The sequence below is a fragment of the Oryctolagus cuniculus genome, chromosome 7 (genome assembly GCF_051225735.1).
Source record: "Oryctolagus cuniculus isolate XC-2025 breed Fujian yellow rabbit chromosome 7, ASM5122573v1, whole genome shotgun sequence".
Lineage (NCBI taxonomy): Eukaryota > Metazoa > Chordata > Mammalia > Lagomorpha > Leporidae > Oryctolagus > Oryctolagus cuniculus.
In genome coordinates, this window is record NC_142873.1 from 16,765,068 (window position 1) to 16,909,246 (window position 144,179).

General features: G+C 42.7%; 1 long non-coding RNA gene and 2 pseudogenes across 2 annotated transcripts; 2 read left to right on the top strand and 1 right to left on the bottom strand.

Moving 5' to 3' along the window:
• The first annotated feature begins 24,142 nt into the window (after positions 1-24,142).
• On the top strand, positions 24,143-97,233 carry LOC149125320 (uncharacterized). 2 transcript variants are annotated; one of them, XR_016236990.1, is made up of 4 exons: positions 24,143-24,524; positions 80,104-80,232; positions 96,190-96,294; positions 96,999-97,233. It is a non-coding gene; the product is annotated as an uncharacterized LOC149125320 (long non-coding RNA). The 2 variants fall into 2 exon arrangements; XR_016236991.1 differs by lacking the exon at positions 80,104-80,232.
• On the top strand, positions 58,612-62,093 carry LOC138850291 (septin-11-like; annotated as a pseudogene).
• A 45,849-nt stretch (positions 97,234-143,082) lies between the features above and the next one.
• LOC103345833 (nucleoporin SEH1 pseudogene) overlaps positions 143,083-144,179 on the bottom strand; it is a 2,743-nt pseudogene continuing 1,646 nt past the window's right edge.

The following is a 144,179-nucleotide window of genomic DNA, read 5'->3' on the forward strand; positions in this document are numbered from 1 at the left end:
CTTCTCCCCATCTCTCTTTACATGCAAAATCTCTCTGTGTGTATACATGTCCCCAAACTCTTTCCCTTTTCATAAAGGCACTGGTCATGGGATTAAAGTCCATTGAATTGTGTCATTTTAACTTGGGAATCTCTATAAGAACCATCTTTTACAAATAAGGTCATATTATGAATTACTGAGATTTATTGCTTCAAAGAATGTACTTAAACATGGATACATTTAATTCAATAACAGTAGTAAACAAATTATTATTCAATGAATAACAGTAGTAAACAAATTAAATTATTATTGAATGCTTTAAAAGAATTGTTGTCTTATTTCATAAAAATAGGCATAGTTATTTTCTTTCTTTAAAAATTTTGTTTTAACTGGTTAACAGTCTTTCTATAGGGCTATAGGCTAAGCAAAATTATATTAAATTGCACTTGTCTATATCTTTAGATCTAGATGATTCTCCCATTTTACTTTTAGGCCATCAATTTCAAGGGTGAAATTATAAATGTAGATGTTAATACACACACACACACATACCCTGTATATATTACATGATTACACTTTTCACTTTACCACAAGAAAATATTTTTGACATATTTTGTTATTGGTTAATAACAAAAGTTAAAAAAATTACCAATTTTGGAAAAATACTAGGAAGCATTTAAAAACAGTAATATATGTGAATCAGGGTAAATTAAGAAATATATTATCTTTTAAGGAAATCATTCTTAGTATTTTAGAAGCATAAAACATTTAAATATTGCTATAGCTATTATTCGTGTCAATGCTACAAACTTGCAGATAAAAATGATTTATTGATGAATTTCAAGTATTTCTTTTAAAGATGAGAGTTAGAATGAATATCAACTAAAACTACAATGACAAATATTGGAGGTATAATATCAAAAATATAGATAATTCTGTACTAGACTGCAACTTACCCGGTTTTCATTTTCATACAAGCCATACTTGAAAACTTTTATATTCTCTTAAAATTACAGTTGTTTGTTGTCACTGAATTTACAAAGATCTAATTTATTTGCTACTTAAAAAATAATATAGTTGAACACAGTTAAAGCAATTTCTATAATTATTCTATCTACACTTTAAGGTATCACAAATGGCTTACTTTTCTTTATTTTTTACCTATTATTCCCAATGTGTCTTCCCAGATTTAGGCACCTAAATTTTCTAGAGCAGAAAGCTTTAGTGCACACTGTAAGATTAAGTCAGCTCCATAAGATTCTGGACCCCCAGATTTTCTCTATTTATCAGCTCACTTGGTTCTTGCTAGTCCATATTAGTAAACAGAAAACTGATCAGCCAGTAGCAGGTCTTCCAGATGAATAGACACATGACAACATCTCTATGTGAACTGCAGTACTCAGCACCATTCTTCATCTTGGACAATTCCACATGGTGAGATCTTTAAACAAATTATCTTCCAAGACCTAAGACTCAAGAGAAGGATTTTAGTAAATGCCATTAGTAGAGTAAAATTCAGGTTTAGAAATACATTTTTTAAAACAGACAATTACATTGCTTTTTAATTTGAATAATTTACTTTGGCTTTGCTGGTTGGGTTGTGATATTCTAAAACTGAGCAGATAGTGATAAAATGCCTTTAAAACTTAGTATTTTATAACTTGTGTCTTTTATATGTCTTATAATCAAGATAATATTGGCAAATTTTTTACTTAGACCAGGAAAGTTCACTTTCAGAATAAACATGATTTTTCAAGCTAAGACAGTGAGAACAAAGAACTGAGAAGCCTGTGCAGGAAAGTAGAAACTCGAATTGTTCAGAAAACTTCTCTCAGACTCTATAAACATTTGAGAACCACTTTCCATAAATCAGAGATAGTGACCACTATTTAATACATCAATAAAACTTCTACTGGGAAAGTAGTCCTTTCCTCTCATTTTCTGAAAGTCTTTGAATTTGGCTTTACAATATATTGCTATTGTATATTTAACATTTTCTTTTATATTTCTGTCTTCCTCAAAGCATCTGTAGTTTTACACTGTGAAAATATCCTTAGTACCTCTGCTTCAGAGTTTGATGTACATAAAATATTTTCAAAATGAGGAGGCCGTGGTGCGTTGTGTTTAGGTGCCACTTGGAATACTGGTATCCTGTGTCCTAGCGGCAGCTTGAGTCCCAGCTGCTCCTCTTCTGATACTGTGTTTGAGAAGGAAGGCCGTGGTAGCCCAAGTGCTTGGGCATCTGCCACCCAGGTGTGAGACTAGGATGGAGTTCCTAGCTACTGGTTTTGGCCTGACCCAGACACCTGGCTGTTATAGCCATTTGGGAATGCACCAGTGAATGGAAGGCCTCTCTCTTTGTCTTGCCCTCTCTCTCTGTATTCTGCCTTTCAATTAAATTAGTAAATAAAGTCCTAATAAAAAATGGAAGCCAGATCTGGCATTGTGGTACAGTGATGTCAGCATCCCTTATGGGTGCCGGTTCCTGTCCTGGTGGTTCCACTTCTGATCCAGCTTCTTGCTAATGCATCTGGGAATGTATTGGAAGATTGCCCAAGTGTTTTTTGGGAGATCAAATGAAGCCCTTGGAGCCTGGCTTCAGCTTGGCCCAAAGCTAGCTGTTACAGGTATCTGAGGGCTTAAGCAGTGGATGGAAGATCTCTCTCTCTCTCTCTCTTTCTCTCTCTAACTCTGACTTACAAATAAATAAATAAGTCTTAAAAAACAGAAATGAATGGAGGAATCCTTTTACTTCATGTATTATATGCCTGGAATGTCCCTAATTTTGGTAACGATATCATGAGAAATAATCCATACATTGTGAGGAAAAGCCAATATTCTTTTTTTTATTAACACTTGATTCTTTGTGAATTCTATATGAATTACTTGGAGAAATTCACATGATGCAGAAAAAAAGTAACTGCCTACCAACGAAAGGTGTACCTTGTATTAAAAACAAATTTAGACTTCTCTTTTAAAATCTTGATATCAGGAGAAATAAGTAAAAGTCAAAGTTTTAGAAGCACCAAGCATCAGTTAAGAGGCAACTATTAATATATAAACAAATGTAATGTTTGCTATCCAAAGAGAACTGAGTTAACAACTTAATTCTTATTCAGACATACATATTTTGACCCTTAATAATACCACAGATTATTGACCAGGTGCTCAAGCAGAAAGAATTGGTAGAAAATGCAATTTATGCTGGAATCAAATTGGCCATTATCAATTAATAAAAAGAATCAAATTTTTACTATTGTTTGTCTAAAGGCATCCCAACTCTACCCACACATATGAAGACACATAAAATGGGTGATATAGGCTTAGATATAGGACAACTGTTTTTAAAAAAAGCAGATTTCTCACAAATGTGCTATTTAAATAAAGTGTTGATCAACTTCAAAATGTGAACATTAAAATCCATTAATAAATCCAAAGCAATATGCAATGTCAAGTGTGTGCCAAGCACTGTTTTTTTTTAAACTTTTATTTAATGAATATAAATTTCCAAAGTACAGTTTATGGATTACAATGACTTCCCCCCCCCATAAAGTCCCTCCCACCCGCAACCCTCCCCTTTCCCACTCTCTCTCCCCTTCCATTCACATCAAGATTCATTTTCATTTCTCTTTATATACAGAAGATCAGTTTAGCATACATTAAGTAAATATTTCAACAGTTTGCTCCCACACAGAAACATAAAGTGAAAAATACTGTTGGAGTACTAGTTATAGCATTAAATCTCAATGTACTGCACACTAAGGACAAAGATCCTACATGAGGAGTAAGTGCACAGTGACTCCTGTTGTTGACTTAACAAATTGACACTCTTGTTTATGGCATCAGTAATCAACCTAGGATCTTGTCATGAGCTGCCAAGGCTATGGAAGCCCCCTGAGTTCACTGACTCTGATCATTTTTAGACAAGGCCATGGTCAAAGTTGAAGTTCTCTCCTCCCGTCAGAGAAAGGTACCTCCTTCTTTGATGACCCATTCTTTCCACTGGAATCTCACTCGTGGAGATCTTTCATTTAGGTTTTTGTTTTCCCCCAGAGTGTCTTGGCTTTCCATGCCTGAAATACTCTCATGGGCTTTTCAGCTGGATCCAAATGCCTTATGGGCTGATTCTGAGGCCAGAGTGCTGTTTAGGACATCTGCCATTCTATGGGTCTGCTGTGTATCTCACTTCCCATGTTGGATCATTCTCTCCCTTTTTGATTCTATCAGCTAGTATTTGCAGACACTATTCTTGTTTATGTGATCCCTTTGGTTCTTAGTCCTATTATTATGATCAATTGTGAACAGAAATTGATCACTGGGACTAGTGAGATGGCATTGGTACATGCCACCTTGATGGGATTGAATTGGAATCCCCTGGTATGTTTCTAACTCTACCATTCGAGGTAAGTCAGCTTGAGCATGTCCCGAATTGCACATCTCTTCCCTCTCTTATTCCCACTCTTATATTTAACAGTGATCATTTTTCAGTTAAGTTTCAGCACTTAAGAAGAATTGTGTATTGATTACAGTATTCAACCAAAAGTATTAAGTAGAACAAACAAAAAAAATACTAAGAGGGATAACATATCAAGTTGCCTATCAATAGTCAGGGTGAGGGCTGATCAAGTCACCGTTTCTCATAGTGTTCATTTCACTTTAACAGGTTTCCTTTTTGGTGCTCAGTTAGTTGTCACCTATCAAGGAGAACAAGTGGTATTTGTCCCTTTGGGATTGGTGTATTTCACTCAGCATAATGTTTTCCAAATTCCTAACAGGGATCACTTTTCAGTTAAAATTTAAACACCTAAGAATAATTGTGTGTTAATTACAGAGTTCAACCAATGGTACTAGAACAAAAAAAATACTAAAATGGATAAAGTATTACATTGTACATCAACCGTCAGAACAAGAGCTGATCAAGTCACTGTTTCTCATAGTGTCCATTTCATTTCAACAAGTTTCCCCTTTGGTGCTCATTTAGTTGTTGCCGATCAGGGAGAACATATGATATTTGTCCCTTTGGGACTGGCTTAATTCACTCAGCATGATGTGTTCCAGATTCCTCCATTTTATATTTATATATTTGTTTCCATCTACTTGAAAGGCAGAATTACAAAGAGAAAGACTGTTGCCTCCCACTTACTGGTTCACTCCCTCAAATGCATGCAAAGATGTGGCTGGACAAAGCTGAAACCAGTCTAGAATTCCATCCAAGTCTACCATGTCAGTGGCAGGAGTTCAAGCCCTTGAGCCACCATCTGCTCCCGCCCATGCTGCATTAGCAGGAAGTTTTACTGGAAGCAGAGCATTCACAATTTAAATCAGCACTTTGATATATGACGTGGAAATTCCAAGTTGTACTTTAACTTATTGAGCCAAAATGCCTGCCCTTTATACATTGATTGGTTTCTGAATGTCAAAACATCTTTGCATCATAGGAAGAAATCCCACTTTATCATAATACATAATCTTTGTGATGTAATGCTATATTTGGCTGCTAATATCTTGTTGAGAACTTTTGCATCTATGATCATCAAGGATATTGGTCTTTAGTTTCCTGTTTTATTTTTAATTGTTTAAATATTTACTTGTTTATTTATTTGACAGGTAGAGTTACAGACAGTGAGACAGAGAGACAGAGAGAAAGGTCTTCCCTCCATTGGTTCACTCCCCAAGTGGCCTCAACAGCCGGAGCTACGCTGATCCGAAACCAGGAGCCAGGTGCCTCTTCCCAGTCTCCTACGCAGGTGCAGGGGCCCAAGCACTTGGGCCATCCTCCACTGCCCTCTCGGGCCACAGCAGAGAGCTGGACTGGAAGAGGTGCAGCCAGGACCAGAACACGATGTCCATTTTAGTTTCCTTTTTATGCTGTGCTTTTATTTATATAATTTTATTTGTGGGGTATCAGAGTAATGCTGGCCTCAAAAAATAATTTGGTGAAATTTAAGCCTTTTCATTATTTTAAAGTTGGAGCAGTATTGGAGGCAGCACCTCTTTAAGTGTTTCATAATTTTTTGAATTACAGGGGACAGCATTGTGGTGTAGTGTGTAAAGCCTCTGCCTATAATTCCAGCACCCCATATGGGCATGAATTTGAGGCCTGGATGATCCAGTTCCAATCCAGCTCCCTGCTAATGTGCCTGGTAATGCAGCAGAAAATGACCCAAGTCCCTGGGCTCCTGCCACCCATGTGGGAGATCCAAAAGAAACTCCTAGTTTCTGGCTTTGGATCAGCCCAGCTCTGAACTTTGCAGCCATTTGGGGAGGGAACCAATTAATGGAAGATCTCTCAATCTCTCTCTCTATCTCTCTCTCTCCTTCTCTCTGTGTGTGTGTCTCCCTCTCCATCTCTCCCTTCAAATAAAAAAATAAAGCTTTTAAAAATTGAGTTGCAAAGTCACCTGGTTCTGAGATAAGATTAACCTTATACTAAGTAAAGAGTTCAAAACAAATAGTATGTAGAAAAAAAAAAAAACAACTGTTTCTCAACAGTTGAGACAAGCGCTCAAAGTCTCTATTTCACTCCTATACCTTTTAGGTACTTTATTAGTTACCACAGATTATGAAGAACATTTGGTATTTGTCTTTTGGGGACTGACTTATTTCACTACCTATAATGGTTTCTTTAGTAATCCATCAGTCATTCAGGAACATATTGCTCAATTTTCACATATTTGGAAGTTTTATATTGTTCCTCTTGTGTTATTTATAGTTTTATGCTTTTGTGATCTGAGAAGACACATGGTATGAGTTCATTATTTTTAAATTTGTTAAAAATATTTGATCACTAAATGGCATCTCATTTCTTCATTCATTTTAAAAATTGTTTTTCTCTGACTTGGTTATTTCAAAAACCTTGTCCTCAATAGCAGAAATTCTTCACTTCTGCTTGGTCTATTCTGTTTCTGAAACTCTCAGTTGTATTATTTATTTCATTGATTGAAAGTTTTAGCTCCAAACTGTATTAGTTCTTTTGAATGATCTCTCTTAGATGAATTTCTCATCAATGGTATGCATTGTTTTCTTCATTTATTTGAATTGTTTATCTGTATTCTCCCTCACTACGCTAAGTTTCCTCAGGATCATTATTTGAATTCCTCTTAAGGCACTTCACCATTTTTTCTCAACTCAAGGTTCTATTTCTGAAAAACTCCTGAATTCTTTGCAAGTTGCCATGTTCCCTTGCTTTTTCACATTCCCAGTGTCCCTGTGTTGTCATCTTTGCATCAGGTTTAACAGTTCTTTCATCTTCATGGAGCAGCTTTCTTTTTTTTTGACAGGCAGAGTGGACAGTGAGAGAGAGAGATAGAGAGAAAGGTCTTCTTTTTCCATTGGTCACTGCCCAATGGCCACTGTGGCCAGTGCACCACACTGATCTGAAGCCAGGAGCCAGGTGCTTCTCCTGGTCTCCCATGCAGGTGCAGAGCCCAAGCACTTGGGCCATCCTCCACTGCACTCCCAGGCCACAGCAGAGAGCTGGACAGGAAGAGGAGCCACTGGGACAGAATCCGGTGCCCTGACCAGGACTAGAACCCGGTGTGCTGGCGCCTCAGGCATTGGATTAGCTTACTGAGCCACAGCGCTGGCCATGGAGCAGCTTTCATGAGAAAAACTGTCTTGTTTAGATGAAAGGCAGTTTCAGTTAGGTTGTTGCTTTTGCTTTGGTTTCATATGAGCTCAGAAGCATAAACATTTAGTGATTTCTTTAGCTGTAATCAGTGTAAGCATTATCTATGGGAGCCATAGTTGTCTAGTTTCTAGTCTGTAGCAGCTCGTGGAGGTAGTAGTCTGACTTTACAATGGACATGGACTTCCAAAGGTGTGTACTTTCAAGCCACAAAGAGTTGTCAATCATGTTGGAGTTTGTGATGGCAGTAGCTATATTCCTGGCACCCCATCAGACAAGCCTGAGTAACATTGGGGCTTCTGGCACCAATAGCTATGGCCCTGGAACTGTGTAATATGGATAGGACCCTCCCTAGATTCTTTCCGGCAGGTCTTGTTGATTGCAGGGCTTATAGCATCAACATTCCCAGTTCTAGCCCTGGGTGATATGAGAAAATCCTTATGTATGGGGATGTACGTGGGTACTTGTGAGCCTGGAATAGTTGAATCCATGTAGGGTCTTCCCAAGGTCCTGTGATATGGGTCCTGGTAACTCTGAGGAATGTAGTGCCAACAGTCACAGCCTGGAGCTGCAGGACAAGAAGGATACCTTGCTGAGTTACCATGGGAAAATCATAGGCTATGCTGGGGATTATACACTGGTAGCCATGGACCTGTAGCATCGAAATGGAGAAAGAGGCTTCTGCAGGTCCACAAGGTCAAGGATAGTTGTTTCCAGGATTCAGAGAGTCAAGAATCACAGTCCTAGGGCTGCAGAATGCAGTGGATATCTTAACCAGGTCTCACATTTGACATTCAGTGTATGCCTGGGGTTACACACTGACAGGCATGCATCTGGGGCACTAGAATTCAGATAGAGTTCTCCCAGTTCCCATGGATCGATCTGCAGTGACTATGTGGAATATAGCCCCAACAGTCTCAGTCCCTGAGTTGAAGACATTGAGGGATAACTTACTACACTCTACAGGTTGACACAGGTTGTGCTGGGGGTTGTGCAATAGCAGCTGCAACCCTAGATCAATGGGTTTCAGTGAGGGCCTTTCCCAGGTCCCAGGACTCATGTAATAGTCAATTCCCAGATCTGCAGAATGCACTGGGGTCCTTAGGTACTTCAGAGGGAACTCAGGTTACTGTAGAATAAAACAACAGTCACAGTACCAGAGCGGTACTCAGAAGGTACCTTACTAAGGTATTACATGGTTATATCAGGTTATACTGGGATTGCTCATTAGCAGATTCAGGTGCAAGCCTGGAGAGAGAGAAATATAGATAGGGCCTTCCTCTGGGCCCACAGGAGAGCACAGGTGTTCCTGAAACTTATTAAATCAAGAATCATGGTTCCAGAGCTTCAGAATGCAGCAGAATCCTTCCCCAGGTCCCACAGGTGAGAACAGGTTTTACTGGAGATTTCGGTTCTGTAGCTGCCAACTTGAAGCAGAGGAACATCTACAGAATCCTCCTTATCCCACATTTGGGTTTAAGTTACTCCATAGATTGTAGCACCAACAGTCACTGTTCCAGAGCTTCAGTACAGAGAAAAGATATCCCCCAATTCCCACAGAGCTTGCAATGCTGATGCTGGGGTTTGTGCCCTGGCCACCCAGCACCCTGTTCTAGGAGATGCAGGGAGGGGGGTTCCTCGGGTCTGGTCTTCGTGGCTTGTGTATAGGTTGCTGCTGGTACCAAGCCCCAAGAAGCAGTAGAATCTTCCCTAGATCATGGTGGGTAAGTAAGCATTGCTCCTGTAGCTTCAGGATGCAAAAGGTCCTGTTCTCTGCCCTGTGAGGAACCCTGGTTGCAGCTCCTGGGAGCTTCTGGTAGCACTGGGGTTTCTTGCAGTTCGTTAAGGCAAAATGGAGTTTGAAAGCAACTGTACCACAGCTGCTCAGGTCTGGAGCTGTAGGGGTGGGGGTAGCCAATGTGGGTATCTTTTTTGGAGAAAAGCAGTTGCTTGGACCCCAGTCAAGCTATTAGGCCAGTGAGGACTGTGAAATTCTGTGTGAGGACTGTCAGTATGTGAAAATGATGGGGGGAGGGATCATAAAGCTTTTCCCTTATCTTTACCCAGCAAAATGTCCTCCCCCTGACCTCCCAGCCAGGATAGAAAGTGTGATGTACTTTATTCCCCGCCCCCCCCAACTCTGGCTCATGGAGTCTGCCGTTCAGGGTTCCTATCACACCTTTACTGAAATTCTCTCTCAATCTCCTGGAAATGTAGTCCTTCCTTTGATGTTCTGGTTCTCTTTTGTGGTGGAGGCAAGTGCAGGGCCTCTCTGTGCAGCTATCCTGGAACCAATCTGGCACATTATAATTTTTGTTTGTATTTCACTGTTGCCACCATGACAGCTCCTGAGGGAAGAGACTATTTTATCTACCACATTTATCTGCAGTACCTCACACATTACAAGCCAGAAATGATATTCAATAAAGTTCACTAAATGGTGGATGAATTAATAACTGGTTAGTTAGAGTAACAGGAAGAAAAGAGCATACATAACATTTGAAGCAATATAAGCTTTGATGTATTGTTTTAATCTCTGAGTCTCTGATTCTTCCTCCATAAAAGGAGGATAGTTTCTATCTCTGAAGATGAAGTACAATGTAAAATGTCATTAGTAGGGTGCCAACAACAAAGCAGGCATTCATTGGATGATATCTACACACGATTTATACCTGATATACCCTGTGTGTGTGTGCAAACCCGGCTTCCTGCCCAAGAGTCATCTGTCTATGACTGCTAATGGCATGACTACTTTTATAATCTCTTATCTTCTATCTTTCATTCCAAGTATCAAATTAGGTAAAGCTGTCCTTGCTGTTGGCTTTCTGTATTTCACTCACAGACAGAGGGAGGTAATAAGGAAAGCTTCAATCCAACAAGAATGTAGGCTCCGTGTGGATAATGTAGAGTTTTTGGTCCTCTTTTTATGACCTTCTATATACTTAGGTCCTAAAGCAATGCTCAGTACATATACATTGGAAGTTGAATGAATTTGCTTTTGGACCCAAGAAATGAGGAACTCATACTGGAGAAAACATATAAATTCACATTTGGCCCAGCTTTTTCACAAAGTGTGCATGAGTGCCCAGCACTGATCTGACCTGATTTTTACTTGCTTAATGCCTGATGACATAGTTCCCTTGCAAATTTTCAAGGGGAAGGTGTAACCAGCAGAAACCCTTTGGACAACCTCTAATCTTCCGGTTTTATACCATCACATATAGCTTCACTATGAGATTTTTCAAAAAAATATGAAACCTAGCTGACACACTTAAAGAAGGACTGAATGCATGTAAATAGGAGAAGTCTTCAAAAAGTTCATGAAACATATATTATGAAAAACTGTACATTAATTTCAATTTTTGCATCAAACTAAATTTATCTTTTGATTCCATTTTCCATGTTCCTGGATGAGGATTTTCAATATTATAAAGGTGTCACTTCCCCTCCAAATAAATCTATGAATTCAATGACATTCAATTAGAATCTCAATAGAATGTTGTTGAAGAAGATATAAAAGTAAGCTGTAATAAATTTTACAACCTAGATAAAATTTACTTGAATAAGTAAATATAAAAAAATTATTTAAATTTCAAAGTTAAAAAAATAAAATAAATCTGAGGCAGATTTTATGACTAAAATATAAATCCCTGAAGAACTGTTTACGATGGAAATTCTGAAAAACTGTAACAATAGCAGTGCTAGCAGGCGCCGCTGCAATACCAAACATCATCAGCCAATTCACCTCTCATTCATGTCTGTTGCTAAGTCTTTAGTTACTGTAAATGCTTTAGATTTTGCATAATTTATGTAAATTATTAAACACCTGTAACAGTCTCCTTAGTTTAATTGATTCCTAGCTTGAGTTCTGTCATTGTTTCCCCAGCAACTACAAAGGAGTTGTAGCTCCCTAATGGTCAGATATTGTTGAAAGAGACAGATGTTAGGAATTGGTCTCTGAGATACATATATCTATGCAGCTTCACATGTGGATGAACAAGCATGTAAATGAATAAACTTAAATATCATTGTTCCTTCTGAATGCATTTAGGACAAAATGTGCACACTTTCAATAACACTTATTTGGTAAGTAATTTTGCTGCTTTTTCCATACTGTTTTTTTTTTCATATTTTCAGCATTAGCCTTAAATTGAAAAAAAAATAAAGGGGTCATATTTTCCTTAAAGAAACCATCCATATTCTCTTCTAAATACCTAGATCAAATTGCATGCTTCAAAAATTTCCAAACAGCTAATTCAAGAGAATGATGCTTATGGTGAATTGAAAACCAAAGGTGCTGGCTTGAAGTCTGTTAGATAAACACCACATCATGTGAAAAACCAGTAATTGCTATTATTACTCTCTTCTGTAAATGGCCCAAAAGTTTCCAGACCAAAATAATATTGGAACCATCTACCACCCTAGACAGGGATTTTAATTGGCTCTTTATTACACAAAATCATATATAAAATACAATTTGTAGTTACACTGAACCAGTTGAAATAAAATGTATTATTTCTATAAATAAAATCTTTCTATGAAATTAAAAAAAATTCAAAGTTCAATACAGAAGGGAGAACTTGTGATGTCAGGTATCAAAATATATGAAAGTATGAAAACTAAAACGGTGTTATACAATAATATAACAAGAACACAAATTGATTAGATCAATTGAAAAGCTTAGAAACATGTAAAAGCTAAAAAAGAAATAGCATAGAAATATAGGTAAAAATTGAGAAAATATGTATTTAGTATGTATTAATGTAACATTAATTTCTTTTAATATAAATTAGGGGACAGTTTTCCATAAGTGCATTTGAAGAAAAATAATAGGGTTGAACACTTTATGCTGTATGCAGAGTGAATAGTCTAAGTAAAAATTTAAAATATTACAGAGAAATTAATAGCATATGTTAATTAGCTCAGTGTCAGGAATATTTCATAAGCTTGCATAGTACCAAAATTCCCAAAGGAGAAGTGTATATATCAGATAACAAAATGTTAAAAACTTCAGAAAATGCATCATTATAAATAAATCTGATAAGAAAAAAGCCATAAATAACCAGAAAGATAAATGCTAGTTTTGATGAGAATATTTAAAGACAAAATATACAAAACATTATTAGCAGATAAAGAGATTTTACAAAGCAAGAAAAGGACAAACAACCTCAGTAAACTAGAAAAGGATAGGATTAAGCAATTCACAATCAATTAACACTAGCCAATTTAAGTAAAATGTATCACAGTAAGCAAGTGGATGTGAATTAAAACCATTTAAATAGAATTTAAGATGTAATATAATCACACATTTTAAAATATTTTGTGGCAGTCAATGTTTATAAGAAGATATGGTAATAGGTGTCCTTTTACTCTGATTATGGTATATTTCAGCAAGGCAACTTTGCAAAATCTAGCAAATATGTGTACCCTTGGACTCTGCAATTCCACTTCTATCTTTTAAGAAATAGGAAATACATAAGGTTATGTGTACATGTGTATTTCCCAAAATTTCTGATGAACATGAAACCATAGGTACAGGAAGCTCACAGAACATCAAATGGAAAGAATACCAAGAAGTCTACACCTATGAATACTATAGTCAAACTACAGAGAATAAAACAAATGCATGATGAAAGAAAACACATTACCTACAGAGGAATAAGAATATCAGTTACACCAGACAATTATTCAGAAAACATGCAACCAATAAGAGAGTAGAGTAAAACATTTGAAGAATAGGAGCAACCACAACAACAAAAATCCACCAATGTATAATTTGGTTATTCAGTGAAAGAATACTTCAAACACAAAGAACAAAGACCATCTCAACAAATAAAAAGTAAGGGAATCAGCAAGACATAGTGTAAGGAATATAAAAAGAAAGTCTACAGAGAGAACAAACTTAAGGACATTTTGAAAAAGCAGGAGCTGGCATTGTGGTGTGGTGGGCTAATTTGCCTCTGGCATCACTGGCATGCTATATGGGCCCAGGTTCCAGTCCTGGCTGATCCACTTTCCCATCCAGCACCCCGCTAATGCACCTGGGAAAGAATCAGAAGACAGCTCACATGCTTGGGTCCCTGCCACCCATATGGCAGAACTGGGTGAAAACTGGATGACGTTCCTGGCTCCTGGCTTCTGTCTTCAGCTTGGCCCAGTCCCAGTCATTTGGGGAATGAACCAATGGATTCTCTCTCTCTCTCTCTCTCTCTCTATCTCTATCTCTTTCCTCTCTCTATAACTCTGCCTTTCAAATAAATAAATATTTAAAATGAAAAAGGCAAAACTGGAGATACAGTGAAAAAATCAGCAATTTCCAGGCCTAGTCAGGCGTAGGAAAGGATAGGTGGAGTACAGAGGATACCATAAAGGCAGATACTTGCAGGGATGTGGTTGTCAAAAGACACAGAACTTTGCAACATCACGAGTGTACCCTAATGTAAACTATGGACTTTATTCAGTAGTAGCGTACTAACATAGGTTTATCAATTGAAACAAGTTACCACACAACTATTAATAACACACATAGTGGGAACAACAAGAACAAGAGAGAACATATGGCAACCCTTAACATATGCTCCTCAATTCTTCTTCAAATCTAAAATTCCTCTTAAAAATAAAAACTATTACCTAACTAAATTTAGAAATGTTTAAAACAAATACGTAGCAAAAGGAAATTATATTCTTAAGACATGGTTGGGGTAGGAGTGGAACATTAATTATCTGAGTTATATTTTTTATTTTTAACTAAAATCAAAATATGCATATCTATATGATACTCTGTGACATTTAGGTACATTTATACATTGTGTGATGTCCAATTAGGGTAAGCATATATATTTTCTGAAATAGTGATAATTCTCTGTGATGAAAACATTTAAAATCTTTCCTTCCAGTTTATTTTTAGAAAAATATATAGTGCATTTTCATTCTGGACCATTCTTAAATACACCATTTCAGCTTTAGAAATCAAGAAATCATTAAAAAGAATATTTTTTAAAACTCTTGCTATTTATTTTTCCTACTACATTTAACTTCATCACCTGGGTGAAGTCAGGATATGTTGGAAACACATCCTGTGGCCCACTATGTTCCCACAGAAAGGATGCAATAGAAAAATAGCACACAGGCAAAATAAATGATTAGACTTTGTTATTACAAAGAAAATTTTTGGTATACCACTTAATACATTGTAAATTGTACCCTGTACCACAGGATCTCACATCTGTCTTTCTGCCATCTAATTTCTCTGTCAGAATGTTAGAGCCACCATAGAATACCTTAAAGACTTTTTCCACACAGCACTCATACTTGAATCCCGCATTTTTAGTCTCTTGCTGTGGTGATGTCATTCAGATGGCCAATGCATAGAAGATGACTGGACTGAAGTGCCTGCATCCAATAAAACCCTGAAATGGGTTAGTTGGCGTTTACTGCTCCATTTCCTCACCTTTCTTCATCCTCCCTTTTCCCTCATGGTATGTGTGTGACCATTACATTCAGAGAAATGGGGAGATGGTAAAGTGTTTGAATTAGAGTGAATGGTAGGACAACATATTCACATTTCAATAAATAATATTTGTGGAAAAACAGCAGAATGTAGCAAACATGGACATGGGTTGACCTACTAAGAGGCAGATATGGTCTTGTAGATTTGAGATGATTTTTTCTTCCAAAGGACATCAGCTTTTAGCAGTTGATAATCCCTTCTCTAAAAGGAAGGAGGAGAATTTCAAACACTTTTAACAATTGTTTAAGGAATGCATTTTGAATAGTCCCAAAGCCCCTTAAATTCTCTTTCAATATTAATATACTTTTTAAAATTCAGGTAAAAATAATCCAATCAATCTCATTATTTTTAATTTGATTACTCACTCAATGACTTTTGGGTCACAGAATCCACATCTCATACTCTGATTGCTGGGATAAATTTAGACCCAATTTTTCATCTGATGGATCCATTTTAGTTGAGTAGAGTTATGTGATTTTCCAAATTTCAAATAATCTTTAAATTTCATTGGCAAAAATGATTAATTTGATTTGATCAGTATGGCTTGTATACATATAAATTAAATGTTAATCTATAGGCCATAAATATGTACAAGTTAGTTAAAAATAAATATTTTCCATGTTAAAAAATCTTAGGTGATATAATCAACATTTAAAGGAAAATATAGAGGAAGTAAAACATACATAGTATGTTTTCATACCTACATACAGGTATGTATGAAACAGCATACTAACACTGCATAACCTCTGTTTGTATACCTATTCCATAGTGACTTACAAATACATAATATCTGCTTTTACAAAAAATTCTATAAAATGCCAGAAATAGAATTCAAAGTAATGATCCTAAGAAAATTCAACATGATAGTAGGAAATACAGATAGTTTAAAAAATGGGGAGGGGTGTTGGGTGACATGAATAAAAAATTTACTATGAAGTTAGAAATCATTAAAAAGTCTGAATAGAAATTTTGAAGCTGAAAACTTCAATTAATGAAATAAAAATATAATGATTTTGACAGCAGAATACATAAAACAAAAGAAGGACAAAAACTTTTCAAATAACACAGTCACATATAAATAAAATGAAAAAAAAACCTACTTGAAATATGGGGTACCATTAAATCACAAAATATGTGCTTTATAGGAATTTCTGAGGGAAAAGAGAAGGAAAAAGGCATTTAGAAACTGCTACATAAAAAAGTTGAAATTTCCCTATGTATGAAAGGCATGTGGTTATCCAGATACAGGAAACACAAAGGATCCCATGCAGAGTCAACCAAAAATTACTTTCTCCAAGGCATTTTGTAGTCTAATTGTCAAAAGTTAAGGACAAGGAGAGATTCTTAAGTGCAAAAAATATAAAAGCATTGAGTTACATATAAAGGAATACTAGTTAGGCTAACACAGACTGCATTTAAGTGGTGTTGCTTGTAATGTCTCTTTTTCAACTCTAATTTATTTTTTTCTCTTTAATTTTTTGTTGATCTGATATATTGTTTTATCTACTCCAAAACCAGCTATTTTTCTTGATCCTTCCAATTTTATTTATTTTCTGATCTTATTATTTCTCATGTCCTGCTAATTTTAAATTAGATTTATTCTTGTTTTACTGTCTTCAAGACACATTGTTGGATAATTTATTCGAGACATTTCTCTTTTTTAATATGAGCTCTTAATGCTCTAAATGTCCCTCTTAATTTCTGCTTTTGCAGTGTCACACAGGTTTTGATATGTTTTGTGTTTTCATTTTCATTTATTTCAGAAAATTTCCCGTTTTAAACATTTAAAATTAAACATTTAAATTAAAATTTAAACAATTAAAATTTCCCGTTTAATTTCTGTTATGATCTATGGATCACTTAGTAGCATGTAACTAATTTCATTATATTCCTAAATGTTCTATTGTTCCTTTTTGTTGACTTCTAATTTCATTCTTTGTGATATGAGAAGATACAAGATATGATTTCAATTTTTTTAGTTTACTGACACTTGAGCTGTGGCTTAATATATTAGTCTGTCATAGAAAATTTTCCATGTGCTAATGAGAGAAATGTTATTCTGTACCTGTTGGGAGAAATGTCCTGCAAATTTCTGTCAGGTCCATTTGCTCAATAATATGGTTCCAGTCTGATGTATCTTTGTTCATCTTCTGTCTGGAACACCTATTCTTTACTAGCAGATGGGTGTTGAAGTAACCACTGTTTTTGTATTGGTGTCAATCTCTCTCTTTAAGTCTAATAGTATTTGCTGTATGTATCTGAGTGTTCTTGTGTTGGTATTGTTTATGTTTATTACTGTTACATCTTCTTGGAGAATTGAGCTTTTATCAATCGAACTTCCTTTTCTATCTTTTTACTTTTGGATTTAAAGTCCATTTTATGTGATATGAGTATAGCTATTCCTACTCAATTTTGGTTTCCATTTGCCTGTATTTTTTCCCAGCCCTTCACTTCAAATCTATCTATATCTCTATTAGTGAAGTGAGTTTCTTGTAAGCAGTATATATTCAGGTCTGATTTTTTTTTTAATCCATTTGGCCAACCTAAAGTTTTTGGTAGGAGAATTTAATCCATTGACATTCAAGGTTAGTATTGATAGATAAGGACTAACATTTGTCATTTTGTTGACTGGTCACTGATTTATTCTGGTCTGTTCATGAACTTGGTAGTGTCATATGTTTCCTTGTCCACTTCTACTGCAGGACTCATTTCAGAATTTCCTGTAAGGCTGGTCTGGAGATGGTGAAATACAATTTCTTGTCAAGTGGTCTGGAAGAAAATACCTAATTTCTCCTTCTCTTCCAAAGGATAACTTCTCTGGAGATAATATTCCTGGTTGGAAATATTTTTTGATTTATTTATTTATTTGAAAGTCAGAGTTAGATAAAAAGAAGGATAGACAGAGAGAGCTCCCATTCACTGCTTCACTCCCCAGAAGGCTGCAATGGCCAGGGATGAGCCAAGCTGAAGCCAGGAGCCAAGAGCCTCCTCCAAATCTCCAAGGTTAGCAGCAGGGGCCCAAATACTTGGATCATTTTCTGCCGCTTTTCCCAGGCTATTAGCAAAGAGCTGTATCAGAAGTGGAGCTTCTGGGAAACAAACCGGCACCCACATGGGATGCTGGTATTGAAGGCAGTGGCTTTACCTGCTATTCCACAACACCAGCCCCAGAGAATTTTTTCTTTTAAGAAAATTTATATATCATCCCACTCTCTTGTGACTGTTGTATTTCTGCAGAGACATCTGCTGTTAGTCTAATTGGTTTTCCTTTATATTCAATTTGATATTTTTTTTCTATCTTTAAGGTTCTCCTCTTGTCCTTAATTTTGACAATTTGAACATCTTGGAGATTTTTTTAGTTGAATCTGCTTGAGGTCCTTTGAGCTACCTGTATCATGATGTCCATGTCTTTTCAAGACCTATGTGATTTTCAAATACTGTTTCATTTAGCAAATCCTCAATGTTTTTTCCTTCTCTTCTCCTTCAGGAATCCCTATAACAGAAATAAATGATCATGTAATGGTATCCCATATTTCAGGTAGGATTTTTTCATTCCTTTCTCTTTATGTGTATGTGGTTGTGTCACTTCAAAAGACTTGTCCTCCAGACAAGAAATTCATTCCTTCACTTGGTCTATTGTCCCATGAATCCCTCAATCATATTTTTTGTTTCAATGATTAAAGTTATCACCTCCAAAATTTCTAATTTGTTCTTCTTAATCATTTATATATCCCTTAGTGCAAAAATTCTTGACAAAATTCTGGCAAACTGAATCTAACAGCATAGCAAAATTTATATACCACTATCAATCGGGATTTATTTCTGCAATGAAAGGTTGTTTCAACATACACAAATCAATCATGTGATACACCAGAACAACAGATTGAAAGATAAAATCTACTTGATATTCTCAACAGATGCAGAAAAATATTTAACAAAGTTTAGAATCCATTCATAATAAAACCTCTCAATAAACTAAGCATAGAAGTATCTTAAGTCAGTACAATAGAGGCCATCTATGACAAATATACAACAAACATAAAAATCAATAGGGAAAATTGGAAATATTTTCTAAAAGATTTGGTAAAATAAAAGGGCACCTATTCTCCTCGCTTCTATGCAATATATTACTGGAAGACCTCCAGAGCAGTTAGACCATAAAAAGAATTAAAGCCATCAAATCATGAAGCAAGAAATAAAATAGTCCCAGTTTGCAGATATAAAGTCTTACATATAGAAACCTAAAGACCCAAAAACTATTAGAACTTATAAGCAAATTAAGTAAAGTTGAAGAACACAAAAATCAACATGTAAATAAAAGTAACCATTTGTACACTAATAACAAACCATCTTTAAAATGAAATTAAAACCACATCATTTCTAATAGCATCAAAATAATGAAATACTCAGGAATAAATTTAACAGAGGAAGTGAAAGATGTCTACATTAAAAACTACAAAATGCCAATCAAAGCACAAATAAACAGAAAGTCATCACATATTTATGGATTTGGATAATTAAAGAGTTCATAAATACGCAAACTATAGATTAATGCAATCTCTCTCAAAATTCCAATGGCATTTTCCATAGAAATTGAAAAAGTATTTCTTAAAATTCATATAGAACTACAAAAGACCCCAGCAGAGTCAAACTAAGGTTGGGAAGAACATAGTAAGAAGTATCACATTTCTTGACAAAGTTGTATTGCAAAGCTATAGTGTATAGTTTATTTATTTGAAGGGACAGAAATACAGGGATATATAGGTAGATCTTCTATTTATTGCTTCACTCCTTAAATTTCTACAATAGCCAGATCTGGGACAAGATGAACCAGGAGCCAGGAACACCCTCCCAACATCCCATATGGGGAGCAGTGGTCCACGTACTTGGCCATCTTTTGCTGTCATCCCAGATACATTAGCAAGATGCTGAATTGGAAGAAGAGTAGCAGGACATGAACCAGCAGTCCGACATGGGATGCCAACAGTATCCCTTTTCTATTTCTGTTGCCTTCTCTTCAATATAATATCTCATTGCTCACACCAAGACTTTTCCAATAGCCTACATAGGTTATCACTATTCCACATTACCCTTAGTTATTCTCCTCCAAACATTGTTGTTAATTATCACCTCCCAGCTTAAAATCATGCATACTGATCCTCATTAGCACAACCATTGGCTCACCCATCAAGAGCCACTATGAAATTCTTACTTCCCCATCCATCAGTGCCTATCTAAGGCAGAGAATTTCACAACCCACCTGCTCCCCAGGCTAGTGGATCTTTAATAATTAGTTCCTTATTCTGGCCCAAGGTCCTATCATATCCCTGGTGTCTACACTGAACCTGTGTTCCCAATGATGATGCCTTGGCAGTGTGGCACCCGTGTCTTAGAAAACAATGTGACTAAGTGAGAGGAGGCAGAGTGTAGCTGGGTTATGGCCAATCACAGAGTACTGCTGCACACTCTCAATGCTCCTTGGCTGCCCAGAGCAGCTCATAGCAGAGAGAACTATGCTCACAGAAAGGACTGTGAAGATCATGTGTAGTGCATAAGGTGGTACAGATGAGTGTTACAAAGGTGACCACTCCTCTCTATCCAGTTAACCAGAAGAGAGCTACCACACCCAACCTGGGTGTTACCCTGGATACTCACCCCATCCTGGAGTACTGACCAGAGCCCCTTGGCCACACTCACCACACACCTCTTGGTATTCACTTAATGTGTAGACAATCTGCTAAGCCACAGAGGCTTAGCTCAAAGATAAAAGCCATCAGAGGGGACAAAAATTCTACAAATGCCTAAAACTAAATGCAGAACTTCAAGAAACAAGAAAAAGGGAGACACTATGACCCCCCAAAGGTACACAACATTCCAATATTGTAATGTGAAGATGAATATTGAGGAAATATCAGAAATGGAATTCAAAAAATTAATCATAGTTTTACTCAAAAGAATTGGAAGAAAATCCATGAAGTAAAGTAAACCATATATGATATGAATGAAAATTTTCCAGGAAATTAAGATTTTTAAAAAGAAATGAAAATGATATACTAGAATGATTAATTCAACTGATCAAATAAAAATGCAGTGGAAACCTATAACAACAGAATTGATGAGACAGAAGAAAGAGTATCTGAGTTAGAAGACAAATCTTGGAAGAATGTCCAGCATATGGGTCTTAGGAGTTTCTAAAGGTGTGGAAAAGAGAAAGGACTAGAAGACCTACTCAGTAAAATAATTACAGAAAAATTCCATAACTTGGAGAAACAAATGTCCAAGTACAGGAAGCACACAGAACTCCTAACAGATAATGAGAAGAGATCTTTACCTCACCATGACACATTGTACTTAGACTTTTCACAGTTAAGCATAAAGAAAAGATTCTAAAGTGTGCATGATAAAAATGCCAGATTACTATCAGAGGATCTCCAATTAGACTCACAACTCACTTCTCATCAGAAACCCCACAGGCTAGAAGATGATGTCAAAATATAGTCCAAATAGGAAGAGAAAGAAACTGTCAACCTAGAATACTGTACCCTGAAAGCTCTCATCTATGAATGAAGGTGAAATAAAGACCTTCTATAACAAACAGAAATTGAAATAATTTGTCACCATGCATTCAACCTTACAAAAGGTTCATAAGGCTGTGCTACGCACAGAAACACATCAAGAAAGTCATCATCAAGAAAGAATACAAACACAGTGAAAACCAGTAAAATTACAAAAGAAATGCAAAGTAAACAATAGGAATATTCACAGAAAAATGACAGGATCAAGTAGTTACTTATGAATAGTTACCTGAATGTAAATGGCCTCAACTCTCCAGTTAAGAGATACAGACTGGCTGAATGGGTTAAAAAACAAGACCATCTATTTGCTTATTACAAGAAACACACCTAACCAACAAAGATACATGTACACTGAAAATGAAAGGGTGGAAAAAGATATTCCATGATATTGGGAAAAAAGGGCTGTGTAGCCATCCTAATATCAGACAAAATAGGCTTTAACACAAAACTGTTAAAAGAGACAAAGAAAGACACTATGTAATGATTAAAGGATCAATACAACAGGAAGATGTGACTATAATAAATGTATATGCAACCCATTAGAGAGAGTAGCTATTTAAAAGAACTGTTAACAGATCTAAAGGGAGACATAGACTTTGATGCATAGTAATGGGGGACTTCAACATCCCACTTTCATCATTGGATAGATCTAACAGATAGAAAATCATCAAGGAAACAACAGAGCTAATTGACACTACAGACCAAATGGACCTAACTGATATCAATAGAACTTTTCACCCCACGGTTGCAGAATACACAGTCTTCTCAGTGGTGCAGGGACTCTTTCTAGGATAGACCATACACTAGGCCATAAAGCAAGTCTCAGCAAATTCAAAAAAATCAAAACCATACCATCCACCTTCTCAGATCACAATGGATTTAAGCTCAAAACCAACAACTCAAGAATCTCAAGAATGTATGCAAACACCTGGAGACTGAACAACATGCTTCTAAATGAACAGTGTGTTGTAAGAGAAATCAAAAAATTCTGGAAATGAATGAAGATGACCTTACTTCATATCAAAACTTACAGATTTGCATTTAAGTGTTAAAGTGTCGTAAACTTCATACAACATGGCCTGACCAAGCAAATCTTTAATTCAAGCTAAGCTCCTCTCAGCAGTAGCACAATTGTTATGAAATCTTGGGGGAACAGGAGTTTGGATGACAGAAATCGCAGGTGTCATGAAGCCTGGATTGACTGAGGCACGGAGTCAGAGGCGTCACACACGAGAAAAAGGTGTGATAAGTTAGTTTAATTGCTGGTCTACCACAGCATGTTGCTTTCTTCTGACTGTCAAGACACCGGTTCACCTGAAACTTGTCAGCGCGTCCCGCGTGCCTGGCTGAGCGCCCCCCAGCCCGGCCTACCTCGCACCTGCGTCGGTGCTGTCCTGCGCTCGCTGACAGGTCCCTGCTCCTGAAGCGTCACCTCCCAGCCCCAGTGAATCTCCGCAGTCCACTCGCACTGCGGCCTGTTCGCCACCTCGTCCTCCCATTGCAGCAGCAGCAGTGGCCGCGCCGACAGCGAGGGAAAGGGCAGAGCCAGCGGGAGCGACCGGCGGGCCGGGCTTCCGAAGCAGCAAGGGGCAGGGAGGTGCGACGGGAGCCCGCACCACAGGGAAACGGGGCGGCGAGGCGCAGGGCAGCGCCCAGGCACCCAGCGACTTCCAGGCACGCAGCCCCGCCTCCAGGGCGCTCTCCCACCCGCGCTCCCACGCCGCTCGCTCGCAGCCCCAGCAGCAGCCGCCGCAGCATCACTTCACACAAAGGACCGTAACCCGCCGAGCAGCTCCGCCACCTCCGCGTCGTCCTCCGGCGACAGCAGCCCCGACAGCGCGGCTCGGGCGCGGCGGCGCGGAACCTATCGCTCCCTGCAGCCGAGGCGGCGGCAGCGGCTTTTTTTCTTAATTTTGCTTTTTTTTTTCTTCCCCTCACACCTCTTCGCCTTTCTGTGGTTCCACCCACTTCTTCCCCACCTCCTCCCATAAACAACTTTCCTACCCCCCCCCCAATAAATAAATAAAAGGAGGAGGGTGGGGGAGGAGTAGAAGGAAAAGGAGGCAGCTCCAGAGAGCGAGGCAGAGTCCGACCCGACAGCCGGCAGCCCGCACGCACCTCACACCATGAGATGGCGACGTGCCCCGCGCTGCTCCGGGAGTCCGGGCCCCGCCGCCCATTCGCCGACGCCGCTGCTGCTGGTGCTGCTGCTGGGGACCGCGGCCCTGGCGGCGGGGACGGTGGCCGGCGACGACTCGGCTCCCGCGGGGGCTCGGTGTGCTACTCGTCCCCGCCCAGCGCGGGCTCGGTGCAGGAGCAGGCTCAGCGCGCCGCCGCGGTGATCCAGGGAAAGGTGCGCCCGCCGCGGCGGCAGCAGGGGGCGCTCGACAGGAACGCGGCGGCGGCGGCCGGCGAGGCAGGGGCGTGGGGCGCCGAGCGCCAGCAGCCAGCCGCCGGCCCGGGGGCGCTGGGGCTGCCCGCCGAGGACCCGCTGTCCGCCGCCCACGGGACCCTGCCCTCCCGGCCCACGACCCTGGCGCCCAGCCCCGGCGAGCCTGCGGAGGAGGAGGCGCCCTGTCTGGTGAAGGTGCACCAGGTGTGGGCAGTGACAGCCGAGGCTTGAAGAAGGACTCTGCTCACGGTGCGCCTGCGGACCTGGGGCCATCCGGCTTCCCCGTCCTGCGGGAGGCTCAAGGAGGACAGCAGCTACATCTTCTTCATGGAGCCGGAGACCGACAGCAGCAGCAGCAGCAGCAGCCGCGCACCGGCCGCCTTCGGAGCCTCTTCCTGAACCTCAAGAAAGAGGTCAGCCGAGTGCTGTGCAAGCGGTGCGGTAAGTTGCTGGCGCGCGGGCGAGGGGCGCGCGGGGCTTCCACGGCGGCGGGACGGAGGCGGCCCCCTTGCAAGGGAGGCTTCGCGGCTCCCAGGCTTCCCGGCCGCGACTTGGGCTCTGCTGCTGGTGGAAAGCCCAAGTTTGCACCTTGGTTGGGGCGTTCTGAAGCTTTTTTAAATTTAGCTTTTTGGGGGTTGCTTCACTGCGTGGCCCCGAAACGTGTCAGTGGCTTTCTCCGCGTGTGGCTGCTTGAAGTTGAATGTGGCGAGGAGGCGCTGGTGCTGGGCCGCCCCGTGGGGGCTTTTTCCTGGGAAGGAGGACGGGTCGGATAGGACTGGGCCTGGGCGCCCGGAGTGTGGAGATGGTCGCGGCTTGGTGCGTGTGGAGAGCGGGCAGGCGGAGGACGGTCGCCCACAGAGCTGGCGGGAGTTTGTGGGGGACTCCATGTCCCGCAGATGGGTGCAATGTGCACCTTGTGAGTCTCTCTGGGTGTGAGAACGCTAAAGTTTCGTTGAACAGAATTACGGAGTGGCATGTGGAAGGCCCTGGAGAAGGCCTTGGGAAGATAAGCGTCGCAGCCAGTTTCCCACACCTTTTCCCCTTAGGCCATTGAAGTGTGCTTGCCCCAGGGGTGCCTGGTAGGATCAGGTTGGCGAAATCGGCTGAAAAATTTCACTACCCTTCTAAGGTAGCATTTCATTTATGCCATTCGTAAAATAATGTCTGTGATATAAACATCTGTGTAACTTACTGATAACCTGCTGTGTGTTGATGATTACATGGTATTCTTCGCAAACCACAAATTCACATGATTACACATCACCAATTCTAATACACGTAATAGCATTCTCCCTCTGTCTTTATGCATCTACTAGATGGTTGGGTTAATTGAATTTTCACAAAACTCAGCACCAGGCCATGCTTTGTCTGCCTATAATACAGAGTGTGTCAGATCTTCTCAATTTGTATCCGGTGATGGCCAACTATTTAAGTTGCGGTCGACATTTGGGGGGCTTTTGTCCTACTGTTAATTAATACCTAATGATTTGGCTTTCATTAGAGGAAAGAGCATTGTTCACTCATGGTTCCCTTATTTTAGCAATGGACTTGGTGTGCCAGAGACCTGTTAAGACTGCACCACTCTGTGGCAGAAGCTGTTCAGAGAGCGGTGCTGAAGCAGCTGAGTGACGCTGGGACTCCCTGAGACTGGCTGACAGGTGTCACTGGGGAACATGGCAAGCACTCTGCTGGGAGCTCTCTTAACAGGGAACACAGAAGCTCAGCAGTGTTGTACTGCAGCATATGTTATTCTGTTACAGAAGCCAAAACAAAACCTTTTAAGCCACATCCTGTCCAGTTTTCACATGTTTGATATGTAATTGGGGAAGGATGTTTGCCTTTACCCCAAACTGAATGGGTTTTGGTGGGAAGCTAACATCAAGAGGATTAGGATTAGGTTTGCAGGGATGCCTGGAATTGGGGTGCATTGCTAGGGTAGCAATGGGGTGGTTATACCTTTTAACTAGAAATACATGTCAGACTTCAAGGGTAAAGTTCCTAACAGCATCAAGAGGATGTTTGGACGTGTAAAATGCATGGTCTGGAAGAATAATGTATGTTTATGTTTCTTTGGGGGTGAGGGGGAAGCTTTACTGTAGGTAGTATGGTTTGGCCCTTTTGTTTTCTAGTCAAAAGAAATACATAGCTGTAACTTGTGGTATGTCAAAGAGGATTGGTCTATAATGAATTGGAAATCTCCCTACATGACATTGGGTAGATGTAGAAATCAGAGTTCCTGCTCTGGGTTTGTGTGACTAAGTGTGAGCTTGGTGATTTTAGTGTTACGTAACAAAGTAGGATATTGCATGGAATCAATAGATAGAGCTAAGGAGTGAGAGAAGTCGTCCTGAAAGTTTCTCTTGAATTTCCATCAACAGAGTCTTTACCATGGTGTCCGAGGATGAAAGTAAATGGTACAAGCTATTTTACATAAAATTAGTAAATCTGTAGTTGGAATACTGGATGCAAAGGTGTGAGTGTGTGTATTGGGAAACTTGACAATTCGTCCAGTTGTATGATCTCAGTTAATAGTGCTAAAGGAGCACAGACACCTGGTGTGTGTGTGGTGGGGGGGATGCAGAGAATAGGGGCTGAATCACCCTGGTTGAGCTGCTTCTGTGTGTGTGTTCGTCTGGTCAGAAGGTTTCAGGAAGAATGATGGAGCAGAGGGTCCTTATCTAAGGACAAGAAGCTGCCCTGGGGGCCCGATGGCTGTGTACAAGCTTGAGCCATGGTGTGTGGCAGGAGAAGGAATACAGCAGAGTCATTTGTGAGATCCTAACCAGGGGAACAGTTTCCAGCTCTCTAGTTCTCAGCTGCAGAGCTTCCTACAAGTTGCTTCCTAGTGTAGAAACTGCACATGCAGCAGATTAGCCTTAGGCTTGAGCTAATAGAAATCTGCCTGCATTTTGTGTTCTTTGCCCCCTCCATCTATATAAACTCCTGGGTAGTGTCTAGATAAAAAGAAGCTCTTTGAAAAATGGACCTTTTGAAACAGAAACTGTCCGTGTGTTTTTACATGACAACATGGAATTTCATAGCTTGTTTGCTTCCTAGTTGAAGTTAAATAAGTTACACTTCCATCACAGCTATTTGAATTCTTTCCAGTCCTTGGTTTTTCTCTTACTGAATAACCTAAGAAATGTTCCTGTGTTATGTTCATCAGAATGAAAAATGATTTGCTGTTCAATTAAATTTTTATTCAAATAAGTTACTGTTTGATGTGCTACACTTTGAGTTTCTTAACCTTGTGGTTACACCAGCCAGAAACTAATTTCGAAAATGGAGTAAAAATAGTGATGCTGAGTAATATCTGCAAATGGGCCATGACAGATTTATGTGTCAATTATGTTATAATCCAATGTAAATATTTGTCATATGATAGTGGAGTGAAGGCATGTGCATATATTGATAATGTGAACATGTTTATCAAATATTTAAGATAAATGACAGTCACTTTTTCCAATAGCTTTAATTACTATTTAATGATGTACATTGACCTTACAGTGAAAAAAATGCTGCAGAGATTTTTCCAGTCAGCACTGAAGAAAATTATTCTTATCAAAATCTATATTAAGGAAGTAGCAATAGTAAGAGATACAGCTTGACTGCTTGTACTTCATAGATACACATGTAAATATAATTTCCCAAGTGTTGGTGACTGCTCTCTTTAAGCCAAAAAGGGTTGCTGTCAAAAATCTATACTGGGTTTAAAACACTTCCTTCTGTTGAGAAGAGACTAATGTATGAATGTATTTATATTAATGCTTAAAAATGAAGCTGAGATGGATCATTTGGGAAAACAATTCCTTAGAATAAACATATTTAAAAATAGATTTAAACATCTCAGGACATTTTACCAGCACGAGGGGACAGTTCTCATTGGCTGTGGGGGATCTATAAATCCTCAGAATTTAGGGAAAGTTTTACCATATGTCTTAATGTGTTATGCAACACTGGGAAGCTTAAACAAACCTAAGGATCAAAACAGGGAGCTGTCTTTCCCTGGCCTGTATATTTTTAGCAAATGAAAGTGAAAGACGTCATTGGGAGGGTTATTGACCTTGTTAAATATAATCTGTTTTTTGTTCATGAAATCTCCTTGGCTTCAATACCCGTTTTCTTCCTGTGTTTTTTTTTTATTATAAACACATCATATTTTAAAGCCTATTTTTGCATCTGAGTTAAAATTTATGAATTGGCCAGCTGTTCAAAGACCTTCAAGCACTTGTCTTCCTTTAGTACTTCACAACACCTGGATTTTTACTGTTTGTTTTTAATCTCAAATTATATGAAAAAAAAATCTCTAAATGGCTCTTTTTGAATGGATTTTTTCACTAGCTTTATGTAAGTAAATAATAGTGAAAATTGGTAAACAATAGCTTTTAAACTGACTCAAACAACAATTTGTTACAAAGAAAAGTAAAATGACAAAAGTTTTTGTGAGGAATTGAAAACATTGTTAGAATTTTTATTTTTAAATAGCAAAAATGGACATTACAGACAGTTTTCAATGCACATATGAGTTCTCTAAATTTGTGCATGCCTTTGTTACTGTGTGTTCTTAGATGATCAGAAAATTTGAGTTAGTGATGTTATGTAAGAATGGATGGATGACCTGTATTCCCCCAAATATCTATTTCTTTATAATATTTGAACAACTGCTAAGTGGCATGCTCTGTTTGAATCTAAAGTTGAATAATTTGAGAATTTTACAGAGGGATTGTGCTATCTGCAAGGTTGTGTTTTCAAATTTCCCAAGTATAGTGCTACAGTGTACTGGAAGCAAACCTGTTTCTGAAGACTTGCCTCCTGAATTTCCTGCCCAAATGAACTGCATGGGTTAGAGTAGACAAAAGCAACTTTGGTGAAGTGGAAATCTAAACGTGGGTTGGCATGGATCCAATTATTAAGAAACAATTCCCCCCAATGTAGCCATCTTGGAGAGAGATGCTTAAGAGGTAATTTTCATTAGTTTTTGATCTTGTTCAAGAAAAACAGGATTTTTGTCCCAGTGGAACATAGTTTCCTAGGAAACTTTTTCAACGAAAACACTTTTATTTAAATTATGCAAACTTCATGCATTTCATAAATACAACTCTAGGAATATAGTGATTCTTCAAACCCTACCCACCATCTCACCTGAACTCCCACTCTTCTTCCTCCTCCCTCTCCTATCCCCATTCCTTTTTAAAAAAAATATATATTTTAAACTGTTTTTGTTGTTGTTTATTTGAAAATCAGAGTTACAAGGAGAGAGGAGAGGCAGAGAGAGAGAGAGAGGTCATCCACCTGATGGTTCACTCCCCAATTGGCCACAATGGCCGGAGCTGAGCCTCCGGGTCTCCCATGCGGGTGCAGGGACCCAAGGACTTGGGTCATCTCCTACTGCTTTCCCAGGCCATAGCAGAGAGCTGGATCAGAAATGGAGCAGCCAGGACTCGAACCAGCACCCATATGCGGTGCTGGTGCTTCAGGCCATGGTGTTAACCTGCTGTGCCACAGTGCCACCCCCATTCCATTCCTTTTTGTTGTTGTTGTTTTTACTAAGATTTATGTTCTTTAAATATCATTCAGAAACTAACCTTTAAGTAATAAACAGAGATCGTAGCCCCAACACTGTTTTTACAATGTTTATTGGATCAACAAAAAATATTCTCTTGAGAATAGGAATCATATGTTTTAACACACCAAAGAGAGTATATTCTAGGTATTAACCATTGGAACTGTAACTACCACTTGTTGATCACCTATGAAGTTTTAAGTCAATGGGTTTATTCATCTGTTTCCTCAGTCCATCACATGTTAAACAAGCAAGACCCCTACCTTTCACCTTACACAAAAATCCACTAAACATGGATTAAAGACCTAAATCTATGACCTGACACTATCAAATTATTAGAGAACATTGGAGAAACCCTGAAAGATATAGGTACCAGCAAAGACTTCTTGGAAAAGATCCAGGAAGCACAGGTAGTCAAAGCCAAAATTTACATTTGGGATTGCATCCAATTAAGAAGTTTCTGTACTGCAAAAGAAACAGGAAAGTGAAGAGGCAACCTACAGAATGGGAAAAAAATATTTGCAAACTATGCAACAGATAAAGGGTTAATAACCAGAATCTACAAAGAGATCAAGAAACTCCACAACAACAAAACAAACCACCCACTCAAGAGATGGGCCAAGGACCTAAATAGACATTTTTCAAAAGAAGAAATCAAAATGGCCAACAGACACATGAAAAAATGTCCAGGATCACTAGCAATCAGGGAAATGCAAATCCAAACCACAATGAGGTTTCACCTCACCCCAGTTATAATGGCTCACATGGAGAAATCTACCAACAACAGATGCTGGAGAGGATGTGGGGAAAAAGGGACACTAACCCACTGTTGGTGGGAATGCAGACTGGTAAAGCCAGTATGGAAGTCAGTCTGGAGATTCCTCAGAAACCTGAATATAACCCTACCATACAACCCACCCATCCCACTTCTTGGAATTTACCCAAAGGAAATTAAGTTGGCAAATAAAAGAGCTGTCTGTACTGCAATGTTTATTGTAGCTCAATTCCCAATAGCTAAGACTTGGAATCAACCCAAATGCCCATCCACAGTAGACTGGATAAAGAAATTATGCGACATGTACTCTATAGAATAACTATACAGCAGCAAAAAATAATGAATTCCTGTCGTTTGCAGTAAAATGGAGGAATCTGGAACACATCATGCTGAGTGAAATAAGCCAGTCCCAAAGGGACAAATATCTTATGTTCTCCCTGATCGGTGAGAACTAACTGAGCACCAAAAAGGAAACCTGTTGAAGTGAAGTGGACACTATGAGAAACAGTGACTTGACCAGCCCTTGTCCTGACTGTTGATGTACAACTTTATACTTTATCTCTTTTAGTATTTTTTGTGTTCTACTTAATACAATTGGTTGAACTCTGTAATTAACACACAATTGTTCTTAGGTGTTTAAACTGAACTGAAAAGTGATCTGGGTTAAATATAAGAGTGAATAAGAGATGGAGAAGATGTACAGTTTGGGAGATGCTCAAGCTGACTTGCCCCTAAATGGTAGAGTTAGAAATGTGCAGGGGATTCCAATTCAATCCCATCAGGGTGGCATGTACCAATACCATCTCACTAGTCCAAGTGATCAATTTCGGTTCATAATTGATCACACTGATAGGTCTAAGAGTCAAAGGGATCACATAAACTAGACTAGTGTCTGAAAATACTAACTGATAGAATTAAAAAGGGAGAGAACAATCCAAGATGGGAAGCAGGTAAACTTGCCAATTTAGAACATCACATATGGAGAAATTTCTTTCAAAAGTGATAAAGTAACTACTGCCCACACAAACAAAAGCTAGGGTAGGAATCAGCCCTTAAGCACTCTGGACTGGCTGATAAGCCCATGAGAGCATTTCAGGCATGGAAAGCCAAGTGGAAAAAGAAAAGAGAGAGAGAGTCTATATGAAGAATCTCTGTGAGACACCAGTGCAAATAAGGGGCCATCAAAGAAGGATGTAATATTCTCTGTAAGCAGGAGAGAACTTCCACTTTGCTTATGGCCCTGATTAAATACAGATGGAGTTTGTGGACTCAGAAGGCTTCCATAGCCTTGTCAACTCATGGCAAAAGCCTTTGGTAATCACTGATGTCATAAATAAGAGTGTTAATTGTTAACAACAGGAATCACTGTGTACTGACTCCCCATGTAGGACCTCTGTTCTTAATGAGCTGTACTATGAGAATTAACTGCAAAATTTGTTCTCAAACAGTATTTTGTGTGTGGGTGTGTGTGCAAATTGTTGAAATCTTTACTTAGTATGCCTTTTGTATATAAAGTTAATTAAAAATTAATCTTAATGAAGAATGGGATGGGAGAGGGAGAAGGAGGTGGGAGAAGTGTGGGGGTGGGAGGGCAAGTATAGGGGGAGGAATCTCCACATTCCTAAAGTCATACCTATGAAATTTGCATTCATTAAAGTTTTCTTTAAAAGCTGAGGGAGAACATTATAAGAAGATGATGAGTAGAAAGCACTAGGAATCTCTCAACCTATAAAATAATTATATTGTCAGTTGTAAATACTTCAAATACTTAAAATTCTATACTCTGTTAAGTGTTTGCAAATATGGTGACATGGTTGGATGGTACATTGTGCTTAATTTCAGCAAATTTCAGCTTTTAGTGCAGGAACAGCCACAAATTCCCATCCCCCACTGTCAGCTCCTTGGCAGCAGCTGTGCTCATGCTCTTGGAGCAGCTTGCAGGAAGCATTCAGGAAATGCCTGGACAAAACCATGCCTTGTCCTTCAAATATCAGGATCTGTGCTGTGATCACTGAGTGCTACATCTGGCCAGAGAAGTATCTTCAAAAATTGGAAGGCATTTTTCTTGCACCTACCCCCATTGTGCTAAGTCCCCCCCCTACAGCTGAAATATCCAGTAAAGTCAAAAGGACAACATATTTTTTCTCCTTTTCATTGTTCTCATTTTCCTTTTTGTGAGCCATGCTTTAAAGGAGATTAGAATATTGAAAAACAACTGCTTACTTGGGGAAAATGTGAAAGTGACTGCATGCTCACAGAAGAGCTCAGAAAAGACCCAAGCAGGTCTTAAGTTGACATCTCAAGCTGCTAACAGCACAGTGAAAGCTTATTATAAATAATCAAGAAAAATGAACAAAAATAGCAAATCTTGGGGAATAGGGAAAATCTGCTTTCCAGAGTTACCATATTATTAGAATCAAATCTCCACTTGTCAATAAAAATTCAAAGGTATATAAAGAAATAGAAATGTGTGGTCCATCAAAAAGAAAAAAATCAACTGACACTGTACCTGAATAGGGCTTGATGGCAGATATAGTAGATGAAGACTTTAATAGTGAATAAAATGTGCAAAGAATTAAAAAAGTGGAGAAAGTAAGGAAAACTATGAACAATATAAGAATATCATTAAAGAGAAAGGAAACAGAAGAAGGAAAAAATTCTAAGAGCTGAAAACAACAAAAACAGGAATGAAAAGTTCTCTAGAGGGATCCAGAAGCAGATCTGAACAGATGAAAGAAAGAATCAGCAAAATCGAAGATAGAACGAAGAAAATAAGCAAACCTAAGAAACAGCAAAGATTCAAGAGAACAGAGCCTAAAAATCATGTGTGACACCGTCAGGTGGGATCGTTGTGCAAGTCAACAAAAGGAGAGGGGAAAGAGGAAGGATCAAAAAAGACATGGAAGGTAATGGCTAAAAATCTCCCAATTTGATGAAATGCATGACTGTAACAAACATCAAGCTCACCAAAAACTTCAATTAGGTGAATTCAAAGAGATCCTCACTGAGACATATTACAATCAATATTTTTTTGACAGACAGAGTTAGACAGTGAGACAGTGAGAGAGAGACAGAAAGGTCTTCCTTTTTCCGTTGTTTCACCCCCCAAGTGGCCACTATGGCCGGTGTGTTGTGGCCGGCATGCTGCACCGATCCAAAGCCAGGAGCCCGGTGCTTCCTCCTTGTCTCCCATGCAGGTGCAGGGCCCAAGGACCTGGCCATCCTCCACTGCACTCCTGGGCCACAGCAGAGAGCTGGACTGGAAGAAGAGCAACTGGGACAGAATCCGGCACCCTGACCGGGACTAGAACCTGGGGTTCTGGCGCCACAGGCAGAGGATTACCCTCGTGAGCCATGGTGCTGGCCACAATCAATTTTTTTAAGGGCAATGACCGAAGAATCTTGAAGCAGGGAGGCTGCAGCACTTCACACAAATAATTCTCTGGGAGATTATAAGCAAATTTAACATCCACAGCACTGGAGGGCAGAAGGCAGTGTACCAATTTATTCAAAGTGCCAACATAAAATGATTGTCCAAAGAAAGTCCCAGGACTCTCATGACTTCCCTCTACTCAAGGAAATATAAGCACAAATTCTTCTGAAACTATTTCAGAAAATTGAAGTGGAAGGAATTCTCTCAAAAAAAAAAAAAAAAAAACCAGAATCACCATACCAAAACCAGCCTGGCTAGTCCAGCTGCTACAGGCATTTAAGGATAAACCACTGAATGGGAGATATACATCTCTGTTTCTTTCTCTTGTTCTTGCACTTGCTCTCACTCTCAAATCTGTGTGTGTGTGTGTGTGTGTTTCTGTGTGTTTGTGTGTCACAGTGCTTTTTCTTTTTTTTTTAGAAACCTCTTATTTAATAAATATTAATTTCATAGGTACACCTTTGGGATTATAGCAGTTCTTCCCCCATAAACGCCCCCCTACCCCCAGACCATCCCACCTCCTAATCCCTCTCCCATCCCAATCTGCATTAAGATTCATTTTTAATTATCTTAGTATAGAGTTGATCTGTATATTAAGTAAAGATTTCAACAATTTGCACCCACACAGACACACAAAGTATAAAATACTGTTTGAAGACAAGTTTTATTGTTAATTCTCATGGTACAACACATTAAGAACAGGGGTCCCACATGGGGAGTATGTGCACAGTGACTCATGTTGTTGATTTAACAATTGACACTCTTATTTATGATGTCAGTGATCACTTGAGACTCTTGTCATGAGATGCCAAGGCTATGGAAGCCTCTTGAGTTCACAAAGTCCGACCATATTTAGACAAGACCATAGTCAAAGTTAAAATTCTCTCCTCCCTTCAGAGAAAGGTACCTCCTCCTTTGATGGCCCCTTGTTTCCACCAGGATCTCACTCACAGAGATCTTTCATTTAGGTCAATTTTTGGCACAGTGTCTTGGCTTCCATGCCTGAAATGCTCTCATGGGCTTTTTAGCCAGATCTGAATGCCTTAATGGCTGATTCTGAGGCCAGAGTGGTGTTTAGGACATTTGTCATGCTATGAATCTGCTGTGTGTCCTGCTTCCCATATTGGGTCATTCTCCCCCTTTTAATTCTACCAATTGTTATTTATGTAATCCTTTGATACTTAATCCTATCTTTATGATCAGTTATGAACTTAAACTGATCACTTTAAATAGTAAGATAGCATTGGCACCTGCCAACTTAATGCGATTTTGTGTCCCATAGCAAGGTTTTAGCTTTACCCTTAGGGGTAAGTCTGAGGTAATGTGTCACATTGCTTTTCAAATAAATAAACTTTTTTATAAAATGGGAGAAAATATTCAGCATAGGAAAGGTTTTTTAACTTCTTACAACACACAAAAAAAGTATTTAAAGTGATTAATATGCTAATTACATTTATACTGATTTAAAATATGTGCATTTATACATGCACATATAATGCAAGCTATATCTAATACAATATAAATATATACAATTTTATTTCTCGATTATACTTGATTAAAGCCTGAAAAAATACCTAATAAATAAATTCAGTAAACTTAGAGGACTTCCAATCAACATTCAAACATCACTATTTAAAAAGGCACTTAAGAAAGTAATTTCCTTTACAATAGCATAAAAACTAATAAAATATTTAAGGATTGAATTTAACTGAGGGGATGAAAAGCTTCTACACTAGAAACTTCAAAATGTAGCTAGAAGAAATTAAAGCTGAAAGTTGGAAAGATATCCCATGTTCATAGATTAAAAGTTTTGTTTTTTTAATTTTGGAGATAACATATTTTTAATTTACTCTATAGTCAAAGACTTAATGCTCTTCTAAATAGAGTTCAACCCAGAAGTCTTTCTACTTTTCACTCGTTGAACACTATGGTTAGTGGTGCGTTAAACCTGTGATTATAAAGGAAATTGAGGAGTTTCAAGATGGTGGAATAGCAACAGAAAGGTCTGATTTATGTGGAATGAAGTTAATATTTAAAAAGAGGGAGAAGGTACACGTTAGGATAAAGCTGTGGGAGAACCACAGAAGAAGACCCTGTGAAAGAAATAGGAATGTTCCAGACCTGCATCAAAAGAGCAAATACACAATAGAAGATAACAAAAGCGTGGATCCAGGGAGGAAGATGTGGACCCTGATGAGCCAGGTGAGAGAGGAATCCATGGGCCCACGGCACTGCTGATGCAGTAGGAGGGAGAGCTTGGTGAACTGCTTTTAGAGTGCCACAGGGACACTCTAAGACAGCAGGCAACCAAGCACCCAGAGGCAGGAAAAAAAAAAAAGGCAGTGTATCTCTCTCCCTCCCCCCTTCCCTGCTAGAGCAGAAACCTGCAGTCAAGTGGGGGAAGGACTCAGGCCATTTTTGGACATAGGCAGGTAGCTGCTGTCCTATCTCCCACAGACCTAACCAGAGAGAAAAACCCACCTTCCCCATCAACATTGAATTTGGCTGGGAGGAACACACAGACAGCAGCCCTGGGAACACCATAGCTTCCTTACAGACAGGGCTGGCTAGTGGGATGGAGTGATATTGTGATGCCTCTGACTTGAGTTTTCTTATTTAAGATTGCTTTGGCTATTTAGAGTTTTAGGCACATTATAGATATATTCAACTCCATGTTAGAAATACTAACAACCTGAAATGCTAAGAACCCATTAAGATGACCAAGAACATAAATCAAGTAGTTCTATGGGAAATAGCAAAGCAAACCTGAACAAAAATTAGGGTATACTGTTTATTTTTATTTTGTTACTGCTTATTTTTAATACCTTTTTATTGAGATACAGTTAGATACAAATAAATGCACATATTTAAAAAACATAAGATTTGATATATGATGACATCTATGAAAAAAATCATGCACATGACCCTAAAAGTTTCCTTGTGTCCCTTTTTTTTCTATTGTGGTAAAAGCCATGATATAAAATTTACCAAATTAATGATTTAAATGTGTAATACAGAAGCAGCTACATGCACCTTGTGCAATAAATCTCTAGGACTTTCTCATCTTGCAAAATTACAATTCTATATCTGTTTGACAACAGTTCTGCTAATTGAAGCTTTGTAACCCCTGACCATCGTCTTCCTGTTCCATGAATCTGCACCCAGAATTCCATAATTCTCTACTATTCTGCTGTTTGCTTGTTTGAGTTCGATTTTTTAGATTCTGCATGTTACTAAGACATGCAGTATTTGTCTCCCTGTGCCTGGCATACTTCACTTAATATTATAATCTCCAATTTCAGTCATTTTCTGCAAATGATGGCATTTTGTCATGGGGTGTGTGTGTGTGTGAGAGAGAGAGAGAGAGAGAGAGAGAGAGAGAGAGAGAGAGAGATTGGATAGTATTCTTTTTTTAGAAGCCACATTTTCTTTAGCCACTCATATGTTACACAACTACTTAGGTTGATTCCATAACTTGGCTGTAGCAAATAATACTGTGATGAACATGGGAACACAGATACTCTTTGACATAATGGTTTTGTATCTTTTGGGTTAATAACTGGAAGTTAGATTTCTGGATCACAGTGTAACTCTAATTTTAGTATTTTGAGAAAGCTTCATCCAGTTTTCCATAATAGCTGTGCTAATTCACATTTTCACCAACAGTGTACAAGGGCTTTTGTCTCAGTCCTCATCAATACTTGATATCTTTCATTCTATTTTTTATTGACTTTCTCTCCAGTTGATCTATTCATTTTTGAAAATAAAGGACTAAACTATACTATTACTTCGTTACTTTATTTCTCCCTTCAGTTCTGCAAATGTTTGCCTTTTATTTCTTTTATTTGTGTCCTTTGCTCTTCTCTCTGAATATGTATTTATAATCCCTAATGAAAGACCCTTTTCTGCTTACATTGTTTATTTCTTTGTCTCTTGTGACCATTTTTAAATTAAATTGTATTTTTTTTTTCAAATATAAATATGGTCACCTCTGTTCCCTTTTGGTTCCCATTTGCATGAGATATCTTTTTTCTAATCCTTTCACTTTCAGCCTATGTATGTCCTCATATAATTTGAATCTCTGTAGCCAGCAGTCTCATACTCATTTTTAATCCTTACTTCCCAATGCCTCCTGCTTCTGCCATCCCTTATTCTCCAGAAAATGACTGATTTGTGTTCTTTTACTTTGGATGCATTTGCACTTTCTAGTATTTTATAAAAAAAAAACAAAGTCTATAGTATATGGCTTTTTTGTCTAGTGTAATTAGCATAATTATTTTGAATATCAGGCAGAAAAAATAATAAAACCATCCAGATTACAAGTGCAGAATTAAAACTCTCCTTATTTTCAAGCTCCATAACTGTCTGTGAGAAAATCAGATGAGTTTATAAAAAGCTACCAGAACTACTAAGCAAACTTAGCCAGGTCACAGAACAATATATTCAGTGCCACTTAATTTCCAAGTAGTATCCACTTCACAAATATGACAATTTGCTTATCCATTCTTCTTTTGATGGATATTTTGTGTTTTGTTTCTAGTTTTGTACATGATATAATCCTTATGTAAATGCATGTAAAATTTTTGTATGGACATCTTTTCATTTCTCGAGTTCTAGGAGGTCATAGCTGGGTTCTATAATAGGTAAATATTTAACTTTTTTGAAGCTGCCAAGCAGGTTTCTGTAGTAGTTTTACCATTTTATTTTCCCACTAACTATGTATGAGAATGTTAGTTGAGTTGCTGTACATACTCACTGTTACTGGAGTGGTCAGGCTTTTAATTTTAGATGAATAATAGTGTCTTACAGTGTTTCAGTTTCCATTTACCTAATGATAAATGATATTGAGAATCTTCACAGGCTTATTTGTCATCTGCATGTTTTTTGGTGAATTGTTTGTTCAAATAATTTGCTCATCTTTTTAACTGACTTGTATTCCTGTGAAGTCAGTTCTTTTTATATTCTGGATATAAGGACTTCATCAGTTAGATGTTTTTCAAATATTTTTCCCAGTCTATGGCTTGTTTTTTGTTTACTTATTTCTAATTTTCTTGTCACTATCTTTTAAATAATAATTATTTAAAATAACTAATTTTAATAAAATCCAGTTTGTCATTTATAATCATTATTTTAATTTTAATAAAATTCAGTTTTTCAACTTTCTAATTTATGTATCATGCTTTTGGTTGTGTCTAAGAAATCTTTACCTAACTCCAAGTCACTAGTTGACCTTTATAGATGTGGGATATTGATTTTAAAAATCTTGTTATTATTGATCATGAATATTAAATTGTTCAAGCATTTCCAATTGAGTTACTTTTACATCTTTGTTGAAAATCATTTGTCTGTGTATGAGGTCTGTTTCTAGATTCCCTATTTGTTTCACTGATCTAGTTGTCTGTCATTTTGCTGTGGTCTTATAAAACTTTTGAATTCAGATACTGTTAGTCTTCTATCTTGGTCTTTCAAAGTTGTTTTATCTGTTTCAGGTCCTCTGCATTTGCACATAAATTTTAGAATCCATCCCATTAACTTTCATTTTTATAAAGCTTTCTGGAATTTTTTTTAGGAATGCTTTGATTCTATAGATCAATGTAGGGGGAATTGACATTTCAGTAACATTGAAAATTCCCACCCATGAATTCAGTATATCTCTCCACTGATTTAAGTTTTTATTATTTTTCCTCAGAAATGTTTATAGTTATCAGAGTACAATTTTGGTACTTCTTTAATAAGATTTATACCTAAATGATTTTTTCTAATGTTACTACAAGTGGTTGTGCTTATTTTTAGTTCAATTTCTGATTTTTTAAATTGTTTTAGTGTAGTGAACTTGTGTCCAGCAAACCTTCTAAATTTGCTTATTTGTTCCAGTTGCTTTATAAAGATTGCATCCTATTTTCAAGACAATTAAAGGGTCTGCTAGTAAAAACTATTTTATTTCTCCATTTCAAATATAGATAAGCTTTCACTTATTTTCCCTAACTGCAAAGAACAGAACCTCTTGAACAAGGTTAAAAATAAATGCTATGGTAGACATTTTTGCCTTATTTTTTTATCTTAGGGGGAAAGTCTTGAATCTTTTTAAAAAATTTTTTTAAGTTTTTTAAGGTGGACAAATTTCATGTATTTCACATATACAGATTTAGGAGCATAGTGATACTACCCACCTTACATTCCCTCCCACTCATGCTCCCGCCCTCTCTCCTCCTTCCTTTCTCATTCTTTCTTTTTAATTTTTACAATGACACACTTTCCATTTATTTTATAATCATAAAGTTAACTAAGCATAGCCCTTGTCTCTGCTGTTGAGTCACAGTGTTTGTTTTTTTTTTTTTTCGCTCACACTATTTGCTTAATTTTACTTACTGTAGGGTTACTCTTATGAGTATAAAGTAAGCTGAAAATAGACCTTTGTAAAAATCGTGAGTGGGAATAGGAGATGGAGGAGGAAGAAGGGCTGGACTATGGGTGGGCGGGAGGATAAGGGGGGAGAATCGCTGTTTCTAAATTTGTGTACATGAAGTGCATAAAGTCTGTTTACCAAGTAAAATATATAAAAATAAAAAAAAGAAGAAAAAATCATAAGAAAAAAACCACAGTGATTCTTGGATCTGTGTGTTTGTAATTTTAATCAAATTTAAATATTTAAGCAGCAGTTTCAATCTGTTCCAAACCCTTCATCAGAAACTCAATTAGATACATTAGGATGCAGGAGATCACCTTGTAAGTCACACTGTGTTTATTGCCATTTTATGTTTCATTTAGGACTCTTTCTGCTGCTAACTCTTCAAGTTTTTAATCTTACCTTCTGTGATATCTATTCTGTTATTATTCTTTTAATTCAACCCAGTGTATTTTTCATTACAGGCAGTGCAGTTTTACCTCTAAGAATTCAATGTGGGAGACAGCGAGGGAGACAGACGAATGCTGTCTCTGATACATTCTACATCTCTATTTAACATACTCAACGTTTCGCCAAAGTAGAGAACATGTGGAATAGAGTTATAATAACTGCTTTAATATCCTCTCGGTTAGTTATAACATCTGTGGCAGTGCTGACTGATTTTTTCCTCATTAAATCTCATAGTTTTCTTTTTGCATGCTTGGAATTTTTTTTTTTATTGAATTCCATAGGTGGTGAATTTACCTTGTTGGATGCTGATTATTTTTTTAATTCCTATGAAACCTAAAACAGGAACTTTGTTCCGGGGCACAGTTAAGTTATGTAAAAAAAAGTTTAACACTTTTAGAGCTCGTATGTTGAGCCTTTCAGACAGGAAGACGATGTGATTTTTGTCTGGGTGTAACTACACAATATCACTGAGGCAAGACCTTTCTGGGACTGGCCCTGTGATCTGTGGACTTAAAGCTCTTTCCCTCTTGCTAATAGAAGCTGACACTAGTAGTGGCCCATTGTAAGTGAGGTACTCTTCAATCTAATTCTATATTCAAAGATTTTCCATGGTCATGGGTACTGATCAGTACTATTAGTACCTAAGTGCTCTGCCAATCTCTGGAGTTTTTCCTCTGTGTGGCTCTCGATTCTCCAATGCTCTGCCCTGTAGACATGAGTTGCTTCCAGAAAAGTCTCCCTCCTGTCACCTTAGTTTTGCTCTGTCATCTGGAAGCCTGAGAACTGTCACAAAGTCACAATTGTGGGTGTAATCTTAAGCCACTTTATTTACTGTCTCTCGGGGACAATTTTCCTTTACTGCTTGATGTCCAATGTCTTGAAAACATTCTTTCACACTTTTTTCATCTTTAAAATTTTCTTAGGTATAAATTTATATGTAGTCTCTATTGCTCCATCTTTTTCAGAAGTAAAATTGATCCTACAATGTTTGTAACAGATAAGACATTAATAATCACATATCAAATCTCCCAAAATCAATTCATAAGTCAATGAGATTTCAATAAAGAACACAATTCAATGACAAAAAAATCCAATTTTAAAATAAGCAATAGATCTAAATAGCCATTTTCAAGCAAAACATACAAACAGCCAATGTACATAAGAAAATTCTCAGCATCACTAATCTTCAGAAAAATGCTAATAAAGACCACAATGAGATATCACTTCACTCCAGTTCTGATGGCTGTCTCCAAAATGACAAGAGATAACAAATGCTGGGGACGATGTAGAGAAAAAAGAACACTTGTATGGCTATAAATTAGTGTGGTCTCTGTGTAAAATAGTATGGAGGTGACAGAACAAATTAAAAATAGAACTACCATCTGATCTAGCAATCACAGTACCTGGTATATATCTGAAAGGAATGGAAATTAGTGTGGTGAAGAGACATCTGCACCCCATGTTTATTGCAGCTTTCTTCATAATTGCTAAGGAATTAAAACAGCCTAAGTATCTACCATCACATGTGCTACATTCATGCAATCAAATATGACTCAGCCATAAAATGATGAAATTTAGTCATTTGGCTGATATGAATGGAATTGGAGATCACTATGTTTAGCGAAATAAGTATCACAAATATTAAACTCATAAAACTTGAGAGCACTGGGGCTGGTGCTGTGGCGTGGTGTGCTAAGCCTCCATCTACCCTGCAAGCATCCTGTATGGGTCTTGGTACATGTCCTGGCTGCTCCTCTTCCAATCTAAATCCCTGCTATAGCCTGGGAAAGCAGTGGAGGATGGCCCATGTTCTTAGGCTCTTGCATCATTGTGGGAAACCCAGATGAAGCTCCTGGATCCTGGCTTTGGATTGGCCCAGCTCTGGCTGTTGTGGCCATTTGGGGAGTGAACCAGCAGATGGAAGACCTCTCTCTCTGTCTCTCCCTCTCCCTGTCTGTAACTTTGTCTCTAATAGAAATTAAAAAAAAAAAATTGAGAATAGAATGGTACTCGCCATAGGCTGAGGATAACGGGTGTTAAGAAGGGATGAGAAGAGGTTAATAACAGATACTAAGTTTTGATTAGCTAGAAGTAAAAATCTCTGGTGTTTTATTGCACAACAAAGTGACTATAAATAATTATAATGTACTGTATATCTTTTGAAAAACAAGAAACGAATTCTAGTGAGTTCAGCCTAAAGAAGTGATAAATGCTTTTGTTTTGGGTTTAGGATTCTTGGGTTTTTAAAAGATTGATTCCTGTATTTGAAAGTCAGAGTTATGGAGAGAGAAGGAGAGACTGAGAGATGGAGATCTTCAATCCATTGGTTCACTTTCCAGTTGGCTGCAACAGCCAGGGCTGTGCCGGGCTGACCCCAAGAGCCAGGAACTCCATTCAGGACTCCATGTGGGTGGCATGGGTGACCCAAACACCAGGGCTATCTTCTGCTGCTTTTCCCAGGCCATCAACAGAGAGCTGGATTAGAAGCAAAGCAGCTGAACGGGAACTGGCATACAAATGGGTTGTAAGCCTTGCAGGTGGCAGATTGACCCACTATGCCACAATTCCAGTCCAAACAAATGGGAAATGTTTGAAGAAATAGGTTTATCCTGATTTTAACATTATACATTGAATACATGAAGCAAAGCATCATATGGAACTCCATAAATATGTACAATTTTTATGTATCCTCTTTTTAAATTATAACAGAATTTTTATGCAACTGGAAACATTAAATGCTATATGGAGGATTGAATGTCTATTAATGAAAGCTTCTTAATTTTTCATGTTATATTTCTTTGCACTGCACATTTGCCTTCATAGTTCTTATCATCCCTTGCCAAATTGTCCTTCTTGAATTTTGTTTTTGGTCTTTAATCTCAACTAGAATGTAAAACACATAGAAGTAGGAATTTTACTTTGTCCATTTCTATATCACCTGTGTCTCACACATGCATACTAAATAACTATTTATTGAACAAAAAAGTATATGGTCAAGACAAAAATCTTCTGAAAAAGAAGATTGGAAAATTTGATTAGCAAATTTCAAGATACCAGAAACCAGTCACAGGACAATTTCAGTATTATTGCACAAAGAGATCAATGGAACAAAATAGGAAACCAAGATGTACCCCTTATCATTCATATGAAACTTGGTTAACATACATCAGAAATACCATTGTAAGTAGGTTATAAAGGGATGGAATCTAGTTAACAACATTCAGATAATTGCCTCTTTTTAATTTTTTATTTATATAAGGTGAACAAATTCCATGTATTCATATATACAAATGTAGGAGCATAGTGGCACTTCCCACCATACCCTCCCTCCCACCCACACTCCCACTTTCCCTCCTTCTCCCTTTCTTATTCTTGAATTTTTTACAATTACATACTTTCAGTTTATTTTATAATCATAAAATTAACTCTCTACTAAGTAAAGAATTCAACAAATAGTAAGAAGAAAAAACAAAAATCAAAAATCACTGCCCCTCCATAGTACAGACAAGGTTGACAGACAATAATAAAATCTCAAAATATCAATTTTGTTCATATACAGTATTTTTTTTACTCTATTAGCAACCATATGGAGAAAACATGATATTTGTCTTCAGGGAACTGGCTTTTTTCACTAAGTAAAATGGTTTCCAGTTGCATCCATTTTATTAAACCAGGATTTTATTCATTTTTATGGCTTAGTAGTAACCCTCAGTGTATGTAGACCATATTTTCTTTATCAAGTAATCACTTGATGGACATCTGGGTTCATTAGCTTGGCTATTGTGACTTGAACTGCAATAAACATGAGGATACAGGTAATTTTTTCATATGCTGATTTCATTTCATTTGGGTAAATTCCCAGGAGTGGGAAGGCTTGGTCATATTTTCAGATCTATTTTCAGCTTTCTGAGGAATCTCTATACTGTCATCCACAATGGGTGTATTAGCTTTCAATCCCACCAACAGTGGATTAGAGTACCTTTTCCCATACATCCTCACCAGCACTTACTGTTTCTTGATTTCTGTATGAAAGCCATTCTAACTGCAGCAAGGTGAAATCTCATTGTGGTTTTGATTTTCATTTCCCAGGTGGCTAGTGATTCTGAGCCCTTTTCCATGTGTATGTAAGCCATTTGAATTTCATTCTTAGAAAAACAGTACATTATAATTATTTATAGTCACTTTGTTGTGCAATAAAACACCAGAGATTTTTACTTCTAGCTAATCAAAACTTAGTATCTGTTATTAACCTCTTCTCATCCCTTCTTAACACCCGTTATCCTCAGCCTATGGCGAGTACCATTCTATTCTCAATTTTTTTTTTTTAATTTCTATTAGAGACAAAGTTACAGACAGGGAGAGGGAGAGACAGAGAGAGAGGTCTTCCATCTGCTGGTTCACTCCCCAAATGGCCACAACAGCCAGAGCTGGGCCAATCCAAAGCCAGGATCCAGGAGCTTCATCTGGGTTTCCCACAATGATGCAAGAGCCTAAGAACATGGGCCATCCTCCACTGCTTTCCCAGGCTATAGCAGGGATTTAGATTGGAAGAGGAGCAGCCAGGACATGTACCAAGACCCATACAGGATGCTTGCAGGGTAGATGGAGGCTTAGCACACCACGCCACAGCACCAGCCCCAGTGCTCTCAAGTTTTATGAGTTTAATATTTGTGATACTTATTTCGCTAAACATAGTGATCTCCAATTCCATTCATATCAGCCAAATGACTAAATTTCATCATTTTATGGCTGAGTCATATTTGATTGCATGAATGTAGCACATGTGATGGTAGATACTTAGGCTGTTTTAATTCCTTAGCAATTATGAAGAAAGCTGCAATAAACATGGGGTGCAGATGTCTCTTCACCACACTAATTTCCATTCCTTTCAGATATATACCAGGTACTGTGATTGCTAGATCAGATGGTAGTTCTATTTTTAATTTGTTCTGTCACCTCCATACTATTTTACACAGAGACCACACTAATTTATAGCCTTACAAGTGTTCTTTTTTCTCTACATCGTCCCCAGCATTTGTTATCTCTTGTCATTTTGGAGACAGCCATCAGAACTGGAGTGAAGTGATATCTCATTGTGGTCTTTATTAGCATTTTTCTGAAGATTAGTGATGCTGAGAATTTTCTTATGTACATTGGCTGTTTGTATGTTTTGCTTGAAAATGGCTATTTAGATCTATTGCTTATTTTAAAATTGGATTTTTTTGTCATTGAATTGTGTTCTTTATTGAAATCTCATTGACTTATGAATTGATTTTGGGAGATTTGATATGTGATTATTAATGTCTTATCTGTTACAAACATTGTAGGATCAATTTTACTTCTGAAAAAGATGGAGCAATAGAGACTACATATAAATTTATACCTAAGAAAATTTTAAAGATGAAAAAAGTGTGAAAGAATGTTTTCAAGACATTGGACATCAAGCAGCAAAGGAAAAGGGTCCCTTAAAGTAGCTTAAGAATACACCCACAATTGTGACTTTGTGACAGTTCTCAGGCTTCCAAATGACAGAGCAAAACTAAGGTGACAGGAGGGAGACTTTTCCAGAAGACAGTGGCAACTCATGTCTACAGGGCAGAGCACTGGAAAATAGAGAGCCGCACAGAGGAAAAACTCCAGAGATTGGCAGAAGTACTTGGGTACTAATAGTACTGATCAGTACCCATGACCATGGAAAATCTTTGAATATAGAATTAGATTGAAGAGTACCTCACTTACAATGGGCCACTACTAGTGTCAGCTTCTACTAGCAAGAAGGAAAGAGCTTTAAGTCCACAGATCACAGGGCCAGTCCCAGAAAGGTCTTGCCTCAGTGATATTGTGTAGTTACACCCAGACAAAAATCACATCATCTTCCTGTCTGAAAGGCTCAACATACGAGCTCTAAAAGTGTTAACCTTTTTTTACATAACTGTGCCCCGGAACAAAGTTCCTGTTTTAGGTTTCATAGGAATTAAAAAAATAATCAGCATCCAACAAGGTAAAATTCACCACCTATGGAATTCAATAAAATATTTCTAAGCATGCAAAGAATAAAACTATGAGACTTAATGAGGAAAAAATCAGTCAGCACTGCCACAGATGTTATAATTAACCGAGAGGACATTAAAGCAATTATAACTCTATTCCATATGTTCTCTACTTGGAAGAAACATTGAATATGTTAAATAGAGATGTGGAAGATATTGGAGACAGACAAATTCTTAGAGATAAAACTGCACTGCCTGTTATGAAAAATACACTGGGTTGAATTAAAAGAATAATAACAGAATAGATATCACAGAAAGTAAGATTAAAAACTTGAGGAATTAGCAGCAGAAAGAGTCCTAAATGAAACAGAAAATGGCAACAAACACAGTATCCGTGACTTACAAGGTGATCTCATGCATCCTAATGTATCTAATTGAGTTTCTGATGAAAGGTGGGGAGCAGATTGAAGCCACTGTTAAATATTTAAAATCGATTAAAATTACAGACACACAGATCCAAGAATCACTGTGGTTCTTTTCTTCTTATGATTTTTTCTTCTTTTTTATTTTTATATATTTTATTTGGTAAACAGACTTTATGCATTTCATATACACAAATTTAGAAACAGTGATTCTTCCCCCTTATCCTCCCTCCTGCCCATAGTCCAACCCTTCTTCCTCTTCCATCTCCTATTCCCACTCACGATTTTTACAAAGGTCAATTTTCAGCTTACTTTATACTCATAAGAGTAACCCTATTGTAAGTAAAAATTAGGCAAATAGTGTGAGCAGAAAAAAAAAAAAACAAAACTGTGACTCAACAGCAGAGACAAGGGCTATTCTTAGTTAATTTTATGATTATAAAATAAATGGAAAGTGTGAAGAGACAACCAACAGAATGGGAAAATATATTTGCAAACTATGCAACTGATAAAGGGTTGATAACCAGAATCTACAAAGAAATCAAGAAACTCCAGAAAAACAAAACAAACAACCCACTTAAGAGATGGGCCAAGGACCTCAATAGATATTTTTCAAAAGAGGAAATCCAAATGGCCAACAGACACATGAAAAAATGTTCAAGATCACTAGCAATCAGGGAAATGCAAATCAAAACCACAATGAGGTTTCACCTCACCCTTTAGAATGGCTCACATTCAGAAATCTACCAACAATAGATGCTGGAGAGGATGTGGGGAAAAAGGGACACTAACCCACTGTTGGTGGGAATACAAACTGGTTAAGCCACTATGGAAGTCAGTCTGGAGATTCCTCAGAAACCTGAATATAGCCCTACCGTTTGACCCAGCCATCCCACTCCTTGGAATTTACCCAAAGGAAATGAAATTGGCAAACAAAAAAGCTGTCTGCACATTAATGTTTATTGTAGCTCAATTCACAATAGCTAAGAACTGGAACCAACCCAAATGCCCATCAACAGTAGACTGGATAAAGAAATTATGGGACATGTACTATATCGAATACTATACAGCAGTCAAAAACAACGAAACCTGGTCAATTGCAACAAGATGGAGGAATTTGGAAAACATCATGCTGAGTGAATTAAGCCAGTCCCAAAGGGACAAATATCATATGTTCTCCTTGATTGGCGACTACTAACTGATCACCAAAGGAGAAACTTGTTGAAGTGAAATGGACACTATGAGAAACAGTGACTTGATCAGCTCTTGTCCTGACGGTTGATGTACAATGTAATACTTTATCCATTTTAGTATTTTTTTGTTCTACTTAATACTATTGGTTGAACTCTGTAATTAACACACAATTATTCTTAGGTTTTTAAATTTTAACTGAAAAGTGATCCCTGTTAGGAATTTGGAAAACATTATGCTGAGTGAAATAAGCCAATCCCAAAGGGACAAATACCACTTGTTCTCCTTGATAGGTGACAACTAACTGAGAACCAAAAAGGAAACCTGTTAAAGTGAAATGAACACTATGAGAAATGGTGACTTGATCAGCCCTCACCCTGACTGTTGATGAGCAGCTTAATATGTTATCCCTCTTAGTATTTTTTTTGTTTGTTCTACTTAATACTTTTGGTTGAATACTGTAATCAATACACAATTCTTAAGTGCTGAAACTTAACTGAAAAGTGATCGCTGTTAAGAGTGGGAATAAGAGAGGGAAGAGATGTGCAATTCGGGACATGCTCAAGCTGACTTACCTCAAACGGTAGAGTTAGAAATATACCAGGGGATTCCAATTCAATCCCATCAAGGTGGCATGTACCAATGACATCACACTAGTCCCAGTGATCAATTTCTGTTCACAATTGATCATAATAATAGGACTAAGAACCAAAGGGATCACATAAGCAAGAATAGTGTCTGCAAATACTAACTGATAGAATCAAAAAGGGAGAGAATGATCCAACATGGGAAGTGAGATACACAGCAGACCCATAGAATGGCAGATGTCCTAAACAGCACTCTGGCCTCAGAATCAGCACTTAAGGCATGCAGATCTGGCTGAAATGCCCATGAGAGTATTTCAGGCATGGAAAGCCAAGACACTCTGGAAAAAAAAAAAAAAAAACCCTACATGAAGATCTCCACGAGTGAGATTCCAGTGGAAAGAATGGGTCATCAAAGAAGGAGGTACCTTTCTCTGACGGGAGGAGAGAACTTCAACTTTGACCATGGCCTTGTCTAAAAATGATCAGAGTCAGTGAACTCAGGGGGCTTCCATAGCCTTGGCAGCTCATGACAAGAGCCTAGGGTGATTACTGATGCCATAAACCAGAGTGTCAATTTGTGAAGTCAACAACAGGAGTCACTGTGCACTTACTCCTCATGTAGGATCTTTGTCCTTAGTGTGCTGTACATTGAGATTTAATGCTATAACTAGTACTCAAACAGTATTTTTCACTTTATGTTTCTGTGTGGGAGCAAACTGTTGAAATCTTTATTTAATGGATGCTAAACTGATCTTCTGTATATAAAGAGAATCGAAAATGAATCTTGATGTGAATGGAAGGGGAGAGGGAGTGGGAAAGGGGAGGGTTGCGGGTGGGAGGGACGATCTGTTGGGGGGGAAGTCATTGTAATCCATAAGCTGTACTTTGGAAATTTATATTCATTAAATAAAAGCTAAAAAAATTAAAAAGAAAGAATGAGAAAGGAAGGAGGAGAGAGAGCGGGAGCATGACTGGGAGGGAATGTAAGGTGGGTAGTATCACTATGCTCCTAAATCTGTATATGTGAAATACATGAAATTTGTCCACCTTAAAAAACTTAAAATTTTTTAAAAAGATTCAAGACTTTCCCCCTAAGATAAAAAAAAGGCAAAAATACCTACCTTAGCATATATTTTTAATCTTGTTCAAGAGGTTCTGTTCTTTGTAGTTAGGGAAAATAAGTGAAAGCTTATCTATATTTGAAATGGAGAAATAAAATAGTCTTTACTAGCAGACCCTTTAATTGTCTTGAAAATAGGATGCAATCTTTATAAAGCAACTGGAACAAATAAGCAAATTTAGAAAGTTTGCAGGACACGAGAACACTATACAAAAACAATTTAAAAAATCAGAAATTGAACTAAAAATAAGCACAACCATTTGCCCATTTGCAGTAACATTAGAAAAAATCATTTAGGTATAAATCTTATTAAAGAAGTACCAAAATTGTACTCTGATAACTATAAAACATTTCTGAGAAAAAATAATAAAAACTTAAATCAGTGGAGAGATATACTAAATTCATGGGTGGGAATTTTCAATGTTATTGAAATGTCAATTCCCCCTACATTGATCTATAGATTCAAAGCATTCCTAAAAAAATTCCAGAAAGCTTTATAAGAACGAAAGTAAATGGTATGGATTCTAAAATTTATATGCAAATGCAGAGGACCTGAAACAGATAAAACTTTGAAAGAACCAAGTTAAAAGACTAACAGTATCTGAACTTAAAAGTTTTATAAAACCACAGCAAAATGACAGACAACTAGGTAAGTGAAACAAATAGGGCATCTAGAAACAGACCTCATACACACAGACAAATGATTTTCAACAAAGATGTAAAAGTAACTCAGTGGAAAATTCTTGAACAATTTAATATTCATGATCAATAATAACAAGATTTTTAAAATCAATATCCCACATCTATAAAAGTCAACTAGTGACTTGGAGTTAGGTAAAGATTTCATAGACACAACCAAAAGCATGATACATAAATTAAAAATCTGATTAAACTGAATTTCATTAAAATTAAAATAATTATTATAAATGACAAACTGGATTTAATTAAAATTAGTGATTATTTAAAATGTTTTATTAGAATAATTATTATTTGAAAGATACTGTCAAGAAAATTAGAAATAAGTAAACAAAAACAAGCCATAGACTGGGAAAAATATTTGAAAAACATCTAACTGATGAAGTCTTTATATCTCGGATACAAAAACTGACTTCACGGCCGGCGCCGTGGCTCACTAGGCTAATCCTCCGCCTTGCGGCGCCGGCACACCGGATTCTAGTCCTGGTCGGGGCGCCGGATTCTGTCCTGGTTGCCCCTCTTCCAAGCCAGCTCTCTGCTGTGGCCAGGGAGTGCAGTGGAGGATGGCCCAAGTGCTTGGGCCCTGCACCCCATGGGAGACCAGGAGAAGTACCTGGCTCCTGTCTTCGGATCAGCGCAGTGCGCCGGTTGCAGCGCGCCGGCTGCAGCGGCCATTGGAGGGTGAACCAACTGCAAAACTGTCTCTCTCTCTCTCACTGTCCACTCTGCCTGTCAAAAAAAAAAAAAAACAAAACAAAACAAAACAAAAAACAAAAAACTGACTTCACAGGAAAACTAGTCAGTTAAAAGGATGAGCAAATCATTTGAACAAACAATTCACCAAAAAACATGCAGATGACAAATAAGGCTGTGAAGATTATCATTTGTCATTAGGTAATTGGAAATTAAAACACTGTAAGATACTATTATTCATCTAAAATTAAAAGCCTGATCACTCCAGTAAAAGTATGTACAGCAACTCAATGAAAATAAATGGTTAAACTACTACAGAATCCTGCTTGGCAGCTTCAAAAAAGTTAAATATTTACCCATTATATAATCCCGCTATGACATCCTAGAACTCGAGAAATGAAAAGATATTCATAAAAATTTTACATGCATTTCTATAAGGATTATAACATGTATAAAACTGGAAACAAAACCCAAAATATCCATCAAAAGAAGAATGGATAAGCAAATTACCATATTCACGCAGTGGATACTGCTTGGAAATGAAGTGGCACTGAATATATTGTTCTGTGATCTGGCTAAGTTTGCTTAGTAGTTCTGGTAGCTTTTTATAAACTGCATCCAATTTTCTCACAAATAATTATGGAGCCTGAAATTAAGGAGAGTTTTAATTCTGCACTTGCAATCTGGATGGTTTTATTACTTTTTCTGCCTGATATTCAAAATAATTATGCCAATTTCACTAGACAAATATAGCCATATGCTGTAGACTTTGTTTTTTGTAAAATTCTAGAAAGTGCAAATGCATCCAAAGTAAAAGAACACAAATGAGTCATTTTCTAGAGAATAAGGGATGGCAGAAGTAGGAGGCATTGGGAAGTAAGGATTAACAATGAATATGAGAGGATTGAGACAAAAACCCTTGTAGACTGTACTGAAAATGTAAATTAGCACAGCTATTATGGAAAACTAGATGAAGCTTTCTCAAAATACTAAACTTAGAGTTACACTGTGATCCAGCAATCTAACTTCCAGATATTAACCCAAAAGATACGAAACCATTATGTCAAAGAGTATCTGTGTTCTGATATTCATCACGGTATTATTTGCTACAGCCAAGTTATGGAATCAACCTAAGTGGTTGTGTAACATATGAGTGGCTAAAGAAAATGTGGCTTCTAAAAAAAGAATACTATCCAATCTCTCTCTCTCTCTCTCTCTCTCTCTCTCTCTCTCTCTCTCTCACACACACACACACACACACCCCATGACAAAATGCCATCATTTGCAGAAAATGACTGAAATTGGAGATTATAATATTAAGTGAAGTATGCCAGGCGCAGGGAGACAAATACTGCATGTCTTAGAAACATGCAGAATCTAAAAAATCGAACTCATACAAGCAAACAACAGAATAGTAGAGAATTACGAGATTCTGGGTAGGGATTAGGGGAATAGGAAGATGATGGTCAGAGGTTACAAAGCTTCAGTTAGACAGCAGAACTGTTGTCAAACAGGTATAGCATTGTAATTTTGCAAGATGAGAAAGTCCTAGAGACCTATTGCACAAGGTGCATGTAGCTGCTTCTGTATTACACATTTAAATCATTAATTTGGTAAATTTTATATCATGTCTTTTACCACAATAGAAGAAAAGTGACACGAGGAAACTTTTAGGGTCATGTGCATGATTTTTTTTTTCATAGATATCATCATATATCAAGTCTTATGTTTTTTTAAATACGTGCATTTATTTGTATCTAACTATCTCAATAAAGGTATTTTAAAATAATCAGTGACAAAATAAAAATAAACAGTATACCCTCATTTTTGTTCAGGTTTGCTTTGCTATTTCCCATAGAACTACTTGATTTATGTTCTTGGTCACCTTAAGGGGTTCTTAGCATTTCAGGTTGTTAGTATTTCTAACATAGAGTTGAATATATCTATAATGTACCTATTAAATTCTATAAATTCTTGCAGTTTTAGCAACAGTATACTTTCTAAAAAATTCAGAACAAGGTGAATGGGTTCAGTTATATGAGATCTGATAGCATGTTAACACACACACACCCACACATACTAACACACACACACTAACACACACACACGATCTCACAATCTTCACTCCCTCATCCTCATTCCTTCGTAATTTCTAAGAACAGAATCACTAAGTGGTGCCTGGCAGTAGCTGCTTATGCAATGGGGTTGTGGTGCTAAGACAGAGGTTTCTGGAGGCACCTTAGATCCAACCAAGAGCTAATCATAATGATAATTGCAGAAATCCTGCACTGCTATTCAGTGTTGCAATTTTTACAATGAAAACTTAGGATAATTTCCCTGTGCTAGTCAAGGTCATTCAGAACATAACTTAGGACTTCACATATCAGGCTGGGTCATGTTCTGTTAAGGGAAACTTCCCAGGGAGAAAACATGGTGCCCAAACCTATTAAATAAAGACCCATATTGTCACTGAAGTCTTGGGGACAGGGATTTGGTATGACTGTGATCTCTGCTTCCCATGTGGCAGAGAAGGTATTCTTTCTATCAACCCACCATCATTTCAGTCTATCAGGGTTACTTTCTATCATGAACACAGAATCTCTGTTAGACTGTTTTTGACCAGTATTCCTAGAATTTTTCAGGACAATCAAGAATATTTCAAAATTTACTGATGTTAATCAACACTAATGTGAGCTATGCTTTCATCTTGAGGTGTCAACTGCCTACAGCATTACATATGGACCTTGGACATAGTTCAGTGTGTCTGTGTTCACCAGCTTGGGGAGATGAGACACACTGGAGATATTTGGATAAAAACAAACATTGAGTAAATTGGAATAATCTTTGCAAACTCCAGATGTTTCTAATAGCTGTATTTTTGCCTTTGTTTTTAGATTCAAACATCTGACTGATTACATTTCTCTTTGGCTTTGGTAGATACAACCATAGGCATGACCAATGTAAAATAATGACAAATATAATCATATTTTAACTTTGTAACATTGACAAAGTTAAGAATACATATGGTTTACTTTTATATTTAAATAAAATTATAACAAAAATGAGATGAAATTATAGGTGATTTGTGTGAGTATTTAATTTATTTAGTTAAGAATTCTAAAAATTTTGAAAAAACACATCCTCACTTAAATAAAATAAGTGGAACAGAAACAATTGAAAATACAATAGTAGCAAGGAATTAGAGAAAAATGAGAAGACAGAAAAAAATGGCAAAGAGCTTCAATGTACATTATTTTTCAGGAAATCGTTCCAATTGCATGTAATATGAGCACTAGTGTTTCTTTGAGGCTGACCCTGCATGAAATTTGACATTTAGTTAGTATGTAGTTTGTGCAAGAATTCTGGTGTATCATGTGCATAGACTATTCCCCCAAGGAGGCATTTGCAGCTTGTAGCTTTGGAAGGTTGAAAGTTTAACTACCTTTCTGATAATTTAATGCACAGGATAAACAAGGAGAAGGGCTCAGAAGTAGGGTCTCTTTTTAAGTATGCTGAAATTTCATTTTGAAGTCATTTCAAAATTACAAAAATGTTCAAAATAATACCAGAGTTCTCAAATGCCCATTATCTGATTTCCTATTTTTAACACCTTGTATAACCACAGTATATTGATCAAAATGAAAAATAATAAAAATTCTATCTAGTCTATAGACTGTATTCATGCTTTGTAAAACAATGTTTTTTCCCTAGGTCAGGAATCGTATAATAGCACTATATGTTCTTTCATATCTTCTTTAACCTGGAACAAACGTCCAATTTTCCTTGGTCTTTATGATAGCAGCACTTTTGAAGAGTGTTGGCCAGTAATTCGCACATAACGGTTCTCAATTTGGACCTGTCAGGCACTTCTCTATTTAAGGCCAAATTTCTTTCCATTAAAGTAATACCTATGTATACGTGTTTTTTACCAACAATATTTGAAAATGCTCATTTTGTTATATTTTCATCAGCTATTATTAACATTTGTGAAAAATCTTGTAAGATAAAAAAGAGCATATACTTCTGTTTTACTACATTGTACTACTGTTTTTATATCATTTAGTCTATTAAATTTACATGTTCATATTTCTTTTTGAAACATTTTTTCCCTAGGTACTGTGCCAACCTATGGCAGAGAATTAGTTCTATTTTCTTCTGGACACATGACCTCTTATTAATAGAATGCATCCTCCACTCTCCCTCTCAGTTGGTATGGCTGTGAGGCCAAATTTTCAACAATTGAACAGAGTGGCAGAAATGTATTCAATATTCTCTTGTATACAAGGTGATGCTGTCCTCTGGTTCCCCAGTACTTGAGAACCTGGAGAAGTGGTGACCTGGCTTACCTGTGGTTACGGACAATGCTCCCAGGAAACTGAGTGATGGACAGAAGAAGCTTCAGTGATCAAGGGCTCAGAGCTCACTGGTCAGTCTCTTTGTTCTCACATGAAAACGAAACAAAATTTTATCTTATTTAAACCATTTTATGTTGTCATTTTCATGACAACAGCTTAATCGCTATCCCCATTTTTATTATATGGCCTCATATTTTTCTCTGTGATCTTTGCCATCTGTTTTGTAAACTATTAGCTCTATTTTATGTTACAGATATTTTGTACAATTTGTCACTTGCTCTTTAACATGGTTTCAGAGATTTGAATATATAAAACATAAAATTGTTGAGTGTAAAAATTAATATTTCCTTTATGCTTTATTTCATATCGTATTTATCCAGAGATAGTTCTATTCTGGCTTTTGAGCAAATATTTTTTTTCTATTAATGTGACCAGAAAGTTACACTCAGCTATCCAAACACACACAAGTTTATATATTAAAAAAGTTATGAGACAACACATCTGCTATTCGATAGTGTAAAATAGCACTTCAAACAGTGCACAGAAAATGGTATTAAAAATATATTTACTTTGATCCAAAAACTTTTCAAAATTCATACAGTTTTGTCAAAATATGCATTTTCCATGAATTTTTAAAGATTCTTTATATATATAATTTAAAAAATTGTTGCATCCTAGTTTCATATTTATAGTTATATTTTAATAACTGTTAATTCCAAAAAGAAATACTGAATAGAAAAAACAAAAATTTGAATTTATCATGATCTACATTGTAGAAAGAATCATTGACAATTTAGTGAATATTCTTTCAGATCTTTTTCTTGCTTTTTTCTGATCTTTTCTCCATATTTTAAACCTTAAAAATTTTTGTTTTCTACATATTATATAGGTTATAATGTGACATTTCAATACATGCATAAGTGTGTTCTGATCCAATTAAGGCATTAACTTAACATTTCCCTCTCTTTGTCATTATTTTATGGTTTACTTAATTTGTTTTTATGTGAAAGGCAGAGAGACTGAGGAAGAGAGAAAGGCACAGAGAAAGAGGAGGCTCCATCTGCTGGTTCTCTCCTGACAGCCAGGCTGGGCTGATGTTAAAGCCAGGAGCTGGGCATTCAATCTAGGTGCCCCACATGGATGTCAGGAACCCAATTACGTGAGCCATCACCTCCCCATCCCAGGGTCTGCAGGAGGCTGGAGTCAGGAACCAGAGGCAGGCGTCAAACTCAGGCACTCCAATAAGTGACATGGCTGTCTTAACTGGCATCTTAACCACAAGGCCAAGTTTTAGCCTTATCATTATTTTATTATTGGAGCCCTGGAACTCCTCTCTTGTGTGTTTATTTTCTTTGTTTTTGTTTTATTTTGCTTGTTTAAGATTGATTTATTTATTTGAAAGAGAGTTACAGTGAGAGGTGGTGAGAGTGATTGTGAGCGATGGTGGGGGGAGGTGCAGAGAATTCCATCCACTCATTCACTCCCCCAGATGGCCACAGCAAAGCCAGGAGCCTGGAACTCCATCTAGATCTCCCATGGGTAGCAGGGACCCCATTACTTGGGCCATCCTCTGCTGCTTTTCCAGGAGCATAAGCAGGGTACTGGATTGGAAGTGGAGCATCAGGGACTAGAACTAGCACCTATATGGGATACTAGAACATCACAGGCAATGGCTTAAACCATTGTGCCCCAATGCCAGCCCCTCCTTTCTTCTATTTGCCCAGAAAATATATAATGAGTTATTGTGAACTATAATGATCCCACTGTGCTGTGTAATGCTAGGAACTGATTCCTTCAATCTGGCTGATGTGGGACCTTCATGCAACCTCCCTTTAATCTCCCCCCATTCCTCCCAGTCTCTGGTATTGACTCTTCTCTGTTCAGATTGAGGTTCTTCAGGTTCCACACATGAGAAAAAACATGAGCTATTTGCCTTTCTGTGTCCAGTTTATTTTAATTAACATAACACCCTCCAGTTAGATCTATTTTCCTGCTAATGACAGGACTTTATCCTTTTTTATCACTAAACAGTATCCCATTGGACATATACTATGCTTTCTTTATCCACTCATATTGACTTTCAGACATTTTCCAAACAAATAAAAATTTTAAATCAACTATGGAAATCAACTAAAATGTTATAAAATGATTTATTTTTCTAGGAAAGAATAATAGGTATTATTTTGTAATTTTTCTTTATTGCATCAGAAATGTTTTAAACAGAAATTGCTCTACTTAAATAAAAATTTAAAATTAAATTGATTTTGAGAACTTTGTGACAACCCTGGGAATCACTGACCCCTTGAAAGAGTTTGAAAGCAGATTGAAAACTCCTTGTATTGCAAGATTCTAGGCAACAGCTAAATATTTTAGTGACTTTGCTGACACCACCATATGCTCAAGTTTTCTCAATTCAAACCACATGGGTGAATGGAGTTTGAAAAGAAACTAGGTCCGAAGGCACTCTCCTGTTTCTTGGCTTCATGTTTTAAAATTATCGTTTTCTAGTCATTAAAAATTTAAAGAGATACCTTGGTGAGGGCACTTTTGTGTCTTCTGACTCGTCTCTCTGGTCAGGACTATAATCTCTGAGCAGATGCCGCGGGCTGGGAGCGGGAGCCGGGCGCCAGCAGAGCGCAGCCGCGAGCGAGGCGCAGGGAGGCGAGCTGGAGCCGGAGCGCTGGCAGCCGCCAGTGTGGGCGGACAGCACCCGGGTGGCCGTGGGGAGACGGTCTAATGAAGAGCTTCGGAATTTGTCCCTTTCTGGCCATGTTGGATTCGACAGTCTCCCTGATCTGCTGGTCAACAAGTCTACATCACATCCTGTGCGTCGGGGAGACGGGCATTGGCAAATCCACGTTAATGGACACCTTGTTCAACACCAAATTTGAGTGTGACCCGCTACTCACAATGAACCGGTTTCCGGTTGAAAGCCAGAAGTTATGAGCTTCAGGAAAGCAATATTCGCTGAAGTTAACCATTGTGGACACCGTGGGATTTGGAGATCAAACAAATAAAGATGACAGCTATAAGCCGATCGTGGAGTATATCGATGCCCAGTTCGAGGCCTACCTGCAGGAGGAGTTGAAGATTAAGCGTTCTCTCTTCAGCCACCACGACACCCGGATCCACGCCTGCCTCTACTTCATCACCCCCACTGGACATTCGCTGAAGTCCCTGGACCTGGTGACCATGAAAAAGCTGGACAGTAAGGCTAACATCACTCCGATCATTGCAAAAGCTGACACCGTTGCCAAGAATGAACTGCACAAATTCAGGAGCAAAATCATGAGTGAACTAGTGAGCAACGGGGTCCAGATATGCCAATTCCCCACGGATGAAGAGACGGTGGTGGAGATCAACGTGACCATGAGCGTCCATCTGCCGTTTGCTGTGGTCAGCAGCACCGAGGAGGTGAAGATCGGCAACAAGATGGCCAAGGCCCGGCAGTACCCCTGGGGCATGGTGCAGGTGGAAAACCATTGCGACTTTGTGAACCTGCGGGAGATGCTGATCCGCGTGGACATGGGGGACCTGCACTAGCAGACCCACACCCGCCACTACGAGCTGTACCGGCGCTGTGAGCTCGAGGAGATGGGGTTCAAGGACACGGACCCCGACAGCAAGCCCTTCAGTCTCCAGGAGATGTACGAAGCAAAGAGGAATGAATCCCCGGGAGAACTGCAGAAGAAGGAAGAAGAAATGAGACAGATGTTCGTGATGAGAGTGAAGGAGAAAGAAGCGGAGCTTAAAGAGGCGGAGAAGGAGCTGACGAGAAGTTCGACCTCCTAAAGCAGACCCACCAAGAAGAGAAGAAGGTGGAAGACGAGAAGAAGGAGCTGGAGGAGGAGGTGAGCGCCTTCCAGAAGAAGGCGGCCGCTCAGCTCCTGCAGTCCCAGGCCCGGCAGTCGGGGGCCCAGCAGACCAAGAAAGACAAGGATAAGAAAAATGCAAGCCTCACATACAGCCTGGCGAGCCAAGACGTTCCGCCTTCACCTGCTTTGCAGTAGTATCGTATCTCTGCCGTCTGTGTCCTTCGGTTTTATTTTGTTTTTGATTTTGTTTTTTTACCCTTCCCCAAACACCAGTAACTCTCAACTCATTTTGCTGTTTTGTCGGGTGTTGGGAATGACAGAACAAGGGAATAACAGCGAGAGCCCTGTGCATCTGGACAGTACCTGATTGGCTTTTTGTGCACCTTCTGAATGGCAGCAGGAAGCATGCCTGTTACTTGTATGTCGCTTTGGATCAAGGAATGCGGGGTCAGATGCGCCTGCACGACTGACATGGAGACTTCTCACCACCTCAGCCTCTGAGCTAAAGCCCTGGGTAGCCATGAGAACTTGCATATCCTCCCTTCCCCACCTCCACGATCTCGCAGACCCTGTACTCACGGTCTCTCCTCTGCACCCCACCCCCCCTCCACCGAGGTAGAGGAGTAGGTAGGCAGAGCCGGGCGTCCGATTCCCCTAGGACTTGTCCCTTCACGTTCATCATCAGCGATAACGTTCTGCAGCCTGAACTTGGGGGCGTCTGTTCAGACCAAGCAGTGCAAGACTGCATCTGAACACCCTCCCTCCCAGACCCCAGCCCAGCTGGAGCGGACCGGAGCCAGCGCCAGGTGGTGATGTTCACCAGGTGTGCCGGTGGCCTCGCTTAGCACAGGAGCCTTCTGCTATGTGTCATGGATTTTTCCACCACCTTGAGGACTCTTTCCTGAATACACCTGCGCGCTCTCAGCGAGCTGCAGGGGAGGACTTGGTGCAGGGCTCCGGAAGAGGGGTCGTTCTGGCGCACCTTGTCCTTAATCGTGGCTAGAGAACGCCCGCAGGTCGTGCCGATGGTACACTTGACGTGCAGGGCGCAGCGCACGCGTGCGCTTGGCGGTTGAAGCAGGAGGTGGAGAGGAGCGCAGCCCAGCGCGCGAGCCCAGCAAGCGGCCCCCAGCCTCATGTCCAACTCGCTTAGGCTCCTTTCCACATTTGGTGGTAAAGGCAGACGGAACAAAGCAGCTGGGGTTTCCAATCCAGTTGTCCCGAAGGTGTTTTCCTCACCTGGGCCCTTCGCACACCTAGCTGCACCTGCTCCTTGTGGCCTCATTGAGGGTTAGGACGGAAGCCATATGCCGGGACAAGGACTGTACCCCTGGTCTGTATGGGAAAGCACATGGTTCATCTGGTTTCTGCTAGTCCTCCCTGATGGTTAGCATTTCATTGGCTTCATCCCCCTCCCCCAACCCCTACTCACAAGATGCCCCAGCTTTCTCACTCTGTGGTCTCCTGTTTCTCACATGGGAGGTGCCATTTCTCATGAACCCAATGCTTGAGTTCTCCGTTTTCCTGTTGGCCTTCCTTAGCCACTCAGTAAATAGAGTAGAGGATGCTGCACCTCCCCTGCCTTGCACATGTTTTAAAAATTTTGTCTCTGATGAATTCCAACAAAGAAAGGTTGCACTTTCTTTCATTCTGAGCTGCAGATAAGGGATTGAAGGAACGGTCTCCCATGAACGGATGTAGGCTTAATTAGGCAAAGTAAGGAAATCCGTTTCATTGCAGCCCAAGCTAAGCTGGGACTGAAACTGCGAACTCGAAGCAGCAGCTGTTTTTATGGGTTCAGCAGCCACTGGACCAGTGGTTTTGTTTGCGCATCTTCTGTTTTTGCTTTGTTTTATTAGCGGTGGACTGGAGCTAGCGTGGAGCAGCCAAGCACTAGCTGACTCTAACCGTGGCTGCATCTGCTCATGTGCTGCGCCCCAAATAAAAGCCTGAATGTCTGTGGTTTGCTTGTTCCAACCCCTGCTTGCTTGAGCATTTTTTGTGCCTTGTGACAGAACATCCACCTTTAAAAATTCTGCGTCTTGCATCACTAAAATGAACCTAACAATGAAAGGCACACAGTTGACTTTTTGATTCCAAGATTATTGATTGAATTTTTTTTGTATTAAATTTTTCACAGGAAAATGTCACATGGAGAGGCAGGGAATAGGAAGGCAAAGGAAACATAGAAGCTATTTTTTTTTAATGTGTTGCTTCTCAACTTTTTCTACCACTGCCCCCAGGCCTGTTTAGTTTGTTATTGCTGCTCTTTTTTCTTTCTGTATCGATGCCTTTTTTCACAGTAGTCCTTGGCTCTGCACAGAATAAATGATACCCTCAAATCTAATTGGATGTGGTTTCACCTTTGCATGTAAGTACAGTAGAAAGAAACTTTTGAGATCTTTTTAAAATTAGGGACAACAGATTGGGTGGGTGGATTTTTTTTCTTTCTTTTGGCGGGGGTGGGTAATGATGTCAACAGCTTTTGTTTAATTAAAAATCCAATATATTTAAAATGGCCAAATTTATATATATGTATGTATTTTTTTTTCCACAAGAACCGCCTAAATTCAACTTCTCCATGATTTCAATGTGGAAGTTAGAAATTGCTAAACCCAGCCTGTGTTCAGCACAGCATCATGGGCATCCTTGGGTATTACGGAGTCCTTGATTCTGTCAATGAAATAAAGCCACAGTGAGAAAATGCCACCTTCCATGCTGGACAATCAACAAGGGGGAAGCTTTAAGCCATGCTACCTTTCTGACCACCTACTTTATTTATTTTCCTGTTTTTTAATCTTCAGGGTGTCTCCCTGGTGCTAACTGCCCCAGTGCTTGTATTTTTTACATTTTTTTGGCCAGACTTTCCCACCCCTGGCTCTCCCCATCTTTTTGCTGCTTCTGGACGTTAGCTACACCTAACAGTTCTGCAGGCTGTAGCATATGGTGCGGAATTTCTTGGCAATTCAGACACTGTTTTCCCAGCTTAGGCTCTATTTTAATTGGTCAAGGTTTTGTCCAAAATGGGTGTCTCAGGCAGGAAAAGGAGCCACCGGGCACAGGCTCCTCATTTTCTTCCTCTGTTTCATAACTCACCAGCAGTCACACATGGTCTCCATATCCCATGCCCCTCAAGCACAAAGCCATGGTTCTCTCACTTGGCTGACCTCTCCCACAAGTGTTTCATAAACCAGCTGACTGTCAACATGGGGTTTTCGAGTGATGTCCCCATCTCCATGTGGTCCCTACCCAGAGTCTGTTCCCATCCCTTTGCTTTGCTGTTGCGAGTGTCTGGAATTCTATCAGCTTCCAGAAGTCCTGGTCCCGGTGACAGGACATGGATTTGAGGACTCTCTAGTGGGAATTATGACCTCCATGGTCTTGTTTGTTGGTCGGTATGAAGGGAATTTTCAAAACTAAATTGAAAATTAAGCTGTGAACAGCATTAGAACCTTGTCTCTTTCTTAATCTTAAATATATACTGATATGCCTTAAACTGTAGTTTGTAGATTCTTGTCATTGTTCTGTTTGAAAAATAACTGGTGTGTTTTCTAAAACTGTTGTGTAACCCACTTTCAGTGTTAATACAGAATTGTCATGTATGTAAGCCACATGGTAGACACTTGTCTTTTTTAAGAAAGTAAATACTTGTATCGATGTGAAACATGTCATTTATCACATATGAACGTGATCACTTAGCGACATGTTCAGTAATCTGGTGTCTGTTACAGTAGGAGAGTGTGGACTGGCAATCTATGAATATATCACTAGTGCCAAGACATAAAGCAGGGGAAAATATATTTTTACCCAAACGTCAAAAAAAAGGACTATAATCTCTTGCTTCCAGCCTCACTCACTTTAGCCAACTTAATTTTAAGCCACATGAAGAGCTAAATAAAAATGAAACTCAGAAGATCCATGTGGTAACCAGCTTAAGCAGGCACTCCGCAGAAGATTAGGAGTGTGCAGATACCAGAAGTGAAGAAAATGAAGCTGACCACACCAGATGTCAAGTTTGGGTTCTCGGGCATGGCCTAGGCCCTTCTCATCAGCATCACTTCGCTATCTTCAGTGCTAAGTCCCATTTAATCTCCAGCCCCAAGTTTAGTGAACCAGATTCTCCAGAAGTAAAGCCAAGGAGTTTATGCAGCCCTTGGTTCCTATGTGCACTAAGATTTAAACACCAGTAGTTGAGACTAGTTGTGAAGCTTGGTCTGTTTATATGATATCCACTTACTGCTAGTCTTTAGCCCCTTCTTTGGTCCATCATCTGAAGCAAGCCTCATGACTGCTCATCAGGAACTCAGCAGGATCGCTTTGGGTGGGTGTGCATCTTTGGAAGCAGGTTGACAACACACAGCCTAGACCTGGAACAGGTGTGCTGTGTATCAGGTTCCTGGACACAAACTGGGTCAGAGTTTCAGACATTAACTATAGCTATACTAAGTCATGGCTTACAGAGGAATCACTTCTAGGATGGAAACTCTGAGGAATGTATCTGTTGGAGGTGCAGTGTCTATTGTTTGTGGTTAAGGGGAAACTAGCTAAAGAGGTAGGGAGCTGACTATGCTAACCAACAAATAGGAATTGTGCCCTGACATACTCCAGGCCTGGGTCATCAATCAACAGAATCCTTGCACTCAAGGCCCTGGCATTCAGATGAAGAGACAATGGGTCATCTAGCCCCTAGTACTTTGGAGACACCCCTGGCAACTAGATCCTAGTACAGAGGAGAGGTAGGAGAAGCACAAGGTTGGACAGGTGTAGAACAAGCTTAAAGCAATCACCAGGCATTGGCATTTTCCATCGTGCTTCACCATTTTGTTTCAGTTTCCATCAACATGAACCACAGGGGGCACTGAACTTGTTTTGAGAATGAAGAACACAAGCCGGCGCCGCGGCTCACTAGGCTAATCCTCCGCCTAGCGCCGGCACACCGGGTTCTAGTCCCAGTTGGGGTGCCAGATTCTGTCCCGGTTGCCCCTCTTCCAGGCCAGCTCTCTGCTGTGGCCAGGGAGTGCAGTGGAGGATGGCCCAGGTGCTTGGGCCCTGCACCCCATGGGAGACCAGGAAAAGCACCTGGCTCCTGGCTCCTGCCATTGGATCAGCGTGGTGCACCGGCCACGGCGGCCATTGGAAGGTCAACCAATGGCAAAGGAAGACCTTTCTCTCTGTCTCTCTCTCTCTCTCACTGTCCACTCTGCCTGTCAAAAAAAAAATTAAAAAAAAAGAAAAAAAAAAGAGAATGAAGAACACAGCCAGACCTCAATCACTTGGATTTTATTAGTTGGAATTTGTGATAATTTGAAGAGTGGGTTACCAGAGCTTTATCTAAGTTCATCTATGGAATAAAACCCCCTAGACATTACCTAAACAAAATGATCTTATAAACCTGAGTAAACCTGCTTTCAGATGTGTTCATAGTTCTCTGTTGGATACCAGCAAGCGAAAAGCTAATTAAAAATCTTTTTGGAGCTGTTCCTAAAGGTGTTCTGAGTGACTCTAGTACACAGGAATAGCTATTTAACCTTATTTGCAACAGTTTGGATATCTGAAAGTAGAATTACAGTTCTTTCCCAAGTGACCTTCAATTCTTTTACTCCTTTAAGGTCCTAGGGTAAGGTCTTTCCTCCCCCTTTCTTCCTCTCTCTTCCCTCTTTTCTCTGACCCCTTCCTCTCTCCCTTTCCCCTTCTTGTATCTCTAGCTTCTCCATCTCCTCCTTTTATTTTTCCCCTGTTCTCTCTCTTTCTCTCTTTTGTTCTCACTCTTCATCCCGCTCTCTACTTCTCTTCCTCCCTCTTTCTCCCCGCCTTCATCACTTGTTTTAATCAGAACTTGAAGTAAGTTTAACACTGTTGCGTGTGTTACCAATAAGAAACTGGGAAAGCAAACAAAGTTCTTCTGTGGTGCTAAACCATTGTCTGTTGCTTTGAGGTGAGGCTGGCAGAGGTTGAAAATGCCTGTCTTCCAAGCAGCAGCTCAGAGGATCCACATGGGATGCTTGGCAGAAGAATCCAGGGACTCAGAGCCAAAAGGAAAGCTCTGTCTTGGCTTTTTCAACCTATTTGACATCAGCCAAACTGTAATGTGAATGACTTACCTTGCTTTCTGAGGAAACAACTAGCACACATTTTCTTACAAAAATAAAGAATTTTGGTGGCAATTTATTACTGTTAAATTGCTTTTTCAGGCCAGAAGGAGAAAAAGACTCTAACTGATACAAATTTGTCTTTAATGAAAGAATGAATCCTTACCATCATGAAGCCATTTTAGCTGTCTCATCCCTAATTGCCACTTGGTATCTCTCTCCCTTGCTGCTTTCTTAGTGTTCTCTTTGTTTTCAATTGATGATTCCAACCATCTGGACCCACTAGCATATGCAAGCCTGAGAGAGAAATAGAACATAAAAGAAAACAAACTTCATTCATTTCAATCAAGTCCACATCTGAAGGTTCCCATATTCCATAGCATTTCCTAAGTTATAGGAAATATGGTGTCAGAATCAGCGAAGCTGAAAGCCAGTCTGGGGTTGAATACAAAGAAAAATGCTAATCCCACATTAGTGTGAAAGCCTGGGCTTCTACGCAGTCTTGGAAGAGACTGCCTAGCCGCAGGGTGGAGGAAAGGACTAAACACCGGGTTATGGTAAGTCTGGGCTCTGCAATCAGGCTAATCTGCATTTGATCTCTGCCTCAGCTACCGCTAACTCTTCATTTGGGAAGAACTGTTTTGTACTTCAAATGTACTTTTTTATTTTATTGTGCTTCAAATCTCTATCTGGAAAGATTGGGAAACAATTATTAAACAAAGTGGTTATTAAGATGATATAGGAAAATATTCACTAAATGATATTTTAAATGCTGGTTGAAAACTTGTAGGATTAATGATGTCTCTTGGGGCTAACTTAGGGGTTCAAAAGAATTGTAGCAAGACTTACCTGGAGGCTTTATTTGCACTGTAAGCATTATGCTGCTTTTACCTAGATTATGTTATCAATTGGTGTAAAAGGCAATATGTAAAAGACACTCTGGGGTTCTGGCTCTGCATCTCTAGTGATAGCAGTTTAGACAAATTTCTTTCAGCCTCCCCTGCTGCATAGGATCATACATAGTCTTCACAAATCACCTGTCTCCAAATTATTCTTCCATCTATTTTTTTCATCTCTACTGTAACTTTTCTAACCTGGACTATCACAGACTCTTTCAAGACGTAGCCATGTCCCTCCAAAGAGTCTCTGTTCTCATGTTTCCTTCCATTTCTCTTAGGCCTGAGTTATCACCCAAAAGTCTTTTAAATACCAAGCAGGTGTTTCACTTGTAAAGACTGTGACAGTTTTCACTGCCCTAGAAATAAATTTCAGCATATGTTAATTGACTTGATTTAGCCATTCCACAATGTATACATGTATCAGAATTTGTTGCATACCTTAAATATATACAATTTTATTTGTCAGTATTTTAAAAGAAGGAAAGAAAGTCTAATAAGCACAAAGGTTTCCCAGGTTTCTGTGGCCACTGCACATCTCTCCACCTGCCTGAGTGCTGGCCTGCTTGGTCTCTTCTATCTGGCCAGCCCAGGTTAAGCAGGACTGTCATATGCTCTCCCATTTCTGTTTGAAGTGTGTGGCTCTGCTCTCTTCACCTATACTATTTCCTTCTCATCCTCTCTGTAGCTGTTGGAATATCATAATCACATAAGCCTTCCTTAAAGATGCACATACCAATGAAATATTATATTGGTAATTCATTCATTCAATCATTTAAGAAATATGTGGCTAGACACTGGAGAAATAGTGATAAGAATTGCCAGATAGAAATCTCTCCTCCTAATGTTCAGTCTACTGGGGAAGAAAGAATTTAATAAAGCATTCACACACATAAATATAAAATTCCCAATTTTATAAATGCTATAAATTTAGGATGTGCAGTACTAATAGAAGTAACTGACAGGGGATCTGATCTGGCCAGTGAATGGAGGGAGGTTTCTCCAAAGAAGTGAAGCTCCAGTTGAGATCCAAGGAGATGAGAAGCTCGGGTGGAGACAGTGTTGATCAGACCTGTGACAGGAGGGCTATGTCTGGTTTGAGGAAGGGAAGAGGCCAGTGTGAAAGGAGGAGGAGGAAGATGGAGATGAAAGCAGACACGGAGCTTTTCTGATAGAGGCTGGGATGTGGTCCTTGTTTCTCAGGTTAGACCAGGAGTCCCTTCCAAGTAATCATCTGCGGAGCCCTCTTTAAAGGCTTCTGAAGTCGTCCTTCTCTGCTGGAGAAACTGGAGCCTCGTCTGTACACTGAACCAGGAGGCTGGCTAGTGTGGCAGTGCACCCTCATCTTGACTTTTCCTTGATGTAGCAGAAATTACCAAGCTGTTAGTACATGATACATTCCCAGGATACATAATTCCTAATAAATATCTCACATCTTTGTTCAGAAAGATTTAGGGAAAACCCAAGAAACAAAATTTGAACTTCAAAACCAACTCTCACAAATTTGGTGTGTGAGTGTGTGTGTGTGTGAGTGTGTGTGTGTGAGTGTGTGTGTGTGTGTGTGTGTTCTACCTTGACTGGTTTACCATTCTCATTCTGTGGCAGATCTTAGAAGTACAATCTGGTACAATACAATACCCTTGCTTTACCTTAGAATCCCTTAAAGAAACTTGTAAAACTTGTGAAGCTGGACCCCTCCCAAGACCAATTAAAGCAGAATTTCTGGTGCTAGAAGCCAAGTAAGAGAATTCTAAAATATCTGCTCAGGTGACTGTAATGTGTAGACAGGGTCGGGAACCTTTGACTCTTCTGTAGCTGCAAGGACATTGCTCCAGCTCGTCTTTTCTCTGTGTGTGGTTGACCTTTGCTGCAGGGCCTTGTTCACACCCCATGTGATCTTCCAGACTACTTGGGTTCATGCTACTCTTCCTCTTGTTGAAAGAAGTGGAGCATTTGTGAGCTTCATGCATTATTCTCTTTTTTAATGGAGTGGAGGTGGCATTTTAATAACCATATACAACCTGTTCTGATCAAGTCAGGATAGTTCATATTTCCCTCTAATTGTCATTACTTTATGATTAGAGTCTTCTGCAGAAGAGAATAGAAAACCCCAAACCAATTCCAGGCAAAACAACCAATCAATGCTGACAAAAATGCAAAAGCAAATACATGAAAGATGGACAAGATTTTGACAGAATTGGAGCAGTTGAAGAACAGAAGAAAAATCTTGACCTCTTAGACAAAAATTGACTAAACAGTTCAAAGTCTTAAACATAAAATGTAATGCTATACAAGTTTTATAGGAAAACATAAAAACCTGGGACTTTGAACTTGGCCAAGTTTTATTAAACATGGTAACAAAGTAAGATCCCTAAAAGATTAGCACACCAGACTTCATGGAAATTACATATGTGCTCTCCAAATCAGAATCCTGTTAACAAAATAAAAAGACAATCTGGAGCCTGGAAGAAAATGTGTTTCTCTTCACCTATCTTCCAGAGACTTATTATCTATAATGCATATCGAACTCCCAAAACAATCTAAAAAAAAACCCTGTTGTAAACTATTATAAAACAGGTAATAGACATGAAGAAACAATGCAACAAAGAATATATCAATGTAAACACACAGATGAAAACAGTTTACGTAGGGCCAGCACTGTGGCTTAACGCTCTGGCCTGAAGCGCAGGCATCCCGGCTGCTCCACTTTCTATCCAGCTCTCTGCTATGGCCTGGGAAAGCAGTAGAAGATGGCCCAAGTGCTTGGACCCCTGCACCTGTGTGGGAGACCTAGAAGAAGCTCCTGGCTCCTGCCTTCGGATGGGCGCAGTTCTGGCCATTGCGGCTGCATTATTCTCTTAACCACATCCTGGTAGGTATTTTTCTAGACTCTTGTGTCTATTATCCTTGTGTCCTAAATGGAATACAAGGCCTTGAGATCAGGAGTAGAATCTGTTCTTTCTCCATCACCCCTTCTGTGCTCCCCCTCTTACTTCTAAATCATTAGTTCTAAAACCTGTGTTTCATTATTAAATCATAGCTGCTCTGCTCTTGGTGTAGGGTTGAAGTGTGTGTATTTATGGAATGGCTGTGAGTGCAATAGGAAATGAATGTGAATATTCTTCGGAAAGCATCATGAGATAATTGTTGCTACTATAACCAGGAAGAAAACAAATCCATAATTTTGATTTCTAAAAAATATGCTATAGGAAATTCTAGAAGAAAGAAAAAAATCTCAGTCTCTTTCTATTTAAATTTAAATTAGTCTCAGTGGAAAATGGGCACTGATATTTATGATTGTGAGGGTATTTATTATTTATGTGTCTCATTTAATCCCTGCTGGAGTTTTCCAAGGTTTACCTATCTTTGACAGCTGAAAAAATAAAATTCTTTAAATACCCATTTATCAATGGCATAATTTGAACTCAGGTTGGTAAGACCCATCCCATTTTATCATACTCATATGTTCCTTTAACACTAAGACTTAGAGCATATAATAGTTAAAATTGTGTGGGTAGGGCTTCTTTTAAAGATTTATTTATTTATTTGAAAGGCAGAGTTACAGAGAGGGAGGCAGAGGTAAAAGCAGAGAGAGGGAGGGACAGAGAGAGAGAGAGATTGGTCTTCATTCTGCTGGTTCACTCCCCAGATGGCTGCTTCACTCCCCAGATGGCTGCAATGGCCAGAGCTGAGCCAATGTGAAATCAGGAGCTTGGAGCTTCTTCTGGGTCTCCCACGTGGGTGGCAAGGGCCCAAGTGCTTGTGCCATCTTCCGCTGCTTTCCCATGCACATTAACAGGGAGCTGAATTGCAAGAGGAGCAGCCCAGACTCCAACTGGCACCTTGATGGGATGCTGGCATTGCAGGTGCAGCTTTGCCCATTACACCACAGTGCCAGCACCTTGGGTAGGTCATTTTAATACAGGTTGTATAAAGTTGATGTGGGAATAGTATGAAAGGAATGTCCTGAGAAGTAAACACGACTGGGACTAAAAGATGGAGTAGTTCTTGGTGGAGAATTCTCTTTCCTGGATGAAGGTTCAGAAGATGTGAACCTTACACCTTTCCTTTAGGGATTGGTTTTAGGGGCTTGTATTGTCAACCTTTCCCCTCCTCTTTCCATAGGGCTACTTCTTGCATTAAGTACCAAGTGCAAGATCCTCAGAGTGAACAAACACGGAACAGAAAGAGATGGATAACTTGTGCCTGTTGCTCTGATGATCTGTGTGCTTTAGTCTACAGAGTCTGGCCAGCATTTGAACAAGAATCACAGTACTGACCCAGGTAGAGAGATTGAGTGAAACCAGGGCAACCGCCTTATCCAAAAAGCTTTTCCAAGAGTTACAGAATCCAAAACTAGAGCCATACCTGTAGCTTTGAAAGGTGTTGGAACTTAAAGAGTGACTAATATAAGTAAAATGGTTGTGAAAGTGTTGGTAACAACAAAGCATGATGGGGGCCAGAACAAGGACAGGAAGGACAGAAAACCAAAAGTCATCTTCAGTAAATGGTGGTGGCCAGGACACAAGGCCCACTCTTTCATCCCCCTCCCAACTAGTCCTCCACATTCAGTACCTCCAGTGAGGCTTGCTGAGAGCCCCGACAATGCAACTCATTCCAGGCATACCTCAGATAAGCCACTCTTGAAGAACCAGTGCTCCCTCAGAGGCCAGAATTAAATGCTCCTTCCTAGCTCCATGCTCCTCAAAGATCCTTCCCAGCAGAGTAATGAGTGGGGGGGCCTCTGGCAAGCACCTGAGGGCCCACTCCTGTCTCTCAGGCTTGGGTTTCAGGAAACAGCTCAGGAGGATGCTCTCCAGGCCTGGTAACTCCAGGGACTTGCCTTGGGGATCCATGTGAGAGTGGAGGCTAAGAGGGATTAGCACTGCCCTGAAACCCTGTAGCCCAAGGGGAATGTGGGAGGGAAGACGAAGACGCAGATCAACTCAGCTGCTTCACCTTCCCAGATAATCCATCACTGCCCCTGCAGCGGCAGGAAAACAGCCGCATAAACTGCCTGCCTGGAGGAAGGATAACATGCCACTGGCTTTTATTCCAGTTGAATTATGACACTTACCTTCTCATATGGCCTTTCATCAAGGAGCTAAGTGTTTTCCTTTCTGTGGGCCGTACTGGCCATGTTTCCCTCATTCATTATCAGCATAGAGGCCTGCCACACTCAACCCATGTGCAGCCACCCCTGCCCCCAGACTCCCCATCCTCCAGGGGCTCCTTAGCAGCAACAGTTTTCTAATTCAGAACAGACCCTCCTCTGAGCAATCGATCTTCCAAGGACATCACAACTGGCTCTAACAGGAGTTACCAAAGGCAGGGATTTCAGAAACAAGATGTGAACCCCCCAAAGATGGGGAGCAATAAATACCTCCAAGATCTCTGATTTACCTTCGGTACCTAACTTTGTGTCTTGGGAATTTTCCGTTACTCTTGGGTGGAGGGGGCAGTATGGACTGGGAGTATGGGATCATTTAGAAATGGACAGGCTTGCTACCTTTAGAAAAGAATTGTGGATTTGTTTCACATCTAAAGGGCCTGTGTTCTAGTCCTGCCTTGACCTCACATTAATACTTTATTTTATTTTAGTGATTTAGAGTTAACACTTTTATTGATTCTCATTTCTATTTGAACGGCAGAGAGGGAGCGATCTCTCAAAGGCTGGTTCACTCATCCTCTTTCTCTTCCCTCTTTACCTTCTTCTTCTCATCCACCATTCCCTTGCGAATGAACCTCTAGCCACATTCACCTCCTATGTCAGAGTTCACCTAGCTCCTCAGCACACAATCCTCTGAGCTGTCAGCTGAGACCTCAAGATGGTGTTCCCCATCACAGCTTGCTGTTAGGTATGGACGTTAACTGAATCCTGCCAGTGGAAAAGGAGTGAAGGAAAGAAGCACCATGTCTAAGTCTGGCCCATATGGGCACCCCATGCACAGCCCTTTTTTTAATCTGTTAGCTGGTGTTCATGTTGTTGAAAACCGTAGACATCTAATCTATTGGCAAATTGCCAGAGTACAATTCCCTATAATTAACTATAGTCTTCATATTGTACGTTAGGTCTAGAGTCATTCATCATACATAACTTCAACTTAAAAAATGTTTTGTGAGCCAGAGAGAGAGAGAAAGGGAGAGGAATTCCATTCCCATGTCCATGGCTATAATGGGGCTGGAGAAAGGAGCTGTGAATGCAATCTGAATTCCTAATTGGATGACAAGAACCAAATGACTGAAACCATCATGGCTGCCTCCAAGGTCTGCATTCATAGGAAGCTGGAGTCAGGAGCTGAAGCTGGAGATCTACCCTGGTCACTCCATTGCGGGACATGACAGACTTAATCGCTAGGCTACACGCCTACTCCTCACAAATATAACTTTGTACCTCACTATTATCTGCCCCCACCAAACACACACATAAAAAGGTAATATGTAAGATGATGGGTATATTAATTTATAATAATTTATTATAATTTATATTATATAGTGATACAGTGAATCACTATATATGTAAGATTATACAAATAATTATGTATGTATATATGTCAAGAAAAGTCTATCAACAAATCATGTTCTGCACTTTAAATATGAATCATTTTAAAAAGGAAAGAAACTTCTGCCATCAGTTAGATCTTAAGTCAATGGAAAATAAACAACTACTCTGCTAAATCACTGAGATTTTGGAGTTTAACAATTACCAAAGCTAGTGTGACCTTAACCACTATGCCTCTTTCTGTTTCTCAGCCCTTCAGGTTTTCAGTCACTGCAATTGTGAGTTCCTCTGCCTGGTGTGTTTATCCCCACTCTTTATATTGATGGGTCATGACTCCTTCACATCTCAGCTCCAATATTAGCTCCCTGGGCCAATTTTCTGCAATCCCCAGACAAAGATGGCTGGACTCTCTCTCTTATTACCAGAACTTTTCTCTCATGTAATATTCCCCTTTTTATTTTGTGTCGTATTCACCAGAATGTAAGAAACAGGTTCCCACCATCTGCCTTGTTCAGCGAAGAACTCTCAGGGACTAGAATAGTGCCTAGAAATAAATAAATTGAATGAATATGTGAAAAAATAAAACATTTAATAGTCACCAAGCAGTATCATGGGACTGAATGGATGGTCAATCTACTTGGTGATAAGTTCCTAAGAATGTATGCATTATAAAGGATAGCTTATAAGAAATATGGTATAAAATGATAAGACATACATTAAAACGAAGGGATGAAAGGATACAGAAAGGGACCTGCACCATGGTTCACTTGGTTAATCCTCCACCTGCAGTGCCTGCATCCCATATGGGCACCAGGTTCTAGTCCCAGTTGCTCCTCTTCTAATCCAGCTCTCTGCTGTGGCCCAGGAGGGCAGTGGAGGATGGCCCAAGTGCTTGGGTCCCTGCATCTGCATGGGAGACCAGGAAGAAGCACCTGGCTCCTGGCTGCGGATCGGCGCAGTGCCAGCTGTGGCAGCCATTTGGGGAGTGAACCAACGGAAGGAAGACCTTTCTCTCTGTCTCTCTCTCACTGTCATTAACTCTACCTGTCAAAAGAAAGAAAGAAAGAGAGAGAGGGAGGGAGGGAGGAAGGAAGGGAGGAAGGAAGGGAGGAAGGAAGGAAACAGAAAACCTAGAAAGAATCTGAAAGATAGCTTATAATTATCTCCATTTTATAGATGATATAGAGGCTCAGAGAATCCTTAATTTTCCCAAAATTATACATCTAGCATAAATTAAGTCTATAAGCCTGTCTTTTGACTTTAAATCCTATGTTTGTGGCACCAAGATATAACTTCATTTTTAAATAAAATTCTGCCAGTAACACGACTCATCTTTTTAAAAAACTTCTATGAAATTAAAGATTTTATTTTTTAACTTGAGTGATAGAGGGAGCGGGAGAGAGAGAGAGAGAGAGAGAGAGAGAGAGAGAGTATCCCCACTCACTGTTTCACTCCCCTGGTACTCATGACAACTGGGGCTGGGTTAGGCCAAAGATGAGAGCCACGAAATTAACACAGCTATACCATGTAGGCAGCAAGGACCAACTACTTAAGTTATCACCTGCTGCCTCTCAGATGCTGGAATCAGATGGCAAGCCAGGACTTGAACCCAGGCACTCCAATATGGACATGAGCATTCCAGCAACATCTTAACCACTGTGCCAAATCCCTGCCCCTCTAAATGCATTTAAATGTCATTCCATCCTTTAATATTTTCTTTCATAAACATATACTACATAACAGTGAGTGTACTATTACCTTGTGCAGCAGTTGTATCTTTAATTCTACCCTCACTAGCTCTTCACTTGCTTTTAATTCATTTATGATTATTTTATTCATTCCTTTTTTCATTCAACAAATATTGTCTAGAGCCAACGTGCTAGGTACCATGGCTAAGAGAGCAACTAAAAAGTGATCCTTCCTCTTGAGCAAATTGCAAGCTAGTAATAATGAAAGATAAGCCAGGTATTTGGATCCTATAGAGAGAAGTAGAGCCCAGAACTCAAAAGAAATCCTGTGTGCTTGCTGGTGCCTTAGCTCAATAGGCTAATCCTCTGCCTGTGGTGCTGGCACCCCAGGGTTCTAGTCCTGGTCGGGGCACTGGATTCTGTCTCGGTTGCCCCTCTTCCAGGCCAGCTCTCTGCTGTGGCCCGGGAGTGCAGTGGACTATGGCCCAGGTGCTTGGGCCCTGCACCCCATGGGAGACCAGGAGAAGCACCTGGCTCCTGCCTTTGGATCAGTGTGGTGCGCTGGCCACAGTGTGCGCCGGCCGCAGCAGCCATTGGAGGACGAACCAACAGCAAAGGAAGACCCCTTTCTCTCTGTCTCTCTCTCTCACTGTCCACTCTGTCAAAAAAAAAACAAACCTGAAATCCTGTGTGCTGGTTTGGGCTTCCCATTTCTGAACTGGTTTATGGTATAGAGAACCTAAGTTCAGATTATTTAAGCTACCTTAGATTGTATTAACCAAATACTATTCCAACTTGATATATGGAACTATTGTAGGATGTTTAAAAATTAAGAAATTATACCCATTTAGCAATAGATTTGTGTGTGTGTGCATGAAATATATAAATATGGAACCAGTGAGACAAAATAGCTACACATGTTTCCATTCAACTGAACACTATTCAGCCATAAAAAATAACAAAATCCTGTATTTTCCAACAAAATGATGCAATTGGATACCATTATGCTTAGTGAAATAGGCCAGTGTAAGAAAGACAAATATCATATATTGTCTCTGTTTTGTGACAACTAATATATAGAATAGAAAAAAGTAGTGTACAGGCAAAAAAAAAAAAAAAAAAAAAAACCTAAATGAAAGATCTCTGTGAGTGAGATCCCAGTGGAAAAAACAGGTCTTCAAAGAAGGAGGTACCTTTCTCTGAAGGAAGGAAAGAACCTCCATTTGACTATGACCTTGTCTAAACAAGATAAGAGTCGGAGAACTCAAGGGGCTTCCATAGCCTTAGAAACTCATGACTGGAGCATGGGGAGATTACTGAGGCCACAAACAAGAGTGTCAATTTGTAAAGTCAACAACAGGAGTCACTGTGCACTTACTCCTCATGTAGGATCTCTGTCCTTAGCGTGCTGTACATTGAGACTTAATGCTATAACGAGTACTCAAACAGTATATTTCACTTTGTGTTTCTATGTGGGTGCAAACTGTTGAAATCTTTACTTAATGTATACTAAACTGATCTTCTGTAAAAAAAAAAAAAAGAAGAAGAAGAAATTATCAATTCCCAACTTGACTCTAACTGGGATTAAACATGACAATAGGTCTGATCTGATTTCATCATCATTTAAAAAATCATCTATTATTTTTCACTTTATGTTTCTGTGTGGGAGCAAACTGTTGAATCTTTACTTAATGTATGCTAAACTGATCTTCTGTAGATAAAGAGAATCGAAAATGAATCTTGATGTGAATGGAAGGGGAGAGAGAGTGGGAGAGGGGAGGGTTGCGGGTGAGAGGGACGTTATGGGGGGGGAAGCCATTGTAATCCATAAGCTGTACTTTGGAAATTTATATTCATTAAATAAAAGTTAAAAAAAAAGTAGTGTATATGAGTAAAGTAGACATTATGAGATTTGATAATTGTTTAAAGCACTTCTCTATACTCTTGAGGAACAGTGTTTTTTCTATTACTACTTATTGGATTCTTTATTCAATGAAGGATTAAGTTTGTGATTATAAAGTAAGTTGAAAATATGTCAGGCCAGCTCCGCGGCTCACTAGGCTAATCCTCCAACTGTGGCGCCAGCACACCAGGTTCTAGTCCCGGCCTGGGCGCCAGATTCTGTCCCAGTTGCTCCTCTTCCAGGCCATTTCCGCGGCTCACTAGGCTAATCCTCTGACTGTGGCGCCAGCACACTAGGTTCTAGTCCCAGTCTGGGTGCCGGATTCTGTCCCGGTTGCTCCTCTTCCAGTCCAGCTCTTTGCTGTGGCCTGGGAGTGCAGTGGAGGATGGCCCAAGTGCTTGGGCCCTGCACCTTCATGGGAGACCAGGAGAGGCACCTGGCTCCTGGCTTCAGATCAGTGTGGTGCGCTGGCTGTGGCACGCTGGCCACAGCGGCCATTTTGGGGTAAACCAATGGAAAAGGAAGATATCTCTCTCTCTCTCTCTCTCTCACTGTCCACTCTGCCTGTCAAAAAAAGAAAATATGTCATTGCAAAATTAAAAGAAAAATAAGAAAGGAAAGAGGGAGTGAAAGGGTAGGATGGGAAGTATTGTTATGTTCTTAAGACTGTACATATGAAATACATAAAATTTGTTCCCTTTATATAAATAGAAAAGAAAAATAAATGAGTTGCATAAGCTGAAGAGCTATTGATCATACCAAGACTATCATGCATGCTTTACTTATGTTTACTCTTTATGTTGTGTCCAGACGATGTGGTCAGTAGCATGGGAGAGCTTAACTTCCTGCTCTGTCATCTATGTGGAACACTTCTGGAGGTGCTCCAGTCTCCAGTGGTGGAATCAATATGATTGGACCCAACTTGTGATATCTTCACATTAATTAGATGCACTTTCTCTTTCTTCTTCTTTTTGACAGGTATAGTTATAGACAGTGAGAGAGAGAGAAACAGAAAGGTCTTCCTTCCGTTGGTTCACTCCCCAAATGGCCGCCACGGACAATGCTGTGCTGATCTGCAGCCAGGAGCCAGGTGCTTCCTCCTGGTCTCCCATGTGGGTGCAGGGACCCAAGCACTTGGACCATCCCCCACTGCCCTCCCGGGCCACAGCAGAGCTGGACTAGAAGAGGAGCAACTGGGACTAGAACCTGGTGCCCATATGGGATGCCGGTGCCACAGGTGGAGGATTAACCAAGTGATCCACAGCGTCAGCCCCTAGATGCACTTTCTAATTCATCCCATTAAACAGCTCTGGGGGTGAAGTAAGTTTCTTGCTAGTTTACTTGTATCTTAATTGAAAACTGGCATCAGCTGGGGAAAAGACAGAATCTTGGATATCACTTGCTACAGAGCGGCCTCCCTACTTTAAAACGTAAAGACCTACAGAATCTGGTGTTTGTTAGAGAGAGAGAGAGGGAGAGAGAGATGGAGAGAGAGATGGGGAGAGAGATGGGGAGAGAGAGAGGGAGAGAGAGGGAGAGAGAGGGAGGGAGGGAGTCATTTTCAACTAGGATGTAGTTGGTGGAACAGAAACAGGTGGTGCAGGAAACCAGTGCATGTCATGGTGCACCAGTCTTTTGTGAATTTTGGATTTGTTCCCTTGAACTGTATTCATCAACAAGTTCTTCACCCCCTTCCCCATTTCCTAAGCCCTTGTTCCTCTTAAGGTATTTGGGGAACGGAAGAAACTTGAGCACATGTGTTTCAGCTTAATTTATAATCAACTTTCCAATATGTTATCTTGTAAGAACCCTGCAGTCTTATTTTCAGCCTTGTTTTCTTAGAAACAGAGGGTCCCATTTTGTCTGAAATGAACCAAAATCCCGGAACATTCCAGTTATCTCTAAATGTGTGGCCCAGTTGAACAGAATTATTTTGAAATGGAGCACAGTTCACAGAAAGAGAGTGCATTCAGGCTGCTATAGGTAGCAGGTATTTTTTATTTGTTTCAAGGAGAAAAATAGCATATTGATTCCTCAAGTTCAATGTAGGGAAAACTTCAATAGAGAATAGAGAATGGAATTTAGTCATGAATAAGAAAAGATAGTCATGTGAGCGAGCATGAATTAAAGATGTTGAAATTAAAGCTGTCCTGAAAGTTTGTGTGAACCACAGAGCTTCTCAGACCTTCCTTTTGGAGTAAATACTTCCTTTGCTTGCTAAATCCCAGCAATATGCTTCTTGAGCTGAAATGCTCTTCTGCACTTATGGCTCATAGCTCGGGTACAACCTGAGCAGGCTGCTGTAGGGTGGCACTCTTCTTGTGCACGGACATGAGGCTTTCTGATGGAGAGAAAGAGAATGTGGTTGGGGAAGGGCAGGGGGAATGAGGCAGTGCTTTCTCCTTTGATCAGAGTGGTTATTCTAGGATGAGAAAGGAAAGTGAACACATCATCCCTAGAAAGTGAATGCACCACTTTCTCCTGGGCCCATCTGATACCTGAAGATGAGGAACGATTTGCAGTGAGATGATACAGTTTAATAGTTTGTTGTGTGGACGTTGTAAAATAGTGTCCTGCTAAGATTGACCACAGAGACATTTCTGTGACTCCTGGGGCAGATTGTATTTTTCAGTTCTGGCCCTATTCATCCATCTATCCATCCATCCAGTCATAATGTGGTTTCAATAAGTTCTTAGAGAAATATAACTAAAAGTAAATGTGAATTTTCTATGAACTTTTTGAAGTCCCCTTTTGTATGTGCATGAAAATGAAGTTAAAATGGTATGGAAAAATTTTTGAAATTCATGTATATGAAGTATCTTTGAAAGTTCACAAAGATGCATTTTATTATTTCCATTTTGCATCAAAATAAACATATTTTCTTTCTATTTTTCATAAATTATGCAAAAATATTTATTTATTTTAAAGAGTTACAGTCAGAGCAAGAGATAGAGAGAGATACTCTATCTGCTGGTTCACTCCCCAAATGGCTGTAATGACCAGGGCAAGGCCAGGCCAAAGCCAGGAGTAAGAAACTTCATCCAGGTCTCCCACATGGGTGCAGAGGCACAAGCAGTTGGGCCATCCTCTGCTGCTCTCTCAGGCACACTAGTAGGGAGCTGGATCAGAACTGGAGCAACCAGGACATGAACTGTCACTGTTATGGGATGCTGGCATTGCAGGCAGTGTTTTTTCCCACTACACTACAATGCAGGCCCCCACAACATATTTGAAATACACTCACTTATATTCCATTTCATATAGTCTTCCTGTTCTGAGACATTAACACTCTTCAAAGTAATATATAAAGCTCTGTGCTCCCTCCCCCTTAAACCTGGGTTGGTGAACCATGATCAATGGTATATGGCAGAAGTGAGGTCGCATGGCTTCCGATACCAAGGCACAACAAGCATTATTGCTTCTGCCTGTTTTTTTTTTCTTTGTAGGTTCAACTTTCAAACAAGCCAAGTAGTTATGAGGAATCCCAAAGGAGCTCACACAAAGTAACCCCATGAAGAGGTCAATGAGGAGGGAACTGATATTCCCAGCCAACAGCTGGAATCACCAAGCAATGTGTGAGTGAGTGGGCCTTGGGGTCTTTCTGTCTTCCAGCTCAAGAACCAACCCAACTAGCACCACATGGGACAAACAGGATCCATTTCTACTAAGCCCTGTACAAACTGTGGATTTTTGCAGCAAAATGAATGATGCAGTTATTTTGAGCCAACAATTTTTAGGTGTGGTTGCTTATACAACTTTAGATAACAGGGCTAGGGATTGCTAAATATGATTCTACAGAGAACTTTATCAATACCCCCAACTTCTTACCATAAGCCCTAAATTCAAGTTCAAGGAAACCTAGCATAATAGCATAATACATTTTTAGTGACCTCAAATTGTGTGTGTGCTGCTTGAATGTGATGGTTTCATTTGTTCTTATGTCCATAAAATCCACCAGGTACAGTAAGAGAAAACAAAGAACCCTTTGGTAATAGTATTTACAATTACAGTAGCTATTCACAAGCTATTAGAGTAACTGCTCTTATTTTTCAATAATAAGTCAAATTTACCTTTACAGCAAAACAACCTGGCTAATTTTTGCCTAAAGGCAAATCTATAAAATTAAGGAAATGCCCACTAACTTTAAATTTACCAGGTGATTTTAACACAGTGAAAAAATCTTTATCCCTAAATTAATAAAATCCACAAGCTACCAAAAGAAATCCAATTAATAAAACTAACTCTAAATAAAACCTAAAAAATAAAACTTAGAAACAATTAATGTGTGAGGTTTGAGAAAAATGCACAAAATGAGGTGAGGGAAGCCATGGCCAAGTGATTTGGACATGGCATTGTACAGTGTAGGAAGATCTGTGGTGATGGTGAGCTATGACGATGGTGATGGTTATGCCTGGATAATGAATCGTGTGCTGTCCTGTCTGTTAAGCCTTACTGTGCACTTAGTACTATGGCTTTTCTAGGTGTTTTCCTTTATGAGACCCTGTCAGGGGACAATCCTTTACTACACTTCTGAGCCTGCTGCTATGTTTCCAATGGACACAGGCTCTTGATGCTCCATAGATTGTGTAGGATTTAAACCTATACTTCAATTTGTGATCTGCTTTTTAATCTCTCCCTGATTTAATCAGGATCAGTGATTACATTCTTTATAAGCTCTAAGACTTCAGAATCAAGAATCATTTTTTCTTTGGCTCTGATCTGAGGCTTCTCTACAACTCCATCTTTACTTCATTCATTTGGTGACACTGTTTCCTTTGGCCCCGCCAGATACAGTCTAGAGTTGTCACTACTCTCCTATTCCTAACCTAGCTCCACGCAGCTAGTATTCCTGACTCTGACAATAGGACATAATCAGGGACCCATTTAAGAAAAATCATCTGGGGCAGCATTGTGGCATAGGAGGTTAAACCACCACCTGCGATGCTAGCATTCCATATGGGTGCCTGTTCATATCCCAACTAGTCCATTTCTGGTCCAGCTCCAGGCTAAAGCCTGAGGAAAGCAATAGAAAATTATCCAAGTGCTTGAGCTCCTGCTACCCACATTGGAGACTCAGCTGAAGCTCCTGGTTCCTGGCTTCATCTTGGCTCAGCACTGGCCATCTGGAGAGTAAACTGGCAGATAGATCTCTTTCTTTGTCTCTTCCACTCTCTCTCTCTCTCTCACTGTTACTCTGCCTTTCAAATAAATAAATGAATGATAAATAAAGAAAAAAATCATCTCGGAGACACTTACTGCACAGATATATGACAATAACCCTACAAATTAGAGAGACTTTTACAGGGTCACATGCCCTGTATTGAAATCATCAAATCTATAACTTGATCTCTTGAATCTACCCGTATTCTACTTTTGACTTTACATATCACTATTTTTTTTGTTTGGAAGTTGCTGTGTGACTGACTCTTCAAAGCATTCAGTGACAATAATAAATTTTTTCAGATGCAATAAAGTTGTTACCATATTTCTAGACTTCCACTTTTTAAATGCTACTTATTATAGACGTTCACATGTTTAGACTTGGTAAGTTGCCTGCATGGCTATAATTCATTCAAGAGTTTGATATTAACAATGCACTCTCGAAAAATTCAGATATTGATTTTTGTTTCTCAGTGTTCCATAGCTAAAAATTGTTAAAGAACAAAACTCCATTGTGTATGGAAGTGACACAGAAATTGTGAACTGATAGAATGCTTGCACAGACAATAACTTTGAGGTTATATCCATCACAAACTAAGGGCTGTTTGTAATTGTTCTGAGCACTGATCCTCAGTCCAGAGAGACTCAATGGGAGAGATGTTTGGTTACCTAGCACTGCAGGGCTCTGTCTTAAGTCACACTGACATAGTGTGTTCTCCAGGAACTCTGGGATTCAACAGATGTATTTAGATGCAAGGTGGAGATTTTATATTTAAATCCTGCAAGTTGAACATGATAAAGACTAAAGCCTTATAACAAATTAAGACACATAAAATACCTTAATACAGGGAAGTAGCTATTCCAACAGAAGCAAGTATCAGGTGATCATCAAGTGGCGTAACAGCCAGGTGAGATGTAAGAAACTTATAATTGGCTACTTTACTGAGCAAGAAATAGAAACCAGACAAACTGAACAGAAAGAATACTACTTATCAAGTCTGCTTATGGAGCAACCTTCTGCCCTGAACATTGGAGAGACAGCCAGCCAGATACAGAGAATCAGGACGTCTGTAGGAAGCAGTGCTGGCATACGATAACCAAAACTCTTACTCACAAACTGCTGGAGGCTCCAGGTGAACAAATCTGAGAGTGTAACACTCCAGGGGAACTCAGGTTAAAGGGTGCCACCCTTTTCTGAGATACACCTATTAGAGTTCTATCAGGGTCTGACAGTGACTGTGGGAGAGACATCCCTTTGCATATCCTCAGGAGGAAAAGGAAAGTTAGCATTCTGAAACAGGACAGAGCAGTCTTCTTAACAAGTCCTGCCCTCAGCAGAAGCTATTTTACTGAGCCTAACCTGCTAGTGTTTTCTCAGAGCCCAGCCCCTCTCATCCTGGTTAGCCATTCTATCCCATTGAGGAGTCAGGGTAGGAGTGAATGTAAGCACCGCTGAAGTTTATAGTCAGGGACACAGGTCCAATTAAAGACTTTCCAGCCTAATCACAGGACTACAGAAAGCTTCCTTGTGTCACACACCTTCCCACAACACTAAAGGCCTACTTAGCTCAGCTGCTTTCACTTGGTACATCTCGTCTGTCTCTCAACAGAAATATTATAAAGCACACTGAATGACAAAACAGCAACTGTGAGAGACCAGACAGGTATCAAAATCAGTTTGTACACATAATGAATGCTGTAATTTACAGACTCAGAATTAAAACAGCATCCATGATTACCATGCTAAGGGCTTTGATCATAAAAACAGGCACTAGGGAAGAAGAGGTGAATAATGTAAACAATGTGGCTCACTTGGTTAGTCCTCCACCTGCGGTGCCAGCATCCCATATGGGAGCCAGGTTCTAGTCCTGATTGCTCCTCTTTCAGTCCAGCTCTCTGCTGTGGTCCAGGAAGGCACTGGAGGATGGCCCAAGTGCTTGGGCCCTGCACCCGCATGGAAGACCAGGAGGAAGCACCTGGTTCCTGGCTTCGGATTGGCGTAGCTCCGACTGTGGCAGCCATTTAGGAGGTGAACCAACTGAAGAAAGACCTTTCTCTCTGTCTCTCTCTCTGTCCATATCTTTACCTGTCAAAAAATTGCTAGGATTTAAAACTTTATAATAAAAATGAAGGCTATTTTTGATGGTATTACTATAAGTAAATTGGACATGGCTGAAGAAAGAATGGAGAAAGAATCTCTGAGCTGCAGGCTATGACAATAGAAACCTCCCAAGCTGACAAACAGTGGGAAAGCCACTCCCGAGCATTGGGGTGCAAATACAAAAGGAGCAGCAAATGCATAGTGATGTGTCAGGAAGACTATGAAAGTTCAGAAGCCATGCTTGAAGCAATAGTAACCGATCATTTTCCTAGATTAATGTCAAACACCAAACCACAGATCCAAGAAGCTCATAGACCGCTAAGTGGAGTATGTGCCCAAAACTTCTCTATACCTAAACATATCTTACTCCAACTGCAAAACCAAAGATGTAGAAACAATATTAATACATGTTAGAGAAAAAATCTTACTTATAAAGATAAAAATTACATTTTCCTTCCCAGAAACCATGCAAGAATATAGTGGAGTAAACTATTTAAAGATTTGAAAGAAAAAAATCCACCTACTTAGAATTTTATACCCTGTGAAATCATCTTTCAAAAATTAATGAAGAATTTCATGAACAAACAAAAGTTTTGGAAATTTTTGGACAACAGACCTATCTTTCAAGAAATGTAAAAGGAAATTCTAAAGAGGGAAAATGATATAGTTCATAAACTTAAAGCCATATAAACAGGGAAAGAGGAATCAGGCAGTTCACAACTGAAAGCAAAATGAAAAGCCCTGTATTTTGTAACTTTTCATTTCATCTAACAGTTAAGAGTTTGTTTAAAATAATAACCGTACCAATGTATTTAATTGTGTGTGTCTGAAAGTCAACAACACCACAAGGGATAGGAGGGAGGAATTAGGAATAGTTTACTGTTACAAGGTGCTTATACTGCAATAAAATTGCATATTATCATTTGACTAGATTTGAAGTAGTTTTAAGCATATATTTCAAGCTCTAGGACAATCATTAGAAAATTTTAAGTGAATACACAAAGTTTTTTAGAACAATATCAGGATGTTACCTCTCATCACTCCTTTTCAAAATCATATTCAATGACTTAGCTAACACAGTGAGACAAGAAGAAACAAAATAAAAGATATACCAATTGGAAAGAAGAAATAAAACTGTCATTAACAGATAAAATGATTGCCTATGTAGAAAATATGAAAGTATGGAACTCTTCATAAATAATTACAGCAAAAATACAAGATTAATATATAAATATAAATTGATTTCCTATATATCAGCAATGAACAGCTGACTTTTGAAATTAAGAACACATTACTACTAACATTAGTTTACTCCAAAATGAAATATTCATGCTTTCATATGTATACAAAATCAATATGAGAACATATTGAACATGGGTGGGGTCATCTGATCAGGCAAGGCAGCCACAGGTGAGACTTGAAATTCAATAAAGTTGAAGCTTTTCACATAGCAATAATGTAAATTTTGAGGGACAGGCAAGGAACATCTATTATAGGATAAACAGGATACATGTGGGTACATGACAGACAGACACATATTCTACTTTTCTTGGGCCCAAAGACCATCTGCCCCTATTGTGGTAATTCAGAGGACAATCAGTGCCAGGCAGGCTGGGAGTGCATGCACTGTGAAAATGTTAACACACTCTGGCAAAATACAGTGAGCCACAGATAACGAGACAAGATGCGGTGAGATGATTCTTCCCTCCTATTGATGACCTTCCCTCCTATGATTGACAATGATGTCTTCTTCTACATGTCTGAATGATACTTCCATCCAACATTCATCCACACTCATGACCAAAGTCCTTACAAAAACTGAATCCAGATGAAGAGTAAGGAAATTACAGGCACCCAGAGATGACCTTAAGAGTGAATGATGTGGGGCCAGGCGGTGGCACAGTGGGTAAAGCCACTACTGCAGTGCCAGCACCCCATTTGGGCACCAGTTCAAGAACTGGCTGCTCCACTTCTCATCCAGCTCTCTGCTATGGCCTGGGAAAGCATAGAAGATGGCCCAAGTCCTTGGGAGTCCGCACCTGCTTGGGAGACCTGGAAGAAGCTCCTGCCTCCTGGCTTCAGATCAGCTCAGCCATGTGGGAAAAATAGATCAATAAGTACATTTTCCCCTTTTCCACAAACCAATGGGATTATCACCTTTTGTTAAATTAACATCACTGTTTCACTACCCAAATGGCTGTGCTAGGAGCTTCTTTTTAAATTTTTTATGTATAAAAAGGGAACAAATTTCATATATATAAAGTTTTAAGAGCATAATGATATTTCTCACCCTACCCTTCCTTCCTTTCTCATTCCCATTCTCTCACTTTTATTATTTTTCTTTTAGTTTTTTTTTATTTCAAATTTCTTTATAATCACAAGATTAACCCTCCACCAAATGAAAATTCAGGAACTAGTAAGTAGAAACTCCTCTGCACATTCATCATGGCAGAGATACCAAGTTTTGTTGCACTGTTAAATGTACTGCTATCATATGTATTTATCTATGTTCATACACTTTCTTCTACCTTCATCATTATTTATGGTATTATTGCAATTTTATTTTTAAAAATATAATTAATATACATTAAGTGCAGATTCGTGGTATGCATTTCAATAAGTGTAGACAAATACATCCAGTGTCTACAGACATGTAATTCACACCTTAAATCATGATGGAGAAGACTTTAATCACCACAAAAAGTTTCAACGTGCCCTTCTATAGTCATGCCTCACCCCAAGATAACCACCAATCTAATCTCTTTAATCATAGCTTAGTTCCTGCCTATTCTAGAACTGTAGCTAAATTTATGAATTCAAGCAGTATCAATTCTTACACATTTGCCTTCTCATGCTTCACCTCATGTTCTTGTTGCATCTTGAATCAGTAGTTTGTTTCTTATTGCTGCATAATATTACTTGTTTTTCTACTCATGAATTGATGGACCTTTGAGTTGTTTCCCATTTGGGGTTATTCATATAAAGCTACCATGAATATCTTGCACATATCTTCCTATGGACACAGCATCTAATTTCTCTTGGTAAAACCATCTAATAGTAGTTGTTTGATCATAGGGTAGTAGGTGTGTAGAGAGAGTGCCAGGTTTTCCAAACTGAATATGTGATTTCATGTACTCACAAAGACTGTGAGAGTTCCAGTTGTTCCACATCTTCACCAGTGCTTGATATTTTCCATCCCTGAAATCTTCTTTGCTGGTGATTTTAATTGTCCTTTCCTTGGTGACCAATAACGTTGAGCGTCTTTGCATGTACTTATGGACATTTGTACATCTTTGTTGAGTAAGCATTGGTTCAGTCTTTAGTTTTTAGCCATTTTTGTTAAAGTGTCTTTTTACAAATATTTTTTGGTTTCTGTATAGTATAGATAACAGTCTTTTGTTAGTTATGCTGATTGCCAACATTTTCTCCCAATATGCGACTTGCTCTTTTGTTAATGTTAATTTTACAGTAAAGTATTTATTTTTAAATTTTGATAAACCCATTTTATTAAACATTTATGATTTTATTTTTTTTTGTTTTATAGATGATATTCATTTGTTAAATCCATTTTGGGTATGAGTGACATAAAAACTGTGAATATTTAATGAGCAAGTTGAATTTGAAGATCAGTATGCACATGTGGAATTATCATCACAATCTATACCATAAACCTATCACCTCCAAAATTTTCCCCCACTTTCTATTTTATGCCTTTATTTTTGAGTATGTGATGAGAACATTTAATGTTAGATTTACCCTCTTAGTAATTGTTTTAAGGCTTATGGCACACTGTTATATATAGGCACAACACTATACAACAGGTCTATATGATGCATCTTGTCCAAGAAAAAAAAAAGCTTTTGTTCTATTTAAGTTATACAAACATCATGAATTACATACATACAGATTTAGGAACTTTGTGACGCTTTAACTCCTGACTAATAACTTTCCATTTCTCTACCCCAGCCTTTGGACACACCACTATCCTGTTCTGTTTCTATGAATTTGGCTACCTTAGGCTTACCACATAAATGGCATCATGTGCTATGTGTCTTTGTGTGTATAGTTTATTTCACTTAGCATAATATCCTCCAGGTTTATTCAATTTGTAGCACATGGCAGATTTCCTCCCATGGCTGAATAAAACTCAATTGTGCACATGTGCACACATACACACACACACGCACACACAGACACACACACACACATACTATATATTTTCTTTATCCGCTCATTTGCTGGTTAACATTTAGGCTCCTTGAGGTGATTATTTTGAATTCTTTGCCAAGCAGTTCATAGATTCCCCATTACTTACGGTTGGTCTTCGGAGTTTTATTTAGTTTCTTCTGTCTTGTATGTATCAGATTTTTCATAGTCCTTGTGGTGCTACATGGGTATCTGCTCATTTAAAGAAATCATCACAGGGTGGCCAGTGTTGTGGCACAGTGGATTAAGCTGTTTGGAGTCCTGGCTGCTCCACTTCCATTCTAGCTCCCTGTTAAGAGGCCCGGGAAAGCAGAAGACAATCCCAGTGCTTGGACCCCTGCCACTCACCTGGGGGACCTGGGAGGAGTTCCAAGCCCCCTGGCTTTGGCTTGGTCCAGTCCTGGCTGTTGTAGGACTTTGGAGAATGAACCAACACATAAAATCTCTCTCTCTCTCTCTTTCTCTCTCTCTCTCTCTGCCTTTCAAATAGGTAAACAACAAAGAATTGTAACTTACACAAAGTATTCGTGAGTGTAGCAAATGTTTCTTGAGAGCTTGGAAAAAGGCAGGTGTCTCTGGAAAGATCCTATTACACAAAATAAAGAAAATAATTCAAAATACATCTGAACCATTCCATTCTATATTGTACTTCTTGTGTTTTTTTTTTTTTTTTTTTGCCCTCCACCCCTCACCCATACACAAGTGTACTTTTCTTGGTATTTCTTCCATTAAGCACCTGTTTTCTCCTTCCTCCTTTGCTTATTTTCACTTTCCACCTCCCTCTCATCCAATGCAGAATAATTGTATAATTTTCAATGAAATTTTGGCTCTAAAGATGCGTAGTCCCTCAACAGCTTGCCTTCAATTCCAGAGAGGAAGATATATTTCCAAGTAGAAATAGCCCCCCTCTATACATAAGTCTGATGCTAGGTGATACTTTTATTACATAAATAATCGCATGGGAGACATGATGTGGCATGTTTGTGTTTGAGAAAATGTCTGTTAGCACCCCCTCTTTGGGTTGGCAGTCCCCTGCACCATGCCAGTAAAATGTCTATAGAAGGAAAGTGTGCCTGTCTCACTTTCCAGACTGACCATATCCCTTGATCGTACCTGGAAAAATGCTGTGGAATTCTTGACTTTGTGCTGAACCCAGGCAGAAATTTTGCTGAACACATTTTCCTACTGGCTCTAAAGATTGTTTTGATAGTTACTAGAGAAGATGAGCTGGGATTCACATTCTCAAATCTCTTCTTCCCACATGTGTCCCACTCTTTATCTGTGCTTTATGCTTGAGGTGGGGAACAGTAGGGAGCAGTAGTTTGTGGAGTAGCCCAGGCTGTACTATGCAGGATTTCTTTGTGGTCAGATCTGAGCTCGAACAGTCTTGTGCTTGCAGCCAGATCTTGGGCACAATGTTTATTTCCTCCAAGCTTCAGTTTTATCTTTTGTCAAAAAGGTGTGAGCAACTTCCACCTTAAACAATGGTAACATGGAAAACATATCAAAAGTATCTTTTACAATATGTGACACATATAAAACTCCCAATTTTTGATTTCTCTTTTCTTTCTTGAATCTTGCTACTATGCTCTTTAATAATTCCATTCTCTTAGCATTTGTTGCACATCTATTATGTAGTGGACATTGCTTTAGGTTCTGCTCTCAGATGATCTAGTGAAACCAAAGAGCTGCTCCCAAGTGCAGAGAAGTCCCCTTGGACAAGCCATGGAGGCAGCTTGGAGGGAGCACATTCATTCCCAATTCTCTTTGTCCTTCTGCCTTTTTTCTCTTCCTGTCTAATCAAGTCTCTTCCTCTAGCCCTTCCCTTCCTTGTGAACCCAAATGACAGATGGGCAGGGCTGTGGGGAGTTGTAAAATCTTTTACTTCCTTTTTCTCTCTGCCTAAAGCCCAGCATTAGGGAACTTTACACAGGGAGCCATAAAAAAGCCCCTTGTAGCACATTTCAGGGTTGTTTTTTTTTTTCCAGTGACATCACACTCCATCTGGATCTGTAGACAGCTGTCCCATCCAGAACACACAGCAATGCTCTTCCCAACAGCGCCTTGCAGGACTGCCCTGTAGGAGCAGGGGCACTGTCAATGTCCTGTGAAGCTGTCTTTTAACAGCCTCCTCAGTTGTAGTCTAAGTAAGTTTTTCCTGCAGTTCATGTAAGGTAGATAAGGTGGGTTCTAGTGGATTCTCGGCACAGAGGCCTCAAAGAAGAAGGTTAGAAGTGATTTTTCAAGGCTTTTGCAGAATTGTCACACTGGGAAGGAAACTGAATTTAACCCTGACAGCATATATTCAGGTAATATATTTGTACACATATTCAACACTGGAGTGTTTCTGAAGTTGCTTCTGGAATTGTCTCAGAAATTTTGTAAGAGCTAGAAAACAAATCTACCCAACAATCTAAAGCTAGAGTTTTAACCTCACATTTTCCCAAATAAAGGAAAGAATTCAGAAGTTCTTGCGGGGAGAGAAGTGGCTAGTGTCTGCAGTGCCTAAATAAAGTCTAATCCTATACACTACTGGGAAGATCTCTTCATTGAACTGACTCTGTTCTGTGAACCTGAAAATGTAAACCCCTCTTCTCATAAGGCTTCTACCCAAATTGATGGAATCAGTCCCTAAGATAGTTTGACTCATCCATTTCTTCATCTTCTGGGTCAACCTACATATCGGGGGCACGCTCTCAGCTCCCACTTGAGTGATGGCAATATCTTCCTAGTTGGCCACCAAGTCTCCACTCTTGATGCCTTCAGCCTATTGTCTGCACAGCCTTCACAAGGATTTTATGTTTAAGACTAAATTGGGGCCGGCTCCGCGGCTCACTAGGCTAATCCTCTGCCTTGCGGCACAGGAACACCGGGTTCTAGTCCCGTTCGGGGTGCCGGATTCTGTCCCAGTTGTGCCTCTTCCAGTTCAGCTCTCTGCTCTGGCCTGGGAGTGCAGTAGAGGATGGCCCAAGTGCTTGGGCCCTGCACCCTCATGGGAGACCAAGAGAAGCACCTGGCTCCTGGATTCGGATCAGTGCAGTGCACCAGCCGCGACGGCCATTGGAGGGTGAACCAATGGCAAAGGAAGACCTTTCTCTCTGTCTCTCTCTCTCACTGTCCACTCTGCCTGTCAAAAAAAAAGAGTAAATTGGATTGCAGTAATTCTTCTGTGTGCACAGGGTTAACCCAGGAACCCTGCAGTTACTAGGATCCCCTGACAGTCAAGCCCCTCATATGAAATAGTGCTGTAGTATTTGCATAAAACCTATGTGTTTTCTCCTATATGCTTTAAGTCTGCTCTTGATTATTTGTAATACCTAATGCTCAGCAAATTCAATGTAAATGTTTGTTATAGAGTACTGTTTAGAAAATAATACTGAGAAAAAAGGGTATGAACATATTCAGTGCAGATGCAATTTTCTTTAAAAAGTCATATTTGATCTATGGCTGGCTGAATCTGCAGATACTGAACTTACGGATGCATACAGAGAGCAGATTGTATGTTAGTGTCATGCTTAAAGACCTACAATGGCTTCCACTGAACTTGACATAAAATGCAGAAATAATCTGCAAAATCTTAATGATCCCCTCTTTTATCCCCACCTGATGCAGCTTCAGCTCTTCCCACCTGCACCTAACTCCTTATTGACACTCCCCTACTGCTATTTTTGTTACTTTAATCCCATGCCTTATGCTATCACTTCTACCTGGAGGGATTTTCCTTCCTGCTCTTACCTGCATCTCTCAGTTTAAATAGCATTCCACCTAAGCTCTCTGCTGACTACCTTTCTAGATTAAGCGGGTTCAACCTTTCCCCATAACTCTCACAGTAACTAGTATTTTGAATTATAGCATAGAGCACTTATAACTATGTAGTTAGAGTTGTTTTCATTTTTTGACTAGCTACATTTTTCATTAAGCTCCATAAAGACAAAAATCATGTCTATATTATTGGCTGCTATATCCTCAGTACCTTCTTTGGTGGAACTGTCCTGTTAATTTTGGAAGAATGATGCAATGAGGTAGAAAAAGAGCTAAAGAAAGCATTGGGTCTGAACCTTGAAGCATGCTCTGGATGGCTCTTACCCATAGCACACACTTTTGTCTCTAGAGGGACAGTGTGATGCCATGAGAAATATGTGATGGTATATCATTGTGCTTTTAGTTTTCTTTTCCCCGATGATTAGTGAGTTTGAAAAGTTTTTAAAAAGTTTTTATTTAATGAATACAATTTTCAGAGGTACAATTTTAGGAATATAGTGTTTTTTCCCTCATACCCACCTTCCCTCCCACACTCCTGTCCAACCTCCTACTCCCTCTTCCATCCCATTCTTATTTAAGATTCATTTTTAATCAATTTTATATACAGAAGACCAGCTCTGTACTAAGTAAGGATTTCAACAGTTTGCACATACACACACACACAATGTAAAAAGTACTGTAGTACTGTTTGGGAACAAGTTTTTCAGTTAATTCTCACAGTATAACTCATTAAGGATGGTGGTTCTACATGGGGAGTAAGTACACAGTGACTCCTGTTGCTAATTTAACAATAAACACTCTTATTTATTACCTCAGTGATCACCCAAGGCTTTTGTCATGAACTGCCAAGGCTATGAAAGACTTTTATGACCACAAACTCCTTCAGTATTTAGACAAGGCCATAAGCAAAGTGGAAATTCTCTCCTTCCGTAAGAGAAAAGTACATCTTTTTTCGATGGCCCCTTCTTTACACTGGGGTCTCATGAGTTGAGAACTTGTTAGCATGCTCATTTGTGTTTGCAACTTTTTCTTTGTAAGATGTCTGTTCAGGTGTTTTGCACATTTTTTAGTTGTCTGCTTGTTTTGAAAATATTTTTAGTTTATTTATTTGAGAGATAGAATTACAGATAGAGAGAGGGAGAGACAAAGAAAAAGATCTTCCATATACTGGTTCACTCTCCAAATGGCCACAACAGCCAGAGATGGGCCTATCCAAAGCCAGGCTGTTAAGTTAGGAGCCAGGAGATTCTTCAGGGTCTCCCACATGGGTGCAGGGACCTAAGCACTTAGGCCATCTTCTACTGCTTTCCTAGGCCATTAGCAGGAGCTAGATAGGAAGAGGAGCAGCTGGGACCCAAACCTGTGCCCATATGGAATGCTGGCACTGTAGGTGGAGGCTTAGCCCTCTATGTCATGGTGTCAGCCACAGTTGTCTCCTTCTTATTAAAATATTTTCTCCTATACTGTTTGTAGGCTATCTTTGACCCTATTAATAATGTATGGATGAGTAGAAGTTCTTATTCTTATTATTTTTCTTTTTTGGCTAGTACATTTTGTAACATATTTAAGAATTCTTTGCCTACTCCCAACTATGAAGAAGTTTAATTATGAAGTTGTCTAAGAGCCTTATTGCTTTGTGTTTCACATTTTTATCTGCTGTCTCTTTGTAATTGATTTGTGAGAACCGTGTGTGATAGGGGTTGAGATTTCTTCCCACCTGTCTCCTATGCACATACAGTTGAGCAGACCATTGGCTAAGGAGACAAACACTCCCGTAGCATTTCAGTGCTGCTCGGTCAGCAGGTCCATGTGTACTCACATTCCATTTCATCCTGCCTTCTTCTCATTTTCATCTCCTTCCCTCCACAACTTTCAGTTCCACTCTGAATCAAAGTCTATTGTATCCCTGCTGTGTATGGAAGGCATTGGGCACTTTCTGACATATGACAGATAATAAAAACATATTTACGCATGAATGTGTCATGCAAAGAAGAGTGCACAGCATATGCACTTAGTGTGCTGGAGAAGGATCTATTATGGAGATCTCACAGAACAGGAGCAGGAACAGTGTGCAGGGATATAGCAGGAACAGAGACACACTGTGGGGCTGGACTTGTATGAATTTCCTGTGGCTGCTGCGACAGATTAGCACAAATGTGGTGGCTTGAAATAACCATCCTGGGGCCATAAGTCTAAAGTCAGCCCCATCCAAAGGCTCTAGGGGAAAATATGTTCCCTGCTCTTCCAGCCTCTGGTGACTGCCAGCATTCTCTGACTTGTGGCTGCATCACTCCAATCTCTGTCTCCCTAGTCACATTGTCTTTTCTCCATGTTTTATCTTTTCTTCTGTCTCTCTAATCTCCATCAATCTAGAGAAAGCAAATTAATTTTGGAGAGGAAGTTGGATTTTATAAGGTGGTGTGCTAGTCTGTTTTGATCAGCTAATGAGAGTTGATTGTTGTGATTATTTTGTTAGTTGTTAGGTATTTGGTAGCTTGGAATTAGTAATCATGAGAGTATTTATCCTATGGAAACATGAAAATGCTACAAATCAGGTCTCTCTCTCTCTCTCTCTCTCTCTCTCTCCTGCCTTTCTTTCATCTCTCTCTTTCTCTAGTTACTAGATTTGTGTGTCACCAGTTATTAAACTAGTGTGGACTGATTGTACAGTTGACTGGTTTCACTCTCCACTATTGGAGTATTGCTTGTAAGTGCCATGCTCAGCCTGGGGCTACTCCCTAGCTTGACAGTGTGCAGGTGACTGGAACCATGGGAACTACGGGAAAGAGGAGCTCCTGGTGTTTTGGGTCCCCAGGATCATGTGAAGCTGATGTTCCTTGAAAGTAACAGAAATTGGGCAGCATTAGCACCTTAGGGCTATGGGTGGGAATTGTAGAGTCCTGTCAGTGGTCAGAACCAGGAAGAATAGTCAGAGAGAGAAAGAGGAAAGGAAGCAGAGAAAGTATGAGGGTAGAAAAGTGGGGAGGGAGAGCTGAGAGGGAGAGGGAGAGGGAGAGGGAGAGGGAGAGGGAGAGGGAGAGGGAGAGGGAGAGAGAGAGAGAGAGAAGAAAACAGCAATAGCAACAACAATAGTAGAATGGAGTTAGCCTGGAGCAAAATACAAGTTGGGCTTAAAGTAAAAAGTAGGCTTAAACTTTAATCCCCCCTTTTTTTGAAAATAGAGTAGTGTATTTTGATCAATCTGTAATAGGAGTTCCTGTGGTACAGTTCTAGGCAGAAATCATGTGTATAGCTCCAATCCTAGATGGAAAGCTTTGGTTTTTATTATTTATATGAGAAACTGTAATTAAAATAGTAGAAATTAAAAATTGTTCTCACTTGTCTGTGAGATTTAAAACTAAAGTCCTTAGGATTTCATATCTGAGACTTCTATGTGGATATGCTGATGGCATATTTCTTTTAGATAAATGTGTATCATAATATCCCATGAGTTACTGTGAAAACTAAATGGAACAAACTTCTTCACAAAGTCTCCTAATGAAGATAATCTTGTGAAATGTTACATTTTGGGAAAAAATTGGGGAAGTCACCTGGAATACTTACTAACCACACAGTAAGAATGCCCATGACTGGAGTCAGTAGTTGTTTGATAACAGTCCTAGGTGATTCTTATCATGCTTATGGAGCAAATTTAGGAGAACAGTGAGTTGTTGTAAAGTACCTTAGAATGCAGTGAACATACCCTGATGGAAGAGAGGTAAGCTGAGTGAGGAGATCATGTACTGACCGTTAGATCGAGGTGGGGGGTAACTTTTTGCTGCTCAGGGCCATTTGGATATTTATAATATCAATTTGCAGATCATAGAAAATTATCAACTTGAAAACTAGCCTGCTGTAGATTTTTTTTTTTAGTTTCTAATCCCACCTGCCAGTTTCTGGACAGGGCCAGACCGTGTGATTTCCTGGGATGTTTATGGCCTGTGGGCCAGACACTCCCTACCCCTGCTTTAAATGCATGATTTTAGCAAACCATCCCAAGTCCCTTGGCTCCATCTTCTTCTTAAGGTGTTAAGAGGAACAGCACTAGTATCAGTTACCGTGAAGATGTCGGGGGAAGATTGGAGTCTGTCACTGGAAATTGTTCTGAGCTCTCTAGAAGGTAAGCACTGTATAAACACCAGCTGTTAGGTTTTATTGGTTCTTTGGAAAAGTTGAGAAATACCTGTTTCAGAGAGCAACTTTCTCAGGATTGTTTGCAGAGGTGGTAGGGAACATGCACAGTAGGGAAGAGAAGAGACCACATTAGGGCTCAACTTACCTTGGCGTCTGCTCTTCTTCACAGAGACCTCTCCATGACTGCCTTCCTTAGAGCACAGTGTCTGGGTTTGAAGAGCAAGCACCCCAAGATGCAGGAGCTCGAAGCATTATTTCCACACCATCATATCCTGTGAGTAGTTACAGAGCCAAGATCCCATGTGAGGAGAGTAAATACCCCCACCTTTTCTTGGGATCAGAGCAAAAGAAATTTAATGTCATTTTTTAAAAAATGTTAATTAAATAATTTATTTAAAAGGCAGAGTTAGAGAGATGGAGAGGCAGAGTGAGATCTTCCATTAGCTGGTTCACTCCCCAGATGGCTGCAGCAGCTGGAGCTGGGCCAGCCCTAAGCCAGGAGCAGGCAGTTCTTTCTAGGTATTCCATGTGAGTGCAGGGGCCCAAGCACTTGAGCCATCTGCCACTGCCTTCTGAATTGGAAGTGGAGCAGCCAGGACTTAAACTGATACCCATATGGGATGCTGGAATTACAGGTGGCAGCTTTATCTACTACACTGCTCTGCTGGCCCCAAGTTCATTTTTGGAAAAAACCACATACAAGACATTGTTTTAGGTCTGTTACACCAACAGGGAATTTATAATACTGTGATTTATTTTATTGCAGAGGTTTTCTTTTTCTTTCTTTCTTTCTTTCTTTCTTTCTTTCTTTCTTTCTTTCTTTCTTTTTTTGGACAGGTAGTTAGTGAGAGAGAGAGAGAGAGGGAGAGAAAGGTCTTCCTTTTTCCGTTGGTTCACCCCCCAAGTGTCCGCTATGGCTGGCGCACTGCACTGATCCAAAGCCAGGAACCAGGTGCTTCCTCCTGGTCTCCCATGCAGGTGCAGGGCCCAAGGACCTGGGCCATCCTTCACTGCACTTCCGGGCCACAGCAGAGAGCTGGACTGGAAGAGGAGCAACTGGGACAGAATCCGGCGCCCCAACCAGGACTAGAACCCGGGAGGATTAGCCTAGTGAGCCGCAGCGCTGGCCTATTGCAGAGGTTTTCAAAAATCACGTGAACCAAGCCGCTTAACGTTTAACTCACAATTTAATAATCACTAATAATACTAATATTAAAAGTCTGATTATATATGAGGTACTTATTGAATTTTTTTTTTATATTCTCTCTCTGGCTCTCTATTTCTCTCTCAACTTAAAAGCCATTTATACAGCATGTACTGTATACCAGACACTGTTCTACCTACTAGTGTTTATCTTCCATTTCAGGAAATTAAAATTGGCTCACAACCTCATACAGATATTTTAAGAATGGGGTGGTACAATAGCCAATAATTGCAAAGCAAGAAACCATTTTGCAAATTTTAGATTATTACATGTTAAATCATTTAATGGTTTTGGTTCCTTTTTTAAAGTATCTTATAAAATCTAGGGAGAAAAGAACACGTTTTGGTGTGTTTCCTAAGTCTCTGACAGTTTTCAGCTGGGTTAAACACTCACGGAAGATGATTGAACACCTATCAGGTATGTTTCATTCTAACAACAACAAAAAATCAATTTTCTGTATTAGGTTATGATTTTACCATTTTGTTTGTCTATGTTTCTGAATGAGTGATGAATTACATGCTCAGTGCCTCATTAATCTATTTTATCTGTAGTGAGACTCATGGTCCCTGGTACAGAGTAACTTCCAGGATTTTAAAAATGCTATGCTGGATGAATGAACTTCTTAGGACTCTCAATGCAAAATCCTGAAAGAAGCAGTGGGTACTGAGTTGCACAAAAGATCTGTCTCCACCTATCTAAAAAAACAAGCTTTTTCTGTCAAAGTCACCAATAATTGCCATTATCAGCATTTATTATTCCAGCTGCTCCTACTCTTACAATATTTCCACTCTTGCTTCCACTACCCCATTCCCATGCTATAGTCTTTGCACAATAGTCAAGAGTTTTCTTCTAAAACACAAATCAGTTAATGTCCATCTTCTCCTCAAAACCTTCCAAAGTTCCTCTATTGCATGCAGGATTCAATCCATAGGTTTGTTTGTTTTTTTTTTTTTTTTTGACAGGCAGAGGGGACAGTGAGAGAGAGACAGAGAAAGGTCTTCCTTTGCCGTTGGTTCACCCTCCAATGGCCGCCGTGGCCAGTGCACTGCGGCCGGCGCACCACACTGATCCGATGGCAGGAGCCAGGTACTTACCCTGGTTTCCCATGGGGTGCAGGGCCCAAGGATTTGGGCCATCCTCCACTGCCTTCCCGGGCCACAGCAGAGAGCTGGCCTGGAAGAGGGGCAACCGTGACAGAATCTGGCACCCCGACCGGGACTAGAACCCGGTGTGCCGGCACCGCAAGGCGGAGGATTAGCCTAGTGAGCCGCGGCGCCGGCCCAATCCATAGTTCTTACAATGACCTTTCAGTCTCTACATTTTGTATCTCTCAACATATTTCCAAATTCATCTGCCAATTTCCCCTTTCTCACTCTACTCCAGATACACTGGTCTCCTTGCTGTTCTGCATGCAGAGATCCAATTTTTCCAATGCCATTTGTTGACAAGACTGTCTTTTCCAGGGAAAGATTTTTAGCTCATTTTTCAAAGATTAGGTGATTGAAGGTGTGTGGATAAATTGCTGGGGGTCTATTCTGTTCCATTGGTCAGCATGCCTATTTTTATGCTAGTACCAGGATGCTTTGTTTAAACAGCACTGTACTATGTCTTGAAATACACTATTGTGACACCTCTGGCTTTGTTTTCCTAGTTATTTGGCATCTCTCATGTTTCTACATAAATTTCAGGATCTCTGTTCTGGATCTGAGAAGAATGTCCTGGATATTTTGATTGGAATTGCACTGAATCTTTAAATTGCTTTGGGTAGTATCAACATTTTGATGACATTAATTATTTCAATCCAGAAGCATCAAAGATTTTTCCATTGTTTTATGTCTTCTTCTATTTCTTTCCTTAATCTTTTGTAATTTTTAATCATAGATATTTTTCACATCTTTGCTTAAATTTATCCCAAAGTATTTAAAATTTTAGTAGCTATTGTGAATGGGACTGATCTTACAAGTTCTTTCTCAACCATAGCATTGTTAGTGTACAAAAATGCTGCTGATTTTTGTGTGTTGGCTTTATATCCTGCAACTTTACCAAATTCTCTTATGAGTTCCAATAGTTTCTTAGTGGAGTCTTTTGGGTTCCCTATATTTAGAATCATGTTATCTACAAGTAGGGATAATTTGACTTCCTTCTTCCCAATTTGTATCCATTTAATTTCTTTTTCTTGACTAATGACTCTGGCTGAAACTTCCAGGGCTGTACTTATAATAATGGTGAGAGTGGGCATCCTTGTATGGTTCTGGATCTTAAATGGAAATGCTTCCAGTTTTCTCCATTCAGTATGATGCTGGCTGTTGGTTTGTCATGTATTACCTTGATTGTATTGAGATATGTTCCTTCTATATCCAATTTGTTTAAGGTTTTTATCATGAAAGCATGTGGTATTTTATAAAATGCTTTCTCTTCATCTATTGAGATAATCATGTAGTTTTTATTGTTCAGTTGGTTAATATTATATATCATTTTTTATTGATTTATAAACGTTGAGCTATCCTTGCCTCCCTAGGTTAAATCCCATTTGGTCTAGATGGGTGATCTTTTGGATGTGTTGTTGTATTCAACTAATTAGTATTTTGTTGAGGACTTTTGCATCTATGTTCATCAGGGATATTGGTCTACAGTTTTCCTTTTTGTTGTATCTTTTTCTGGCTTTGGAATTAAGATAATGCTGGCCTCATAGAAAGAGTTTAGGGGAATTTCATCCCTCTCAATTGTTTTGAGTAGTTTAGAAAAAATAGAGATTAGTTTGTTAAAAGTTTGATAGAATTCAGCAGTGGAGCCATCCAGCCCTGGGCTTTATTTTTTAGGAGGACCTTTGTTATTGATTCAATCTCTGTCTTGGTTATTGATCTATATAGATTTCCCATGTCTTCATGTATCAATTTTGGTAAGTTGTATGTGTCCAGAAATCGGTCCATTTCTTCTGTATTTACCAATTTGTTTCCATACAGCTGTTTAACTATTTCTGATGAACCCTCTCGTTTTTCATCACTTTTTCATCATCACTGATAATATTAATTTTGAGCTCCCCTTCCTTTTTTTGGTTAGTTGGGCCAATGGTTTATCAATTTTATTTTTTTTCAAAAAAGCAGCTATTCATTTCTCTGATATTTTGTATTTTTGTTTCAATTTTGCTTTTTTCTTCTCTAGTTGTTATTATTTATTTCATCCTACTAATTTTGCATTGTGTTTGTTCTTTCAAAATTTATTTAAAGTGTGGGCATTGTGGTGCAGTAGGTTAAGCCACTGCTTATGAAGTCCACAATGCACTATAGAGTGCTGGTTCAAGTCTCAGCTACTCTGCTTCTGAACCAGCCTCTTGCTAATGCATCCTGAGAGGCAGCAGATGATGTCTCCAGGACTTGGACACTTGGGACCTACTTGGCAGACCCAGCTGGAGTTCTGAGATCCTGGCTTCAGTTTGACCCATCCCTGACTATTGTGGGCATTTGGGCAGTAAACCAACAGATGGAAGATTCTCTCTCTCTCTTTCTCTCTCTCTCTCTTTTTCTCTGACTTTAAAGTCAAAGAAAATAAACATTTTTAAATGTAGCCTTGCTTTAAATAGAATTAAAATAATTTATTTTAGTATCTATTTTCTTTTTTATGGTCCTCATTCTTCCAGGACAGGAAGAATTAGCAGTATACAAGAACAAGTTTCTGATAATTTAGCTGGTCTTCCCCCATTATGATATAAAAATCAGATTTGGGGGTTCATAGAAGATTTAAGAAGTAATAAAAAGTGTGCATTTTATGTCACTTCTCAATCTTTCACATGGAATTTCAATCCTTAATTATACTCAACCACTTCTATTGACTACAAAACAGTCTATTATGCCATTAACAAAAGGCTATTTAGATGTGTATAGCATCTCTTTTAATGCAATCTTACACCTATGGTAATAGAAGCTTTGTATATTGTTAGCAATAAATCTTGCAACCTTGATTTCCTAATTTCATGGGTGTGAAGAAAAATGTGTTTTTATGTAGTTCTTAATGTGGGGACCACTTCAAAATGGCCCATTAGGACTGGGAATCTCAGCTGGCTAGGGTCTGACTATTCTGAATAAAAAAACCCATAGAAACAGCATGACCACATCTGTATATTGCAGCAAAATCATCCATTGAATATTTGATACAAACCTCAGATCTTCTTGCTAATAGTTTTAAGAGTCAGCTGGTGGTACATAGCAATACATGTGACCCTCCAGACCTCCACAATGACCAGGTTGCCTAAAACGGTAGTCTTTCACTAGCAGGTCGCCCGCCTGTCTCTGCCTGTGCCCCGGGTGTATGTGGGGGGACACTATGAGGCCGCCCGCCTGTCTCTGCCTGCGCCCCGGGTGTGTGTGTGGGGGGACACTAGGAGGCAGCCCGCTTGTTGCTTAGTCAGTCCAGACAGCTTACTCCTGCATTTCACTCAACCCGTTCCGGTCTCAGCTTGGCCAAAAACCAGCCCTTGTACCCTGCGCTCCATAGCAGTCTCTGCTCCACTCAGCGCTGGGGTTGGCTCCTCCGTTCTTCCTGACCCTGTACCTGGAGCCCGAGCCGCCAAGCTGCTTATTCCAGCCCTGCCCCAGCACCAGGGCTGCCCCGCGCACCCCATCCTCCCTCAGCCCCTTGGAATTTCCGAAAGGTCACCCCTTCCTCTTGGACAATTCACCCCTTCCCCACCCCATCCCTCACAGGGCCACCTACCTTTCTTCACCTTCCTCTGAGTTTGCTCCGTTTACACCCTGATCGGAGCCTCCCACGGCCTTCCTCGGGGCCCGGTACCCACGGCATCAGGCCAGGGGACTGGATACTCCTAAGAAATTCTCGCCCACAGGCCCTGGAACCCTCACCTGCACGGATCCTCACCTGGCGGCATCCCCACTGCCCCTGGGTTCAGCTCTCCTGGCCAGAGACGTCTCCGCCAGTGGCGCCATCTGCTGGCCAGCCGCGATCCTCACACGATGTGGAGCCTGGCTCACTGCTGCCTCCTCCTCTTCCTCGCAGGCTTGCTTCCTCTCTCTGCCCTGACAGCCTGCCCCCGTGCTCCTGCACCTCCTGCCACACCTACTTTCCTGTTGCCTGCTAGGACACCAGAAAGCCCCCAAAGCGCTGCTCCTTCGCGGGCCAGCGGGCCATCGAGGTCGAGATCCTCGACGCACACAGGTCCCCGCAGGGGTGCGTGGCGCTCGGCGTGGCGCGGTGGCTTGCCTGACGCCCACCACTCACTGTGGCTACTCTGACGGCGGAGGGCACCAGGACGCCAGCAGACAGCGAGAGCTTTGCAAGGTGAAGCAGATCTTGAAGAGTGCGGGCCGAGAAGTGACATGGCAGCACCCGCGGGCCGACTCCCGCAGGCCTGCCACCCGCCAGGCCACAGCCAGAACCATCCCCTGACCGCGGGTCTAGACGGCCGACAAAGGTGCATGAGGCATCTCTCCCTCCCTCCCAGGGGAACATGTACAAGGGGAGTTGGAATATGGCCCAACAGCTTAGGGAATGAGTGGCTCAGAGGCGGAGGCAGAGGCAGGATGGGCTCGCGGCTCCTTCTGAGCATGGGACCGGTGATACCCACCCGTGTAACTCTTCTTGTTCCCTGCCAGACCCGCTGCCCGCAGGACCTCTCTGGGACCATCAGAGGATCCCCGGCCGCTGCTGATGACTGCCCTGGCCCACCCCTCCTGTCTACGCCCTGCCCCACTAGCCCACCCCTCCTGTCAGGAGCCCCACCCCCACCACACCAGTCCACCCCTCCCGTTGAGCCCCCCAGCAGGAAGTTGCTTTTCAGGTCTAGAAAAAAATGATGCTGAAATTCATATGGAAACACAGGAGACCCCTAAATATCTAAAGAAGTCAAAAACAAAGTGTGATGCATCCAATACCAGATTTCAAGACATATTACAGTGCAGTTATAATCAAAAACAGCCTGGTACTGGCAAGAAGGAGGTGAGTATAGAATGGAACAGAATAGAAACTCCAGAAATCAATCCACACAACTACAACCAACTTATCTTTGAAAAAGGAGCTAAAACGAATCCCTGCAGCAAAGACAGTCTCTTCAACATATGGTGCTAGGAAAATCGGGTCTCTGCATGCAGAAGCATGAAATATGACTTCTAACTTAAAATACAAAAAATTACACAAAATGGATCCAGGATCTGAATCCATGACCTGATGTCAGATTACTAGAGGAGAACATTGAGGAAAATTCTGCAAGATATTGGCATAGGCCAAGACTTCTTGCAAAATACATCCATGTTTATTGCAGCTCATTTCACAAAAGTTGAGATATGGAATCAACTCAGATGTCCATCAACCAAAGTTTGAATAAAGAAATTATGATATATGTACACTATGGAATACTTCATAGCATGAAAAAAATGAAACCCTGTTTTTGCAATAAAATGGATGCAACTGGAAACCATTATCCTTAATGAAATAAATCAGTCTCAAAATACAAATGCTACGTGTTCTCCCTTATCTGTGGTAACTAATAGAGTACCTAAAAGACAATCTATAGAAGTGAAATTATTACTTGAGGTGTGATGATTTTAACAGACCTTGTCTCAACTGTTGAGGAACATTTTTTATACTGTTTTTGAACTCTTTACTTACTTTAAGGTTAATGTTATGTGTATAACGTTAATTGAAAACATGTTTGTAAAAAATAAGAAACGGAATAGGAAAGAGGGAAAAGAAGGGTGGGAGTGAGAGCATGAGGGAAGGTAGGATGGGGAGAGCCACTGCATTCATAAATTTGTATATAAAATGCATGAAATGTGTAGACCTTAAATAAAATGTTTTCTTAGGTTGACAAAATCTTAACTAATTTTACTGACAGCACTCTCCTGATCAGCCACTACAGATCTCACTGCACTTATTCCTCTTTACACCTGCCTCATATGCCCCAAATCATAAAACACTGCATATAATTTTATTAAAAGCAGCCTACTACTTAACACATTCATGTATTGTTCATGTGTTCCTTGCATGCAGTCTTTTTCCTTGCCTTCCCTGTACATCACTACACCTATTGAACTTTTCTTGATCCCTTTTCCCATCACAAAGAAATGATCAATGTTACCTGTATTTTTGCTATACTTTATAATGCCTCAATCAAAAAAAGTATTTTTGTGTGTATTTATTCATATAAACCTATTGGAGCAAAAGCATTTAGAAAGGAGCCATTGTCTGATGCATCATCGCAAATTGGTGCTTTTTGTGTAGTAGATGTGTATTTAATTGTTAAGACAACTATTGTTTAGTATTGAGCCAAAACTTGGTCTCTGTAGGATTAAAATATTTCTAAGTCATGTCTCCAGAACTGAGAGGGGCAGGTATTACAAGAGGCTATTCTAATGAGGATGAAAATGATTAATGGTCTGCTATTTATGGAGAGGCATGGAAACAAGGTTTGTCTAAAAACTTAGCTCCATTCATTAGAGCATGTGTTTAATTAGTAGAGAATAATGTGGTCACTCTGATGATTATTTGAGTGGACTCCAGGTTCTTTTTTGGCCCAGGAAAAGGAACTATGAGCATATATTAAATTGCCTAAATAGAGTACATGGGTCAGAGTGCAACTTCTTGGACAACACAAAGGTAGAAGACATGAATTTCTTTCAGTTGATAAGCAAAATGTTATACAATACTTATGTTAGCAGAGGATCTGGTACCTGGTCTTATGCTATTATCTGTAAGAACAACAAAGCAAATTTGCAAGAGGTCTTGGTATCCATGGGTAACTTCAATAAACATCACTGTAGGAACCCAGAGAAGAAATAGGAGAAACATGGAAAAGAAAATCATATTGTAGTAAACTGAGCTATATGTAAAAGCTACATTAAAAAGCTGTATTAATGAATGCACATCTAGCATTTACAATTTACTTATTTATTTTGATTTTTGCTTATGTGTTATATTTATACATCTTTTCTGCCAACTGGCTCAATACTAGGCAACCTAGAGTTTCAGCAATAGCTTATATCTACCTGTAGTTCTTTTTCATTGAAATCAAGTTTATCTATCTATTTTTCTTTCTTTCTTTCTTTCTTTCTTTCTTTCTTTCTTTCTTTCTTTCTTTCTATCTATTTATCTGAAGGACAGAATTAGAGAGAGAGACAGAAATCTTTCATCTGCTGTTTCGTTCTCAAAATGCCTACAATAGCCAGGGCTGGGCTAGACCAAAGCAAGGAACCTGGAACTCCATCTGGGTCTACCACGTGTATGTCAGGGACTCAAGTACTTGAGGCATCGTTGGCGGCCTCTCAGTTATATTAGCAGAAAACTAAATTTGAAGTAGAGATGGAAGTAGAGACAGGACTCAATTCCAGGCACTCTGATGTGGGATGTGGGAACACACAGGCAGTTTAACCTGTGCACCACAATGCCTGCCCCTACAAAAATTTTTAATTATTGGTCATAAACTGACTTACATTATCCTTCTCTGGTTCCAGCTATAATTACTTTAATCATGTTTACTTAACTAAACTACATTTGCAGATTTTTTTAAAAAAACTTTTATGCATCAACACATATAGAATTAGAAAGAGCAGAATAATGATGTATCCTTCATCTGTCTTGTTTGAGGATGAACTAATGGCCAAACTTGCTTCCCAAATTCTCTTACTCAGTCCCATCCCACTTCCATATTACTTTTTTTTTAAAAAAAAGATTTATTTGTTTATTTGAAAGGCAAAGTTACAGAGAGAGAGAGAGGATACATACATACATATATATAGAGAGAGAGAAAGATATATACCTATATCTATAGGTAGGTAGGTAAGTAGGTAGGTAGGTAGATAGATAGATAGATAGATAGATAGATAGATAATCCATCCACAGATTCACTCCCCAAATGGCCAAAATGACTGGTGATCGTCCAAGCCAAAGCCAATAGCCAGGAACCTCCTCTAGGTTTTCCCTGTAGGTTCAGCTGCCCAAGGACTTGGCCATCTTCTGCTGCTTTCCCAGGTGTATTAGCAGGGATCTTGATCAGAATTAGAGCAGCCAGGACTAGAATCAGCACCCATATTGGATGCAGGCACTGCAGAGATGGCTTAACTCACGGGGTCACAGCACCACCCCTCCCTCCCACCATATTACTTTGAAAGTCAAGTTTATGTAAGTACTGTCTTCATTCAATAAAATCCTTAATTTTAAGTATATAGTTGTATGAATTTTGACAAGGTATACAGTTACATAAGCACTGCTACCATCAAGATATCGATTCAAAACTTTTCCCATCACATTCATATTTTCTTTCATATTCAATTTCCTGCCTTCACCCCTATTCTTTGTTAATACTATTCTCTGCCCTTACAGTTTTGCCTTTGTAAGAATGTAATATAAATGTAAATATAAAATATATAGTCTGGAAATTAATTTGGCTTTTTTCACTCAGCCCAATGCTTTTGAGATCCATCTATGTTGCATTAAATATATGTAATTTATTACTTTTATTGCCAAAGAGTATTTCATGTATGACAGAACCCTCACAGTTTATCCATTCATTACCTGATGGATATTTATATTTTCCAGATTTTGCTAAGTGTCAATTGAGCTACTCTGACCATTCACATACAGATTTTTGTGGTGATGTAAATGTACCATTTTTATTGAGTAAGTACTTGAGAGATTGATGGGTTATGTTTTATATAGAGATATAGACACAGATATAGATATAGATGATACAGATATCTTTAAAAGAAATCGCCAGTGTTTTCCAAAGTGACTGAACCATTTTGTGTTTCCACCAGAAGCATGTTAAATGTTCAGACATGCTGTATTCACAGCAGCAATCAAAAAGGAAGGCAGTGGGATCTCATTGTTGTTTTAATATGAATTTTCCTAATAAATAATGATGTTGATAATCATTTATTGTGCTTGTTTGCCAACTGTATCTCTTTTTTATTGAAGTGTTCAAATATTTTGGTTATTTTTAATTATCTGTTTTATTAATATTGAGCTTTGAAAGTTTTTATATAACATTACCAGATATGTATTTTGCACATATTTCTCCCGTTCTGTGAATTATCTTCCTCTTCTGAATGTCATTCAAAGAGAAGATTTTTTTAAAAACAACTGGTTAAGTATATTTTGTCCACTTTTAATTTTCATTCATGATTTTTGTGTCTATAAAACCTAATTCTCTTCTATGTGTTTTACAGTTATTTCATAGTTGTAAGTTTCATATTGAGTTCTACTTAATTTTGTCTATAGTGTGAGATATGATCCCAGACTCTTCTTTTTTTGCATATAGGTAAACAACTATTCCATACTACAAGTACAAAAAAGCTATAAATTTTTCATTAAATTTCCTTGGTACTTTTTTAAAAAAACTCAATTGATCATAGACGTATGGGTATTACTTCTAGAATCTCTATTTTCCACTTATCTATACATGTTTAACATTTCACCCATGTCTCCTGTTTGACTAATCAAGATTTATAATGTTATTGACAACTTATTGTATGAGTCCTCAAACTTTGGTCACCCTTTTCAAACTTTTTTTTTTATTTATTATAAGTCCTTACTGTTCCTATATAAATTTTGGATTCAGCTTGTCATCTTCTACATTAAAACCTTCTACTGTTGGTATGAGAATTACATTGAAATTATCAACTCAATTTAAGGAAAGTTGGAAAGCTACTATCTTGACAATATTGTGTCTTCCAAATCATGAATATGAAATATTTCTCTGTCCAATCTTTAATTTATTTCAACAGTTATTTGTAAGTTTTTTGTACACCTTGCACATTTGTTAAAATTATTCCTAAGTATTTTATTTTTTGTTGCTGTTATTTAGAAATTCCCTTGAGCAGCAGCCTTTAACCCCTACCTTATCTATTTGTCCACTATTTTCTTACTTTGGTGTGTTCAATAAATCTAGCTCTGTTCGCTAAAGAAAAACATTGTCTTAAATTCATTTTTGGTTATTCTTTGGTGATATGAAAAACGATCTATTTTTGTGTATATGTCTTGTATCTTACAACTTGATGAATGTCACTTCTTAATTCTATTAGATTTTTTGTGAATATTCCACAAGCTTTGCTACTGTAGACTGTCATGTAACCTAGAAAAAAGAAAATTTTACTTCTTATATTCCATATGATATCCTTTACTTCTTGTCTTATTATATTGACCAGAAACACCAGCATGATACTGATCAGAAATGATGATGGCGATCTTTCTCTTGTAGATTGAGTTTGGAGTATTTCCTCCTCCTCTGCTGCACAAAATATTTGTGAATGATTGGAATATTTTCTTTAAATATTGGAAATAAATTGCAATAAAGCTAAGTAAGCCTAAGTCCCACATTGTGGTAAGAATTTAAACTACTAATTCTTTTTTTTTTTTTTTTTTTTTTTTACTTATTTGATAAGTAGAGTTACACAGTGAGAGAGAGAGAGAGACAGAGAGAAAGGTCTTCCTTCCATTGGTTCATTCCCCAAGTGGCCACTATGGCAGGCACTGCACAGATCTGAAGCCAGGAGCCAGGTGCTTCCTCCTGGTCTCCCACACAGGTGCAGGTGCCCAATCACCTGGGCCATCCTCCACTGCCCTCCCGGGCCACAGCAGAGAGCTGGCCTAGGAGAGAAGCAGCCAGGACTAGAACCAGGTGCCCATATGGGATGCCGTCACCACAGGTGGAAGATTAGCCAAATGAGCCATGGTGTCAGCCACTTTTTTTTCCTTTCAGTAGATCTATTCAGATTTTCTCTTTATTTTTCATGTCATTTTTATAATTTGCATGTGTCTTGGAATTTGTCCGTTTCTTTTTTTTTTTTTTCTTCCTACTTGTTTAATCCCAACTTTCTGTCTGTCTGCCACCCTTTGGGTAATTTCCTGGGAACCTTTTATTGAACACTTCCCCCGTGTCAGCCACTGTAAAAGCCACTTAACTGACATCACCTAATTCACACAAAAGTCCTCCTACCGCATACCGAGTGCTGTCTCTATAGACAGAGGAGACATTGGGGTAAAATCAGAGTGATGTGTGCAATGTCCACACTAGGGCAGCCTGCTAGTCCGTGAGCAGGACCACTCTCAAGTTCTGCCTGTGGCTCCCCCCACAGCTCCTGCTCCAGGTCCTTCACTGGATGGCATCCACCCATCTGAAAGACCTGGTGGCCAAGGACTAAAGTGCTCATCCCGCCCTCAGCGCTGTCAGTGTGTCCCATAGGGCAGAAGACTCCCCATTTCAAGGCCACTCCTAAGCGGGCAGGCGCGTCCTAGGCCCCCTCCTCCAATGCACCCTCTGGGGCTCCCTGTGGTGGGGGAAATGTCCCCAGAGTGCTGGCCGCCTGCATCAAAGCCATCAGGGACCCCTGCTGAAAATGCAGACCCCCAGGCCACTAGAGTCCGCTTCACCAGGTCTGAAGAGGGGTCGGGTTCTGCCCACCCCCGACCTCACTTTGAGAAGAAACTGCTGAGGGGCTGGCACTCCTCCCCCGAAGAGGCATCAAAGGGAGGAGTTAAAGAACCATGAAAGCCCTGCCGGGTATCCCAAGGCCCGTGGACCCCAATCGGCCCGAAGCCGGAGCCTGCGGTCCGGCCCCTTAGGGCTCCCCGCCGCCTCCCGGGCCCGCAGCCCACCCGGTGCCCAGATTCTCAGCACGGGCTGGGGGGGGCGGCGGCCTCCCCAACTGACCTGCAGCCGGCCTGGCCCTCAGCACAGCGGCCGGACGCCGCGGGGCCTGACGCGGAAGTTGGAATTTGTCAGTTTCATTTAAAGTCATGAAGTTGCTTATATTGTCTTACACTCCTTTTAATATTGATGGGTATAATAGCAATGCCCTTTCTTTCATTCCTGAATTTGGAAAATTTGGCCACACTGGGTCCGGAGTGCACCACTTCTCCCCTCCCCTGGGCCCGCCCCTGCCCAGCCCTGCCTGTGCTCCCCGCGGTGGCCAGCAGAGTAAAGATCGCATATTTATAAAGGAACACCCAAGTGAATACCGTGGATTTCTCTTCTAAAACCATGGAGGGTTAGAAGAAGAGGCAAAACATGTTCTAGTGTGGAAAGGAAAGAACCATCAACAGTGAACTGAAAACATCCTTCAGGAATCATGGGAAAATAAAGATAAAGAAAACAGGGGGCCGGCCGGTGCTGCGGCTCACTAGGCTAATCCTCCGCCTTGTGGTGCCGGCACACCGGGTTCTGGTCCCGGTCGGGGCACCGGGTTCTCTCCCGGTTGCCCCTCTTCCAGGCCAGCTCTCTGCTGTGGCCCGCGAGTGCAGTGGAGGATGGCCCAAGTGCTTGGGCCCTGCACCCCATGGGAGACAAGGAGAAGCACCTGGCTCCTGCCATCGGATCAGTGCGGTGTGGTGGCTGCAGCGCGCTGGCCGCGGCGGCCATTGGAGGGTGAACCAACGGCAAAGGAAGACCTTTCTGTCTGTCTCTCTCACTGTCCACTCTGCCTGTCCAAAAAAAAAAAAAAAGAAAAGAAAAGAAAACAGGGGGCCGCACCGTGGCTCACTTGGCTAATCATCTGCCTGCAGCGCCGGCATCCCGGGTTCTAGTCCCAGTTGGGGTGTCAGATTCTGTCCCAGTCGCTCCTCTTCCTGTCCAGGTCTCTGCTGTGGCCCGGGCAGGCAGTAGAGGATGCCCCAGTTCCTTGGGCCCTGCAGCTGCATGGGAGACCAGGAGGAAGCACCTGGCTCCTGGCTTTGGATCGGCTGCAACGCACCGGCCATAGCGGCCACTTGGGGTGTGAACCAATGGAAAAAGGAAGACCTTTCTCTCTGTCTCTGTCTCTCTGTCTCTGTCTCTGTCTCTTTCTCTCACTGTCTAACTCTGCCTGTCCAAAAAAAAAGAAAATAAATAAATATAAAGAAAACCAACCCTTAAAGAACAGAAGGAAATCCTTAGAATGATAAAAGAAGGCTTAGAACTTCAGAAAACAACACCAAAATGGGCAAAAACAGGAGTAAATATAATTGTCTATCACTCTCATTTTACAACACATTCTCTGATGTGGTTCTCTGTGTATGTACAAGAAACACTAAGGATAATTGAATTTTAAAATTGGTGGGGTTAATAACTTCATTTCTTACACTTGAAGTAGCAAAACAGTGGTGCAAGGAGACTGTGATAAAATATATCTATATTTATATGTATATAGCATAACATCTAAAGCAATCACTAAGAAAACTATACAAAGCAGTATGTTAAAAAGTACTGTAGGGGGCAGGTGTTGTGGCACAGTGGGCTAAGCCACAGCTTAGATCACCCACATTCCTTTAATTGTTGAAGTGCCAGTTGACTACTCTGTTTCTGATCCAGCTTCCTGCTAATACGCTTAGGAAGGTGGTGGGTAATGGCTGTTGTACCTGGATCCCTGCCACCCACTTGAGATATCTGGGTGAAATTCCAGGCTCCTGCCTTTCCTGGCTTTGTCATGGCACAGACCTGGCAATTATGGGCATTTGGAGAGTAGAACCAGTGGAAGAAAATCTCTGCCTCTGTCTCTGTCACTCTGCCTCTAAAATAAATAAACCTTTTAAAAATACTATAAACAAATCAATATGGAATTGTGAAAATTGTTCAAGTAACCACCAGGAAGTTAAGATGCAGAGCACCGAGAAACAGAAGAAACATACACACATAGAAAAATAACAAAATGGTTGACCTAAGCCCTAATATATCAACAATTTTATTAAATGCAGATGATATAAGTTGCCAACTGAATCACAGATTGGCAAGTTGGATTAAAAATGATCCAACATTATGTTGTCTCTGAGAAACTTACTTCAACGTGATGCAGGTAGATTGAAAATAAAAGGTTAAGGAAAGATAGGCCGTGCAACTATTCTTCAAAAAAGCAGGAGTGGCTGTGTTTATAGCAGATAAAAAATGCTTTAGAGCCAAGAAAATCGTCAGAGTCAGAAGGAGATACTACATAATGACAAAAAGGATCAAGCTACCAGAAAGACATAATGATGCTGAAAATAAATATGCCATACACAGACCCTAAAAAATAAAATAAAATAATAAAAAAATGAAACAAAAAACTGATAGAGTTGTAAGGGGACAAAGTGAACTTCAGAATTATAGTTGAGGCTTTCAAAAACCCACTGTTAGTGACTGACAGGACTATTGGTTCCCAAATCAGCAAGGATACAGGGTGAACTGTGAACAAGATTTAACTGAAATATATAGAGAACACTCAACCTGACAGTAGTAGAATATACTTTTGATTTTCAAGTATCCATGGAACATTCCCCATAATCTGGATTATAAAACAAACCTCAAAAATGTAAAAGGATTGAGTGATGGAGTATATTTTATGAGCATAATATGATCAAATAGGGGATCAGTGACCAACAGACAACAGAAGTATCTGGATATTTGGAAACCCGATAATAAAGTTCAGAATAATCCAGAGAGAAGATCTCAGAGGAAATATGGAAACAGAACCAAATGAGAATGAACACACAACATACTCGATTATGTGGGATGCAGTTAAAGTAATATGAAGATGCCAGTTCCCAAATTAACCTATAGATTCAATGCCATGCCATTCAAAATTCCTGTAGGGTTTTTTTTGGGGGGGAGGGGGTGGGTAGAAATGAATAAGTGTTTCCAAGAGTTTTATGGGTAAGCAAAAGATCTAGAATAACAAGCATGATTTCTTAAAAGAGCCAAATAGAGTCCAGAACTGGAGCCACATGTGAATGGTCAATTGGTTTTGACAAAGGTGCCAAGATGGGAAAAGGCCAAGTTCCCACAAATGGTGCTGCGTCACCTGATGTCCAAGGGCAAACACGGCCGGCCATGAGCCCTTACCTCACGGCCTCACACAGGCTAGCTCACCATGGATCCTGGCCCTTAGGTAAAATCCCAAAATTGAACATTTCTAAAAGGAGACATACTCATCGAATGTAATCTTTGTATACTTGGGACAGGCAAAGGTTTCTTGGATAAAACATAGAAGACACGAACCAGCTGTTTCACCCCGAGAAAGGGCACCCTCCACTCAGAGAGCACTGTTCTCCTGGGCCCTCACCCCTGATCACTTCCTCTTGTGCTGTCACCACACGAGCAGTGAGACTAAGATCAAACACCAGGGTGTGGCCCAGGGGAACCGGCTGTTGGATGTCAGCCAGCACCTGCCATGCAGAGTAGGGCCAAGCCGAGCTGAGATCCACAGCACAGAGGCCTGGTCATGGCTTTCATTTCTCCTTGTTCTTATTCTTTTCCTGTCTCTCTAGGTTTAGTTTGTTAAGTTAGGTCTTTGCGGGAGTAAACATTAGAGGGAAACTACTTTTTCTAAAATTTATTTATTTATTTAAAGTCAGAGTTACAGAGAGAGAGGGAGAGACAGAGGTGGAGAGATCTTCCATCTGCTGGTTCACTTCCCAGATGGGCATAAAGGCCAGTGCTGGGCCAGGCCAAAGCCAGGAAAGGCAGGAGCCTGGAATTTCACCAAGGCATCCCAAGTGGGTGGCAGGGATCCAGGTACAACAGCCATTACTCACCATCTTCCTAGGCGTATTAGCAGGAAGCTGGATCAGAAACAGAGTAGTCAACGGCATTTCAACAATTAAAGGGATGTGGGTGATCTAAGCTGTGGCTTAGCCCACTGTGCCACAACACCTGCCCCCTACAGTACTTTTTAACATACTGCTTTGTATAGTTTCTTTAGTGATTGCTTTAGATGTTATGATATATATATATATTTTTTTTTCACAGTCTCCTTGCACAACTGTTTTGCCACTTCAAGTGCAAGAAATGAAGCTCTTAACCTCTCCGATTTTAAAATTCAATTATCCTTAGTGTTTCTTGTACATACACAGAGAACCACATCAGAGAATGTGTTGTAAATTGAAAGTTAATTATGGCCGGCGCTGCGGCTCACTAGGCTAATCCTCCGCCTAGCGGCGCCGGCACACCAGGTTCTAGTCCCGGTTGGGGCGCCGGATTCTGTCCCGGTTGGGGCGCCGGATTCTGTCCCGGTTGCCCCTCTTCCAGGCCAGCTCTCTGCTGTGGCCAGGGAGTGCAGTGGAGGATGGCCCAGGTGCTTGGGCCCTGCACCCCATGGGAGACCAGGAAAAGCACCTGGCTCCTGGATCCTGCCATCAGATCAGCGTGGTGCGCCGGCCGCAGCGCGCCGGCCGCGGCGGCCATTGGAGGGTGAACCAATGGCAAAAGGAAGACCTTTCTCTCTGTCTCTCTCTCACTGTCCACTCTGCCTGTCAAAAAGAAAGAAAGTGAATTATATTTACTCCTGTTTCTGCCCATTTTGGTGGTGTTTTCTGAAGTTCCAAGTCTTCTTTTATCATTCTAAGCATTTCCTTCTGTTCTTTAAGGGTTGCTTTTCTATTTCTTTCTTTTCTTTTTTTTTTTTTTTTGACAGGCAGAGTTAGTGAGAGAGAGAGAGAGAGAGAGAGAGAGAAAGGTCTTCCTTTTTCCATTGGTTCACACCCCAAGTGGCCTTACCCGCTGGCATGTTGCAGCCAATCCAAAGCCAGCGCCAGGTGCTTCCTCTTGGTCTCCTGCGTGGCTGCAGGGCCCAAGGAACTGGGCCATCCTCCACTGCCTGCACAGTCCACAGCAGAGACCTGGATAGGAAGAGGAGCGACTGGGACAGAATCTGACACCCCAACCGGGGCTAGAACCTGGGGTTTCCAGCGCCACAGGCGGATGATTACCTTAGTGAGCCACAGTGCAGGCCCCCTGTTTTCTTTATCTTTATTTTCCCATGATTCCTGAAGGATGTTTTCAGTTCACTGTTGATGGTTCTTTCCTTTCCACGCTAGAACATGTTTTGCAACTTCTTCTAAGCCTCCATGGTTTTAGAAGAGAAATCCACAGTATTCACTTGGGTGTTCCTTTATAAATATGCGATCTTTACTCTGGTTGTTTTCCAAAATTTTTTCTTTGGCTTCAGTTTTCAGATTAATTATGCTGTTTCTTGACATGGATGTTTTTGGTTTATCCTTTTGAACTGTATCCAGCCTCTTGAAGTTTTGACCAAATTTGGGAATTTTTCAGGTTTTATTTCTCTTTAGATTTTTATTTTATTTGAGAGCAGAGAAGAGAGAGGGGAGGGAGAGAGAGAAACCTCCCATCTGTCGGTCTACTCCCTGAAAGCCCGCAACAGCTGAAACTGGGAGCCTGGAAATCACTCTAGATCTCCCACTTGAGTAGCAGGAATCCACCTACTTGAGCTTCCCAGGCTCTGCATAGGCTGGAAGCTGGTATCAGGAGCTGAGCCCGCGCCTTTTCCCGCCCCATCCCTCCACCCAGCCCCGCTTCCTCTCCGCACCCTCTGTTTCCCGAGCCTATCAGAGCGCAGAGGAGGTGAGGATGATCTACATATTCATGAGACCGCCAGCTCACCTACAGCCAGAACTTGCCTTCCTCTTCAGAGCCTAGGCGATTGTGACGTCAGGAGTGACGTCTTAAGTTATCATTAAAGGTGCAGTACCCTCCTTGACCCCGAGATGGCTTTGCCGCCCTGAGTGAAATCCTGGCAGACTCGATGGGCGCACACTGCCCGCCAAAGTATTCAGTTCCGGGGGTCGCGGACAGCTCCAGGGAGCCTGGGAACCTGTTCAGGCCCTCAGCCCGCCCCCAGGGACAAGCGCTTATCTCTGCCCGTCACAGTATCGGGGCTGCTGTCCGGGGCGCCTCTGGTTCCAGATCAGCTCCAGGTCCAGTCCACCGCCAGGTTCCGTCGCTCTGTGGCCGCACTCTGTCCAGAGCGCGCCCCTTCTCCCCTCCCCTGGGCGCGCACCTGCCCGGCCCCGCCTGTGCTCCCCGCGGTGGCCGGCAGAGGGCGCGCGAGCGTCGGAGTCGGGCCTTGTCCGCCAGAGAACATGGACAAATTTAACATTAACCAAAATCGTGTCCCCGCAGGGGACGCGAAGGCGAGGGAGCCATACCGGCTTCCGTACGTGGTGGCCGGGCCTGGAGGGGGCCCTCCAGGCAGGGTTCACGGCCATGTAAACAGGGCTGTGTGGAATTCCCCTAGTGTCCGCGTCCTCAAGCAAGGACTCAGGGTGCACTCTGGTCCTGCTGGGACGCGGAGCTCAGTGCGGGAACGGGGCCGCCACGGCCGCGCGAGTCTGAGTGGGAGAACGAGTTCATGATCATGGCCCAGCCCGCCGTGAGGAGGTTCCATTAGGGCCATTGTACAGGCAAGCTGAGGCTGGAGGAGGGGGAGGGTGGGCCCGGTTGGGGGCGGCTCAGGGCATGGCTATGCTGACTTGACAGGGACGTGCGTCCTGCTGTGGCTGCGTGGAGCATTCTGGAAGCATCCCTGCCGGCCTACCTGGGGGATCTGCACGCCCTGGCTGTGTGGGCTCCGGGGCTGGGTTAGTGGCTCACACCCTGAGGAGGGGGCTTGGGCCATCCCCACGGCCCCACCACCATTTCCTTAAAGGGCCCGGGCGGCCGTTCCCCGGCTGAGGCTGAGCAGAGCCGGCTGCGGGCCTGTGGTCACCAGGGGCCGCCGTCCAGCGCATCCTGAGGCCGGCGGCCAGGACCTGGCCACACCGGCTCCAGCTCCAGGACGCCAGAGTTCCAAGGGAGCCAACCCCACACATCGCCACCTGCGCTGCCCTCCCCCGAGAGGCCCTCGCCCTGCCGCGGGGTGGGGAGGAGCCCCTGGTCCCCGCTGCGCACCTGCCCCTTCTCTGCCCCCACTGCACACCTGCCCCTGCCCCGTCCTGTCCGGCCGTGGTCACCCCTGACCTCCCTGCGGGCTCCCGGTCCGGGTGGGGCCCTGGTTGGGAGGGGGCTGGGGTCCTGGCGGAGCTCCTCCCCCCCAAGTGCACGCCGCAGCCCCCTCCCCCCCCCCCCGAAGTTTCTCTCCAGCCTCCACCGTCCACGTGTCTGCGGATTCTGGGGTCTGTGGCTGGGAATTGTTGGCCGTGATCTGACTTTTTAAAAAAGAGATTGATTAGGCCGGCGCCGCGGCTCACTAGGCTAATCCTCCGCCTTGCAGCGCCGGCACACCGGGTTCTAGTCCCGGTCGGGGCGCTGGATTCTGTCCCGGTTGCCCCTCTTCCAGGCCAGCTCTCTGCTGTGGCCAGGGAGTGCAGTGGAGGATGGCCCAGGTGCTTGGGCCCTGCACCCCATGGGAGACCAGGAAAAGCACCTGGCTCCTGGCTCCTGGCTCCTGCCATCGGATCAGAGCGGTGCGCCAGCCGCAGCGCGCCGGCCACGGCGGCCATTGGAGGGTGAACCAACGGCAAAAGGAAGACCTTTCTCTCTCTCTCTCTCTCTCACTGTCCACTCTGCCTGTCAAAAAATAAAATAAATAAATAAATAAATAAAATAAAAATATTAAAAAAAAGAGATTGATTTGAAAGTGGGAGTTGAGAGACAGAGAAAGGTCTTCCATCTGCTGGTTCACTCCCCAGCTGTCAGCAGCTGCGCCAATCAGGAGCCAGGGTCCAGGAGCTTCTTCCAGGTCTCCCACGCGGGTGCAGGGGCCCAAGGACCTGGGCCATCTTCCACTGCTTTCCCAGGCCATAGCAAGGAGCTGGACCTGAAGAAAAGCGGCTGGGACTGGAACCCGCGCCCATGTTGGATGCACCCGGTGCTGTTGTTTCTTTAATGGGACCTCCGCCCGCCCTGCGCTCTGCTCTGTGCCCGGGTTCGGTCTGGGCATCCTTAGAAACCCGGGCCCTGAGCGCGGCCCTAGGGGCTCCGCCCCAGTTCCTGGATTCCACCCCTTGAAGGCTTCAGGCAGCTGAGTGTGGTCCGCCTGCCCACCTCCCTACCGAACACTGCTCGCGGTCTCCCTGGGGAGCATGCGGTAGCCCGGACGCTGGGGAACGCGCGGCGCAGCGTGGGCAACGCCCCGGGCCTGGGTCCTCACCCTGCCCGGCCTGGCCGCTGGGTCTCGGCCTCCGCGGGTGGAAATGCGCCCGGGGAGGGGGGCTTCGGGTGAGAGGGGGCGGCCGCGGCCTCCGCCCTTCTCCCCTCCTCTCCCACCCACCGTGTCCGCTTCCCGCCTTGGCCCTGCCTCCCCGGGACCCGCACAGCCCTGGGACCCACACAGCCCTGGGTCCTGCACAGCCCTGGAGTCGCCCTCCGCAGCGAACAGGAGGCTCAGAGGCAAATGAAGGCGCGGGGCGGGGCCTCCGCAAGGAGTCCCACAGGCGCCGCGTCCGCGCTGTCCCGGGCACCAGCGGCTCGCCAGGCTTTTCCTCGCCAGGGCCGGGTGCGGTCCAGGTGCTGGGGCAGGGTGCGGGCTGGGCGCTGCCTCCTGGGCCCTCGGGCAGCCTCTGGAGCTCGCGTGGGAGTCCCCGGGGCCCGAGGGGGGAGTCGCGACGCGGGGTGGGCACTGGAGGAGGGGGCGCCCTCCAGCTGCCAGCCGCACCCCCCCAGTCCTGTGGCTGCCCCGCTGCCCAACGCAGAGGCAGTCAAGGCCGCTCCAGAGCCCCGGGGTCCCCTGACGTCCTGCCCTGCAGGCCGAGCATACCCTTGGCGCTCCATGCGTGCCCGGCCTCCTCAGCACCCGCAGCCTGGGGTCCTGGCCCCTCCTCCCCCCCTCCCCCGGCCCTGGACCTTGGCCTCCAGGAAGGGGCCGTGGAAGGGGGTGAGGGGTCCGGCGGCTCCACAGGCCCTGTGAGCCCGACTGACACAGGAGCTGGTGAACAGGCAGTGTGGCTGGGAGCAGCTGCTCCTCCCGCGGGGGGGTGGGGGGTGCGGGGGGCTGTTCTCAATCAGAGCCACGGCGGACCCTGCGGCCAGGTGCCTTGGGTGGCCACTCACCGACCGGCCGGAGCTCCCGTCACAGCCGCCCCCTCCATCTCTCTCTCCCTCTCCCCCTCCAGCTCTGTGGGTCCCAGGCCATGAGGGCCGCGCACTCCGAGCCCTCAGCCAGGCCTGGGTAGGGTTGGCCGGGTGCCCTGCGCCAGCATGGAGGTGCTGGGCGCCCAGGTGCCCAGCAAAGCTGGCGAGGCCACAGTGAAGTGACAGCTGTGCTACCACATGATGGCCAAGGTATGGTGGATGGTGAGTGGGCGCCGGGCCCACGTGAGCCAGCGTTGTGGCACCGGAGCCATGCGGCCGGCTCAGCTGGGCCCATGAGCCCCCGGGGGGGGATGTCTGTGGGCAGGCGGCCCCCGGGGGCTCCAGGCAGGGCTGGAGGTGGCCGCATGAAGCAGGGCTGGGGCAGCTCTGCTAAGCTTGGGCGCCCTTCCAGAAGCTTCTAGGGGGCCAGGCCATAGCCCTCGGGGCTGGGACCCTGAGGTGGGGGAGGGAGTGATTCCGGGTCGGGCTGGGGGCCGTGGGGCTAGGCTGGGGGCTGTGAGAGGCCCAGGCCATCCACCCAGGGACTCGGAGCCTGCGGCCGGGGACCAGGTCTCATCCCCCTCTGGGAACCGGCCTGGGTCTCATGGCCATGGCTCCAGGGCCCTGTACCCTGCAGCTGCCGGGTGGGGGTGGGGATCCCCAGTCCCTGGTGCCAAGTTCCAGGGTCAGCTTCAGCTCTTGGTCTCCCCTTGGCCAGCATTTATCATGTGCCTACTGTATCCCCACCCCGTCTTGGGTGCTCAAGAGAAGGGCAGGTGTGGGCAGCAGGGGGCAGGGGCCTGCGTAGGCCTGGGTGGCCAGAAAGCAGAGTCCATTTTTTGCAGCTGGCAAAATGGACAAAGAGAAAAGGGGGCTGAGGATAGGGCTGGTGCAAAGGCCCTGGGGCAGCATGGAGCCAGGAGGCCAGCGTGGCTGGAGGGGTGGGGGCGGCCGCACAGCAGAGGCCCAGGCTCCGGTTCAGGAGGGTTATGCCCCCCTCCAGCGAGCCAGGGGCCCACATCAGCGGGGGTTCCTGCAGAGGTGTGGCCTGGGGGCACCTGGGTGCTCGCCCCTTCCCAGCCCTCAGCAGGAGCCATGAGCCGTGTCACCCCCCCACCAGGCCCTCAGCACAGCGCAGCCGCCCTGGAGCTGGGGATGGGGCCAGGTGCCCGCCAGGGCCATGCCTGCCTCGCTGTGCGTCCCCATCACGGGAGGCATCTGAGCCCAGTGGGGCCGCGGCGTCTACAGGAGCAGCATCTACACCGGGCCAGCAGGGATCCAGGGCGGGAAAACAGGACACATAGCCAGCATGGCCGTGAGAGCCGCTTCCGTGGCTTTGTCCCTTCCATGGGGGACCCACGGAGGAAGCAAGAGCACGGGCGTGCGGTGCTAAGGACAGGCACCGGCCGCCAGCCTCGGTCTCCCCTGCCCGCCCTAAGGCCGCTGCCCAGGCTGGAACTGCAGGACGGGCATGCGGGGCGGCTGTGGTCGGACCCCCAGGAGGCTCTACCATGAATCTGCAGCCATGCCAGGGGCTCGTGGGCATGGGGCTGGTGCTGAGGAGGGGGCGCTGGCGGAGGGTCTGAGGTCTGGGGGCCAAGGGCGTGGCTGTGCAAAGGCCCTGGGGTGGGATGGAGCTGAGGGTGGGCGGGTGGGCAGGGCCCTAGGGAGCCACGTTGAGGTTTAGGCAGGCGGGCGCCCCCATGCCCCTCTGAGTGCCACCCGCAGCCTCCCCTGCTGTGTGCTGGCGCTGGGGTGGGGGTCGGGGTGCTCTGTCTCCCGGCCCTCGGCCGCCGCCCACTGTACCCACATCTGAGGCTCTGAGGAGCTGGCCAGTCTGCTGCAAACCACGGAATGTGTCCTGGAGCCGGGCGGGAATGTCGGGGGTGGGGGTGGGGCCGGGTCAGGTCAGGCGGGGGCCGCGGGGCCTTGGGCGCCTCCTGGCCCCGCCCCGGACGTTACTCAGAGGGGGGCTGGGCTCCTGGGCGGGCGATTGAGTGAATGAATGAATGAGTGAGTGAATGAATGAATGAGTGAATGAATGAATGAGTGGCCCGCCCCAGTGAGGACATGGTAGGTTGGCGCCTCCGGCCCTGCCTTCTCCCAGGCCAGCGGCTGGGTTCCCCCCCCCCCGGGGCGCTCAGAGAGGGGCAGCGGCCCCTGGGGGTCGCACCCAGGAGCTCTCTGGGGGCTCTGAGCTTGGCCGGGCCGGCTTGGCCGCCTGCGCCTGGTGGACCGGCTCGGGGCCGGCGTCGTGGCCGTGGCCATGGCGGGGCAGGAGGAAGTGAGGGAGCCTGGTGCGTGAGGCCGCAGACGCTGCGCTGGGGGGCGGGGCTGAGCCAGGCAAAGAGGGGGGGTCCGCGGGCGGCGGGGGTCCACAGGGCAGGGCTGAGGGCCCCGGAGGCAGCAGGGGGCAGGGAGGCTGGTGCGAGGGTCCTACCTGGGGGTCCCCCAGGAGCAGGAGGGGATCCCGCGGATGTCCTGGCCGGGGTGGGGGCTGAGCGCGGGCGCCTGGGTGGTCCGCCCGGCAGGGCGGGGGCGGGGTGGACAGAGGGGTGGGTGATGATGGACGGATGGGTGGGTGGGTGCAGGCCTTGCAGCAACCAGGGCTGCCCGGGAAGCTCTCTCAGGGCTATTTATTCCTGGAAGTACGTGTTAGTATTTCAAACCATGTTTCTGCAGGTGTTTTGTTGTGTCAGTGTTTGGTGTTATGAAACACTCATACAAGCACACTGCTATAAAATCTCTGTGACATAACTCTTAGTATAAAATGGCTCTCTGTGTGCTTCTGCCAGTGAAATTGTATACCTTTTTGTGATGATATTTTGCCTCTTGGATTCTTTGACCATTCTTTCACTGTGAAGCATTTCACTTAATTTTATCTTTTATGACTACGTTTTGGTTTCTACTTCTACTTGAGAGTTTTTGCCTTTGAGGCTGGTGCCGCGACTCACTAGGCTAATCCTCTGCCTGCGGTGCCAGCACCCTAGGTTCTAGTCCTGGTTGGGGTGCCAGTTCTGTCCCAGTTGCTCCTCTTCCAGTCCAGCTCTCTGCTGTGGCCTGGGAAGGCAGTGGAGGATGGCCCAAGTGCTTGGGTCCTGCACCTGCATGGGAGACCAGGGGGAAGGGGGAGGCACCTGGCTCCTGGCTTCAGATGCGCTGGCTGCAGTGGCCATTTGGGGGGTGAACCAACAGAGGGAAGACCTTTCTCTCTGTCTCTGTCTCATTGTCTAACTCTGCCTGTCAAAAAAAAATTTGTTTAAAGAGTTTTTACCTTTGAAAGGGGAATCGCCCCCAGCTTCACTTATTACTGTGACTGATTTATCTGGGCTGCCGTCTGATTATCTCACCTTGTTCTCTGGATATGGAACTTTGGAGAGGGATTTCCACGCTCATCCCTCTGCCTGCCGTAAGTCCTTTTGTCACTATCATGTCACACTACACTCTGGAATCACCAGTGCACCAAGTATCCTAAGGATTCCTTCACTGGAAGGCCCAATGCTGACTACACTTTGCTAGAGAATCCGCTTTGGCTTGTGTCAATGCTCTGTACTCCCATCTTTAACCTTCTCAATGGTGGGCTCTTTAGATTCCAAGAAAATGATTGTTTCTCATTGTAAAAGAAGCGAGGCGACCACAGTGATGTCCCTGTTGCCCTGCTCCATGTGTTGTGATAAGTCTTTAGTATGTGACTCTAATTATGTTTTCTTGCAGTTGGCAATTTTAACCATTCCAATCCGGAATTTTATGGTGGATTTTTCAAATATGGATTAAACATCCTTATCAGTAGAAGTGTGGGCGTCAGGAGAGATGTGCCAGATACCAGGGATAAAATGCATGTTTCTTCGATATTTTTTTTTTAAAAAGTTACTAACTAGATTTTCACCTTGTGGTGCTGGCACCCTGGGTTCTAATCCTGGTTGGGGTGCCAGATTCTGTCCCGGTTACTCCTCTTCCAGTCCAGCTCTCTGCTGTGGCCCTGGAGTGCAGAGGAGGATGGCCCACATCCTTGGGCCCTGCACCCACATGGGAGACCAGGAGAAGCACCTGGCTCTTCACTTCAGATCAGTGCAGTGCGCCGGCCGCAGCGCATTGGCTGCAGCGGCCATTGGAGGGTGAACCAACAGTAAAGGAAGACCTCTCTCTCTCTCTCTCTCTCTCTCTCTCACTGTCCATTCTGCCTGTAAAAGAAAAAGTTACTAACCAGATTTTAATTTCAATGTGTTAGAAGTCTTATAATATAGATCACTATTTTCCAGACTTGAAGTCAGATCCTGTCCAGATCTGATCAAGATTCTAAAGCTTATAGCACAGAGAATACCTTCCCCAACGGCACAGAGTGTGTTCTAGGGGTCTCCATGGACTGAATCACCCACGGATATTTTTATCAAATTACAATTTTTGTGGAGGTGGGGATACATTCCTAACGGAAAATGCTTCTACTGACTATGTATTTTTTCCAAAGTCACCTTTATTTTCACACTTCCTTCAGTCATTTGTGTTAAGACCTCTTTTAAAAAAATGTTATAAAATATACCTGACATAAAATTGACAATTTTGTTTTAAAATGTCCACTTCTGTGGCATTAAGGACATTCACCTTATTGTACAGCGTCAGTACCGTCCACTGCCAGACTTCTTCATCTTTTCAAACTGCAACTCTGTCCACTCTAAGCAGCCCTCCCTGTCCCCTCCCCCACGCTCCTGGCAACCAGCACCCTCCATCTGTCTCTGACCTTGACTCCTCCAGGAGCCTCTGAGAAGTGGACTCACACAGCATTTCACCTTCTGTGGCTGGCTTATTTCACTTAGCATAACGTCCTCAGTGTTCATCCATACTGTAGCATAGATGTCCATGCTTTTTAAATCTCATTTAGGTGCTGATGGTGTCCAGATAGAGGGCTGGTCCTCCCCTTAAACTCCATGAAATGCCCTTAAGGAAAGAAATATAGACATCTTTCTGTAATATAGAGATAATGACCAAGTTCCTGGGAATGGGACAAAGTGGGGTCACTTGGCCTTATTGCAAATTGTGTGTAACAGACATTTGAAGCCACCAGCACCATTTATGACATGGTATGTACAGGAGATACAGTGTTTGTGCACACACTGACACTATTTGGTTTATAACAAAAGAAAAACAATTTAAATTTACGGAGACCATAGATCGTGATATGAATTTCACTTAGATTGGTTTTCTTCTCTATTTAACTACCACAAAAGCCAGTGTTTTGGAATTCCGATAAGTAATGAATTTCTCTCCATCCCATCATTTCTTTCCACTCAATTGCACTTTCTCCATCAAGTGATTATTTGTAAGGAAAACAGTAAGTTTAGAGAGATCTGCATATTATTAAAATATTAACTTAAGGAAATTCTATTCCATAAAAAGAATTTTATTTCATAAAAAAGAATTCCATTGAAAAATAAATGTTATCTCTTAGTAGTATCTATCATTATCTGGAGTCCAAACAGATTCTCAGTCATTACTGTAGAGGATTAACCTACTGCGCCACAGCACTGGCCCCAGAAATACTATTTCTTTTAAAAAATATTATTTATTTATTTGTTTATTTTTCTATCTGCTGGCTTAATCCCACAAACGGCCACAATGGTCAGAGCCGAGCCATGCAGAACCCAGGAGCCAGGATCTCCATCCTGTCTCCCACATGGGTGGCAGGAACCCAAGTACTTGGGCCATCATTCACCTCCTCCCAGGTACATTAGTATTCAGAAGTTGGGTGGGAAGCACAGAATAACTCACAGTCAAACCAGGCCTGCTCCTGCCATCAGATCAGCATGGTGCGCCGGCCGCAGCACACCGGCCGCGGCGGCCATTGGAGGGTGAACCAATGGCAAAGGAAGACCTTTCTCTCTCTCTGTCTCTCTCACTGTCCACTCTGCCTGCCAAAAAAAAAAAATAAATCTAAAGAGAAATAAAACCTGAAAAGTTCCCAAATTTGGTCAAAGCTTCAAGAGGCTGGATACAGTTCAAACAGGAGAAACCAAAGACATCCATGTCAAGAAACAGCATAATTAATCTGAAAACTGAAGCCAAAGAAAAAATTCTGAAAGCAACCAGAGTAAAGATCGCATATTTATAAAGGAACACCTAAGTGAATATGGTGGATTTCTCTTCTAAACCATGGAGGGTTAGAAGAAGTTGCAAAACATGTTCTAGTGTGGAACGCAAAGAACTATCAACAGTGAACTGAAAATATCTTTCAGGAATCATGGGAAAATAAAGAAAATAGGGGGCCGGCGCCACGGCTCACTTGGCTAATCATCTGCCTGCGGCACCGGCACCCCAGGTTCTAGTCCCGGTTGGGGTGTCAGATTCTGTCCTGGTCGCTCCTCTTCCTGTCCAGCTCTCTGCTGCGGCCCAGGCAGGCAGTGGAGGATGGCCCTTCCCACTACCTCTCACACATCCCTGGGCCTGGCCTCAGGGTGGCTCCCTTCCTCATCACCTTTGAGTCCAGGCACTGGCCCCTCCCTCCCAGTGCTGGCCTGAAATCCTGTGTGTCTGCTTGCCCCCGGCCTTGGCAGAGCCCCAGCTGGCCTACGTCCCCAGCTGCCATTGATCCAGACCTCCCATCCTGCCCCAGAGTCTGTGAAAGCCTTTATATTTGTCATGAAATAGCCTTTACAGGGTCGATACACTTACATGCCTTATTTTGGGATTTTTAGATGTGTAATATAATAATACTCTAATGATAGCCGGAGCTTGTCTCTGTGTCTTTCAGAGAAAGGCTGGACAAGAGAGACCAGAGAAGACACTGGGCCCAATGTGAAGGGTACAGGGGCACAGACATTGAGATGCTCTCCCCTCCCAAGCTCACTCGCTCCTCTCTCTCCTGACCTGCCCTGAGTGTGCAGCGGGGAGGGGTGACCTGTGAGACATGGCTTTAACTGGGACCAAGCTGACCTGCTTTTAGGTGACTGGCCTTAGAAAAATATAAATGAGGGGCTGGAGCTATGGCATAGTAGGTCATGCCACCGCCTGTAGTGCCAGCATCCCATATGGGCTCTGGTTTGAGTCCCAGCTGCTCTACTTCTGATCCAGCTCTCTGCTATGGCCTTGGAAAGCAGTAGGACCATCCTCTACTGCCTTCCTGGGCCACAGGAAAGAGCTGGACTGGAAGAGGAGCAACCAGGACAGAACCAGCACCCTAACTGGGACTAGAACCCAGGGTGTCAGTGTCACAGGAGGAGGATTAGCCTAGTGAGCTGTGGCGCCGGCCACATTCCCCTCCATTTGACATCATTTATCATTTATTTAATCTACCCATGCTTTTTTCATTATTTACTGAAATGGCAATAGTAACAGGTTGTCATCCTGTATAGATATATATTACTTGTTCTTATTTTTAATACACTTTTCATATTCCGTGTAACATAATTCCAACACATAAATTAAATTTTATTTTTATTTTAGAGGTAGATCTCCCACCCACTGACTCACTGTCTAAAGGCCTGCAATGGCCAGGGCTGCTGGCCAGAACTAGGTGACCCGCATTTGTGGGAGGAATCCAGCCACCTGAGTCGTCACCATTTCCTTCCAGCAGGGTTGGCTGGAGTGGTAACCTGGAGTCAGGAGCCATGCGTGGGCATCAAACCAAGGCAAATCCAGACACCACAATCAGCGTCTTCACAACAAGGACAGATGCCTGCCCCCTAATTTAAAATACTACATAAAAGTAGGAACACAAAATTTTAAAATACTATCAAATCAAATAAAGCAGCATATTAAATGAATAGTATACCACAGCTAAGATCAGTTTACTTTAAGAAGGTAAGGACAGCCCAACATTAGACATCTTTTTTTAAAATTAATTAGTTTAGGGGCCGGTGCTGTGGCGCAGCGGGTAAAGCCACCACCTGCAGTGCTGGCATTCAACATGGGCACCAGTTCAAGACCCAGCTGCTCCACTTCCAATCCAGCTCTCTGCTATGGCTTGGGAAAGCAATAGAAGATGGCCCAAGTCCTTGGGCCCCTGTACCCATGTGGGAAGACCCAGAGGAAGCTCCTGGCTCCTGGCTCCTGACACCTGGCTTCAGATCAGCACAGCTCTGGCTGTTGCGGCTAATTGGAGAGTGAACCAGTGGATGGAAGACCTCTTTCTCTCTCTGTCTCTCCTTTTCTCTCTGTGTAACTCTGACTTTCGAATAAATAAATAAATCTAAAAAACAAAAGAACTCCACACAGCATTCGACCTTTACAAAAATAAAAAATTAATTAATTAGTTTCTTTGCCTGGCAGAGACAGAGAGGGAGAGGGCTCTTCCATCCCCTGGCTCACTCCCCCAGATGCCTGCTACAGCCTGGGCTGGGCTGAGGCTGAAGCTGGGAGCCTGGAATTCCATCCAGGTCTCCACGTGGGTGGCAGGAATACAATTACTTGAGCCACCAGCACTGCCTCCCAGGGTCTGCATTAGGGAGCTGTAGTCAGCAGCTGGTACTCTGCTATGGGATGTAGGTGCCTTAACCACTAGGCTAAGCGCTCACCCCAGGTATAAAGAGTTTAAGGAAGGAAAACAAAATGACCCTAGCAATGCAGTCCTGAGCAAGCACGCGTTAAAACTTAGCAGTCATTTCTGATTAAATCCCAAAACTGATTTTCAAATGATGCAGTTTTGACTGATCAGGGTTCACGCTAAAGGTAGGCTTGGCTACCAACACAGCAATTCAAACTTCCTGCTATTTTTGTGTCATATCTATGAGAAGAATTGCATTTAAAGAAAGGAAAAGAAAATGAATGTTAATAGAATAAATGGGGGTGCTTTAAGTGAAAGAGAAAAATGTTCTTGATGTGGTTAAACAGGGTTTGTCAGAAGTCAACCACAAACATTAGAAAGTTAAATACTAAAAGAATAATTCCCAACTTATTCTATGAGGTCAACATTTGATTAAACAACAACAACAACAAAAAAACGAACAGGGGCTGGCGCTGTGGTGTAGTAGTTTAAGCCTCTGCCTGCAGAGCCAGCATCCCATATGGACACTGGTTTAAGTCTTGGCTGATCCACTTCTGATCCAGCTCCCTCCTAATGCACCTGGGAAAGCAGTGGAAGATGGTCCAAGTGCTTGGGCCCCTGCACCCACGTGGGAGACCTGGAAGAAGCTCCTGGCTCCTGGCTTTGGATTGGCACAGCTCTGGTAATTACAGTCATTTGGGGAGTGAACCAGCAGGTGAAAGACCTCTCTCTCTCTCTCTAGCTTTACTTCTCTCTGTAACTCTGTCTTTCAAATAAATAAAATAATTCTTAAAAAAAGATTCTCAGGAAACAAGGAATAAAAAGATTTTCCTCAGTTTGAAAAAGGACAGGCTGAAAACCCTCTTGTCAATGTTGCATTTAATGGGGAAAGCTTGAGTGTTAAGATCAAGAACAAAAGAAGGCCACCTACTCTCACTATTCCTGTTCAAGACTGTATTGAAGGTTGTAGCCGGCTTAAGAAGTCAAGAAACAAAGCGTCCAAATTGGAAAAGAAGAAGGAAAAAGCATCTTTATTTTTGGATGATATGCCCACATATGTAGACAATCCAATGGGATCTAAAACACACAAAAACCTCACAAACTACTGAAATTAATCAGGGAATTTTGCAAGGTTATAGGATGTAAGATCAATATACAACATTCAATCATATTTCTACATGTCAGCAACAAACAATTGGAGGATGAAATTTGAAAATATTTAGAATGCCTTCAAAATGTGAAATACTTAAGGATAAATCTGGTAAAAGACATTTCAGGTTTTTTTAAAATAAAGATTTGGTTGTTTATTTGAAAGAGCTACAAACAGGGAGAAGGAGAGGGAGAGAGAGAGGGAGAGGGAGAGAGAGAGAATCTCCCATCTATTGATTCATTCCACAAGCGGCCACAATGGCCAGTGCTGGGCCAAGCTGAAGCCAGGAGCTTCTTCCAGGTCTCCTACATGAATTCAGAGGCCCAAGCACTGGGGCCATCCTCTACTGCTTTCCCAGGCACATTTTCAGGGAGCTGGATTGGAAGTAGATCAGCTGGGACTCGAACTGTCACCCACATGGGATGCTGGCACTGCAGGAGGCAGCTTTTACCTACTAAGCAACAACATCAGCCCTCAAAATTTAAGGCTTGTACAACAACAACAAAAGAAAACCCTTGAGAGATATTTAAGGAAACCTGTGTAAAAGAGAGATGCCTTGTTCAGGGAGTGAGAAGACTCAAAATTGTTAATATGTCAATTCTCAATCTAGACTCAGCATAAACCTTATGAAAACATAGAGCAGTCTTGTGTGTGAAAACTGATAGATGTTTCTAAAATTATATGGAAATGGATGGAACCTTAATATTGACTGAAAAATGTATAGACACTTTATGACTTTTAAGCTTGTCGTAAGTTTGTAGTAATCAAGATAGTGTGGTATTGGCCTCAGAAGACATGAATAGAGGGGCTGGCATTGTTGTGCAGTGGATTAAGCCATCTGTGACACCAGCATGTCATGTGAGCATGGGTTTGAGTCCCAGCTGCTCCCCTTTGATCCAGCTCTCTGCTACGGCCTGGGAAAGCAGTAGAAGATGGCCCAAACCCTTGGGCCCCTGCACCCACGTGGGAGACCTGGAAGAAGCTCTTGGCTCCTGGCTTCAGATCTTCCCAGTTCTGGCCATTGTGGCCATTTGGGGAATGAACCAGTGGATGGAAGACCTCTTTCTCTCTCTGCCTCTGCCTTTCAAAAAAATAAATTTTTTTTAAAAAAAGCTTTATTTTATTTGAAAGAGTTACACAGAGAGAGGAGAGGCAATTGGCCGCAAAGGCCAAAGCTGCTCCCATCTGAAGCCAGGATCCAGGAGCTTCTTCTGGGTCTCCCACATGGGTGCAAGGGCCCAAGGACTTGGGCCATCTTCTACTGCTTTCCCAGGCCATAGCAGAGAACGGGATTGGAAGTAGAGCAGCCGGGTCTTGAACCAACACTCATATGGGCTGGCGCTTCAGGCCAGGGCATTAACCTGCTGGGCCACAGCACTGGCCCCAATAAACAAATCTGGAAACACACACACACACACGATGCATTTGGGACAGGAGTTTTACCTGGCAGTTAAGATGCCCATGCCCACACTAGAATACCTTAGTTCAATGTCTGGCCCTGGCTCCTGACTCCAGCTTCTTGCTAATGCAGACCCTGGGATGCAGCAGGGATGGCTCAACAAACTGGGCTCCTGCAACCCCCAAGGGAGACCTGACTGAGTTCTAACTCATTGGCCCAGCCCAGCCCTGGCCATTGTGGGAGGCACAGGGGAGAAAACCAGTAAAGGGAAGTGCTTTCTATTTGTCTTTCTCTGCCTCTCAAATATAAATCATTCAAAAGATTAATTTTGATCCTTAATTAATATCATATACAAGAATTAACTCAAAATAGACTGTAAACCTAAAGGAAAGATGGAAACCACAGTACTTCTACAAAGATATACATGAGAAGTATTTGTGATTTGGGACCAGGTAAAACTAAAATTAAAATTACAAATAATTTTAATTAAATACAAATAAAATTATAAATAATCAAATCAATATGCTGGATGTCATCAAAATTAAAAACTTCTGCTTTTCAAAAGTCATTGTTTATAACATGTAAAAACGTAGCTACAGACTCGGAGAGACTATTTCCAATCATGTATCTGGGTCTTTTTCTGACTACATGAAGAATTCTCAAAACCCAGTAACAAGAACGCAGTCTAACCGAAAAAAAATGGGCGAAATGTTTGAACTCAACAAAGAAGACATACAGGTGGAAAATAGATACAGAAAAAGATGGCTACACCATCAGCCATTGGTTGGCAAAGATGTGGAGGAGCAGGGAATCCCACTGCCAAGGAGAAGGTGATATGGAGCCATCACTTTTTCCATGTATGGTGGTTTTCTTCTCGGCCGTCCCATTTGCTGGCACACAACTGTTCCTAGTAGTCTCTTAGGATCCTGTACATCTGTGGTACCAACTTTCAGTCCTTCATTTCTGACTTCATTTGCGTTTTCAATCTTTTTTTCTTATTCTACTTAAAATTTCCCAAATTTGTTTATCTTTTCAAAGTCGACTCTTACTTCTTGTTCTCTATTGCTTTCTGTTTCCCAGTTTCTATTTCATTTACTTTGCCCCGATCTGTTATAAAGTTTAATTAATTAATTCAGTTGAAATGGAGAGAGAGAGAGAGAGAGAGAGGAGAGAGAGAGAAACTTTTGACTCACTGCTTCACTCCTCAAATACCTGCAACAGCCAAGTCTGGGCCAGGCTGAAGCCAGGAACCTGGAATTCCATCTGGATCATCCATGTGGGTGCAGGGACCAGGTACTTATCCTGGTCTCCCATGGGGTGCAGGGCCCAAGCACCTGGGCCATCCTCCACTGCACTCCCTGGCCACAGCAGAGAGCTGGCCTGGAAGAGGAGCAACTGGGACAGAATCCGGCGCCCCGACCGGGACTAGAACCCGGTGTGCCGGCGCCGGAAGGTAGAGGATTAGCCTAGTGAGCCGTGGTGCCGGCCTCTCTTTAGATTTTTATTTTATTAGAGGGAGAAGGAGAGGAAGAGAGGAGGAGAGGGGGAGGGAGAGAGAGAAACCTCCCATCTGTGGGTCTACTCCCCAAATGCCCGCAACAGCTGAAGCTGGGAGCCAGGAAATCACTCTAGATCTCCCACATGAGTAGCAGGAATCCACCTACTTGAGCTCCCCAGGGTCTGCATAGGCTGGAAGCTGGTATCAGGAGCTGAGGCGCCTGCACCTCGCCCCGCCCTGCCCCATCGCTCCACCCAGCCCAGCTTCCTCTCCGCCCCCTCTGTTTCCCGAGCCTATCAGAGCGCGGAGGAGGTGGGGATGATCTACATATTCCTGAGGCCGCCAGCTGACCCACAGCCAGAACTTGCCTTCCTCTTCAGAGCCTAGGCGATTGTGACATCAGGAGTGATGTCTGAAGTTATCCTTAAAGGCACAGTACCCTCCCTGACCCCGAGATGGCTTTGCCGCCCTGAGTGAAATCCTGACAGGCGCGGTGGGCGCACACTGCCTGCCAAAGTGATCAGTTCTGTGGGTCGCGGACAGCTCCAGGGAGCCTGGGAACCGGTTCAGGACAGAGCCCAAGCCTCCAGGGACAAGCGCTGATCTCTGCCCGTCACAGCATGGGGGCTGCTGTCCGGGGCGCCTCTGGTTCCGGATCAGCTCCAGGTCCAGTCCACTGCCAGGTCCTGTCGCTCTGCGGCCGCTCTCTGTCCAGAGCGCGCCCCTTCTCCCCTCCCCTGTGCCCGCACCTGCCCAGCCCCGCCTGTGCTCCCCGCGGTCGCCGGCAGAGGGCGCGCGAGCGTCCCAGTCGGGAGTGTGGACAAATTTAACATTAACCAAATTGTCTCCCCGCAGGGGACGCGAAGGCGAGGGAGCCATACCGGCTTCCGTACGTGGTGGCCGGGCCTGGAGGGGGCCCTCCAGGCAGGGTTCACGGCCATGTAAACAGGGCTGTGTGGAATTCGCCTAGTGTCCACGTCCTCAAGCAAGGACTCAGGGTCCACGCTGGTCCTGCTGGGACACGGAGCTCAGTGCAGGAACCGGGCCGCCACGGCCGCGCGAGTCTGAGTGGGAGAACGAGTGCATGATCACGGCGCACCCCGTCCGGCGGAGGTTCCAGTAGGCCATTGTACAGACAAGCTGAGGCTGGAGGAGGGGGGAGGTGGGCCCGGCTGGGGGCGGCTCAGGGCATGGCTATGCTGACTTGACAGGGACGTGCGTCCTGCTGAGGCGGCGTGGAGCATTCTGGAAGCATCCCTGCCGGCTGAGCCTGGGGGGTCCCCACGCCCTGGCTGTGTGGGCTCAGGGGCTGGGTTAGTGGCTCTCACCCTGAGGAGGGGGCTTGGGCCATCCCCGCGGCCCCACCACCATTTCCTTAAAGGGTCCGGATGTCCGTTCCCCGGCTGAGGCTGAGCAGAGCCGGCTGCGGGCCTGTGGTCACCGGGGGCCGCCGTCCAGCGCATCCTGAGCCGGGGAGAGAGAGGCCGGTAGCCGAGCACAGGCCACACCAGCTCCAGCTCCAGGACCCCTGAGTTCCAAGGGAGCCAACCCCGCATATCGCCACCTGCACTGCCCTCCCCCGAGAGGCCCTCGCCAGGCCACGGGGTGGGGAGGAGCCCCTGTCCCTGCTGCGCACCTGCCCCTTCTCTGCCCCCACTGCACACCTGCCCTCGCCCCGTCCTGTCCTGCCGTGGTCACCCCCGACCTCCCTGCGGGCTCCCGGTCCAGGTGTGGCCCTGGTTGGGAGGGGGCTGGGGTCCTGGCGGAGCCCCTCCCCCCAAGTGCCCGCCGCGCCCCCTCCCCCCTGTCTCCCAGAAGTTTTTCTCCAGCATCCACTGTCCACGTGTCTGTGGATTCTGGGGTCTGTGGCTGGGAATTGTTGGCCGTGATCTGATTTTTTAAAAAAAAAGAGATTGATTTGAAAGTGGGAGTTGAGAGAGAGACAGAGAGACAGAGAGAAAGATCTTCCATGCGCTGGTTCACTCCCCAGCTGTCCGCAGCTGCGCCGATCAGGAGCCAAGGTCCAGGAGCTTCTTCCGGGTCTCCCACGCGGGTGCAGGGGCCCAAGGATCTGGGCCATCGTCAACTGCTTTCCCAGGCCACAGCAGGGAGCTGGGCCTGAAGAAGAGCGGCTGGGACTGGAACCCGCGCCCATGTGGGACGCACCCGGCGCCATCATCTCTTTAATCAAACCTTCTCCTGCCCTGCGCTCTGCTCTGTGCCCGGGTTCGGTCTGGGCGCCCTTAGAAACCCGGGCCCTGAGCGTGGCCCTGGGGGCTCCGCCCCGGTTCGTGGATTCCGCCCCTTGAGGGCTTTAGGCAGCTGAGTGTGGTCCGCCCACCCACCTCCCTACCGAACACCGCTCGCGGTCTCCCCGGGGAGCGTGCGGGAGCCCGGACGCCAGGGAAAGCGCGGCACGGACGACGCCCCGGGCCTGGGTCCTCACCCTGCCCGGCCCGGCCGCTGGGCCTCGGCCTCCGCGGGTGGAAATGCGCCCGGGGAGGGGCGACTTCGGGTGAGAGGGGGCGGCCGCGGCCTCCGCCCTTCTCCCCTCCTCTCCCACCCACCGTGTCCGTTTCCCGCCTTGGCCCTGCCTCCCCGGGAACCCGCACAGCCCTGGGACCCGCACAGCCCTGGGGGCTACACAGCCCTGGAGTCGTCCTCCGCAGCGACCAAGAGGCTCAGAGGCAAACGACGGCGCGGGGCGGGGCTTTCACAAAGATTCCCACAGGCGCCGCGTCCGCGCTGTCCCGGGCACCAGCGGCTCGCCGGCTTTTCCTCGCCAGGGCCGGGTGCGGGCCGGGAGCTGCCTCCTGGGCCCCTGGGCCAGCTCTGGAGCTCGCGTGGGAGTCCCCGGGTCCGAGGGAGGAGGTGCCCTCCTGGGGAAGACGCGACGCGGGATGGGCACTGGAGGAGGGGGCGCCCTCCAGCTGCCAGCCGCACCCCTCCCAGCCCCGTGGCCGCCCCGCTGCCCAACGCAGAGGCAGCCAAGGCCGCTCCAGACCCCCCGGGGTCCCCTGAAGTCCTGTCCTGCAGGCCGCACACACCCTTGGCGCCCCATGAGTGCATGGCCTCCTCAGCGCCTGCAGCCCGGGGTCCAGGCCCCTCCTCCCTGCGCAGAGGGCGCCCCCTCTTCTGGCCCTGGCCCTTGGCCTCCAGGAAGGGGCCGTGGGAGGTGGTGGAGGGGTCCGGTGGCTCCGCGGGCCTTGGGAGCCTGGCCTGACACAGGAGCTGGCAAGCGCCAGGCATTGGGACTAGGAGCAGCCTCTCCTCCCGGGGGGCGGGGGCAGGGGCTGTTCCCAATCAGAGCAGCGGCTGCCCCTGCGGCCGGGTGCCTTGGATGGCCACTCACCTACCAGCTGGAGCTCCCATCGCAGCCGCCCCCTCCATCTCCCTCTCCCTCTCCCCCTCCAGCTCCGCGGGTCCCAGGCCATGCGGGCCGCGCGTGCCCAAACCCGCGGCCGGGCGGGGGTAGGATTGGCCAGGTGCCCTGCACCAGCATGGAGGTGCTGGGCGCCCCGGTGCCCAGCAAAGCTGGAGAGGCCACGGTGAAGTATCAGCTGTGCTACCACATGACGGCCAAGATGTGGTGGATGGTGAGTGGGCACCGGGCCCATGTGGGCCGGCATTGTGGCCCTGTGGCCGGCTCAGCTGGGCGTCTGAGGCCCCGGGGGGGGATGTCTGTGGGCAGGCGGCCCCCGGGGGCTCCAGGCAGGGCCAGGGGCGGCTGCATGGAGCAGGGCTGGGGCAGCTCCGCTAAGCTTGGGCGCCCTTCCAGAAGCTTCTAGGGGACCAAGCCACGGCCCTTGGGGCTGGGACCACGAGATGGGAGAGGGAGAGATTCCGGGTCGGGCGGGGGCCGTGGGGCTAGGCTGGGGGTCGGGAGAGGCCCAGGCTGTCAACCCAGGGACTCGGAGCCTGCGGCCGGGGGCCAGGTCTCGTCCCCCTTTGGGAAGCGGCCTGGGTCTCACGGCCGTGGCTCCAGGGCCCTGTCCCCTGCAGCTGCTGGGAGGGGGTGGGGGTCCCCAGTCCCTGGTGCCGAGTTCTGGGGTCAGCTGCAGCTCTTGGTCTCCCCTTGGCCAGCATTTATCATGTGCCTACTGTATCCCCACGCCGTCTTGGGTGCTCAAGAGAAGGGCAGGTGTGGGCAGCGGGTGGCAGGGTCCCGCATGGGCCTGGGTGGCCACAGAGCGGAGTCCCGGCAGCTGGCAAAATGGACATAAAGAAAAGGGGGCTGAGGATAGGGCCGATGCAAAGGCCCTGGGGCAGCACAGAGCCAGGAGGCCGGCGTGGTTGGAGTAGAGCGGGGAGGAGGAGCTGCCCCACAGCAGAGGCCCAGGCTCCCATTCGGGGGCTTATGCCCCCCTCCAGCGAGCCAGGGGCCCACATAAGTGGGAGTTCCTGCAGAGGTGTGGCCCGGGGCACCTGGGCGCTTGCCCCTTCCCAGCCCTCGGCAGGAGCCATGAGTTGCGTCTCCCCCCAACCAGGCCCCCAGCACGTTGCGGCTGCCCTGGGGCCGTGGAGGGGGCCACGTGCCCACCAGGGCCACACTGGCCTCGCTGTGCATCCCCATCACGGGAGGCATCTGAGCCCAGTGGGTCCACGGCGTCTACAGGAGCAGCGTCTACACCTGGCCGGCCGGGATCCATGGCGGAAAACAGGACCTGTAGCCAGCGTGGCCGCGAGAGCTGCTTCCGTGGCTTTGTCCTTTCCTTGGGCGGGGGGGACCCACGGAGGAAGCGAGAGCACAGGCGTGCGGGGCTAAGGACAGGCACCGGCCGCCGCCAGCCTCGCTCTCCCCTGCCCACCGCGAGGCGGCTGCCCAGGCTGGAACTGCAGGACGGGCACGCGGGGGCGGCTGTGGTCGGACCCCCAGGAGGCTCTGCCGTGAATCTGCAGTCCGGCCAGGGGCTCGTGGGCACGGGGTCGGCGCTGAGGAGGTGCTGGCGGAGGGTCTGAGGTCTGGGGGCCGAGGGCGCGGCCATGCAAAGGCCCTGGGACGGGATGGAGCTGTGGGTGGGTGGGCGGGGCCCTAGGGAGCCACGTTGGGGTTTAGTCGGGCATGCCCGTCTAAGTGCCACCCTCCGCCTCCCCTGCTGTGTGCCAATGCTGGGGTTGGGGTCAGGGTGCTCTGTCTCCCGGGCCTCGGCCGCCGCCCACTGTGCCCACATCTGAGGCTCCGAGAAGCTGGCCAGTCTGCTGCAAACCACGGAATGTGTCCCGGAGCTGGGCGGGAATGGGGGGGGGGGCCTGGTCGGGTCAGGCAGGGGCCGCGGTGCCTTGGGCGCCTCCTCGGCCCCACCCCGGACGCTGCGCGGAGGGGGGCTGGGCTGGGCTCCTGGGCGGGCCAGTGAGTGAGTGAATGAATGAATGAGTGAATGAGTGGCCCGCCCCAGTGAGGACGCGTTCTGTTGGCGCCTCCGGCCCCGCCTTCTCCCAGGCCAGAGGCCAGGTGTCGACCCCTCCCCAGGCGCTCAGAGAGGGGCAGCTGCCCCTGGGGGTCGCAAACAGGAGCTCTCAGGGAGCACTGAGCTTGGCTCGGCCCGGCTTGGCCACCTGTGCGGGGTGGACGGGGCTTGGAGCCGTGGCCGTGGCCGTGGCCGTGGCCAAGACGGGGCGGGAGGAAGTGAGGGAGCCTTGCGTTAGAGGCCGAACACGCCGCGCTGGGGGGCGGGGCTGAGCCAGGCAAGGAGGGGGGGTCCGCGGGCGGCAGGGGTCCACGGGGCAGGGCTGAGGGCCCCAGAGGCAGCGGGGGCAGGGAGGCTGGCACGAGGGTCCTCACCTGGGGGTCCCCCAGCAGCAGGAGTGGACCCCGCGGATGTCCTGGCCAGGGTGGGGGCTGAGCCCGGGCGCCTGAGTGGTCCGCGCGGCGGGGCAGGGGCGGGGTGGACAGATGGGTGGGTGATGGTGATGGACGGATGGGTGAGTGGTTGACAGGTGGGTGCGGGCCATGCAGCACCCAGGGCTGCCCTGGAAGCACTGTGAGGGCCAGGCACAGCCTCCCGCCCCCGCTCCTGCTGGCCCCGCCACTCTGTGACCCCCGCCAGAGCTGAGCCTATCAGAAGCCAGGAACCAAGAGCTTCTTCCAGGTCTCCCATGCAGGTGCAGGGGCCCAAGGACTTGGGCCATCTTCCACTGCTATTCCTAGGCTCGAACTGGTACCCATATGGGATGCTGGCACTGCAGACTGCGTCTTTACCTGCTATGCCATAGCGCCTGCCCCTAGATAGGTTTTCAATCCTACTTTCTCTCCTCTCCTTCTATAATTCTTATACAAATTTACCTTATTAACCTACAGAGCCATGAGATTTTCTTCATTTTGTTTCAGCCTATTTTCTCTCTGTTTTTCCGACTGGTTACATTCTACTGTCAGGTCCTCGAGATCACCGGCTCCTTACTACATCATCACCACTCGACCACTTGGCCCACTCAGCAAGTTTTTTAAGCTTACTGCGTGTTTTAGTCCTATCATTTCCACTTGGTTATTGTTCGGCCAGCGGGGCCGATGCAGGGGACCTCAGTGTGAGACCTGCTGATAAGCCCCACCTCATTTCATTAATTCTTGTTGCTGCCAGGTGAAGCTGCAGGTTCAACATGCCACCAAGAGACTCGGAGTATCACCGACTCTCCACTCTTGATCTCAGCCAAAAGGCCAAGAAACAATATGCCTGCTCCCACCAGGTTCCCATTGTAAAAGACCAACCCTCCACCCCCCAACACCAGCAGCCAACACCACCCAGGAGGATATCCAGGCTCTGCCTGCGTCTGCCTAGTGGAGGCTTAAGTTTTGCTTAGCTTATTCCTTCTGACTGTTTCCTCCGATTCAAAGTTCTACTTCAAATATTCCATTGTTGGAATAGTTTAAGCATAGTGGGTTCAGCCACTGCATGCATTGCCAGCATCCTATATGGGCACCGGTTTGAATACTGGCTGCTCCACTTTCCACCCAGCTCCTCGCTAGTGTGCCTGGGAAAGCAGCAGAAGATGGCCCAAGTGCTTGGGCCCCTGCACTCACATGCAGCACCTGGAAGAAGCTTCTGGCTCCTGGCATTGGCCTGGCCCAGCCCCAGCTGTTGTAGCCATTTGGGGAGTAAACCAGCAGATGGAAGACCTCTCTCTCTCTCTCTCTAGCTCTTTCAAATAAATAAATCTTTTTTTTTTCTAATTCTATTGCTATTTCTTCCTTGCAGTACATGTTAGTATTTCAAACCATGTTTCTGCAGGTGTTTTGTTGTGTCATTGTCTGGTGTTATTAAACACTACTGCAAGAACACTGCTATGAAATCTGTGACATAACTCTTAGTATAAAATGACTCTCTGTGTGCTTCTGCCAGTGAAATTGTATACCTTTTTGTGATGATATTTGGCTTCTTGGATTCTTTGACCATTCTTTCACTGTGAAGCATTTCACTTAATTTTATCTTTTATGACTATGTTTTGGTTTCTACTTCTACTTAAGAGTTTTTGCCTTTGAGGCTGGGGCTGGGGCTCACGTGGCTAATCCTCGGCCTGCGGCGCTGGCACCCCAGGTTCTAGTCCCAGTTGGGGCACTGGTTCTGTCCTGGTTGCTCCTCTTCCAGTGCAGCTCTCTGCTGTGGCCCAGGAAGGCAGTGGAGGATGGCCCAAGTGCTTGGGTCCTGCACCTGCATGGGAGACCAGGGGGAGGCATCTGGCTCCTGGCTTCAGATGCACCAGCCGCAGTGGCCATTTGGGGGGTGAACCAATGGAGGGAAGACCTTTCTGTCTCTTTCTCTCTCATCGTCTAACTCTGCCTGTCAAAAAAATTTTTTTTTTAAAAAAAAGTTTTTACCTTTGAATAGGAAATTGCCCCCAGCTTCACTTATTACTGTGACTGATTTATCTGGGCTGCCGTCTGATTATCTCACCTAGTTCTCTGGATATGGAACTTTGGAGAGGGATTTCCACGCTCATCCCTCTGCCTGCCGTAAATCCCTTTGTCACTATCATGTCACACTACAGTCAAGAATCACCAGTGCACCAAGTATCCTAAGGATTCCTTCACTGGAAGGCCCAATGCTGACTACACTTTGCTAGAGAACCCGATTTGACTTGTGTCAGTGCTCTGTACTCCCATCTTTAACCTTGTCAATGGTGGGCTCTTTAGATTCCAAGAAAATAATTGTGTCTCCTTGTAAAAGAAGTGAGGCCAGCACAGTGTTGCCCCTGTTGCCCTGCTCCATGTGTTGTGATAAGTCTTTACTTATGTGACTCTAATTATGCTTTCATGCAGTTGGCAATTTTAACCATTCCAATCCAGAATTTTATAGTGGATTTTTCAAATATGGATTAAACATCCTTATCAGTAGACATGTGGGCATCAGGAGAGATGTGCCAGATACCAGGGATAAAATGCATGTTTCTTCTATATATTTTTTTAAAAAAGTTACTAGCTAGATTTTAATTGCAACGTATTAGAAGTCTTATAATATACATCACTATTTTCCAGACTTGAAGTCAGATCCTGTCCAGGTCTGATTTCAAGATTCTAAAGCTTATAGCACAGCGAATACCTTCCCCACCGGTACAGAGTGTGTTCTAGGGGTCTCCATGGACTGACTCACCCACGGATGTTTTTATTAAATTACAATTTTTGTGGAGGTGGGGATACATTCCTAGTGGAAAATGCTTCTACCAGCTATGTAATTTTTCTCCAAAGTCTCCTTTATTTTCACACTTCCTTCAGTCATTTGTGTTAAGGCCTCTTTTAAAAAATGTTATAAAATACACCTGACATAAAATTGACAATTTTGTTTTAAAATGTCCACTTCGGTAGCATTAAGGACATTCACCTTATTGTACAGCGTCAGTACCATCCACTGCCAGACTTCTTCATCTTTCCAAACTGCAACTCTTGTCCACTCTAAGAAGCCCTCCCTGTCCCCTCCCCCACGCTCCTGGCAACCAGCACCCTCCGTCTGTCTCTGACCTTGACTCCTCCAGTAGCCTCTGAGAAGTGGACTCACACAGCATTTCACCTTCTGTGGCTGGCTTATTTCACTTAGCATAATGTCCTCAATGTTCATCCATGCTGTAGCCTAGCTGTCCATGCTTTTTAAATCTCATTTAGGTGCTGATGGTGTCCAGACAGAGGGCTGGTGCTCCCCTTAAACTCCATGAAATGCCCTTAAGGAAAGAAATATAGACATCTTTCTGTAATACAGAGATAATGATCAAGTTCCTGGGAATGGGACAGAGTGGGGTCACTTGGCCTTATTGCAAATTGTGTGTAACAGACGTTTAAAGCCACCAGCAGCGTTTATGACATGGTATGCACAGGAGATAGGGTTTGTGCACACACTAACACAGTCTATTTGGGTTATAACTAAAGAAAAACAATTTAAATTTACAGAGACCATAGATCGTGATATGAATTTCACTTTGATTTGTTTTCCTCTCTATTTAACTACCACAAAAACCAGTGTTTTGGAATTCCAATAAGTAATGAATTTCTCTCCATCCCATCATTTCTTTCCACTCAATTGCACTTTCTAAAATAGTGTGACTGCCTTTTCTTCCCATCCTCCATTAAGTGATTATTTGTAAGGAAAACAGTAAGTTTAGAGAGATCTGCATATTATTCAAAATATTAACTTAAGGAAATTCTATTCCATAAAAAGAATTTTATTCCATAAAAAGAATTCCATAGAAAAATAAATGTTATCTGCTAGGAGTAGCTATCATTATCTGGAGTCCAAACAAATTCTCAATCATTACTGTAGTACCCTTTTCAGCTTTGCCTGACTTTATTTTTCTTTGACCTTCAATTTGTAATTGAAAAGAAGCATGTGCAGAATACATAACACTTCTCAAGCACACATGGAAAATCTCCCAAGATAGATTATATGTTAGGCCACACAACAAGTCTTTGTTAAAAATTCGAAACACCATTTTTTAAAATTTATTTATTTTTATTTATTTGAGAGGTAGAGTTACAGACAGAGAGAGGGAGAGACAGAGAGAAAGGTCTTCCTTCTGTTGGTTCACTCCCCAGTTGGCTACAACAACCAGAGCTGTGCCGATCCAAAGCCAGGAGCCAGGAGCCTCCTCCAGGTCTCCCACATGGGTGCAGGGGCCCAAAGCTTGGGCATCTTCCACCGCTTCCCCAGGCCATTAGCAGAGAGCTGTATCAGAAGAGGAGCAGCCAGGACTAGAACCAGCACCCACATGGGATGCTGGTACAGCAGGCAGAGGATTAACCTACTGCACCACAGAACTGGCCCCAGAAATACTATTTCTTTAAAAAAAGATTATTTATTTGTTTGTTTATTTTTATATCTGCTGGTTCAATCCCACAAATGGCCACAATGGTCAGAGCCAAGCCATGCAGAACCCAGGAGCCAGAAACTCCATCCTGTCTCCCACATGGGTGGCAGGAACCCAAGTTCTTGGGCCATCACTCAACACCTCCCAGGTACATTAGTATTCAGAAGTTGAGTGGGAAGCACAGAATAACTGGCAGTCAAACCAGGCCTTCCAATATGGAAAGTGGGCATTCTCTCTCTCTCTCTCTCTCTCTCTCTCTCTCTCTCTCTCTAAGATTTATTTATTTATTTGAAAGTCAGAGTTACACAGAGAGAAAAGAAGAGGCAGAGAGAGAAAGAGAGAGAGAGAGAGGTCCTCCATCCACTGGTTCACTCCCCAGATGGCCACAACGGTGGGAGCTGCACTGATCTGAAGCCAGAAGCCAGGAGTCTCTTCTGGGTTTCTCACACGAGTGCAGGGACCCAAGGACTTGGGCCATCCTCTACTGCTTTCCCAGGCTGTAGCAGAGAGGTGGACTGGAAGTGGAGCAGTCAGGACTTGAACCAGCACCCATATGGGATACTGGCATTGCAGACAGCAGCTTTGCCCGCTATGCCATAGCACTGACCCCAAGAAAGTGGGCATCCTCAGCAACAGCTTAATACATGGCACCACAGTGCCACCCCCACACAACAAATCTGAACAAATTGACAATCATTGAATTCAAATATCTTTTCTGACCACAATGGTATGAAACTAGAAATCAATAATAAAAAGAATGTCCAAATATTCGTAGACCTGTGGAAATTAAATGTTATTATACACCGGTGTGCCGGCCACAGCACGCCAGCCGTGGTGGCCATTGGAGGGTGAACCAACAGCAAAAGGAAGACCTTTCTCTGTCTCTCTCACTATCCACTCTGCCTGTCAAAAAAGAAAAATGCATCATTTGAAAATCAGTTTTGGGATGTAATCAGAAATGACTGCTAAGTTTTCTTTATGAAAGATATTTATTCAATCTTCAAATTAAACTTACAAAAAATCATCATTTTTGCTGTTTTAGAAAACAAAAGAAACATGCCTACATTCTCCAAAGGGAGTAAAATGGTATTTTCCTTCCTTCCCACTACTCAGAAGGATAGTAAGGATTTTTCTAATTTTTAAGCCAAGTTAGTTTCAAGAACATTTCAGAAAATTGTTTTCCTGACAATGTCTCAACCAAAAGCCTCTCTATTTATATCTTAAAAGTTTCAAGTAGTGTCAATAAACTGACTAGTACAAACAAATTGATATCCACTGTGTTTTTAAAGGCCTTTTGAACTGTGGTTAGTAGTAAGCACGCTGCTGGTGTATCTTGGGAGAGGTCAAACGGCACTGGGGAAGGGGAAAAGGAGTTTGCTTTCCATTCCTGTGTGCATGCAACAAGCAGCAAAACAGCAAAGTCACTCCAGTTAGCTTGTACTCAGCTGCGCTTTCTGCCAGCAGAAGATCCATTTAGTGCATTTTGAAGATTTGTAATATTTGAACCTAGGGAAGGATTTACATTTCCCTGCTGAGAACTCCCATTGACTGGCTCCTTTTACCTTTCAAAATACCAGTGCACTTCCAATTGTCCATATCATTAGCTTTCCACAATCGTACACAGCCATCATCTCCTGAAGATGCTAGCACTGTTCCTATTATATTCCAGCTCACTCTCCAGACCTGAGAATTGTGATTATCAAACTGAGCCGCTATATGGATTTCAAATTTTGTTGGTCCACCAGATTAAGTAAGTTCTTTCCTCACAGGTTTTAGTGTAAAAATCCTCACATCTTTGGTTGCTATTGCTAGAATGTGGAAAGATCTTCCCAAGTTTGGAGCAAATACAATATCATGAACAGGATCAGTGACTGTTATAAGAGTTTCAGCTTTTCCATATTTCCTGGTATTTTAATTATATTCAAAAATCTGAACTTTGGCCATTGCACTTGGACTATTGTCATCACTCCCTACAGCTCTCCTGGGAGAATGAGCATGAGAGCTTGAAGGGTTCCAAGAAATACAACTATGGCACAGGCTTGGGCCAAGACCCTGCCTCTATGAAAACATCCTTAAAAGTATGAACTGATTGATCAGTGACCCTCAGATTAACGTGTTCTTATGCCTGTTGCTCTAGAATTTATGATAATGCCTCTTTCGCATAGGAAAAATTACTCCTATCCTGTAAGGCACTGACATAGTCACATACAGGTCTACCGGATACAGTTGAGATGGACAGCTCCACAACACATCAGGAGTCTATGGGTCAATGCTGATAGAGATGAGGGTACACTGCCTTCCTTCTCCACAGTGAGATACATCACAGGTGTCGAGAGAGACAGGCACTCAGGAGGAGCAGACCTGGTTAAGAGAGCTTCCATGAGCTGCAGGCTT